Source organism: Chiroxiphia lanceolata, chromosome 5, assembly GCF_009829145.1.
Source record: "Chiroxiphia lanceolata isolate bChiLan1 chromosome 5, bChiLan1.pri, whole genome shotgun sequence".
NCBI classification, from domain to species: Eukaryota; Metazoa; Chordata; class Aves; order Passeriformes; family Pipridae; genus Chiroxiphia; species Chiroxiphia lanceolata.
In genome coordinates, this window is record NC_045641.1 from 43,951,232 (window position 1) to 44,095,410 (window position 144,179).

The 144,179-nt window shown below is 38.2% G+C and overlaps 1 protein-coding gene across 11 annotated transcripts; it reads right to left on the minus strand.

Annotated features, from left to right (window-relative positions):
• Positions 1–7,414: 7,414 nt before the first annotated feature.
• ATP2B1 (ATPase plasma membrane Ca2+ transporting 1) lies at positions 7,415–69,823 on the minus strand. Of its 11 annotated transcripts, none has more exons than XM_032687139.1 (22): positions 69,742–69,823; positions 42,925–43,334; positions 37,831–38,028; positions 36,726–36,980; positions 36,520–36,645; positions 36,008–36,151; positions 33,195–33,233; positions 32,710–32,871; positions 31,149–31,363; positions 29,732–29,974; positions 27,062–27,303; positions 23,268–23,505; positions 22,201–22,380; positions 22,030–22,117; positions 21,624–21,730; positions 19,561–19,752; positions 19,149–19,362; positions 18,807–19,018; positions 16,856–16,963; positions 14,870–15,052; positions 14,469–14,627; positions 7,415–10,320 (listed from the first exon to the last, which is right to left on the minus strand). In XM_032687139.1, exons 2-22 carry the CDS (start codon positions 43,127–43,129, stop codon positions 10,009–10,011), a joined length of 3,822 nt encoding a protein of 1,273 aa, XP_032543030.1. In that variant the 5' UTR covers positions 43,130–43,334; positions 69,742–69,823; the 3' UTR covers positions 7,415–10,008. The 11 variants fall into 11 exon arrangements, with proteins under 11 accessions (XP_032543030.1, XP_032543027.1, XP_032543031.1 ...); XM_032687136.1 differs by lacking the exon at positions 69,742–69,823 and adding an exon at positions 69,435–69,554; XM_032687140.1 differs by lacking the exon at positions 69,742–69,823 and adding an exon at positions 69,435–69,553 and having other exon boundaries at positions 14,469–14,555.
• Positions 69,824–144,179: the final 74,356 nt, after the last annotated feature.

Genomic DNA, 144,179 nt, shown 5'->3' on the forward strand with positions numbered 1-144,179 from the left:
AGTACATGTCCAGACAGAAATTATGTCTACAGAAGAACACTTTAAGGGCACCAGGAGTCACAGGGGGAGCACCTTTCTGGTAGAGTTTTGCTATGGAGAGAACAGCTAATGTAGCCATAGCATTCCATAAGCATCAGCTTGCAGCAGCAGTTTACCCAGAAGCAGTTCCGGTGTGGTTGACAAGGCTGTCACAGAAGCTGTTGAAATGGCATAACAGAGGGGACTGTGCAAGAAGAGAGGAGCAGAGCAGAGGAGGTAACCTGAGCCAGCATCAGGCACTACAATCCCACTGTGTGAAAGGCTCAGTTGCAAACTGATCACATCCCCCTGCAACTAGACCGAGCAGCTTGCTCAGAACAGGAACAGTTTTGCTGGAAAGCTAAGGCTGACTGTATAGATATTTAACAAGTTGCAACTTGTCCATGCTTTCCACTGGGATAGCAAAAGAGATCCCCAACACCAGCTGATCCTCCTTGGCAGGTGTCAAAGCTTGTTCAAAAGCTTGGAGATGGTAGAGTATCAGCAACAACAAGCATGAACAGAAAAATAACAAATCATTCTTCATAACACAAAAGCAAACCTCTTGAGCTGTATAATTTTATTAAGGTGGTTAGTACTTAAATATATTTTTCCATGAAGTTTCCTCAAAGGCCTGATTTCTGAGCTACACTACAACCATCAAACCTTACAAGATTGAAGTAATGCAAGGAAGCCACAAGAGCACTTCTGTTGTATTTGGCAATATCCCAAACATAGTCAGTTTGGAAACAGCTATCTATAGCTTAACTGTTGGACTTGGATCAATTCCAAGTGCAATGTTTCACATTGGTTTTATGATACTATGCATGAGTATGTTCCAGCATTCCAATCTTTTTGACAATGATTGTCAGAGATGAAGCATGAGTTTGGAAAACAAACATGAGGGGTCTACCGATTATGCTGACTGTCTTCAGGGACAGTAATGAGGAAAGCAATGTAAAGTAGTGTTCTGAAGTAGCATTTTATCAGCTCAACTCCTCATCCAGTGATCAAAAAGCCTGTAGCACTTCTTCATTGGTATCAAAATGACACTTGATCATTTAGTTGATATTCAGACTTGGACTGTTTGTGGCCCTTTTGAAAAAGACTGAAGTCAGTAAGATTTAAAGCTATAACAACTATATTGAAGTACTGACATGCCTGCAGAATTGCTTAGGCACCCCTGCTATCCCAAGCTCTTCAAAAATGGCAGCTCCAAGTACTTTTAACCTCCTGCTGTTGAGTTTTGTTTATTTTTTATTGAAACGTTAATGCACTTGAAATTAAACATGCTGCAATATACTGGTTCTACAGAAGAAAATTAAAAAAATTTCTGCACCTTTATGGTAGGGAGCTAAAACACAGCATATTGAAACTTAGTGTTGTAGGCACTCCCTCACATCCTCTAAATATCATTATTTTAAATCTGTTTTAGTTTCAAAAGCAATGTGCTTTATCTAACAAAAAAAGGCCGTGACAACTGTTTTGCATAAATCGAGCTGTTTTTTCAATAGTTAGAATATTGAATTTCTGTTTGAATCATCTCACATTAACATTTGGTCAGTGAGCCAGCTAGTTTTACTACACAGCTTATATGTGGACTCTTTGACAGAAGCTTTTTCCTGTTACACAGTTTTTAAGATCAGAATGACAGTTTCATAATGTTAGGCTTCCTACATTAGCATTAAAAGTTTCATAGGCAATTATGAGAGAACCATTAAAAAGAGAATCCAAACCTGATATAACACTGAGTTCTCTAAGTATAGCAAAGTATTTCTGGAACTCAAGGCAAAAGAGGGAGCATTTGTACGTAACAGCAGAACTGGCACTGCATTTCATTTAATTTCACTGATACTTTACGCAATTCTAAAACTTAGGTAGAAGCCTGTAACAGCATCATTCCATGAACTCAGGTAAGAAGAAAAGTCAGTTTCTCAATTCCATATAAATTATAGTCTTCTATGACTGAAAAGTATGTTTTCAGTGCTCTTTGTTCTTGATCCACTAGAACAATAATGTAGATTTCATTAACTTCATACAGCTGCAAGAGAATCTTTTTTTAGTAACTGACCTTAAATTCATAAAACCAGAAAAAAACCCACAGTAACTTTGAGAAGAAGGAGCAGATTCCTAAATAGAGAGCAGGGCAGTGAAACCACACAAATCTCCAAATAAGCTAGTTTTAAATTTTCCTTAGGAATAGCTACAACTTTTATTCTTTACAGACCTGAAAGAGACAAATAACAGAATTATGAGAAACCCTCTTCTTCCTTAAGGAGCAGCTGCTTTCCACACATCTGCAGCATAGCTTTCTGGAGATCATGTTAAAATCTCCAGGCTTCCCTATGAATTACAGACTATTACTTGGCAGTGGCTAAGCATGCCTGGCTTGTAGTATAAAACACAAATTTACAAGGCATAAGCAAAATTTAGCTACCCATTGAAGGCAGTTTAAAAATAATTCAGGTTGGAAAGGGGCTCAGGAAGTCACCTAACACAAACTCCTGCTCAAAGCAGTAGAACTTCATGGAGTTTCATATTATTTCATGAAGTATCATTCCTTTAATGCCTGCAAAGACAAAAAGGTTGTGAATTTTCCTCACTAAAGAGTTAATTTCTGCTGAATAGTCTCCCATCTGCACAAAAGAATAACTGAATAAGCTGTTACACGAAACATTTGAATAATGATTTTACCCAGTATTCCTCTTCACAGCTCAGAAATCTCCTCAGACAGCAGCCTGCAGAACTGCATTGCACTGTGATGGGATAAACTCAGGAAGGAGGGGAATGGCAGGGATTAGAAGCCTCACAAAATCTATGCAGTTCAGCACTGAACAGTAAAACCTAAGCTCTGTGTTATTTCTCCTGCAGGTTTCTCATGTAACAGGAGATGAGAAAAGCTCAAGTACAGTTTAAGCTTCACTGATCTTTACTAAGATTCACTGGAAGTAAGAAACCAAAATGCCAAGGCATCTGAAGCTTCCTACAATGAGTTTTTTATTCATGACCAGTAACTTAATCCTGACCATCTCTGAAATTTAAAAACATCACCACTGAAGGCTTCAAGATTAGATGTTAGCTTAAGTTCAACTCACTAGAGAACAACTGTAAAGAGCACTATTTGCACCAAGCTTTGTGTTACTTACATTAATCATAGGGCAAAATTTTAATTATTTTTAGTTTCTTTTCAACTTGTAAGAAGATGATATGAAAAAGAGCAGCTAGAATAAACAAAAATGCACGCTTCTGTTTAATAAAAGATGCTTCTACAGAGGAATGGGCACAGCAAGTTTTCTTCCATGCACTTATGCTATCCCATTTCTTTTGCCCTTAATGGCCCCATCTTTCAAAAAAAGATCAAAGGCACTAGTGACATTTGAGATAACAAGTCCTTGTCTTGTAACCCTATGGGCCAGGGACATCATCTTGCATGCAGTAACTTAAAGCCTGAGAGTTGTAGCATTTTAGATAAAAAACAAGACAGGTAAGCTTGCTTATACTTAATCATATAATTTTGGGAGTACTTTTTAAATGGTAGCATCTTTCAGTGCTGTAGATCAGAGCAACTCATAGAAGAGCTCTTTTGACAAGATGTATGTGAAGAACTAGCTGTCACATTAAGCATTACAGCAGGCAGGTATCAACAAGCCCATTGGTAAGGTCAGTTTAAGGTAAGAGAAAGGAAACTGTCAGTTTGTTTCTTACTTTGGCTCAGGTTTGATCATTCCAGTGACTGATTTCTTTGTTGAATTCCATTTAAGTATACAAATAATATCCATGAAGCTAATGAAAAAACCCTATAGAATTACATCTCCTCCTCAAGAATTTCAGGATTACAGAATGGCCAAGGCTGGCAGGGGCCTCTGCAGACCATCTACTGCAAGCCCTGCTAAAAGCAGCATCAGCTACTGCAGGTTGCTCAGAGCTGTGTCTAGTTGGGTTCTGAGCATCTCCAAGGATGGAGACTCCATAATCTCTCTGTGTATTTTCTTGTGTTCAGGCAGTTTCATATGCTGTCACTTGTGCCTGTTGCCTCTTCTCCTGTCAGTGGGCACCACTGAGAAGAGCTTTGCTCCCTCCTGTGATTCCACCCATCACACATGCACAATTGTGGCCAAGTAGAGCCCTATACCACTGAAGAGCTTAAGGCTTGTTTTTGGGGTAGGGTGGTGGAGAGCAAGAGGGGCTGTTGAGCAGGGGATCTGTGCAATACAGCACAGCCTGTGCCTGCTTATGTTAATTCAGTTGTGGATTTATCACTCCTCTGTGTACAGGGGCTGCAGGTCAGGATCACTATGCTTGTTCAAACAGAAATTATATTAGCTGGCTACCATACAAGGCCTTCACATGTATTTTGCCTATTAAGTCCTCATAGGCCTTTTATGCATATTTTCAAAAGCCCTGCCCTTAGGTCTTTAGAAGTGGATCTTCGAGATATACCTGGCAAGACAAAATGATTTCCTGCCCAAGGCTTAAAACTGAAAGTGTTACCCCAATTCTCAGCATTCTGTACATCTTGAAACGTGACAAAAGTACCACAATGTAGAGCAGAACCATGTCTATATACCAAAGTGCTTTCATATAAGCAGGCTCAGAGTTATGAACGAACATCAAGGTCCCAGTTAGGTAAAGGGTTTTTTACAAACTATCTGGGGGAATCATTCGGTCTTAAATGTGCATTCTCTACTGCTCCTTCTATGTTCATTCTTAGTCTAAAACCTAATCCTTCAAGCCTTCACACCAACTAAAGAGTGGAAGAAGCAGATTAAGGACCCTTCACTAAAAACAGCAAAGGCCACATTGCACAGCAATTTTCCGATGTGTTTACTGACAGTGGGTGAGATCTTGAAGTAGAAAGTAGAAGAGAAGATCAAAAGTCAGGACTGAAAGATGAAAAAGGAGACAAATCCACAATTGCACCTTCACTGATTCCCTATAATCGTCCCTGTCAGAATGGAAGGGAGAAGAAAGGAAGGAGATATTTTAGGTCATGTCTATATGTCTAATTGATTTGGCAAAAGGAAAAAAAGCTAGTAATAACCCATTTTTTTTAAATTTGACAGAAACTACCTTTTCCACAGTATTTTTTTTATTTAAAAACATTAATTTGAGCGCTTTTTGGATGATGGTTCTCAATTAATTAAATTGTTGCCCTGATCAGAATATTAATGAGAAACACATGGCAAGTGAGTAAAGATATACCTTCCATCTTTAAAGCAGTGTTGTCCAAAAGCAAATCGTATTGTTTCCTACCAAAATATCAGTTCAGAGAATTCCCTATTTCATGTAAGCTGTGCCTGACTCATGTATCCTTCAACAGGTCCTATGACAAGGATAGAATGTTGTAAAGTTCATTTTGCAGACTCTCTCCTGAAGTACATAGCACAAAACACTATGCAGTAGCTGCCAGCACAGTATACAAAATAAGCTATGGATTTCCCCACAAACATCAGCCAAATAGAGGCTTACCTTCCTGAGATCTTGAGACTACCGTAGGTCATAACTGAAGAGGCTTCATACCTTCAGCTATCAGAGCAAACAACTTGTGGTAGACTGAGAACATCAAGTTAAATCCTGTATTTGTACAACCGAAATTGTCAAAGATAACAAACAAGTCTTCTAGGGTTTACTTGTAGGGTGGCTTCGGATTTTTGTTGTACTCTAAATCAGAAGTTTTGGGAGGCTTTTCACACAAAGCATTTGAACTGTACGCTCTGATTCTCTGCAAGAGACCGAAAACTTTAAAACTTGAAAAGCCATATTCACTCTGTGCCTTAGCAGTTGTCATAGGGCAATGCCAAGATTGTGCCTTTGCCAAGGAGGAAGACATAGTAAGTTTTCTGTATGATCATAGTCTTCCAGCTTACTTCAGCTTCATGCTCTGCAAGAGAGGCAGCCTAGGAAAGCCAATGAAGATATTCCAAATAGTTAGATGCTACTACTAGCTTTGCAGTGACTCAGAGGGATACAGGATGCATACTTCCATTTCAATGAGCAACTACTGCTTCACATATGGATTGACATTTGTCACTACACCAGAATATGAGATGTCAGGTGATTTTTCACCTTCCACCAAAAGCTGTTAATTCCCAGAAATACTCCCGCTAGTTATTTTTCCAAGGCTTAATTTCCACTGTCTTCTAGTAGGGGCAAGCCAAGGAACCCTTTTCAGCCTAATAATTGTACAGATTTTGTAGCAAACTAAATGTTAGGTGCACATTAACAGTAGTAAAGACTCACTTTCTAGTGAGCTACCTTTTACATGCTGTCCTCTTTCACATGTCTAAGCCCATCTCATAATTTTCTAAGCATACCCTCTTCTTTGAGCATAAAGGACAAGTAGTACCTGTAGGAGGCTTCTGGTTTAGACACTGTGTAAGTCATATCTCCTTGATGGATGCTGCAGTCTCCTGAGGAGGGTGGTTAGGTAGTTCTGTATACAGTTCAGGGGAGAAGGGAAGTAGGAACAGCTCTAAGGCTCTTTATTCTGGCCCAGAATTTCTCATTACATGGCCCTGAATAAGCAGGCCAATGGAGATAAATTGGAGCTGGACCCTCCATGTTGGCCAGGCTCACTTCAGTGAGGGCTTGAAATCTGTTAGAGTAGAAGATATCCACTACTGGGGGAGAGGGTGGAGGTGGAAAAAAAGCAGAAGCTCTTCAGAACAAAGTATTTGCACCAGAAAAGCAGTACGAACATAAAAGACGTTCTACTTTAATTCTTGTAATTCTTAATATGATCTGGATTATTCTAGAGCTCTGCAGAGGCTGAAACTACTAGCAGTAGCAAGTGAACTTATCAGGCCTTTGGAATAACTTCCCAATACAGTCAGCCATACACAAATTATCCTTCCATGAATATTACACTTGCTTCCTTACTTCAAAACACATTGGAAAACTTCCTGTTATTCTTAGAAAGTCACTGAGTATGTTAGTTTATATTTTTTGTCTGCTTATACTTGCTGCAAACTCTGCATTTACCCATTGGTTTGGCATTAAGGCATTTGTTTGCATTATTCTCTCCAGATTACTCTATGATGCAGCATTTTCCTCTTTCTGTTAAGACCAATATGGAAAAAATGAGTGCTCTTATATGACAAGTTTCATCCCTCCTTCAAAGCCAAGATGAGGTGTCCTACCATTTGCCTTATACACAACTATAATAGACATCCTACCCAGGAAACAGCATTTTCAGCCACTTAAAACAGCAGTCAGTCTAGAACTGAGCTTATGTTCAAAGTTGCTATTACTTGATCATGTATACCATATATACCATGACCTCTTGAAAGCGAATGAGCTTAAAGTTGTAGCAAGAGCTATTTTATAGAATTGGCATGCATTTCAGGTTTAAATCAGTACTATACTGACATTCAAGAATTTCAGTCCCCATACAGACTGAGATGAACAGCACTTTTATTTATTTCAATTACAAGAAGAAAGACAAGTAAACCTTACAACCAGAAAGGCAATGAAGGCCTTATGACCTCAGTGAAAACCACTTAATAATCTAGGCAACGTTATGATTTCTTGAGATGACGAAGAAAACATACCCCCTCTTAAAACAACTTTTCCTCATTTCTATAAGGAAATTTTCCTGTAGGAACAGCACACTGATGTTACCAGAATCAAGAGGGACTACTGATGTACAAAGCCTACATTCACCCTCCCACCCCCCAGCAAAAGGCTTAAGTGTAAGTTTTATTCCAAAAAAATAACATGCAGTCATGACCACATCTAGAGGAGAGGGAAAAATTTAAATCTGTTTTTCAAATGAAGTCAAATTATTACTCATTAACGAAGTTAAATGAAGATACTTTTTCACATGGCAGTGTACTTCGTGGCTAAAGAAAATTCTCATTTTAAGCCAGTGCTTATCCAACTTTTGTAGTAGAGTGAACAGCTTATATAAAAACTGATCCCCCTACCAAGCACTCTAGATAAGAACTATGATGTAAGAAAAGTGCTAGAAACACGTGGGAAAAATTACTATACAAAGTGTCAAGTGCAAACCCCCCCACCCATTGCCTAAAATTCAGTGTATTTACTGAAGTACAATAGAAAAGACTGAATTCAGGAGCGGTTGACAGTTGGATACAGTGCTACAGGTTGAACATTAGCCTCTAAAGGACAAACTCAAGCACGCATGTATCCTACCACAAGGGAAAGATTTGCTTGAGCTTCCCAATCTGCTCATTTCTGCAGATTGCTCTGGTATTATTGCCTTCATTACCAACTTAATTCCTGCACTCCTTTGAAGGGACTCCTTTAAAAATTCTGGATTATTTGACAAAAATAATTCACTCACTATTTCAAAGAATACAGAACAAGGAAAAAAAAAGTTTACAACTCCTCCCTTCTGTTGCTCTTCTAAGCAGCATTAGAACTAGAAAGCATGAGAAAGTGCCAGATCAAGTACTGTTGGATCATCTTTTGGTCTTTGAACAACACAGGTGAGGCAGACCGTAACTTCTTCAGTCAATCTCTAGTCTGTCAGTTCTGGTGCATTTCACCCATGCTATATGTCAGTTCTCAGTTTCCCCTCACTTAAATTGTCAGGGATACATTTATTACACAGTACTCACAGGAAGTCTCGGAATTTCAGGCAGAGCTATTCATTCTCAAGGAGTATCCTTTTGGTTCAGTGAAGACTTTTGAGTATCTTAGCTTACACATTCATTCTGGAGGCAGCCATCATGATTCCATTTACCCAAAGTACTATCTGGAGTGGGGCTGTTACTATCTTGAAATTACAGTTTAAAGTTAACCAGTAATACAGAAGAGTACTTTTCCATATTTCCAGTGAAGGAGCTGAGAAAAAAAGATCTGTAAGAAACCATTGCTGCAATTTTATTTTAACAAAAGGGCAGATTTATTCATGTTTACAAACAAGTTTCAAAAACAAAAAGGAGAACATGTATGCTACCCACTAACAACCTTTCAAAATGCCAACAGCCCTCATGCTGCATGAAGGATTCTATAGATTAGAAAAAAATCACAGTTCCACTCACAGTTCACCAAGACAGCACTAAACTAACATGATTAGACAAAAACAAAGGACTAAGATTCTGATGTATTTTGATTTAATCCATTTTGCCCGAGATAACAGAAATATTTCAAGCAAGTTCCATCACATATTGATGTCCTGCATTAAACAATCCTAAGTTCTGAACAAAAGTTATTCATTAAGTTTCTCAAAATTTTTAAAAATTAAACAGTTGTTTCAAAACCATTAAGTAGTAAATGTATTTAAGAAACTAATTAGGACAGAGGCCATAACTTCATTAGAACACCACTGCTCATGTTTTTACAAAGCATTAGTGTTATCTATTTGGCTATTAGTAGTAGCAATTTATCTACAATATTTAACAAGGTAAATTGCAGGCAAAATTTAGTACAGTTTCAATAGAAACACCCTTTTCCTGAAAATACAGCAGTATTTGAAGGACTAGTTTTTTTTGTTGTTTTTTATTTTTTTGTTTTCTTTTGTTTTCTTCTCTGCATCATTTATAAGGAAGCTTCCCATCTATGAACAGGAACAAAAAAGTATCTACAAACCTTGTAAACAGATCTGTATCATTTATAAACATAAATAATCCAAATTATTAACAGCCAACAGCAGAAATTAAAGTATCAATTCAATGATCCAGGGCCTCCTTGCCCTTCCCAGCCTTCCCTTCACAAAAGGATCATGATAAACTAAAGCTCTGCTAACACACTCTTCAGGATCATTCTTAAGTACAACAGATGATCCACAGGTCACTTATGCCGAGTTACTGTTTATCTGTCAGAGTTCATTATTACTCCCACCCCCAGAAAAGCACCCTCCAGTCTGGCAGAAAGCTTTTTTTAAAAAAATAAATCTACATTCGTACAAGTGTGTCTTCTGTTGAAGTCCAAGACAAGAATATCATCTTGTCCATCATAATGTGTGAAGAGACCCAGTTTCAATTTCTTTACAAAGCAGCTAGTGTGTTAACATTCAGCTTACAATCAGAGTGATGTTTCCAAACTATGTAGTGGGCTCCCTGGGGATGAAGAGGTAGCAGACTTGTTCATGTCTGTTGTAAGGTGAATTCCACTGTCAACCGCATTGTTATTTTTATTGGGAGAGGGTGGGGGAGTAGAGTTGCGTTTTGTTGGCGCATCATCTTCAGCATCAGTATCATCAATAAGGGGAATATGAGGCTCGGAGTCTTCTATTCTAAACTCAGGATGCGTCATAAAATTGTGAATTGAACTTCGTGTCTCAGGTTTCTCTAGCCCCTCGTACAAGGAGCTACGAAATGCATTCACCACTCGGATCTGTAAACAAAGAAAAAAAGGTTGTTTAAATGCTGCAGATTTACTGGTAATGGCATGGTTCTTATGAGTTTGAATCCACAAACAGCTAGACATGAGTGAATCGAATTTGTATGATGCAGTGGAACTTGCAATAAACTGTAAAAAATGAAGAGCATTTCAGTAGAGCACTGCCAGTCTACACAGTAGGAATAAAAACTGTGAAAGTACTGCAAAAAGCTGAAGGGCCCTAAAAATTCAGACATGGCACTAGAATTGTTCAATTATTTAACATGGGCTAAGCATTTTTCAGAAGTGAGGCCAACAATTGTTTACTTCTTTACAAATTACATAAATCTTAATGAGTGTTTTATTGAATACTTGGGGGAGATTGAAGGGAGGGAAGGAGGGATATGCTGAAAATAAGTTAGGGGATAAAAAGGGTTACTAATTCTCATGCTAGGAAGTAGGATGTCAACTGACTATGAAAAAGCCAAGCAAGTGTAAGCCAATGTCACAATGACTGAACATTAACGAAGTCATGCAAAAAGGATACCACTATAACAGCTGTAAAAATTCGAGTATATACCCATTTACCACACTATAGAAGGTTCCTTAGGGAACAGTGCTTTGGAAACTTGAACAGTGTATTGTATCGTTTAGTAGCCAGGACAGGTTGTAACTTTGAAGAGACTACTTAAGTGCCAACAAGTATGAGAAAAGCAGGGTGATCAGCCTTTGCTCGAGTCTTCAATCTACCTTGAATTCATGGATGAAATTCCCAGGCTGAGTATTGTTTTGTATCTTTATATTGTTTAATATTTTTCAAATCCAAAAGCTTACAGATTCATAGCTAAACCTTTCATAGTTAAAAGTACAGCTTCATTTTACTAATTGTGCATGTCTAGGTTGACTTGAATTCCAAATTGTAATTTGAATGATCAAACCAGCTGCCCACACCCCCCTTCTCTAAAGTCCCACATCTCCCTGACCAACTACAGGAATTCAGGATTCATTCTTAAACTGATAAAACAAGTCTGTGACCCCTTTGTCCAACACTTCTGCCAATATACAGTTTCCCCCTTCTGTTAACTCCCCATTCAATCTCAACATCCTTAAGTCTCCAGCAAAGCAGTGTCAAATAGTGTTAAACTATTTGTAAGCAGCAGAGCAACTCCGTAGTAAATAAGAACTTACTGTTACAAACAGCAAGTCAAATTTAATTTTTTTAGCACATCCAAGATGACCTGTTTCAAGCTGAGAAATACGTCATGACTAGTGCTTCCATACTGTTCCTTGATAGTAAAAATAAAGTGACTTCCAGGTGAAGGAATGAGGCTGGAAGGTCAAGCAGATCAAGAGCACAGACAAAGCAGCTAAGATACAACAAGGAAGTTCACTGTAAACAGAGAAGGGCTCCCCAAAAGCAATGCATTAAATCAAATTTGTTAAACAGAATCACTGCACATGATAAAGTCTTATGTCCTGACTATGCTCTTTGACCTCTAGAAACAGCGTTGTTTCCCCACGGCTCCTCCCTCAGACCACTTGCACAAAGAATTTTACTCAAAAGCTATCGTGTCCCCATTTTTACACTACAGGTACATGCTGAGCCCAATTCACCATGGAGACGGGGAAGAGGGCACAGGGGGTGCAGGGACAATACAGGGATGGGGCACGCACGCAAGGGGGAGGACATAACTATCAATAAAGGGATGACAGGCAATAGGCTGAATGTGCTAGAGAAAAGATTACAAGAGCAGCTAGTACTTTACTGTTCATCCCATGAAAAAATTGAGCACACTGTCAAGGAGTTGGTGCGTTATATGAGGTTTAAACAAGTCCAGCCAGCTGCATAAACTGTCTTGGCACTTACCAAGAAAATTAGCAGTGACAGTGTCAGACTGAAAGTTTGCAATGCCTTTATTTGGCATGTTGCATCCCACTGTGCCATTTATGTGGCAACATGAAATATGAATGTCTCCTGGGACGGTTTTTCATTGCTAACAGATGAGAAGTTAGAACATCAGCAGTAATGGAAAACAATTTCTGGCTTAACAGGACAGCTGTAATTATCATAGAATATAAACACACCCACAATAAAGGTTCAGTTTCCATGCAAAATGCATACTACCTAAGTGGACTAGACACTCCAGCAAACCTAGGATCATCAAAGAGTCCAGCCGTAAAGGCAGAAATCAAACCATCAGCATTTTAAGCTATATTTTAAAAGGGTAAATCTAGCATTTTTAAGGCTTTCTTTTCAACTACTCACAATAATTAGACTAGAGGGATAACTATAAATAAATTGCATAAGTGAGGAGCAAACAAGACAATTTGTTAAGTGTAATTTATACTGTCATCAGGCCTTGCTCATATAAGTACCAGAATAGCATGGAATGCAGTAAGCACTCCAAGTCGTCCTAGCCAGACAGCTGCTTAAGAGTTGCAACCTTCATAGGAAAAGCTGAACTTTCTTCCAACAAACAGTTCCAAAAGAGAGACAGTAACACATCTGCTTCCCATTAATACATATATTAGCTATCAAAAGTTGTCCTTCTAGAGAGTGCAGCAGAAGGCTGTACTACTTCGTGAGCATAAAAAACTAGTTCTCTCCTATGGTAGCTCTGTATCTGCATTGGTCATTTGATGCAATGAGATGCTGCAGTGCCCAGTAGATTCTGCTCAAATAGCAGCATGGAATGACATTGCTCTCTAGAGAATTCTGAATGTCTAATTAATGTTCTGGAGTGTAGTTAGGGATACAGGTTACTAATTAGCATTTTAACTAGGAGATGCAATCCTGTGCTTCATTTTGTGTTCTTGAGGCATGCAAATTTGTGAGCAGAGCTTCTCAATAATACTGCAAGGTAGGGAAATAGCTGTCTCACCAATGGAGAACAAATACAGTGTTAAACACTTGTGCAAGCTCACACGCAAATTCTGGCCAAGCCCAAACATAAAAAACAACAAATTAAAAAAAATCTGAAGAGACTATTTCATTTAAGACAGCTCCTGAAATTAAGGGTCTTCATCCACCTGGTAATCTGAAAGATTAAGTGGGTAGGGGAAGAGGGAGAAGAAGCCCTCTCAGAGCTATTTTTAAAAAACAATTATTTACCAGATCTCTAGGAAGTTAGAGAAGGAAGTTAAAAGAAGGAAGTTAAACGTGATATATAATTAAGATGGAAAATTCTTTTAGCAAAGATATTGGCTATCAGTATTTAACTACAACTGCTATGCATCTTCAGGCTCCAGAGTTTAGGCCTACATCCAAGAGTAATTAAATCTCTAGCCTCTACAGAGAGGAAGGCTGAAACTGAAACTCCACTTAATAGCACAATATAGAAAGGGCAGAATTAAGGTGACACAAACTTCTCTTTCACTGATGGCTTATGAACTGCTCCCCGAAGAACCTAGAGAGGAAAAAAAAACCCTTCAGATTTGAATGGAAGTTTCCCCATTTAATGCTTAAACATTTTTTTTCTTTTTATATTAGCTAATTACATATTTCTTCTGACTTGTATGCATTTTAGAAGCCTTGTTTTGCCACCTGAATCCTGATGTTGAGAAAGCTGTTATTCAGTAAATAAGGTCCAACGAAAGCAGAGATTCATAAAGTTCCTCACACGCTACAAAGAAAATGCATTTAGTGCTCCATGCTCTAACTACATTCATATTTTCAACATTTGCTTCCAAATCAGCTTGCTTATTTAAGTATTGTACTGCAGTGCAAGAGATCTATTTTTGTTGGCCTGGGTCCACGATTATACAGTTAATTCACTTATACAATGTAAGTCACCCTATGAGGCATATACTCGAAAATTTACAACAGTTTTCCCTGTTTATCTTAAAAATCCCTCTGTACACGAATGGATGAAGGCACAGGATGTGCAGGCTCACAGCTTTCGCATTAAAGTCTTGTTGAAATTGTTCCACCTGTTCTCAGCCCTCTAAGAAAAAAAAAAGTCTCGAGGACTCCACTTTGTGGAAGAGCTCTATAAAAGCCTGAACGATGATTTTAAGTACTAAGGAGAAAATGAGAAACGTTAGGTACGTGAATTAGGAAATGTTAATTTCATGCACTTTAGGAACACACACTCACACCCCACAGTAGTAGAAGCAGTAGTAGAGGAAAACACTACATGTGTAGGGGTAGAAATATTTGTTACATCATGGTGCTGGCTGGCGATGGAGGGTTGCCGCCTTAGAGCCCCCTGAATGGTACTTCCACTCTGGAAAGCATTCACTACATCCATCTGCAAGGAATCAGAGATTGTGACAGCTTGCTCAGCAAGAGAGAGAGAGAACAAGAGAAAGGACCATCCCATCTATAACACACAAAAAAGTAAAGAAAAAAAGGCACTTTTTAAAAAATAGAGCAGATACATAGGCAAGAGTTGCATTTAAAGCTGAAGAAAACAGAGGACCCTGAGGGATTACGCATCCACCCATACCCCCTTTTGACAGTCTCAGTGACACCACTTAGAACTGCCACCTTAGTCAAAAGGGCTGGAGATGGAGAGATTTCCCTCATAAAACCCACTGTGTCCTACCTTTTTCAAGACCATACCTGAGTTTGTATTCTGTTTAGGCCTCTAAACCACAAGATCTGACCACGACGCAATTCTCTCTCAGCATGATCAATCTCCTCTACATCTTCTGCTAGTTCTTCTTCAGGAATCTCTTCCTTTTGTGTTCCATGACCAGCTTCTTTGAGGAATTTCAGACGGCTGGTTGGAATTGTTGAAATCAACTAACAGTGAATGAAATATATAAATCAGGATTATTCTTTTTTTTTCAACAACAACAACAACAACAAAGGCTTAGCATGATATCCTGCATACAATTAGCAAAGTTGAAAACAGCAATTACATAAATGCATACACGTAGAGCGATCACTCCAGCTGAATAGCTGCAAAGCTGTGAATATCCTTACCACCTCAAATGAGGTGTGAAATTAAACTTGGGACTACAAAAAAACCTTGCCAGGGACAAAGAATTCCATGTTAACGTTACCTGACAATGCCAGGAAGGAGCAGTACTGAAGCTAAAAAGTCATTAATTCTGTAGCTTATACTTGTATCTAGAGCTTTCAGAGCTCCACCAGTTTAACGAGCGTGATGTGTTACCTCAAGTGAGACCTACATCACCTAAAGTAGCCACAATTAATTCAGAAATACAGAACAGACATTCATTCATTTGTGACCTGGAAGTTATGAATCCATTTCCAAGGAGAGTGATGTTTTTAAAATTGTATGTATCCCAAACTGTTACTTTGCTACTTGGGGTATAGCAGTTTATTTATCTTAAGCTAACCAAAAGCTGCATCTGGCTGTTCCAGCTTTCCTTTTCATCCCCACTTTCAGGGCTATTCTGGTGAACTATGTAGTTAGGGGTAGTCATCTTTTCATACATCCCATCTAGCAGCTCCACATCAATTCCAAGTCTGCTTTCCTTGATCGTCACAAACTTAGGGGACCATTTCCACAGCTGCAGAGGAAAAAAGACTGCTCCAAAAGCAAGATAAACAGCTCTTCATGCTGAAACTGCTACTATGAATGCTCCCAGCTCTTTGACTTTAATGAGATGCTAGAGCAGCATGAACTGCAGTAGGGAAGCTCTGCCCTCGCAAGACATTTTGGGTCAAAGGTATTTCAAGCCGTCTCAATTCTCTTCCAGGCTACTTCTAAACCTCAGAGTGACTCTATTTGATTTTTTAAATAATTAATTTTCCAGAGAACCTTATTAAAAAGCATACCCACTTTTAGAATATGCATCTATGTATGTATTTACAACTAAAACACACCCTACCAATATTATGCTGAAACATGGAGTCTCTTTTACATAACAGAAGGAAATAAACTGTAATGAAAAACTCTTCATGTGGTATGAAAAGTTTAAACAATCGTCATTAAATAACAGAAAACTCCACAGCTCTAAAGTTTCATGTAAATAAGCTTGCTGCTTACAAGCACTGTCATACATGCAATAGTAATGAAACCCTGGGGAAGAGGGGGTAAGTCAAAATGTAATAGCTTAATAGACAGAAAGACTTTCCAATTATTTCACAATTATGCAAATTAAGATTAAAGAGAAAGTTGGTTTGAGTTTTGCTGCCTTTCTTGCTACTCCAGGACATTTTGAAATCAAGAAAATATTAGCAAGTTTAACAACTCTGATTTTTCAAAAAAAGAAAAAAAAGATTAACACCAAGTTAAACGTATTTCAACATTCACATGTTCATTCCATCTTGTATTCTTACAAAACTTTCTGGTACTCATCTGGCTGAAGATATAATTTCGTATCTAAAAGGTAACTACAGCTGATTCTAGTTTAAAAATACTCAACAAATCAGCCACAGAACCTAGTTATGAAATGTATTCAACTAAGGACTTTCTAGCTATTGAACTAGTCAATTTTCATCAGCATTTACCATTAATCCCATATACCCATATACAGTAGACTTGAAAGATCTGAATGCTAGTGTATTTGTATTTTCTATGTAAAGTATACTAATACAAGTAGATATTTGGCATTTTGAAAAATGCTAATTTACCTGGCCCCAGAGTAGTGTGCCCATGCCCAGGAAAATGGACCACAGCCACTGTTCAATCGAGAGTTCTGAGCAACTGAAAGGCTTCCCACCAAACTGCACAATAACTATCTGTGAAGAGCAACATCATTAAACATGTATCAGTGACCTGTTACTAAAAAATTCCCTAATGTGTCAAGATCACTACAGGCAACTCTGCATTAGAACATAAGATTTCTCATCTTATTAAGCATACTCTTCCACTATACTCAGCAGTTTGAGCAGGTCTCCAAACCTAAGCTATCTTCTTATGCTTTTCAGTCTTTCAAGAACTACTCATTCATTCTTCAAATGTCACACTCACAAAAACCTGTTGAGTCCTTCATATTGTGTGCAGTTTTTTCATTTCACAATTACAGCATGTATTTGATGCTACAAATTTACAGTGATTATTTCTCCTATAAACACCCATCTCAGAACTAATTCGATTAATAAACTTGTATTAATAGAAATCATAGAAGTGTAAGACATGAAATATTTCAGAAGTAAATCTACAGGATATTACTATGTATCCCATCAGTGTTAAATGTCAGATTTAAATCACCACAGTGTGACAACTACATAGGAATTGTGGGGGAAGGGGGCAGAGATTTCAAAAGTTTGAGTTCCTACTGACTTACCTATTACAACAAGCTGTATGAACTCTAATAAGCAAGGTATCCCTCTGTATAGGAACTATATGCATGAAAGTCCGCCCTGGAGAATCAACAATTTAAAGTAACAGGGCAGGCATGAAAAGCAGTATTGACCATTAAGTAGGACACATGACAGCTGAAAAGCCAAAGAGTATCTTCTTTTATTAACACAGAATAAAACACAGACAAAAACTCAGGACTTGGGAAGGCCACCAAGTTTATAAAGGGAACACAGTTGTATGAGTAATTTCTAAATGTTTGGCTTTGTTGCACAACAACAGTCAATCTGCTGCATATGCAACCCTAAAAATAAGAGTAGATTCTGTAGAAGTGTCATCTAAAAAAACCTAAACCTGGGAGAGTAAATACCCTAACTTTACATGAAGCAACAGTGCATACATTTGCAATGCTCAGACTGCAATGAATTCCATCAACTTCATGGAATCCCACATCTAAGGAGAAGCGTAATGGGTAGGTTAAATCTTACATCTGCAATAAGTTGATTTAAAATGAAAGTGTTCTGAAATAAAGTAGTATACTGATTTGTTATTTCTTCTGATTAATTAAAGTTAAGGCCCTTTAGAAGGTGAAACTTTCTTGTAAACTATTTTTTTTAGATTGAATTTTAACTTGGTGTTTCTCAACACCAGCTTGTTAACCCAATCAATTTAAGATAATTTCATTTCATTTGTTAGCATATACTGAGTTAACTTAGCTTTTACAAATCCCCCTACATGCACCTGGACATCAGTTTTCTTCACCTAAAACAGCACCTCTACAGATAACTCTAAAATATATACCAATACATATAACTGATTTCTGCACCAGTAACATAAAGACTGATATTTAAGTTTCTAAAGCTTATTCATGTCCTAATCTCATTAAGAAAATATAAGTTGTAGCTTTTCTATGCTTGTTTAAATGGACTCTCATTCAGATGCACAGGCAGATACTACAAGGAAGATTTGGGGGCAGGGGATGAACAGACAGATGACACACACAACTTCATATTTTGCCAAGAGACTAGAACACTAAAATCAAATTGAAGGACTAGAAAATTCAAAAGGTACAAGTACTTCTACATTCTGGTTTTCCCAATTTCAAAGAGGTCTTACCTGCAAACACCATGAAGCTGCAAGTGACTTACAGCAAGTCTAACACCAAAGTTTTTTCACATTGCAGAAATTAAATCCCTGGTACTAGCTGATTGGCATTTCAAGGTAAGCAAGCACATCAGTGTACTAGATGCATTTTCCCTGACCCTCCAAGAATTTACTTACCTGCACAACAAATGTCCCCAGAACAATAGAACAGAAGATAGCGTTGTTAAAGATTCCTTCAAAAACGTTTCTTTCACCGTGAATTTTTCGGGCATTAATTTCATTGAAAAGCTGCATCATCACAAATGTATTAAATACTATAGTATAATGCTCTGAAGGAGGAGCATGCAGAGGTGCATTTCTTCCACTATCGATATCAAAAATTTTCTCACCTGTGTATAAAAGGCATTTATCAACAGCTTAATTAGTGTCTTTACACACACTACAACAAAAAATAGTTTTAAAAAAATCACATCTCTCTACAACATCGAGAATAACTTCATAAAGCCTCAGTATTCTTACCAGCAAACAGGAGTGTGAATACCACAACAAGTTGGTAGAATGCATGACCCAAAATGTTCTTCATCATTGTACGAGAAATCAAAGGTTTGTTTCTACCATAAGGCTTTCGCAACAGAAGAGCTTCAGTGGGTGGTTCTGTTGCCAGGGCAAGCGAAGCTAATGTGTCCATTATGAGATTTACCCACAGCATCTGCACAGCTTTGAGCGGAGAATCCTATAAAGATAGATACATAAACCCTCCAGTAGAAGTGCACAAGTTTCAACTATTAAAGGCATTTATTATACAACATTGGCATGATCTGGAAAGCATTATGTTCTTTGGACTACAGTTTAACTGAAAGTTTGACAAGAGTTCATCAGTCATGACATTTTCAACATTTATTAGCTGAAACAATCCACTACTGGTACGTACTTGTGTTATGCATGCTCCTGTAAAAGCAACAATTACTGCTACTACATTGACAGTAAGCTGGAACTGAAGAAATTTGGAGATGCTGTCATAGACATTTCGTCCCCACATAACTGCTTTAACAATACTTGTGAAGTTGTCGTCTGTAAGGATAATATCAGAAGCTTCTTTAGCTACGTCTGTTCCAGCAATACCCTGGTAGAAAAAGAAAAACACCATGAAATATAATGAGATGCACTGACCTATGTGATAAAAGCTATTACTACATCCTTGGTCAGCATTCACTTTGATGCACCATGTTAGAAGGATCCCTTTAATGTAAGTATCTAAAGGCCTACTGAATTAAGTTCTACTCAAGCATGGGAAAATCTGAACAAACAAACAAAAGAAGTCATGTCTTTAAAATAAAGACCTTAACAGAAATCCCCAAGTTGATGATAAAGACACACCCAGTTCCCCAAAGAAATGTTACTGAACCCTGTTCAAGCTGAACGCCACCAGATGGTGCAGTGCTACACAGTTCAGGCTCTGACCTAAACCGTTTCCTGTATGGATTCCAGCAGCAGGCAACACATGTGCTCGGAACACAGTAGAATGATAAACATTACAAAAAACCTTTTGCAGAAGAACATCAGCATTAAACAGTGGAATATGCAATGTTACTGCATGTGCATTGCAATGCAATATGACATTCTTAAATTTTAAGCACCTGTAGTCTCATACAGTATCCAAACAATTAAGATGACTTCTGTGTAACACCTACTTCAAAGATCTTTATGTTGCTTTTGGCATTCCAAAACCTCTAACTTGATAGCAAATTTAATGATCCTTATTCTTGCTGTATTACTTTGTCAATGATATGAGTGACCTGCACAGCTATGTGTACACCTTAAAAGGTACCTTTAGATATCATACAATGGATGGTATACTTTAAGTGCTATTTAGATAATCAGTTATGGAAAATAGTTTCTTACACAGGTGAACACAGACAGCAACTGCAGGAACATTTAAGTTCTAGAAGAGGAAAACAAATTGGCCCCTGACAGTGGCAAATACAACAGCTATACAGTTGCAGAACACTTGTTAAGACAAGACTATTACAGTTTAGAGAAAATTTCACATGTAGCTGTCAAATTTTTAAGTCGTGCTTTTGAAAAATGCCTTGAGAATGATGTGAAGCTCTTCCTCTTCCCATTTTTTCTCTCAAGATTAGAATCTGTGTCAGTGCATCTGCATGTGGTGTAGGAGGAGTGTGGTCTTCATTTTGTTTCCCTTCAAACACTTAATAGTGACTTTTTAAAGACTACAGTAACCTGCTAGCACCAAACTGCACGTCTTCAGCTTAAGATTGAGACAGAATCTTGGGGCAAAGGGAAGGTTGAGGAATCTATCTTACTATGTCTTGAAAGAAGCATAAGAAAGATGAAACCTACATACTTAAGGCATGAGTCTATCTAGTATTAGCACTTAAAAGCCAAGACATGGTTCAGCAACCATGTAAAAGGGTAGTTGAGAATTTAAACTGAGAAAGCCACATAATCTAAGGAATCATCCAGACAAATGCAGATCCTAAATTGTCATAAAATGCTGCGGCTTCAGATGTACTCAATATGGCCTCCAAAGCCAGTTTAAACATCAACTGGCAGTCTCCCTCTTCCTACGTATCATTTCATGGGAAAGATGATTAAGCTCATTCCATATTGCATATAAGCTTTACTTAAAGTCAACACAGTATGCTATTTACTGCTGGAAGTCCCTTTATGTTGAACAAATCTCATTTCAGATATCTTCAATATCTGTAATTCTGTTCCGACACTTTGTAACAAGCTTTGGTGTAAAAGGTTTTTGATTTGCAAGTAACTGCAAATCTGCATTTTTAAAATTTTATTCAATGGTAAATGCCACAAGGACATTTTCCATCAACTCAAAACATGTTAAAGTTGGAAGAAAAACTAATTAATATTAGATGAGAGAGAAGTTGACTGCATTAACTTTGTTGTATGTTAGGCTCTTAAGTGATTTGGTAAGTTATTGATAAAATATTGAAGATTTTTAAAAAATCATACCATAGCAAATCCAACATCTGCCTTCTTCAGAGCTGGACCGTCATTGGTACCATCACCAGTTACTGCTACAACTTGCCTCTGGTCAAAGACAGTGCTGTCAATTATACCTGAAATAAAATGACATAGCAGTGTTACAGCTCTAAATTGACAACACAGCAAAGATTAAACCTGAAAGAGAAAGCCAGTTTTTGTCTTCCTCAGTCTCAAAAAAAACAAACACACCAAAACCCCTAACAAAAAAACAATCACAAAAGATAGTTCTATACTTGGCTCTATTTCTCAAGCAGAAAAAAAATCAGTTGGCAACACCTTAAACAGGTGTTTCCCACCACTTAGTCCTATCTTTTTCCCCTAGAAGCAGGAAAAAAAAAATCTAGCTTTACTTAGAAGCTCAGTTTTTACTTACCTTTTACTAGAGTGTGTTTGTCAGTGGGAGAAGATCTTGCAAGAACGCGAAGCTTTGGCCAAATTTTATCTATTCGCTCTTGCTCTATCTGCAAAAAAAGCATTGGTTATATTTTACAGTTAGGACACTTAAGATATCTGTTGATGCACTTGACATAGTCAGTATGCTTACCTCTCCTTTTTCATTGCGTATTCTCCTGTTAAAGTCCTTGCCCTCTAAACACAGGAAGTCTTCACCAGGATTCAGAATACCACATTTTAATGCAATAGCACGAGCAGTGTTAATGTTATCACCTGTGACCATACGTACAGTTATGCCTGCACGTTGACACTTCTTTATTGCATCAGGTACCTGTAAAAAAGAAAAAAACCCATAGGCTCAGAGATCGTACATTAGCTGAATAAATCTAGACATGTGAGTGAAAAGAATGTTTATGGCTCAGGCCAGGATAACTCTTATTTTAAAATGAAGACTGTAGTTATGGAAATATTTTAAAAAATTAAGTAGCATATCACAATTCTTTTCCTGAAAACACACGAATGGCAATTCTGGCTAAGAGGCTTTGTGTTTCTACCATGTCAGTTCCCCTTCCCCCTGCAATTTTTCAAATACTGCAGTATTCAGAAATACTACAAAAATCTTCACAATATGCGAAGCTGTACTGAGTACTGGCATTTCATTTACGATTCTGTGAAATAAACTACAGCTCATACTCCACTACTTCACCCACGACTTGTACTGTAAAGTGACAACAGTGCAGATCAGCCTGGAGTTCCACTTATATGTGGCATAAAAGCTTTCACTATTGAAAAACCTCCTTAGACCTCAACCACAAGCCAAACTCCTTACCCACAGTTCTCAGGCGACAAACTCACCTCTCTCCATCATCTCCCATGAGAAGCTGGCAACCAGCACAAAGACTAATATTATCCTAACCAAATAGTCCTAATATTCCAAGAGGTAAAAAAAATGTCAAGTTGTTCCATTTACTGAGACCCTGCATAGTAAGCACCTTAAGTTATTAGTTTCTACAGAGCTTCAGTAACACAGCATAAGTGACATTAAGTAGTTTTAATCTGCTTTTATAGCTCCATTAACTTTCCCCTCAAGAAATTAGATTTTCATTTATTAACTATGCTTAAGGCATACAATAGCAGTTCATTTTCTTGTACTCTCCGCATGATGAAAAACATGAATCTCTTGTAACAGAACCACTCCAGCTTAGTTAGTGACCCTACCTCAGGTCTCACAGGATCTTCAATCCCAACAACAGCAATGCATGTCAGACCAGTAACAATATCATTTTCGTTGTCCCACTCTGGCTCAGGTTCTCCTGCTGGGAAGTCTCTGAATGCCAGGCAGATGGTTCTGAGACCTTCGGAAGCCATTGGCTCAATTACAGTTTTCACAATATCATCGCGGTCCCTAGGTCTAAATACCTTTGGTTCTCCATTAGCACTCAGTATTTTGAAGCACCTGGAAAGAAACATTTAAAGAGCTATCAAATTTTAACCAAAAGTTCAGCCTATTCAATGGCTTATTACTGAAGTCCAGTAAGTCTCCATAAGCTTTGTTTTCATTAGACTCACACACACACACACATGCACACAAAAAGCCAGTAGTGGCATCTGTAAGGTAATCTTCTTCATACGCACGTAATTTCTTCCCAAATGCAAAACGTACTTTCTGTAGAAAGTGAACTGAGCCAGTCATTCTAGGATGAAAGCAAAGCTAATGACTTTAGGATACAAACATCAGTTACCTCCCAGAAGTATCCACTTCTGTATTGCATATAAATAGACCGGTGTTTGCGCTGGTTGAGTCAGGCAATCCAGTTCAACAAAATAATCTCACCTTGTTAACAGCTATGCAAGTCTCAGAAGTACAGCACGATTCTAGAACATGCACGTGCTCCTTAACAGCTGTAAGCACTAAACTTACAGCACTAAAAGCAAACTCTGGTACTGCTAACCTTTAAGAGTAGAAAGGTTTGCACCCCTCCTCCCCCCTGTTTAAGTGCAGAGAATTCAGAAAGCATCTGGCATATGTGGTAATGTGAAGTATTAAATTAAAAACAAAAACTGATTTAAATGTTTGTATAGAGACTAGAGTTAACACTATGGACTCTAGCATTTCAGCACATGTTCTTTAAGTTACTCTTCTTCATGCCAAAGATGCCACTGCTTTCATAGACAGCATATATACTTTATCTATACTGGTGCCATGAATATAACACTATCAAATATTTTGAACAAGAAAATTAGTCTTGTTCATGTGTCCTTTGCAAAGTTTTGCCATAAAGCAACACCATACACATTTGTTTTACAAATTAGTACAAATGCAGCACTGAACAAAAAAAAGTTCAGACCTGGCAGATCCGCAAAGATGACTACAATTACATTTAGGTGTTTAGTCCAAGGAGTTAGGGAATTCCCAAGAATGTTTCCACCTCATACAGGAAATTAAAATGAAGCAGTCCCTTAGAGTTTTAAAATATCCATCATAACTGAAATTTGAAGTCCATCTGAATTTCCTGATTTTGGTTATCTGTTCAAATGTAGTGGTCCTGAAACCTTACATCAGGCGTAATTATGAGACAAAGCCCCCAAAACTCAGGCTGCTGGAAGAAACATGGGCATATTCAACACAGGAATGATTTTAAGTGGAAGGCTGAGCCAGAAGCATCCACTGATTACTGCTATGTTCACCTGAATCACATCCTCACTGTAAACTCCGTGTGCCACATTCTTCTGGCCTGGTAAGATGCCTTCAGTTCTTGGCTTTCTAAGAAGGAAGTGGTTTTGTTCAGGAAAAAACTTTCTTGGGCCAAATTTTTCTTCAGCAGGTGTCTGGCTCAGTTTTTAGAAAACTATTATCTGATGTTACAGGAATGCAGTTGAGATGGAGACAGGGGTGTCTTTGCATCTTCAGATCATGTAGAAATGAGCAATTAGGCCCTAATTAGCACAGCACTTACAGAAACAGGTACCAATGGGAGTAGTCTAGTAGTTCAGTAGTTAACTAAACTTAAGCATCTAGTGAAACCTTTTGCAGAATCAGAGGCTTAAGTAAACAGTTTTATATCAGAGAATTACTGTTCATTAGCTATGTGAAAAAGCAGCCATAAACTGGATATGCTGGAGTGAAAGTTTGGAAGCCGTACAAGGAGTGGCTGAGGACATTGCTTTTGTTCAGTCTGGGGAAGAGAGGAGAGCCTTCATCATGGTCTACAGCTTCCCCCTGATGGGAAGCCAGAAGGGCAGGCACTAATCTCTTCTCTGTGGTGACTAGTGACAGGACCCGAGAAAATGGCCTGAAGCTGAGTCAGGGGAGGTCTAGGTTGGATATCAGAAAAAGGTTTTTCACTTAGAGAGTGGTTAGGCACTGGAACAGGCTGCCCAAGGAAGTGGTCACAGCACCAAACCTGTCCAATAAGCTTTTGGACAACATTCTTAGGCACATAGTGTAATTCTTAGGGTTGTCCTGTGAGGGGACAGGAACTGGACTTGATGATCCTTGTGGGTCTCTTCCAACTCAGGATATTCTATGAAATATTTGACTTCATGTTAAGGAAAGAAAAAAGAAAAGTGCTCTACTTGAAAAAATTTCTGCATTTCTTCTACTCTTATTAGTAACTCATTTGCATCTTATAAATGCTCATGTTTAAGTTTCAGTGTTCAAGAATAGTCATACTTGTTATAATAAAGATAGAGCAGCGCAATTGACTAACCAGGCTACAAGCACCGCATAACAAGTGGCTTATGATGACAAGACTTTTTCTTATTTTATACAAACTCGGAAGTAGTTTGGATACTATTTCAATAGTACTCAAATCACTCTAGGTTTTCTTGTTCTTTGACAAATGCCCTTATTATTTATTTTTTTAACTCAGTTATGAAGTTAAGTGGGCCACTTGAGTCTGGGATGAATGACGTCTAGCAACTTCTACAGTTCAACTGCTCAATATAATAACTTACAAAATAGTTCTGAAGGTAGAAGTAATGCAAATATAGGCATGCTTATTCACCAATGAGATCTAGCTTAAAATCTAGCTATGCAAAAAAATGCATGGACTTTAAGTTCCACATCAAAAGGAACAAGAGTCCTTTCCAGATTGACATTTTGTTCTGAGCACTAATTTGAGAAGAAGGAAAAATTAATCTTTTCTCTTAAGTGAATTACAACTTTCCTGGATAAAGATTTGGAAAGTTACTAGCAAGCAAAAAGGTACATTGAACTGATTAACATAATCAATGTGCTACTCAGACTAGAAATAGTTCGACCTTAGAACCAAAACCAGCCTCGTTACAAACTGCTGTTCCTAGAGAACAAGAGGCATACATGTTTGATGTCTCTCTTCACCTAGTTAGGAGTTACCACAGCTGCCTTCACATCTATACAGGTTTGTCTCAGTGCTGTCTAATCACTCACTAAGTCTAATCTCATTCTAATAAATCCTCCATAGATGGGCAGATGGATAAGGAAGCAATTTGCTTTGTTACATTAAACCCCCTCAAGTTTCTTCATTCATGTTCAACCTCCCATTAAAATTATCAACTTGGACATCAACTTGCACAGTCTAACTAATAGTATGCTAAAAGTAATCACTGTTCAAAGGTACAAGTCCTTCCTGGAATTTAGGAAGTATCAGCTGTTGGGACTTTACTGGAAGACAGGTGAGCATTTTGACCAACCACACCTAAAAGTAAAATAGGTTAACAAAAGAATGATCAATTCATAGATGCTATCAGAGAAGAGTTTACAAGTTCAAATTAATCACCACCAGGGTTTTTTTGGGTTTTGAAGTGCTAATTGCCCACCTTACTGTAGCAAGTCAAACAATCGAAGTTGACAAGCTTTGATGCTGGCTGCAACCCTCAGGGTATAGGACTGCTGCACTTGTTTGTGATTAGGGAGATAAATATTTCACAGACTATGGCACAATGTTGTTTAGCATGTCAGGTCAGTCTCCTCACCTATCACAACATTTAGCCAAATTTAAGTGCTGAATCACAGTAGTAGTTGTTCTTACTTTTTAAGAACTATCTCAGAGGCACCTTTACTGAATATCCGGAAACTGCCATCAGAATTTTTTAACACAGTACTCATAGATTTTCTAACAGAGTTGAAGGTGTACACTTTGTACAAATCCTCTTCTGGTATCTCATTTCTTACGTCCTGATAATCACGTTTTAAATCCAAGAGCAATCCCAGCAAGGCACATTCAGTTTTATTTCCAACATGACGTGGTAGGCCACCTTCTTTTTCAGGAGGCTGCGAGAAGAACAAGAGCCATCATTGAATAGGAGGTTAACTTATAAACCACTGAAGCACAGGATTTAGAAAACAAGGAAGGCCAAGCTTAGCTCTGGGATGGAGAAGTTTTACTTTTTCAATGATTACTTTATAAATTTCTATGAGTCATGATCCAAAGTCATACTGTTGCTTTTTTTAAAAGTAACTTTAAAAGTAACTTAAAAGTAACTTTTTAAAAGTAACTTCCATACCTGTTTAGGATCCTTCAGTCTGTTTCTCAGACTCAAAAATCACCCATTAAATTTGTATCAATCAACACGATCTTTCTAAAAGGCATTTTCTATTACTTGAAATACTTATCTGATCAACTGTAGGCCCTGAACAATTATTTTCGATTCTAAAAATACAGGTAAGTTCACATGAACTGACTTAATGCAATTTAGCTTGCTTATTTCTGCTAAATTAAAGTATCCTCTCCTGTAATAATTCTTCCTCAATGACTTAGACTACGATCACATCACCGGTTAGCCTTCTTCTGAACAAACTAAGTCTTTAAGCTTCTTAAGTCTCACTGCAAGTTCTGTTTTCCAGGCCATGGCCTACTTAACTGGAAAGAGTTCAGAATCAAGTTTCCAACCCTTTAATACCAGAACAAGTTTCTTATCTCAACAATGTGGAATATGCACATACTAGTCCTATAAGTAAAGGAGTATTTCTTCTGAGATATTTGAGCTTATGTAGCTATAACACTGCAGTGTAGTTTGCAGCAAAAAAGGGAGAAGCACTTAGTTTGACATGCCTCAGGTAGCTAGAACTGAACTATATTAATCGTAAGCCAGTGATCCATTTGCATTGTTCAGAGCTGCAAGATTTTGAATTTGGCAATACTGAATACTTGTACTTTCAAAATGTTCACTTTAACATGCAGTTTAAAGTGTCCAGTTCTGGGCTCCCCAGTATGAGAGGTATCAACATCCAGGCACAAGTACACCCATGGCACACAAAGATAATACAGGGAGGGACTAGAGCACCTGGCATATGAGGAGAACCTGAAAGGGCCAAGACTGTTCAGTCTGAAGAAGACTCTGGGGAAGAAACGTATGAGAATGTATTAAATGCCTGAATAAGGCAGGTGGGTGGAACAATGTAAAGACAGCCAAGCTAAACTTCCTAGTAGTGCCCAGTGAGAGGACAACAGGCAATGGGTACAAACCAAAACTCTTGAAATTCCATTTTAACATAAGGAAATACTTTTTTACTCTAAGGGTAGTCAAATACTTGACCAGGCTGCCCAAAGATTGCAGAGTCTCCATCCTTTGAGATTCTTAGAGCCTGACTAGGCATAGCCCTGAGCAACATGCCCTGGCTGATCCTGCTTTGATCAGGGGGACTGGAACAGAGGATCTCAAGCAGTCTCTTTTAGCCCTCTCTGATTTTGTAAAGCAGACTAACTCTGACCGCATTGGACATAATTTGGTTAAAATGGTAGCAGTAAGGGACTCGGTCAGTTTACATGCAGCTACCTTTTTTTTTCCCCTGGCTTTAGAAAACAGATTGTGAAACTCTTCACATGCTATAACTCATCAGTAGTATTTCCATCTTGTTTCAGAAAAATCAGTGCTGTTAAACTTGACTTGCTATCTCAAGTACAGCTATTGAGGAAATTCTTACAGAAGTATCATTTGTATTGGCTGAAAAGCAGTTTTTGGACAGTTTTTGCTGCAGTTTGTATACAAAGCATTCATATTGGAGGCTTCTACTAAATCTTGAAGTGCTAATTTATTTACTAAATCCTAATTACTACTTTTACTTTTTACTGCCTTAAAAAATGTTAGGTAACGTATTGGAATATTTACAGCAATGAAGCTATGTTCAGAGTTTCAGAAAATAATGCACACAAAAATGCTAAATAGTCCAATATATAAATTTCAAAAATTTTCAAAAATTTTTTTAAATTTCAAAATATTTTGCAAGTCTCAAGATTTGAGCAAATACAGTACAATTCTAAAGCCTACAAACTTATACAATGGTATCTGGAAAAAAAAAAAATCCATGCAGATCCTCAACTATACTTACTTTTTTTTCATTACAGTCTGCTTAATGTTGTACTACTCTTATATATTTATTTTGAAGTAGCACTCAAATCCAGACAAGACGCTCTTCAGGTAAGGTAAAGAGTCTCATTTATAAAAACAAACTTAGACACAACTGTGAACTTAGAGGAAGTTATCTTCCTGAGATTGTATCTTTGAATTACCAATTCTAACTGAAATAAGCTATTTTTTTCCATTTAGTCTCAAATGAAGAGTTCAGAAATTTACAGCAGGTACAAAACACCTTATTCTGCATTGTGCCACAACTTAACTGCCTACCATGTGGCCCCCAGACAATTTGCATCTTTTGAGGAAGTTTAGTTATCTTGACTGGAATGAAGAAATTCACTTACCAGTATTTTGGAAGTATAAGCACAATTAACAGAAATTCCTGTCACAAGGTAAGCCATGGTTTTCTCTGGAATAGCTTCTGGTTCTGGAATTTTTTTATAATGTTTTTCATTGATGTAGGCTTGGACCACTGTCATTCTGTTCATGGTCAATGTTCCTGTTTTATCTGAGCAAATCGCTGTTGCATTGCCCATTGTTTCACATGCATCCAGATGTCTCACCAAGTTATTATCTTTCATCATTTTCTAAGGAAATAAAAGCACTTAACAGCAATTCATAACCACTACTTCACACTTCAGAAATTCTCATTTAAGAAGTCCAGTCTTACACAGCAGTTTCAGAAAACACTCAGTCTTTAAGTTATCTGGCATCTTTCAGAGGAAGAATTTGCAGCTGCCACATTCAGTACAGATTCCTTAAAGTCTATTATGTCGCAATAAACTTCATTTTGAACAAAGTACATAAAGACAGTCTTAATCTCACGTATCTGCATGTCACACGGACTACTGATACTATTCCAACTGTTACGAGCAAATAGTTTATGATGATATTTAGAAAGAGAGGTAAAGTTTGAGCTTTACCAGATACAATGTTTAAAAAGTCTTTCTGATTACAAGAAAGATCAAATAAACTGTGTTAGACTTATGTGAACCACAGATAATACAGACTACCGAGATACTAGGTTCAGCCTTAAACCAAAATACAAACTGGGAGCCTAATGTTTCAACTAAAACAGTGAGGACTACACAAGTTTCATAGGTTAAATATTGCTTTAAATTCTTTACTTAACAGGCTTGTATAGTATTTTCAGTTCCAAGAGGCAGATTAAGTTCAAGTGATACAACAAGACCACTACTAGTTAGTGATATAAGTTAAGTTTTAGAACATACCCTAAGCATTGATTGTCTTTATAATTAGATTTTCAAATAAATAGTCTCAGCATGCTGAAACAGTAAGAAAATTAAGAAAACAAAGAGCTTAAGTTAAAAAACATGCCGTATAATAAACAGAAAGCTAAGTGTTTTACAGTATTCCATCTTCACAGAGAATCAATCTGGAAGCTTTTGTAGCAGCTGCTTAACAGTTCAGCTAGGTAGAAGTTCAAGCTTACAGAATAATGTTATTTACAAACTCTTAAACATCTTAAACATTTATTGTAAATAAATGGTACAATGCTACGTACTGAACCCATTCATCTTTAGTTGGTGACAACAGGCTGGCAATCCTCACTGTTCAGGTTAGCCTGTATTCAGCGATGAGGAAAAGTACTGCAGTAGAATTCTTTGTAGTTTATGGCAAAAAGAAAAGCTTCTTCCCAGTTTATTATATCTATGTGATGCAGCATAAGTCAGTTTAGATTTAAGAGCTGATGAATACACCGATCTACCTTTAATATCTATTCCCCCTCTATCCACTTACCTTAACAGAGTAAGCCAGAGATATAGTGACTGCAAGTGGAAGACCTTCTGGTACTGCCACCACCAAGACTGTAACTCCAATAATGAAGAACTTCACGAAATACTGAATATAAATTGGTGTACATTCAGCAAGCCAAGGTCTCTTCTGAACCCAGAAGGTGTCAATTACAAAATATAACACAAGGATAATGACTGTGATTGCAGACATCAACAAACCTTGTTAAAAAGAGAATAAAAAGTTTTCAGAAATTATCTCAAATATTTGGCAAGACAGACTGGAGGTGAGTCAAGTACAAAATACTTCTACCTTTATAAAAGCTAGTTTATAACTAAGATTTTAAACAGCCAAGTCAAAACATTGAGGTAGTTCTCATGGGTGTTCCAACTCCCAAAGCATGTATTTCCTCATGAATTTCACCTAGCAATTTCTAAAATCTTTTTTTCTTCCATTTAATTGAAAAGCAAACAGCTAATTATGAGCAGGATGCATAAAGTCAATTGACTAAGCAGAAATAAGAAGTGAAAAAATTCAGCATGCCTTCAATGATTGTACTGCTAATTGATTCAGAAGAGTGTTTCAGTGCATGCCCTGTCTCAAAGCAGCAGGATAGAAAAATTCATGCATGAAGTATATGGGTATTAAGGGTACATGGGTAATTACAATGGGTCAAAAGGTACATAAAGGAAAACGAGCTTTTGAAATATATGAAAAAAACACATTTGACAAGAACAGTAGTTTACACTAAACATACCATGGAAGCTTTATTCACCATTTGTTAGTACAAGTTCCTCTGAAAAATTAACATTGCTATACATAACTATGGAGTGCTACAGCTGTAAGTTTAATTGCTTCGTCCACAGACTGTAGCAGTTTAATGACACAGATGGTGATGTCAGCCCTTGTTGAGGTTCTAGAAGTTGCTTCTGGCCTGAATCATTCAATAATTGTACTGAACAAAAATAAATCCTGAAATACTTGAATGAAACCACCACACACTAGATAATATAGCCTAAAATTTACGCTAAACTTCACTGTTCTTTTAGTCTACTTTCAAGCAGCAACAATCTACCAAATATTTTGACAAGACAGCTGAATATTATCTCATAGGAAAAAAAAGTTACATATCAGCAAGGTATATGTTAAGTGGAAATTCCTAAGCCTCTGAAAGTACCAGAGATAACCTAGTTGACCCTACCACATTTCCTAGATTTCACTCAACCTATAATTCTCTAGATACTTGCTAATTGCCATATCCTATCTAAAAAGATCACTCCTAACAGTTGTCTAATGTTATGAAGCTGGAATTTTCTCTCCTGGAAGCTGGCACTTGAAAGCCTGAATCTATTTAAATCAAGGAAAAATAAAAGCCATCACATGACACAGTTTGAGAGGTCATCAGCATACTCAGGCAGAACAGCATACTTCCATGCATTAAAACTTTGCACTTAACGTAAGTAGCTAGCCCTGAGTGCTTTGATTATTTTATCTCCTCACAAACTATGCATGTTCAAACTTAATTCCAACATAGCATCAGCATAAGTAGGGTACTGAGACATCATACCTGCTTTGCCAATCTGAACTGCAAGCTTTGTGAGTTTGCCTTGGAGAACTGACTTTTCTTTCTTTGGCAAGTTTGCTTTCTTCTTGTCTTTCTCATCTCCATCCCCACCATCCTCACTCTTCAGTGGTTGCATTTCCATGGCTGCACCATCTTGAGCTTTAGCTAGAAGGTAGGAAAAAAATTAGCCATTGGGGAGTCCCCTAAATCAGTGGTACTTAAAGAGCTTAACACCAGTACTGTGTATTCTTGTATCCAGACAGGCCATACTACATGTGAATGTTTAAATAAGTGTATTGGGTGTAGGTGCTGGAATCCAAAGTTCAGTTAAGCATTTGTTTTGGGCAATTTCACTTAACGCCATCCTTAGCATAAGCACTTTGGATCTAAGGATTCAATATGTATTTTTTATAGGAAAGTCTGTATTCATTACATACACACTCAGAAAATAGAGACTTGCAAGAAAGGATCAGAGAACTTGCATTTACCTTTGTTACGGTTTTCAACAGCTCCATCTTGCTTTTTACCTGTCAGAGAGAGGAACAAGTTGTGTTTTAAACTGGCTGTGCAGAATTCATTTTAACATTTATGTTTATATATAATGACTACATTAATCTGCTGAAACAAGCAACTGCATTTTAAAAAAAAGTAAAACGTGTAAGTCAGCTCAGAGAAACAGCTCACATCAGTTTTTTGGACTTTACTTTTCCCATACAAAACTGCTGCAATGTTAATCTACCATGGTTAAGTTTGCACGAATTACTGACACAGACACATTGCTTGTGAGGAAAGCTTTAAAAAGCTTGTTGACACATTTTTCTATGAAATATATTTGTTATATTAAAGTGATTCTGGTTGCCTCCATCTTGCTCTGCTCTTCTAACACTTGCCACCAGTATCTGATTACTACTGCAAATGAACTGCAGGATCTCACTTCCAGAATCAGTGCTTTTTTGTACAACATTGCAGAAGCTACCGTAGTATAAAATATTTATAAATCTACAGCCAAGTTTAACAGAGGCATACCACTGCATTACTGATCTATGCTAACCCTATTTACACAAACATGAACATAATCTGTAAGCAAATACATCTATAAGAACAGCTTGAGTTCATAATAAAATATCACTCCTACCTATGTTCAGAAACAGTTCAACAAGAGATCATAAAGAAGGACGGTAAAATAATGAAAGAATTAAACAAGTGAAACATTAAAGGTAACTGGAAGACCAACACATCTTATGTTATTTGGGGGGCTTGGCAAGTGACAAACTTTACTTTTAAGTCAAGAAAGCAAGGCTAATTGCGGAACTTAGAACGAAACCCAGAAATTTTCAGTAGCTTTGATAACTCACCAAGTTTTGGCCCTAGGTTATGTAGACTGAAATTTACAAGAGTACTCAGGTAGAAGAAAATCAAGTTATCAAGTGTGTGTGGCATGACATTTAACACCTCCATTACACTATTACTGTAGACACATAGTCTGATTTCTATAACTAAGATTTCCCCCCCAAGCATTCTCTCAACAGCCGAGGAAAAAAAAAATAGCATGTTCATTTTCTCTGGAAGATGCCACTTCAGACTTCTAAAGAACTTGTCATTGTTTCCTAATTTAGTACTTTTTCCTTCCTGGGTACCCTCTCTCTCTTACAAGAGCAAAGTTCTACACTTGAGTTACTTGTAGCTCCTTGTTCATACTTTATCTCCTTGTACATACATTTGCTTTCGCTCTGCACCAAGCCATACACAGCCAACTAAATATAGTCCCTTTAATCTCCTTAACATTCACAGAGAGGCTAATTTAGTTTAACCTGAATTTTACCAAGGAGAATCTTATTATGCACCTAACTTAAGGGAAAGAGGAAGCTATCTGTCTTGGGAGACAAAAAAAACCCCCTGCAAGCATTGAGGCCTTAGGATACACCAAAACACCACTCGTCAAAGAGAATTCTGCTTATAGAATAATAAACGGTGACAGAATATTAATAAAAACTATAATCCTCTCCATATCAGACGTAGCAGCCGGTACCATCATTTGCTTTGTCCCCTCTGTAAGGGGAAGAGCAAAGGATGGCAATTGTTTCACACTAATCCCTGGAAGTGTTGCAGGTCTTCACTATCATGCTTGAAACTCATTTAGAACTTTCAATTTTCTTGTAACCATTTTTCTACCTTCTGAAGAAATTTACTACTTTTTACAATTCTGATCCTTCTAGAAACTTGAAAAGTACTTGTGTGTTAGGTCAAGACAACAAGAGTTCAATCCCAATTCTTGCACAGAGCACACACTTCAACAATTGACTCTTTAGTTTGAAGACCCTTGAGATTCTTAATCACATTTCTGTATAATTTCCATTATTGTTTCATATTCCTTTGAAGAAAAAGTATATTTTGATTTATATTTATATTTTTTGGTTCTGCTGTCAAGAACCCTCAGACTCAGTCCCATCCAGTAGACTTCATAGCAGTTTCTTGAAAAATTTGTACCATGGTGAAACTCAGTCCTGAACATGCCTTGTAAGTGTTATTATCAAAACATTACTTAAAAGCTTAACATTTCTAAGCTTTGATTCTAAGGGTAAAGGCTACGGCTTAGATAAGTAACCTTATAATAAGGAAGACAGCCCACTCCACTCTTCACGGAAGGGCTCCAAAACACACTCAGTTACAAGCCCCTCATCCCTCCAAAAATAAGGATTAAAGAAAAGTGCCACCAGGGATTTGCCTCTGAGCATTCAAAATTTCACCTCTGGAAGAAAAGGAGCAGCAGGAGAAGCCATCTGCTCATCTTTTATTAAAATCAGTCTCATATACGCTTAAACTATCCACAGCAGTATAAAAGATACGTTTTTTCCTTCAAATGTCCCAGAGGAATGCCCTAAAAGGGGCATTTTCTATCTGTCAAATGCAGAACTAGATCCTTACTAGGTTGAATTATATAATAACCTGTTTGCCATAAACAAATATTTGCTATTAAACATGAATGTACTTTGAAGTTATAGAAGATGACAGTTTAACTATTTATAAATAGCATGGCTGGTTAGGTGTTGTAAACTTTCCAAACTCTATTTGATCAATGAGATTTGAAGTTTAATTAAAAATCCATGTGACAAGAGTTCGAAGCAGTGATGCACTCTTAGGTCACTGGACTCGAGTTGGTCTTTTTTCCTGTGAAACCTACAGAAAGTATGAATTTTAAAAAATGATTTCTGGCTCCAGATAACTAAAAAAAAAGTTTTTATCTAGTAGCATTCAAGAGTTCACCCCTCCTTCCCTAGGAATTTGAGATTATTATGCCTACTTTTCTTGTCCTTCTTCTCTTTTTCCTTCTCCTTCTCCTCTTCATCTCCTCCAGCCCCAAGTAAGGTGAAGATGATTCCAGTCTGAGAGTTAACACCTACAGCAGTAACCACCATTCTTCCAGAGCCTTCCATCACATGTGTACCTGAAAGATTAAATCAGGTTTTCCACCATGACTTCAGCAGTTATATGGCAGACCATATAAGTACTTTAAGGAAATAAGTATTCAAACTTCACGTTAACAAAATGAAAATGTGTATATACACCACTGTGCTCCTCTAAAGCTTTAATCACCAAAGCTATCTGAAAAGGAAAATCATTAGCAGCTACACAAAATGTTTGTCAGTTTTAAGGGTCTGTTCCCTCTGACAGTTTTGTAGCAGTAACACTGGGTTGAGATACTTTCAGGAGTCAACAAGGTACAGTTTGCTAGATTTTAACCTCAACATTTTAAAAAACCAGTTTACCCTAGAAAAAAGTCACTTTCTTCAAGCATTGTCATATGCTACACACCTGATAGCAGCATAGGATCTCTGTCCAGAGATTTCTTAACATGATCAGATTCTCCAGTCAGTGAGCTTTCATCAATTTTGAGGTCATTTCCTTGAATGAGTACACCATCAGCTGGCAAAAGGTCACCTACAAGAGATCACTGGGTATGTTGACTGCTGTTCCTTTTTTAAAACTAAAAGAAAGTTCAACTTTAAAAATATGTTTACCATATTTCACTTGTGCAATATCTCCAACAATTATGTCAGCTACTGGTATTTGGATGACTTGACCACCTCTGATGACTGTGAATTTCTGTTCTTGTTCAATACGGCTCTGCAATCCCCGAAATTGTTTCTCTTTGCTCCAGTCATTGAAAGCTGTCACTAATACCACACAAACTACAGATAGGAGGATTGCTGCTCCTTCAATCCAACCTGCTTCAGATTCCTCCTCCTCTTCACCAACATTTACTGATCCACATACTGCAAAAAAGAGGTTTTAGATTTAACAAAGTCCAAATAGATAGTTATTTCAGTAATAAAAAGAATTGCTAAAACAAAGAAACTACTAATAGTTGCTAAACATTTTCTGTGCTAGCCTTCTTCACGATTTTACCTTTATTTTCCATAAGGGTAACACATAAAGAAGCTAAAGAACCTGAAAGCTAGAGCAACTTGAGGAATTTAAACCACCCTACTTATCTGAACACAAGAGAAGTCAATATAGAAAGTTACCTGTCCTTATTATCTTGTTAAGTGATGGCATAAGAATGCCAGACTAGTTAATCACCTTCTGCTTTCTTAACATATCCCACTTTGTCTTAACAAGTCAGATATCATTGCAAAAATTCAGTTCAATGAAGGCCTGATCCCTTTATTTTCTGTTTAGAAGCATAAATATATCTTCATTTCTTAAATTAGAAAGTTACCAGTGTCATGTTGCAAATCAAGGAAAATTTAAGACTTGCTGACTCCTCAGAGAAAGCCCATGACTGCAAATTATAAATTCCTTAAATATTTGAGGCAAAGCTAAAAAAAAACCCACTTGCACAGAAACATTGCTGGATTTAAGAAAAGTCCTTGCTCCTGCTGCTTGCAATTTACCTCTGGCATTATTCTGGTCAGAATGATACCAGATCATGACCAGGGAAATCTCATGTAGCCCTTTTAAGGCAAGCTAGAGTTTTAGTAGTATGCTCTCAAATAAGGAACAGTAAGCTGCTTTTCCACTGACCTACTGTCTCCCATCAGATTTACAGCACAGGCACACTAGACCAGGAAAGTCAGTAGTATAATAAAGTAGATACCTACTTTTTAAAAAAAGTTTACTTACATGATTCATTTCCTCCTGGAGGCTGGTAAAAAGAAAGGCCCAAGGATACTACGGCTGCAATTTCTAATATAATTAATGTAACATCCTGTAGTGCTTCCCATACTAACTGAAGAAATGTTTTTGGCTTTTTAGGAGGTATAAAGTTCTTCCCAAAAACTGCTTCTCTCCTTTCTATATCTGCCGGATTTCCACTTAAACCTATTTAACAATAAGACAAAGTTAGTTGACACTTGTATGCATTTCTCCCTCCCACTAGAAGTGACTGATGTTTCCCATTCATGGAATCAAGTCCCACTCCATATTTCAGTAACAATACCAAAAAGCCATATCTCAAATACAATTATGTACGTATTATCTTTAAGTCAGTCACTTTAGAAAACCAGCTATATTTTATAATTCTCACCTTGCCAAAACAAAGTTGATGGTGTACCTGCTTAGTATGTCACTTAATATGACATAGTAACAGAGTAATAGTAACACTCATACCTTTGTTCAAAGTAACAAAGTTTGCAAGACAAGATCATTAGTAGTTACAACTATTGAGACTGAGTAGCACCATAAAGCTTTAGCAAGACCACAGCCTGTGAAGGTCGTACTGCTTCCCACTACAGGGATTCTGTATTAAGAGACAGCATCCTAGGATCCTAAAATTAATGTAACATTTATAATCACATATTATAATAATATACTATTATATTAATAGTATTTTATATAATAAATAATACACTAACAGTTTTTGAAGCTCTCCAGGCATCATGTGGAAAGAGGCAACCACTTTATGATGCTACTTCCACCTGGACAGTAGTTTTTTGCTCTTCTGAAGCTTCACTTTCTATCTTCTCTCACACAGAGCCTATACTTAGCACTGTGCAGGGTCTGTCACCTTAGTTCTGTACCTATTCTCTTTCTTATATAGCATACTTCTTTGAGTTCTCTTCTATCCCAATTCTTGTACCAACCTTAAGAGACACTAGCTAGCAAGAGTAAGGGTCTTTCACTAAAGGGTACTGCATGCCAAGACCTTAAAGATAAAGGAATACCAAGAATATTCAGTGCAAGGTCATGCACTCAAGGTCTTCTGTAAGTACCTCTCCTGTTTACTCCTGTAACAGTTGTCTCGCCCATCATTCAGAATGAAGCCACTGGCATATTTTTCAAAGCAAAATGGTCAAACATCCAGCCATGCTTTTCAGACCAAAGATCTCAATACTTCAACCATATTGCCCCCAAGATTATCAGTACCTGCTTAAAGACAACTATTCTCTTAGAAACATTTTTTTTAATAGTTAATCCAACTGCTTATTGATAAAGGCATTGCAAATGTGCTAGATAATCAATAAGAACAGTAGCCACTGCAACTTGCTCTCACAATAAGTGGCGTACTTAACACCTGTAATGGACATTTACTAGAATCATCACATGACATTTCAAGATGTCACAAGATATTTCAAGGAGTGGGATTCAAAGATCCTTGTGGGTCCCTTCTAACTTGGTATATTCTGTGATTCTGTGAAGACACCTTGATAAGACTACTGAATTGCAAAACTCACTTTTAAAAGGTAACAACTGCTATGTAATCACTTAACTGAAAAGCAAAATATTATGGGCAGATCTTTTCAACGTGAAATGAATTAATCATACTCTTTGTGTGTATAATAGATTTATTCTAACACTCTTCGATTCACCTTGCATTCATGCCTTTGAAGGTTTAATACAAAGGAGCAATTGTCCTCATCAGCCATAACACTACACTTCTTGCAATTCAAGCTTTAAGGTGCATACTTTCAGCTCAAAGAGCACCACAAGATTATTTTTAAAATCAAGCTATATGTTACAGAAACTCAGGACAGCTTGGCCATTCCAAAAGGCTGGGCCATATTGTGATTTTGCAAAAGATATCACTTGTCTATTCCTTTTAACATGGCAAAGTTTGGAAGATTATTTACAGTATCAGCAGCATCACTTTCCTCCTCTCTTTGCAGGGTGCCACGGTGTAGAACATTGGAAATACAGCACTGGTCTATGAAGAATGAAAAGCATTTCTCAACAAGGCCATATAACGTCTAGGCTACTATCAGAACCACTTAGCAAATATTAGTAAGTAAGTCTAGCAAAGACAAAAAACATTTGTAATTTTAGTATACACCATAGTACACCATGCACCATTAATGAACTTGCTGCATTTAACACACAGCTGGCAATTTCACAATTAACACTCTATAGTCCTGAGGTCAAAACTACTGCCATTATATTGTTCATTATGTGTCTTAACTACGGTAATTTATGCTATTTGGGGTCAAGTGTGAAAAATATTAGGCAAGGGACTAGTTAATATACAATATTCATATGCAGTTTTTATTAGAAATCTAGAAGTTACTAGACAATCAAAACTATGTAGACCTGTGGAAATACTGATGGTGGTTTATCTGTCCAGAATATAAGACGGACTTTTGCCATTAAAGGTATGTCAAACGTTCATTTTGCACATTAGTATACATGTAAGCAGTAACGTCTGCTCAGTGTCCTTTTTTTAAGCAATACTGGTAAAGGACTGTTCCCATTTCTCATTTCAAATCAGACTGGTCTGACCCAAATTTTGTCTGAAAACAGATATTGCCTTACATTGTCAACAACTTCACAGCAAGAAATAAAACAAGATGAACTCATCCACTATGTAGCATGTCAGAACTACCTGTATTTTTCCTATGAAGCCACTAGTAATTGTGTAGTGGTCAGTGTTTCATATCATAAGGAAAGCATCTAATTAGGAAGAAGTGTCACAGGGCCTTGAAGATTACAAAGAGTTAGAACTAGTGTAACACAGTTCTAGTGTAACACTAATATAACACGTAGCAGTTTTCTGCACAGATCTTGCCTAGATTTTTTTCCATTAGAAATGTCTCCCTTTCCATACTTACAACTTGAATTTGACAAAGTGGAGACCTAGTTCTACCTTTACAAGATCTCTCCCTGAGAAATTTATAGCAGCTTACCTGACAGAGAGGCTGGTTCTCTAAAGATTCATGCAGTGATTCAGAGTCAAAATGACACCTCTGTAGAGGACACTGCTCTAACTCATCTCACTTAACCTTTTCGGAGCTAATTAACATATTCAACTGCTGAGGCCTCGGTGTGTTTATGAACTTCTCTCACACTTAAAAAGATGGTGCCCTTTTATCAAGTCAGTTGTTGTATTTAACTGATTGCAGCGTACATCTAAATGTCAAATCCTTTTGAAAGGGAAAGGCCTTGATCACGCAGTCCTTGGTACTGCCCAATCAATCTGCCGGAAAGGTCATCTAACCCTTTCTAGTTTTAGTACACTGACACTCATCATTCCCATGTGTCAACTTGTTTGTTACATTAAGAGACAAAGTGAAACCTGCAGTTTACAAGGTATTTGGTGCTTAGTGCATCATGACTACCTAAAATTGTATGCCCGCCTAGTAATAATGAGCCTTAAACGTTGCAGATCACTGTAAAACAGGATTCAACTCTCAGTTAAACTCCTGGTTATAGAAAACTATATCCCCTTCCACTGAGAAAAGAAACTGCCTTTCAGTATTATGCAGCAGGTCGACAGGGTAACAGGAGACTACTGGTCCTATCTAACGTGTTACACTGCTTGTACACTGCAGTGCCTCACACACATACTTCACAACTCCATTGATGCCAAGGAACAGAATTTTGCACTCCTTATATTTTACAAACTTCCTCATCCTGAAATTGGTCTACTCCCATTCACTGGTAGGTCAGCCATGTCAGCTGGCTACTTTCAGTTCGGTAAGAGAAACCCAGTTCATGTACTGATATAATTTCAGGAGTCTGGAAATCTGGTTTCAGAAGCAGATCAAGACAAAACATGCTAAATGCAAATGTACCCAGAGGTACCTTACGGCATTAGTAGGCTGTTCTTGGTCCAAGGAGACAAATCTTTCCATAGCATTTGTGAAGAACAGAAAGCAATGGCTCTCCAGGATTAAGACAGCAGGTATTTACTGCCACCAACATGACAACACATTGGTTAAAAGCTGTGTGAGTGCTTAAATGCAGAGACACCACAATCTGCTGACATCGTGATTTTGGTAATTCTCAATCACTCCCAACAGCAGGACTTCACAATAAGTTTCAGTTACTTTTAAGTACTTTTATCTATCTACAGTTTACTGCAGATATTATAGTTTAAATATTTTATGAAGTGTGACTTGCATTTTTCACAAGTTGACACTTAGAGCTTGGAAGAAAGTAGTAAGAGATGGTCAGGTCCTTAAGGAAAACTTCTGGAAGGTTCTCAGGAAGGAGACTTGATAAATTTATTTATTTATTCACATTTGTACAGTCTGTCTTGGAGTAGTAACTCTAGAGAGCAAAAGCATCAGGTAGCCACACAACAGAAGGCTACTTCAGTCAAACATGGCAAAGACTTTAAAGATGCTTATTTCTAGAGAATAAGATTGTGTAATCACTTTGCAAACCTTCAACTAAGAGTGATAGTACATGTTAATGCTTAAAGCTGTATTGATAGTTATTTCGGACAGCTCAAATGAAATTTACAGAAATACTATAGATTTAAAAACTAGATCCTGCTATTAAGAACTCAGTGTAGCACAAATAGAAAACAGATGCCACCAGTTTTAAAAATTGTTGCAATAGGGAATGCAAGAACTAGGTGGCAACACCAAAGCATTAATAAGTCCTGCATTAGACTATTAAAACCTTGGCCTCTACAACAGCATGATCTGAATTGTGAACTATAGGTCATATGAGCTATTCACAAAATTTATGCTTTCACAGTAAGTTGAACATTGCTATGTTGCATTGCTACTTCATATGTGGATGCCTACACCAACGAACTTTGTTCCAAAGTGCAACTTCACCACTAATACAGCATCTCACATGCATTTAGACCAATCGAAAAAAACTCTCACTTACTTATTACTGTGGAATACCTCTGCCTTAGAGGAATAAGAAGCAACATTTTCTTATGGTAACTAAAATACTTCTATAAACTTGGTTATATTAAAACAAGTAGTTTGCTGACTAAGGTTTTTCCTAAATGGAGTTTCCTCAATAATAGTGTTAAAATTGGCTTACCTTCATTTGGTGAAGTTTTCAACTTTGTGCAGATGCCATGTACATCTCCATAGCATTCCTGTATTTTATGCAGTGCATCTGCAGCTCGAAGTTCCATAAGAGAACGGAGCTCTGTAAGAGTAACTCCAAAATCTCCATGATTAGCTTCTTTTACAGCATTTTTTACACCACTATATGCAACCGAGTTGTTTGCCATGTCACCCATGATGCATGCAGTCTTTAGTGCAGACGATTTCCAGTAAGGAACAAGATTTCAACTTAAAATATTTCCAAAAGGAAAATAAATCCTTTGGGTATTAAGACAGTCAGGAGAGCAGACACATCACCCAAGTAAGAGACCCCGTCTGGAGAGATCTTTGAGGTTGTCCCATGGTGCGTTCTGTTCCCCAAAACCAAAAGGCATGTACAATCTAGGGAAAGAATAAACACATATTCAGTTACTAACAGCTATACTGAAATACCTAAGACAACCCTACTCATTGTACTGAAGATACAGAACAAATTTCTTTATTTCCTATAATATTTTTAGTTTGCATTCAGCTGACAAGAGTGACAAGGTATAAAATGGACATTTCCCATACCAAAACAACTTTGCATTATTTTATTTCCTTAAACCATTAACTTAGAACAACTGTTGTCTTTAAGACTTGTATTTTCCTTGGTATGTCCATACAGTCCATCATCAAGAGGAAGCCTTTAAAATCACCTAAAATTAAATCTGTTTTCAGGGAAATAGAGTTTGTAGCATCCACAACTGATATCACAGAGGGTAAGAACATACTCAAGTTAAAAATCCCCAGTTTTCAATGAGGCTTTCACCCCATAGTTTGGGAAGAGCAAGCTTTTGTGTGTTCCCATTAATTCATTCGTGCAAACCTCAAGAAAACCATTTCAACACTAAGCTAGCCCATGCAGTACTCTTGTATTATAAGTAGGATTATATCTTCAGGCAGATCTAAGTCTTAATACATTTTCACATCCAGACAGTTTTAGCCTTGCTCCAGCCCATTTCATCCCAACTCAAGCCTCCCATAGTTCTTTGAACAGAGCGAGAAATTGCATAATACCTGCCACCTTCCTAAAGAAGGGATAAGGAGACTGAGAGCAGCTCTTCTGTCTGATTATCAATGCACTGTAGCTGAGAAATTAACATCTACCCACAGGACTCTAAACTTGCACAGGCATTCTATATATAATTCCTGCTCGGCTGACGCACGTTGCACGCGTACACATGTATCTACACAATAGTACAGTGGTACAGTGCACACACAAACCCTTCATGCCTATATAAAGATCTGCTGTGTGCCAAAGACAGACATCTGATTGTGTAAGTCAGCTTTATCGACATAATGGTGCATGATGAGCACATGTAACAATATATTGCCCTGCAAAACATTATGAGGGAACAGGCTCAGATGAACAATAACTCAGACACTTCCAGGTCAACAAGACCCTCAGGTGTCATATACCTAGCAAAGGGAAATAGTTACCACTGACTGCATTGCTTTATAAAAGCAAAGAGTCAAACAAAAAATTCCTAGCTATTGCCCTGCTGAGTTAGGGGACTGTTCAGCTGAACCACTGTGTCTATGTTAAGTCCAGGTATAAGCACCTAATTACCTGAAATTTAAGGCCTTGGTTCCAGGAACAACTCAGATCTCTACTCTGGAAACAATCAGTTTCAGCTACAGTAAATCCACCATTTAAAGCACCATATCACAGTATTTCATTTTCACTGAGGACAACCACCGATGCTGGAAGACCCTGAACTGATGTCCTCTGACCACAAGTGACAGTCTCGTCTCCAGCAGAACTAAAACTGCTCTTCTCTTCCCATCACAGGAGACTCTGAGAAAAGCACTGTCTATGGCTATTTTCTGAAGAGCGACAAAAGGGATAAAGCAACCCATATCAATATGCAAAAAACTTCAACATCCTATAACAAAGTAACTAATTTAAAAATTAATTTTAAATCTTAATTGTTTTCTCTGTAAATTGCAAAAAAATATTACAACAGCTGAAGAGTCCATGATGATGGTGTTAACCTGCATGCTAGGATGTAGTTTTGATTAATACGTAGCTGCCTCTAATGTGTCCTGTTAGAGTATCCTGCAAGTGAAGAAATTCATGCAAATCATGTATGAAAGATTTTTCTTTAAAGACGTACCACATTGTTATCTAATGCCCAAAAGCTGGATGCTGTTGGCCAGCTGGTAGCCTAGGAGGATTTATCAGCTGGCATCTGATCACAAGCTATGACAGTACAACAAGAAGCAGATCAGGCAAATGAGTTTGTATAGCTATGGAGAAGATGCTGCAGCTGCTAATTAGGCAAAAATAGACCAAGCAGAATGCCCCACAACCAATTACATCACATTTGATTCAACTTTAATTAAGAAAAGCTCTGTTCAAGCCTCTAGCAGGAGCCCTGCACTGGATGCCCAAATACACCCAAATCCAAGAGATGAGGATAGGAAAAGCTACAGCTCTTGTCACTGCTCACATGTCATCAAAAAGTTCTGAGACATTCTCTCACTCTCTTCTCTGTATGTATATCGAGTGGACAAGACTTGCTTTCATATGCAAGTAAACTTGAGAGCAGTAACACTGCCTAATCATAACTCAGTTTGCTTTGCACTCCAATTTCTAGCCTCTCTATGCATCCAAATCCATTTTTACTAGTAACAGTACAGTGATTAGCTATTACTAAGTTTATACTGAAAGGGCTTCTCAGATGTTCCAAAGCACCTCAATAGCACCCTAACATACCAATGAACCCTTCAGGTTCACAAACAAATTCAGTAAGCTTACATCAACACCACAAAAAAGTGCAGTTCTGCAGATCAGTGCTAGCAGTGTTACAGATGTTTGGCAAATCCATGTTAGGAAAGAGTTGTGGAAAATTGAAAAGAACAGCATGAATACTCTTCAAATTCTTAATACTGAGTAAGAGCAGTTTTGCTCCAAATCATAAAAGTTGTTTAAACATTATCAATTGTTACATGAAATAATTCCAGAAGAAATCTGCTTTGGTAGCCCGTTTTCACCAAGCATTTCAACAGACAGCACAATAGCTTCTTGTCACACAGGTACAGAATGGACTTAGTTTAACATGCATTTTTCTGTAGGAAACAGCAAAGAAACTTTATTTAAGAAATATTCTTAATGCAGTTTGATGTAAAATCTTGCAACATCCAATCACTTCTTGTGAAGCAACTTTCAACAGTCCACTTTTGTAACATTAGTGGCGATGCATAATGAAACCATCACAGTGAAATTCAAGCATAATAAAAGAAAGTGGTTTTTAAGCTACACAGATCATCTAATAGCATTTACTTTATCAACTAATGAAATACTTTGTTTTGACCACTGTTCCAGTTCTCAATTCTTGCATCAGGCATTTGAAATACATTATTTGAGTAGCATGAGCTCTGGAGCACTATAGTTCAAAGCAATTCACCTCTTAAATTCCAATCTGCTAATATCTCAAATTTTAAATTCAAAGAACAATTATCAAGCTAAAAGTCATTTAGCTGAAGTTCCAGTCTATTTAAAGTTTAATTCAGTTGAAATTATGTGTTAGTGTCCAGCTTTAACAAGCTGCACACAGGATGATTTAGAGGAGTCTTTCATTGGAAACACCAACTTTTGGATAATCCTTTGTCTATATATCACTGAGACAAGGAACAACTTTAAAGCTATTGTCTCTCGCACTCAAGTGACTAAAAAACTTAAGCTGCAGAGGCACCTTTGAGTAGCAGCACCTACTCCCATAGGCAGGATTCGGCTACTTATGCAAATCTCTCCGAAAAGACCCTGCTGCTCTATGGCTGTAATAACTTCACGACATATCATGTCATTGCAATTGCTCATGAGGAATACTGCAGCTTAACTTTCTTATCCAAATGAAATTAACATTTATTGCTAAGGGAGCGTGCTTTGTTACTAGACAAAGATGATAATTCAAAACCATAACCCATGAAACAAAGGTTAGATAATTTTGTCAATATTAGAAGTTTGACTACCTTATAGTTGGACTGGAGAAAGGACAAGCTCTAAACAGAAGTCTACATGTAGAGATGCTTACCAAAGCATGAAGAGACTATAGATTACAAGCCTATTTAGTTCCACTACGTTGATCAAGCTAGAAGCTGCAACATGTTTCTTAAAGCATTCCTGTAATGACACTTTAAACATAGACTCACATTAACCTCCTGCCCCAAAAAACAGCTACCATCAAGACAGTCTTGAACATTAATTAGGCTTCCAAAAGGAGTCCAGAAATAGTCCTTCACAGGTAAAAGTATTTAATAATTAGTGATTTAGTATTTAGTCATTCCGTCTATTTGAAAGAAAGCTATAATATGTGTTTTACAGTCATTAAAATTAAGGCTGCCTTGAAGAGATAGTTTGCAGAGGCCATGCACTGACAAGTGTAAACAGTAGAGTTAAAGAGTGGCACAATTACTATTACCCAGATGCACAGGACCTAGCATACCTTGGACCCCTACCTAAGCCTTTCCTATAGTTAAATTTACATGTAATACTTCCTCAACCTACAGGAAATGCAATTTTCTTAATCAATATTAAAACAAGGCAAACTCATACCTCAAAAGTCAAAGCTTGGGCAACTATAGATCTTGTGCAATTCAATTTAATTTATACATCTGCTCAAACACTATGCATTCAGATATTAAGCATTAGCTGGTACTAGCATTTGACACTCAACAACACACTAAAAAAGCTGGGCACTGTAATATAGGAAAGGGCTTGCAAAGTGATTATCTCAGGAAAGCCTTTGTTTAATCTAATTAGTTCAATGAGTACCAGACAGATCTGCATACCAAAAGGTTGCTGTGATAAAAACTGTCCCATATGTTTCAGTTGTCATGCCTTTTAACCTGTTTCAAAATACAGCTTTTAAGATACCAAAAATATATACTATGCCTTGGCAGACTTTAGTGTAGGTATGCTCCACAGCTTCAAGCCATCACATAACATTGTGGGTGAGGGAGGAAAGACAAGGGGAAGAAGTTGTCCGGAATACTATTAAAATAGAATATTATTATAATGGAAAGTAATTGTAACATAGAAAGTAACCTGGGAATCACACTGAAAATGACTGATGACTTCTGCTCTAGAGGGTCTTAGTGTAAAAGACACACCCTCACACTGACTTGACAGGCTACAGAAACTCACCGCCTGTTTCACAAGAAATATGAATGAATGCTAACGAAACAAAATGTTAATACAAAACAGTATGCATTTACAGGTCACTATCCCATAAGTTAAAATGTGCCTAACTGAACAACTAGGAGTTAAATCATTTCAGTGGCAGGCTGTTGTTTTAGTGCAAGCATCTCAGACAGCTCAGCTTATGAAGAGACGAGTAAAAGTAGATTGAAGAGCTAAGAGGGGAGAGGGCACAAACAAAGTTTAACATATCATCTTCAGCCTCAAATGTGTCCAGTGTGTTGTAATGACAAGTTTCCCTTATTACAGCTTATGTGTTATAAACGGGAAATTCACCAAAGGTCATTTCTTTAGTTTTCAAAGAGAAATCTGACTTCATTCTGAAGCTTAATCTCTTGGGAAGCAGATGCACTTATCTATCTGAAATAAAAACTGGCTTAGATTCTCCAGTGGATTTAAACACTGGTATTGTTCCTGCTCATTGTAGGGAGGTTGGACCAGATGACCCTCAAAGGTCCCCTGCAACTGAAAATACTCTGTGATTTATGGCACTTATGGATTGCTGCTGCCTACTGTGATTGAGACTTGTAGTAGCAGTTTCATCCAGCAGTGGTTTCCTGGCTTTAAGACCCCAAATTTTTTTCTTATTGAAATGATGGCTAACAAATTAGGACTTCAGTAGTCTGAAGTCAGTTTGGTAGTAATACAAATTAGTAGTGTTCCCACACAGGTTTCTGCATAATTTCCCTCCTACTTTGGTACCAGTAAGAAAAAAAAAAAAATCATTTAAGTATTGAAGGTGAGTTATTATGGCATGAAGAAAATGACCTCCTCTTATGCAGCAGCTTGCTCCACAGCCTCTGCAAGGAGCCCAGCAAGCAAGCAGACATTGTGTTATGCTGTCAACCAGCTGCACAGGTCCGTACTACCCTGTCTTGTCCAAGCCATGGCCTTTCCACACTCACAACACAACTCAACTTCAGCTGAATGGCAGCTGGATTAAGAAACAAGATCAGAATGTGCTGTATAGAATACTCTGAGTAGGAAAACTATTTTATCAAAAGTTTAAACTAATAATTAGCTTTCTGAGATAACTAAACAGATATTACTGATCCAACAACAGACAAACTGATCCAACAAGAAGGGCTTCAGAAAAACCTATGAACGCTTTCAAGGAACATCAGACTTTGAGAGATACTGGAAAACCCAAGAGCATAAAACCAATGTGATCATTAGAGAAAGCATCGAGTCTCCCATGTATTTGAAATACTAGGCTTTCATCATCTCCTATTTTATATTACAATGTTGAGTTGTCCATAGGAAGCTAAACATTTCAAGACACAAAACCATGCAAAAGAGCTAAGTTTTTAACTACTTAAAACACTTTTCTGGAAACTGGAATTACTTATTCCAGACATCCATTAACAGAGCCATGTCTCAAAGGGTCTCCGCAGTCCACAGCTCTCATCAACACTCAGGCAGCTTCTTCTTTCTCCACCCATAGGCCCTGGAACTTCCTTCTACTAGGCTCATCTATTTTTTGCTCTGTGATGACATCAAACTAAACTAAGGTTAAATTTGACAGGACTGCTTGCAATAACAGGTTATTCCAAGTTAAGACTATAATCCCAGGAGAAAAAAAGTTTTAACCTCTAGATAGGACCCTGTCCCATCCAGCATAATTTTAAACGTGTTCAAGTACCTAAAATGCATTTACTATGTGTGTCAGCTACTTCAGCTAACTTGACGTGAGTAGACTTGCCAAAATTCAGACTAAAGTAGCTGATGGTTGAAGACAAACCTGCTGGTGTTTAAAGTGAAAGAAAAAAAAAGTGTTTTCCCAATGCCCATCGATATTTTCCTTTACTTCAGATCCACTGAGTCCTAAATAAGATGACTGAGTATTTAAAGTCACTTAATCCTGCACAGTTTGGGACAAAAATGTTTCTTTAGGATAATTATGCTGTTTAATATATAAGCCTAAAAGTGGATTTTTTTTTTAAAGTGTGCAGTAAATTATCTATTGACAAATATTCACATTAATAAATTCGGGAACAACTTACCACACTTTTCTCATCAATATTTATCAAAACCATTTTGGCAAAAATGACAAGACAAAAAGCTGAACTTTTTCAAAAAAAAAAAAAAAAAAGGATGGTAGGATGCTAGCATAGCAAACTACTTACTAAAATTATGCATCATGAGATTATAGCAGAGTTTACTGGCATTCCCAAAACTGCAAGATGTGTTCTGGTCACAAAATCTGACAGGTGCATGTTAAATGAGGCATACGACATCACTATACACAACTAAGTTTCAAGATAAGGTAAAGTGAGATGGTACCAAATTTCATCCAACAGAGATGGAATTGTATTCCTGGATTTCAGTTACTTGTCGCATTTAAAGCTTAGTACATGCCTGTAAGCAATGCATCCAGCTGGTCAGGTCTGACAATAATTATGACTCAGAGCAGAACAGCAGCTGACTTCATCAGTTATTCCTACAGGTCATGAGAAATCTTACTTTCTCTTACTTGAGAAACCTTACTAGTCTTCAGAAATTTTTTCACATTTTTTCACAAAGCCTCTAATTTTTGCTACTTCTTCTTAAGCTTGCTTCCAATACCTTTAGAGCTAAATTGCATATGGCACTTCATCCAGAACTAGACATTTACCATTTCCTCCTGCTTTGAACACTCCCTCTTTCTTTCTTCCAGAAACTATTCTTTCATGCTAATATCCATATAAGCAGAGCAGTATGCTTTTGACTGTGACCATGTCTCCTGATACCAAAGAAGTGCCAAAAGCTCCCCAGAGCTATGAGAGCCTTCAAGCAAAGGGCAAAAGTCCATCCCTACCTGATTCTTCTTGTATTGAAAAAACTGCAAGAGAACTTTAAAAGTAGTTTTAAAACTACTAGGAAATATTTATACTTATGAGATTAAGCCTAATTACTTCCATAAAGTCACTCTGAACATGACCAATTCCTTTCTATTAGGTCAGTGAAATTAACTTAGGTAAATGTTAAGGCTTTTCTTGCTACTTGGCACTAATTTACTGCTATATATAAACAGTACCATAAAATATCCTATATGCTCATTGAACTGTAAACCGATGATATACAAATAGTGATACTGTGGTAAAGGTTCCCCTTATGATCCTCAAAATCACCATCCCCACCAAGCAATGGTTTGGAATGTAAAAAAGAAATAAAACAAACATCAGCTGTGGTCACCCATCTCAATGAGCACACACTATGATGCTAAGCTGGATGTCTGTTTTGTCTTCTTGTGACCAAAGTTTAAGAAGCTTCTCTCATGGCATGTAACAAGCCAGTTTAAGAACCTTCATATTCATATTTTTCACAAGCCTTCTAGAAATAAAAGAACACAATTTATCCTTATCCTCAAACCCTTAAAAACCCTTACTTCTTGAAAAATCTGTATTTTGAAAACTATCTTAGCTTTCCCTGTATGTTATTAATCCCTGCCTGCCAGAAATACACTAAGTAAACTGGCTAAAGAGCCATTCTGAAAAAACTCCTTTCAAAAACAGTAGTTATTTTTGCTATCTTCTATTCATAAGAAACCAGAGGGATTTCAATTCAAATATCATAACGACTCTACACTTGAGTAGCACTTTCAGAACTACTGCACAAGTTTACCGCTTCTGCTGGTGGTGGCAAGAGATTCAGGGGTTCTTTTTTGTTTGTGGGGTTTTTGGTTGGTTGGGTTTTTTACCTCAATATTTGAATTTGACAACCACTGCACAGATTTGCAGAAACACAAGCGTGGAATTTCTTGCAAAATTTTCATTATGATTATACTGGTCCTCCCTTTAGCTCTTTTTGGTAAATTTTGAGACATTAGTGCACTAATCCATTCTACTGGGCCTTCTCTCTTACACAGTATAAGAAGCATCTTCAGTAGGTCGTGCCTCATGGTATTATCTGATGTCTTTTGCCATTTAGTGAGGCTACATATGACTTCATCCCTCAGGTACATCTCCAGTTTCAAAACTGGTCCTTCCGAACGATTATACTTTTCGATCTTTCTGAAGTCTGACATCCCCTTAAAAACTAAGTTGTCATGTTCCCTGTACAGTCACACAGTTTTAGCTACTCCAGACTTTCTCATTTATGCAGGGTTGGTTTTTTGCACACATTTTACCACTACTGCAATATAGCTACTGGTATCTGCCTGTAGAATGATGTTAAATTAAATGCTCTGTGATCAGTATACATCCACCACTCAATATAAGGTAATAAATACTTCTCTGGGCAGTTTGTTTCTTTAACATAGACAGGGAATGTTAAAGCAGTGTCAGCAGACAGGATGCACAAAGCTGAGATTCTCATCATAGCGCTTTGTAAGTCTAACAATGAAAGCAGCAAGTCTGTCACATCCTCAGGTGACCAAAGGTATGGCTGTACTACATTTAAAGGCATAACATTTCCACCCACAGAGGTCCTGAAGCAGCTCTCATTATTTGACACTACAACTTACACCTGCCACCCTTATCCTTTTGCACTGGGAAAAGCCACCTACATTAATTGGCAACTGCGTTAATGAAGTAATAGACTATGGAAAGTCTGTCGTCACAACAGTCACACAGGCAACCCGAGGCTCAGAACCGTAACTCCTTGTGTGCTTTTCTACTTTTCTTTACAGCACCTCAGCCACTGAGAGATGGCTTTTCATTTTTGGTCCTGTTCTAAATCCATCTCTCATGGGACACGCAACACTCTAAACAGTTTTAGCACTTCTTCCTTTACTAATACTTTTTTTTCCACTGCTCTTGCCTTCTCCCTGCACTTCCATGATCTTTAAAAACAATTTTTGTTCTCAGCCCTGAAACCTGCCCCTCCAGATCCAAGAAGCAAATATGTACCATGCATGTTCCCAAGTCTCCACCCTTCTGCTAGCTGTGATGGTAGCTATGCATTTCACATCTCATCTGTGAGCAGGCTACTCACAGCAGCTTGGTGCAGAAAGCAGTTGTCCAAAAAGGATCTCTTTCCCTCAGCCAAAAAAACTTAAATATCAGCATTTCTACTGTCTAAAGAAGTTTTTTCACAAGATGCCAGAATTGCTGATTTATTTGTAGAAGTTATACAAACAATTTGGATACGCCAACTTAAGCAACACACATTCAGCTAATGCTGGAAGCACCTTCACCATGGAACTATGTTGCTAGCTCCTTTAAGATAACATTAATCTCCATTCAAAGAAAGGTTCATCTTCCCTCTGTTATTTCACATAAAGGGACATGCCACTTAACAAGTAGCACGATACAACGCTTTTCGGTCAAGGGCGAACACCATTTGAACTGAACAGCAAGTTCACCTGACTGTCAAATAATGGCTCAAGCAGATTTAGTAAGTTTAATTCCTTCCTCAGTTTTGGTAGGCTATTTAAAATTGCTGTACAAACTGGCTATGTGCAATTAACAATTTCGGCTTCATTTCTGAAGTCTTCAGGTGTGAAGAACTGTATTGTGCATAACTCTTTAGGTTTTTGAGATTACAAAGACATCAGCTGCATGATTAGTTAATTTGAAAAAAGCGACTGGGGAAAAATTCCAGTGAAACAATGCTCCATGATAACATTTAAAACTGCTATTCCACCCAGTAAAGGAAATCCTTTCTCCAGTTTCCCATAAACCAAAGGTCTTAAGTCTTCACTAGCCTCAGTGGATCCTAATGCAATTTGCAGACAGCTCTGCTTCCAGTTTAATCAGCAGCATTAAAATTATGAGGTGAACTAGGTGTCTAATTTAGCTCTGGCACAATGTTACCCTAGGAAGGGAAAGGCCATGCCTTGAAAAATCTTCATACCAACCAGCTGGACTTCTCCAGTGCTGATGACTGGATATTTGTTTCCCCTAACTCCCCTGGCCTATCAAAGCACAAGGCTATCAGAACTAACATGGGAAACCAGCAGGCGCCTGAAGCATAACTACCATTGACATACATAGCAAGCTGTCAGTCTTCTGCTAAGGCAGCTCTGAATTCTCAGCAGTAATTGCTAGCGGCTAGTTCGATAACCTTAATACTCCTCCTTCCAAAAATGGCCTCTGAATGGGGAGCCTAATGCAATTAAGTTCAGCTGCAGCTGAACTAATTGCCTCAGGGCCAAGTCTACCTAACCATGAAGACTACAGATCATCATTCTGACTCAGCAAATTCAGCTCTATTTTGTTTCTTGTACATAAAGCTTTTTCCCACAAATGTTTGTTTTACAGTGGCACATAGTAACATTGTGCACCATTTGCAATCACATTGTTTCTAGCAATACCAATAGCATACAGTATCTCTGAAGACAGGGAATTGGGAAGGGCAATATCAGCATCTCCACTCAAGTGACAAACTTCAAGCATCCTGCTGCATTTACGCATGTTTTACTAATTCCAACTGGTCTCCGCTGAAGAAACAAACTCTTTAAATAACCAAGATTTGTACGTCCAACTCATGGCTACCAATGAACTTCTTTAAAGGATCAATGCCATTGCATATCTCACTGTAGCACACCTCAGCTCAGTAGGACTTTCTTTCCCCCTAGAACCAAGTAGGGGCTCACAGACCACGCCTTGTTAAGGCAGAAGCCAATTACATTTTTAATCAAAACCTTGCAACTCACAAGTTTCTCTTATTGTAGAATGCAGGTTTAAGCAGAGTCCGGAAGACAAGAGCTTCAGCTAGCCTGAGATTACCAAGACTCGGGGAAATGCCTGTTTCCCCATTGGAGGGAAGTGACTGAGAAGAACATCACAAAAACGAAAGTGAACACAGCACCGTGAAAGAAAAGACAGCATGAATTACCAAAACTCCCACAGACAGGGATTTAGTCTTTCTACAGGAAATTTTGAAAGATGCACAGAAGTTTTTCTGTTCCCAGTGCTCCACTTTCCTAAGCAAATTCTGTATTTGTTTTTCTCACAGTATACCATCACCTGGTTTCTCAGCACTTTCAATACACTCTGTAGCTTAAAGGAGCATTCTATCTCCAATTCTGATGGAGAAGAGAAAGTAGACTACTAGGAAGCAGCTGTGCTAGGACTGTTCTCCAAAAACCTCCTTGTCAGTCCCACTAAGGAAGATTTACTTAAATTAGTTTGTCACAGGAAATACAGGAAGAAGTATCTGAAAACCTTTATAATTGAGGATAACTTTAGCAGCATTTCCAAAAAAAAAAAAACCTACCTGAGAGAGACAAGATTTAGAAACTGGTGCAAAAATGAAGTCTGCTAGTAACAAGTAACAGACTTGTTTTCCACACTTTCAGACCTGATGGTACCAAACACTGGTTAGGAAGATGAAATGAAACCTCTTACTGAGGAGTCCTACACATTAAAAACCAACCATACACCTCATTTCAAAGTTATGTTATGAATGTGGCTCCCTTAAGTTACACACGTATTCAAGTGTGTACACCATGACAAGCAGGTTGACAGCCAAATTCTGCCGTGCTCTCTAACCTATTAACTTCTTAGTTTTATTTTATTTCAATTATTTTACGTTTCTTCCTTTTCTAAAGAAAACGGATGATTCAAAATAGACAAAAAAATTTATACCAGCAGAATCCTAATTATCCTTCATGTTTATTCACAGATATAACAGCACAGCTTATAAACAATGCTCCCAGATCCCTTTCAGAACAAACATGCATTACACTTAATATTTATATGCACTTTCGTATGTTGTACTCATAGACTTGATAACAGCAGTAGCTTTCTCTAGATTATTAACAGCAAGTTGTTCTAGCCCTGCTACTGGGATGAGATTTTTCAATATGTATCCATTCCCTTTGAAATCTTTCACTCTAACCAATACAGCATGAAATTGGAGTGGAGGTTGGTTTTGTTTGGGTTTTCTTCTTGTTTTTTGGGGGGTTGGCATTTTTTTGGGGGGGGCAGAGGGTGGGAAATAACTCATTTGATCGGTATTTGAACAGTTTAGAGCAGTTATCTAATTAGAGGAGCTCAGCAAAGTGATCAAGCAATATATAGTCAGAATCCAGAATCAAAGTGTAAAAGAACAAACAATTTTAGGCAGTTAAACAGCTGTCTGTCAAAATCACAATCAAGTTTGATGTGCAATGCTTTATGCACATAATTAAGCTAAACAGCTTTCAAACAGCTTTCTTCCTTAAAACTGAAGTAGTGTGTAGTTACCAAAACACCACCTTGTTGTTGAGCAACTATTATTTAAATAAGCTATTAGCTGTCACAAAGTATTTTTCACAGAGCAAATATTTTCAAGTATTTAAACAATTGCATCATGGCAAAATTGTCCAATTGAAGCCTAAACCAAGCTATTTTAAGCTATTTTAAGATACATTAAGATCAGGAATCTCCGACTCCTTCATTTGGAGGTTTCTGAAATACACTACTGGGTTTTCCTAGAAAATGGAAGCATCTCCCTGTGCACTGAGAATCATCAGTTGTTCTTGCTTGACAAGACTAGGGTCGAAGGCAGACATTGTTAAGCTATATTTTCTGGCCTACATTACAGAGGTCCACAATTTTTTATTTATTTGTCAACTGAAATGAACATTTATAAAATACAGTTTTGGAAATTAAAAAAAAAAAACACTCTGAATACTAAGTGGAGGATAAACAAGTCATAGGGATAAACTTCAAGACCTTAATCCACAATAGCATGTGGAAGAGGAGGATATTCAGTAGGGGGAACACGCTTGCTGTGAGAGGAAGACTTGTTCTAACCTCTGGCCTATTTTTATACAGCTAAAAAGTCCCTTCTGAGTACAGCAGTGCCTGAAGACATCTGCAGACAGCCACAAGTATACCCAAAGAGAAATTCAACAGGAGGAACCGCAGTGTTTGGCTGCACTGAATTCTTAAATTGTGTTTACTGAATTCTTAAATTGGGTTTGCACAGTAGTCTTACTGTTCTGGAACATTTGATAGTCATGAATTATACAAGTAAAACGTCTGGACAAAAGGCTGTGCTTTCCAGGAAATGTACCTTGAAGGGACAAAAATCCAGAAAACATCATCAGACTTTGCAACCAGGAAGGAGCCAGACTCTCCACAAGGCTCAGGGGTGGCAAAAAGGTAGTTTGGCTTGTTATTCCCCTTATCTAGTTACTAACCAGTATATCAGGGTAGGTTATCCTTTCAGTCCTCTGAAGCTGTTAAACATCACTGAATTCCACAAACCAAAATTAACTAGAATAGTAGTATAATAGAGTAATCACATCAGAAAGCAAGAAAACAGAATTAACTACATTGGCACGTAAAGATGTCTACTGACTTCCAAGAGCAATTGTTTTGACTACGTACATAACATCTATCTATACCAAGACTTTGTTCAAGCCCCGAACTTCTTCCATTCTGGCTGAGAATTTTTATCTCTTCACATAGAAAAAAACAAGTAGTCTCAGAATAAGCAAATAAACATATGGAGCACTGTAATTTATGGAAGTATATAAGTTTTCTTCCCCCATGGGAGGCTTCCAGGTATCATACCTCTACATACATATAGCACACAATGCCTACAAAAACAGGGCTCAGACGTATGACCAGATATACAAATTTTTGGTATCTTAATTTGGATAGCCACATCCAATTGTTGTTACACAAAAACAGACCAGACTACAATTACAAAGGTATATACAACACCAGTGTTTACCATTATAGCAGGAGATAGCATCTGAGACACCTGATTAGCTTTCAGTAACTATTTGTTGACCCATTTTTCAGGAAAATCCCTCCTCCATTCATTTAACTGTTCTTAATTCAGAATTTCACATAGGCCTATTTGTAAGACGAGATACTTGATGATTTAGGCTCATGAAAGCTACTTTTGCAGAGCCAGCAGAGGGAGTACAGACATCATTTTACTTATCAGCTGTGAAAGAGATACCTTGTAAGAAAGCACTAAAAGAACTGTGCCTGCAAACCTAATGCGCTTAATTTAAGGCATGCCAAGAACTTCCTCAGGCTTTCACAGACATGTATGTCAATGGGCAGTAGACTTGGTGTTTTGTTTCTGATCCTCAGCCAGCTGCCACATCTCAAAATCTCATACCTGAGGCAGAAGCAATTCTAACAGTACTAAACAGTACCGTAAACTTGATGCCTTATATGTAAAAAAAAAAACAAAAAAGAAAAACAAACAAACAAAAACACATTGAAAAACCCCAACAACCAAAACTGTTATTTAGTTACAATTTAAGACAATCAAGTTTTTATTTCCATGGATTCTGCTCTCAGTTTCAGAAAAGCTAAACCCTTTCGGTTATTCATTTCTTAAAAAGCAGTTTCATCTAGAAGACAAGCTGAGAAACTCAGAGTTTAAGATGATCCACAAGCAAAGGAGCCAGGAAGGCACAGAGCGGTGTTGGACTAGAAGGTAACAAACAGCAAACCTTTCTGCTGGCATTAACAGAGGCACACATCTACTGGCAAAGCTGGTTTTACACATCCTCTGAGGCAAGAGCTCTGCTGCTTTATTTAGCATTTCCATTGATCAGCCTGCTTTGGAGTTGGCACTTATGACTGAATGGTGTTGACACAGTGGCGGCTGTGGAAACGGTTTTTGCAAGAGGAACAGGCTTTAAGCAGAGAGATTGATAGCTTTTTGCCATCTCGTGGAGGTAAGTGCAAAGCTCTAGGCCAACATGAGACAACATACCTTCCTGGCAAAAGCTCCACAAACAGACACTCCCTTCTTTTTTAGACTGCAAAATTACAGGGATTTTTTTTTAAATAAAATCAGCATATCCCAACCTTTTGGTAAGAAGCTAGGTTAATACAAAATTCTTGCAAATCTTCAGCTTTTTTGAAATCATTTTATTGGGTGGCTATTTTTAAGTTTCACTATTTAAAAGTCTGCATATGAAAAACTCACAAGTGAACTAAATGCCTTTGTCTCAAAGTTTCCTCTTGAAGAGCAGCAAAACACTCCTCTTCCTAAAGAAAAGATAAATTTCCATCATCTTAAACTTCATATGAACTTTAAAAAGCTTTCACAGCTTGAATCATTAGATTTTGATTACTACTTACCAGAAAAAAAAATGTGCCTGGAGCTACGTAATTTAGCCTTCACTTGTTTTAAGTTTTAAAAATAGAAGAACCACCCTTCAGCAAATTAGATGGTTGTTTCTAATCCCCATCTCAGGAAAGTGGTGTTCACTTCTCAGCTTTTCAAACAGTAGATTCACAAAATTAGTAAGTCAGTCCACTCTGAACTGGTTCCCATCTTACAGAGCTTACATGATATTTTATAGTTGTTTTATCCCTAGCATGCAATGAGACCACCTCACAGTTTTGCTGTTGAATATCAGGGTTCCTTCCAGCAGTGTTCTCTATCTGTGTGCTGTGCTTGATTGGTTCCCAGGACTCTGGCCCAGCTGCTCAGTACATTTTATGTAGAGCAACCACAGCAAGAAAAGCCATGCTTTTTTCGTCACAAACATGGTGATGATCAAGTATCCAGATGCATCCGAACCACTCTGATCATCCATCCCTTCTCCAAGTTATTGCAGTCTCTTGTGACTGTTTCTGCAGGTATATGAGAAGCTTATCCAGATAGGAAAAAAGATGCTTTTTGAGCAGACTGGTTATCTAACCAGACTCACCATACAGATAATCCAAAACAAGTGCCAACTCAAAACATGGCACAGAACTGCACTGAACCTACTTGAGTCAAAGAAATATGAAACCATACTTACAGGAAACATACCACAATTTAATTCATCCTGCAACTGGAGCCTTTTTAATCTCCCAAATAATTATGTTTTTAACACCCTTTACATTTGAGAGGCTGACATTAGGCTTCTAATCAGCAAGTTAAAACATATGATCCATTTATATAGACTAAGCAGGGTGGAGGGGAAAAGGGCCGAAAAGCCCCTTCAAATCTGAGTATATTTGAAGAATCCTTCTTCTCAGTTAAGTGCCTACTGCAAATTCCACAGAACTTTACACTTTAAAATTACTAGAGCTGCCTTTATGGATCTACAGAAGCTTGTTGTTATCTCCATTTTTAACCTGAAAAGCTAAATACCTTTCATTTAGTACACAGCTGAACAATTACTGATTCCAGTATTAATCACTCCCCAAGATTTAGTACTTCAATAGTTAGTAACAGACAGCATGCAGCAGATGCAAGAGATTTTTAGAAGTCAATATTGAAATTGTGCCCTTCTCCATGCCCTGCTTTCACCACCTGGAGGGCCTATCTGAAGTTCTGACGACTGTGTGCATTCCATGGTTCAAGTTTACATTCCTCCCATCATATGCAAGATTCACCTGACCAAATGGAAACACCTACATCTAAGACAGGCACTTCAGGCCTTTTTTTTTTTTTAAATAGGCAATGGATACATTATAACTTCTATACCAAAATATTAAATTTAGCCACTTAGGATAAGATCTAAAATAGTTACATGAATTTCATCTTAGATGTGCTTGCGTCACTTCAGCAACAGAAGAGGCCCAGAGTGACCAGTTTCAGTTTTTAAGATGCTTATGTAAGCGGCCAGGATTGCTCTGCCAGTCGGCTGGGCTGAACTCGCATATCAAGCAGCTGCACTACCATGTCAGAGGAGGCACATGCAAGAGGAAGGATGTGGCTTTACAGTTAGTTTAGGAATATCCAAGCCTGTGCTACAGCCAGAAAGTACAGCCCTACGCCAGCACTGCCGCTCACCTGACCTCAAGGTCAGGGGACAGCCCTAGATGAGAACCAGTGACAAGGAAGACGACAGCAGCAACACCTGCAGTTCCTCCTGAAGGTCACACGGTGATGAAGACTGTCCCCTTCCAGCCAGCACAGGCCTCACCAGCTCAAGTCAATCACCGAAGCTCTTCTCCACACCCCCACACTCATCCTGGGAAACAGAAGTGCCTAACTGTACCTTCTCTGCAAGGCCCCACTGCAGAGCCGTCACCAGGGTCCCACTTTAGCCTTCCCCCTTCCAGGTCAAGCAAAGCCATCTCTCTTCACCTCTCCCCACACACCATAGGACAGTCCCTTATCAACTTAGTGATGTCTCTGCCAGCCTCTCTCTGTCAGGAGAGCTGCAAAATGGGACACCATTTTGGATGTGGCCTCAAGAGCATGACTGAAGGCAATAACCCACTGGTCACGCTCTTGCTCAAGCAGTCCAGTATGGGCCAGTCCTTGCCAGCACAGGAGAGCCCTTCAGCTGGCTCAAGCTCCCTGTCCCACAGGGTGACCAATGAGTTTCTACAGAACTCCTCCGCTCCACTACACAGTAGATGTGCCAGGCGGCAGAGGCAGCCCCAGCTCTCCTTTTCACCCTCAACCCAGGAATTTAGACCACACAGCAGTCCTACCCCCATGTCACCATTTTCAGCTATTCTCACTGTGGCAGCAAAGACGAAAGTCCATCAGAAGGATTTTTACTTTGCCAGCTCAGTGGTGCTCAGAGGGGCCTTTGGCAACTCCTCATAGAAGCATGTAACTGGCCTGTTTTATGATCACTGCCTCAAAGTAACATTTACTTCATGCAGTTCAAAGCATTTTGCCCATGGTTATTTACATAGCTTTATTCTCCATATTAATTTCTGTAGCTTTAGATTTGACAATAGAAGAAGCCTATGAAAATTCACCGTTGCAGTTCTGGAGATATCCACTTTACCAAAGATGTTACTACTGTATCTTCCCAGAAAACAAAGTACTCCCCTCAAGCATCCACTCCTTGTATTTTTCCATCTGGTAAACCAATTTCCTGTGCTAGGAGGTTGCTTAAGTTTACAACACAGCTTTAGGGTGTCAAGACTTCATACAACCAAGACAACCTTTTCTAAACAATTCTGCTAATACAGTTTGAGAAGTTGCTGTCCAGTGCCCAGCAACATCAGGATCAACACAAGAAAAAGAATGCCATATGTGAATTGCTCGCCCACAAGCAGACTTAGGATGTACCACGGCTTTATATGCCAGTATTTCATTTTGGATGTGTATGCGTACTAAAGCACTTTCAAAAGTTTCCCATAACCTGGTATGCAACGTGAGTGGCTGCCTATCTGAAGGATAACTCCACTAATAGTAACCAACACACATAAATCCAGAAAGCAAGAGATCATGCTTTCCTCAAATCCTAGAGAATTTAACCCTTTACTACAAAATCTTAACTCGCTTTAGAAATACAGCTCTAATTTAGGAACAATTCCTTAGATCTGCAGTCACCACAGTCAGATCTACCTATTACCAAAACACATTTGAAATCAGACTCTGTGAAGATGTTAAGATGTTTCACTATGCAAAGCAAGCTCATTTTAGAATGTGAAAAATCACTGTCACTGTTAACTATGTGGATTTCAGAGCAGAAGTAGGTGAACACAAGCTGAAACTATTTGCGTTATTAATAAAGCAGAAGTAAAGTAGTTGTATAAGCAATGGTAAAGCACCTTTCCTACCCTCCCCAGCTGTCACTCTCAACTATGTATATTTGAAAGCCATCTGGCACAGATCCAGTTTAAATCATTTCATGTTTCACACAACCTCACCAGAATGAGGCTGCTAGACACTGCTCTAATTTAAGTATTGATTTGCACCGTATTCAATAGGCTCCATGAAATTTTGCACCAGCTTCATTTTCAAGTGAAGAAAAACTGGCAAGCAACATAAAGCAATCTGAAGTGCCATATCAACGCTAACTGCAGCAGCACCTGGATGGAAGTGAAAAACTCCTGCTCAGTATGCATATTAAGATCCTGATTTAGTCTCTACTGTATCTAAATAACCAGAAGAGATTAAAAAATACCACCCTTTCTCAGACGGTTTAAGGACTAACCATACCTGTAATCTTTTCCACCCATTTCTTGTTACTATCTACTCAGTCTTATCTATGTAAAACCATCAGGAAGCAAATCTAGACACACAATACAAGCACATTTTATTTTCCTCCACTGTAGTATCAGAAACCACCTAGGAATATAGCTCGTGTTCTAACATTTTTAATATTTTACTTAGTGCAGAGATCCATATACATAGACACTAACTCTTCTTGGAACATCATTAGTTGAAGGCTGGCACTCAAACCACTCTCCCGTGTACAGTCAGAACAATAGCTTCAAGTTCTCCTATGTCAAAAGGTTAATACTCTCTAGGGAATGGTTTCACATGACAACTGCACAAGGAGGACCATTTCCACACCACCAATCCAAAGACTTGTGCTGCTTCCCTCATGCAAGCCTTGCTTCTCACCTTGGAGAGCCAAGTTTGCACCCAAGGATTTCGTAACAAAGCACCTACTGGTGCAATGAGTAGATGCAAAGGGGCAGAGATGGCACAAAGGAGGGGGGAGTTACTGAGTAGTCAAATACAGGGTGGAAATACAAGTAGCCATGAGGCCACCTCAACCAACCCATGAAACTTCACACTCACAGTGACAAGCCAAATAGGAAATTACAAATGAAGCTGATTCTGTCCTCACAGTCTCTTGAATTATGCTGATAAACCCAGTATTTCCAGAAGGTCATCATAAAAGTCTGACATAACTTTGGATATTAAAAAAGCATCAAACATATTAACAGAAAAAAATCTTTTGATGAAGATTTAAAAGACTCTCATCTCTGAAAACACCTACCATACAAACCCAAATGTTTTCCAAGCTTTTGGAGAGTGACATCCTTATATTTGCAGACACAGAGGAAATCCTGAAAGAACCACATGGACAAACCACTAGTCACTGTTGAAATAACAAGTGCAAAAAAAAAAGTTGTGTGATCTCTATGTAAGGGCACTTCTGTAACTCTCCAGCAAAAAGAGCACTTGATTTTTCTTTCACTGATGTATGTAATGTAAAGGTGATTAAGATCATCTTTGATTCAAAATCTTAAAATTAATACTAAAGTTTGAGTTTCAATGAAGACATCAGCAGAAAAAGAGCACACCACTGTGAACCTTAGGTTGAGTCCTAAGAAGTTAGTTGCTTAAAGCAGAGCGGCTGAATCATCTTTTCTGCCTCCAGATGGGGTTTGTTGCTATCAACTATGCAGAGTACGGTACATCCCAGGCCTCCTCTGACCAGACACTGTACACCAAGTGGTGAGAACCCAATAGTGTTGTTTTCCCTGCTGCCACCTTATCTTTCTGTGAATATAAGGGCACAAGTAAGGGTAGCAGATTACAAGCGATAGTCTCCCAGAAGTGTGTTTTAAGAACATGGTGTTTCCTGTGCTCACTGGGAATTAAGGCAATATCCAGCTCATCTGCAGTATGAAGAAAAACAGGAGACATGTGAACCACTGAAGTCCATCACAAGTAGGAGGCCATGCAGGTACTTACCTAATTCTCTCCTCCAAAGCAGCATCAGAAAATTGCCAGCAATAAGCCAGCACTATCTCTAGTGCTGAAACTGGTCATGTTTTATGTGGCAAAACCAGCCAGACTGAGTGGCCAGCACCAAAGTTTATCAACTGTCATCCTCAAAATGCATTCATGCACTCTAACTGCACAGTACAGTTGCAAACAGCAGCCAAGGTAGACATACTCTCTTCCTCAGTCCATTCCCCTTCAAAGGTAAAGCTTTGTTATTTGTCTGTCTTGTAATAGCATATTACATTTTATGTCTTAGGGGACAAAAAGAATTTGTATTTATTTTCTGAGCTATTTCTGGACTTTTCAAACCGACTCCTACATTTTCCTTACATTTCTTCTCCCACCAGACCTTTGAAATACCAATGGAGAAAGCCTTATGCCTATTTTGCAATTCACCAAAATTAAACTAATAACACCCCCATAACACCATCTGTCATTTAGAGTAAGATTTTTAAATGGCAGCAGAAATAATCTTCATAATGTTTATTGGAATATGAATAGCTTGAACAGACAGATCCTTCAAAGTTACTGCTCACATAAAGAGAAATTTGTCATGAAAACTAGAAAGCAATTTTTATGAACTCTATTTGAAAGGCTGATAATTTAGAAATAAAAGGCAAATTGGACAATATCACGTATTGTGCTGAAATCACATTCAGTGTTAATAGGCATAACTGTTCCAAGATGGGTTAGTCTAGTATTTTGCCTGTTGATTTCATGATGCATGTTACCTCCAGGAAATCATCCTTCTATAATGTGTATTAGCATTGTTTACATCTTCTCTATGAAACTGCCCTGTTTTATGAACAAAAATCCTTTCTTCCTTATTTTTTTATCACTCTGCTTTTCAACTAGTGAACACAGTCTTTTCAGCTAATTGAAGCTTAAGCTAGGGGAACACTAACATTAGTTACTGAAAAGTGAAGAAATCTAATCTTTATAAAGACAATCTATTTTGAATTTGATTAGTAATTCTTAATGCTTGTGAGAAATACCCACTCTCTACATAAATCATCACAGGTTCACTTTTCCAAATCAGCAACATCACTTCGTGTCTGCTGCCTTCCTTGTTCTTCAATATGTTAATTTTGTAAGGAGGAATAAAAATTATGCCTTCAAAGAAAATTTAACAGGTTTGAATTAAAAAAACAGATAAACCTACTCGAGACTGTGGCACACACTATAGCAAGCCAGTAGACAGAGCTAATTTTAGCTTTTTAAGCAAAATACTGCAATCCCTAGATTTTATCTAATATTTAATTAAAATGCTCTACAGAGAAAGATCCTTATCTCCCAAACTGCAACTTTTAACAAGTTTTATTATTATTATTATTAATTTTAAGTCAAGTTGCAAATACTAGATGATACAATTTTAAGACTATTATTGCAGTTTTATTGATCCTTTTGGAAGAAAGTAAGCCTGCATTTCTATAACAAAAATCTTACAGACTCAAGCAGTCTTCCTTGTTTCTCAAAAGATATTCAGTTTTAAATGCCCTGGACTAATAATGGCTGTTTGTTATTCTGCATTAGATTAAATTTTGCTAACTGAAACGCGACTTCAACTCTGACTAAAATGCAAATCCCTTCCCTTGCTCCACTAGTATTATTTTCTCTTTAAAAACAGAAGAGAACATATACTGAAATAAACAGTCCAAACACCGAAAGACATTTCTGAGGTCACATTTCAGCGGTAAAGAATGCTCAGTGCCATTAATATTTAGTCTACCTTAATGGAAGAAATTTGAGTTAGAAGATACTTTAGGTTATCTTGTCCACCCTTATGTCAAGGGAGACTTGTTTTGCCAGGTCCATTTTGAACTTGTCAGTTAATATTAAGTTCCCAGCTCTAAAATCTTAAATATTGGCAAAGTCAATTCTTCCAAACCATCTGTTTTTGAGGTGGCTTCAGCAGATTCAGTCTATGTTCCTCCCTTCTTAGTATCTTCATCTTATGACTGTCTCCAGCTTACCATATTCTTCTTTTCTGAATAAATTCAAACAGTAAAAAAAACAAAACAAACAGAAGTTCTTTATATTGAGGTCCACAAGAGTGACTTTCTAAATGAGACTAACTTCTTTAAACTATAGTGCATTTTAATTGGCAGGATCACTCCCAGATTATTAGCTGAATGTATACTTCACAAATCCTTTCCTTATACCATTATCTGTATGTAATGCAACTTTGTGTAAGAAACCAATACACAGTTTAGTCAATGCTATTGTGACACAAGTCTTGTTTTCTGCTTTAAGTTCCCAAAGACAACTGTTTAATATGCAATAGTAAGTCACCGTATGTGTGCATAAAAAGACCACAGCCACAATTCCCTTTAAAATTAGTTTTGACAGGCATCATTTTAGTAACCTACACGGAAAGCAGCATTTTTCTTTGAACGAACTGAAGTAATAATGTTGCAATTAAGCACTGAGCAGCATTGATTGGGAAGACCTGCAAGTGGCTGTATACAACGCAGGATCCACATTTCCGTCAAATAATCCAGCCATGGTGGGTTACCATAATCAACAGTAGGAACACCGATCAACCAAACCACAAAACAATGCTATTCCAGACCAAAAATTTCACATTCAAATGTACAAGTTTTCTTTCCTCACTGAATTCAGTGACCACTTTTTCCACTGACACCAAAAGTTTCCATTCATTATGTCATAAGTATTAAAGTCCTAGTACACTGGAAGCTATTCCTGCCAAAACAGCCAACAGTTTAAAGATACACGAGTTTACTTCTATTGGAATTCATTATTTGTGGTGTTTGAAACAAATCCTTGAAATGCTCCAACAAACAGGAAAAAAAAATGGCCCTGGCTGTAGCTACAGCTACTACCTTCTGAATATTGTATCATGAACCAAGGAGTTGCCAAGTTATCTAACAAACACCTTTTCAACCACCTGAAAAAACACTATTTCAACTCAAATTCATTAGGATCCATGAATGTTTTGAAGATGCAGAAGCTTTTCCACAGACAGTGGTTTTCCAGAGGCACACTCATTTAATTCCCCAGCAAATCAAGATTGCCAACCACTAATGATGGAGGATATTTCACAAGTACAGTGGACTTGAAACTTGATTTCTAAGAAAGGACATGAGTTGAATATTCACCTAGCTCATCACCCCTCAAGCACTCTAAGGGCAGCTACCAGCTACCACATTCTCAGAATGAGGGTTTCGGACACAGCATAAGGTACTACTGCCAGTTCCTTCTGAACATATCTTGAGAGGAAAGCCTCAGCGCCTGAATTTACAAATTCAAGAATGCCGTATATACAGATAGTTAAAGATTTCTCTAATGTGGATCTTAAAATGACAAGAAAAAAGCCACCGAAATTTTGCTACTGTGCATTTTTCTCTTCACCCGCCCGCTACAGTTTAAAAAGTCAAACGTAAAAAAGATTTATGTGGAGAATGGAACACTCATAGCACGGCACAGACTCCTGTTACAGCTGTGCTAATACGCTGCCCCTCAGGCTGCGAACCCTGGGACAGACTCACCCACAGCTCTCGGTTTCCAAACGCGCCTCCGAGCTCAGGCCGAGCCCCCTCCTGCCCCCTGTAAACACCGCTCGCACCGCCACACTAAAGGAAACGCTCCCCAGGACCACAGACCACCTCTGCCCGTCAGCTTTCCATGAGACCTTCCTCCCCAAATCCTAAATCCTTCCGACCTCAGCCTTTACCGACAGACCGAGGGGCTCGGAGGGAAGCTCGGGCGGGCAGCGGCGCGGACACTCGCCCCACTCCGCTCCCCCTCGAGAGGCGAGCACCGACCGCGCTCGGCAGCGGCCAGCCATCCCCCGGCGGAGGCTCCAGCCAGCTCCCAAACTCACGTGGTGCTACATCAAAGGTTACACGCACCGCCAGGACGAGGATGACACCGCCGTGAGTGGCGCTTCCCATTGCGAAGCGGCCCCGCGCGGGGTCAGGCTCACCCGCGGAGCAACGCCCGCGAGGGCTTCTCTTTCCCAGCACCCGAAGCGATGCCGCATCCCTTCCCCGTCCGCGCACACCGGTCGATGAGCAGTCCGGCCAGGCATCGATAAATCAAATCTGCCCGCCTGCTCCGACGGAGAGCGGCGTACGACTCAGCCACGGCCAAAAACACCGCCCTGGGGGCGCGGCGGGCGGGCGGGCGAGGGACGTAGAGAGGCGGCGGGGGAGGCTGCGCGGGGGCGGGTGCCGGGCTCCCAGCCCCCGCGGGGCGGCGAAGAAGCGCCAGGGATGTCGGTGTCGTGCTGCCGCAGCGGGCTAATCCCGGCTACTTAACCCGGCGGGCGGCGGGGGCTGAGCACCACCTTAATCCGCGGCGTGAGCGCGCCCGCCCGCCGGGGGCTGCGGGGCCGTGCCGTGCCGGCCGTGTCCGGCCGCGGGGTCCCCGACGGCGCGGCGCTGCGCTCCCGTGGAGGCTCAGCTCCGCATCTGCTGCCCTCAAGGTCACGCCGTGCCCCGGCTGCACGGCAGCGTCCAGGTGCACGCTCCGGTTACCTGCGCGGAGAAGCGGCGAAAGCCTGGGAGCGCGGCACCCAGCCCCTCCGGCCGCGCCGTCCCCCCAGCGAGCGCGGCCCGCAGCCCCGCGGGGGAAGCGGAGCAGTGCTGCACCTGCCGCCACGCTGCCGTCCGCCCCGGCCGGCCAGCCGGGAGCTTAGCCGCCCCGAGCCGCCGCCGCGCTTACCTCGGCGCCGTGGGGCCGACCAGCAGCCAGCCAGGGGCCGGGACGAGGCGCCCGTGAACCTGCCGCCGGTCGCTCGCTCGCTCGCCGAGCGCACAAGGTCCCCGCGCTCCCCGCCCTGGCCGGCCCCGCCGCGCCGCCCCCGCCCTGCGACCGCGGGAGGAGGGCGGGAGAGGGGGCGGGGGGGGAAGCGGCGACCGAATTGGGGAGGGAAGGAGGGAGGGAGGGGGCACCGGCGCGGGGAGAGCCGGGGGAGGAGGAGGAGGAGGAGGAAGGAGGGGGGGCGCGGACCGCCCGCCCCGCCCCCGTCGCCTCACCGGCAGGAATCGGCGATTTGCCCTCCTCGCGGGCGCTCCCGCCGCCGCGGCCGCTCCCCGGCGACCGCCCGCCTGCTTTCCCCCGCACGCACCGGGCAGTGCCGAGCGCGCCGCCGAGCCCCTGCGCCGCAGAGCACCCGCTACAGGAGCCGGGCGCCACCGGGCAGGGCAGGGCGGGGCGGGGCGGGGCGGAGCGCGGCGATCCGCCCGCCTCCCGCCTCCGCCCGCGGCGGTCACTCACTTGCCCGCGCCCACCGCCCCCTCCCCTCCCGGCGCCGCGCCCGTCGGTTCGCGGCGTCCCCCTCACCGCCCGCGGAGCGCCGGCCACGTGACCGGGGCCCCTCGCCCGGCCGAGGAAGGGGGGTCCCGGCGTGCAGCGTCTTCAATGGGGGAGGCGGAGGCGGGGCCCCGGTAGGCACGGCGCCCACGGGGGCGGGGCCCCGCGGCGTTGCCCGCCCGCCGCCGCCGCCACTGGCGGGCGGGAGGCTGACGCGGTTGTTTCCATGACGTCGGCGGGCGGGGCCGCGTCGTTTGATGGAGCCCGGCGGGCTTCGGGGGTCGGTGACTTTGCCACGAGCGGCTCCTGCGGGGCGGGGCGGGGGCGGGGCCACACGGGGCGTCGCGTCCCTCCGCCCGTGGGCCGCGGGCCGCCGCCAGCGGGGACGGGGCTGCCTCGCGGGGGCGGGGATCCCCCGGCGGCGGGAGAGGTCGCGGGTTTCTGATGGAGGGGCGGTCGCCGGGCCCGACCGAGGCGCGCCAGTTGCCCCGGTGGGCGGGGGCCGTGTGCGGGGCCGGGCCCGTCCCGGGGGCGGGGGCGGGGCCGGGGGGGTGGAGCCGCCCGAAGGGACCGCCGGGCTCCCGGGGCGTGGTCCTCCCCTGCCCCAGGGGGCGCGGGGGCGCTGTGCCCGCAATGCTGTTTTGTGCCCGCCGTGCCGTGCCCGGGCCGTAGGGGTTTGGGATGGTGTCGCCCCACGGCCTCATCCTCCTGAGAACCGCCGGGCGGTGCCGGTGGGACCCGCGCTGGCGGCAGCTGAGCAGCGGGCGCGGGGGGCACAGCGGAGCCTGGGCGAGACTCTCCTGGAGCTGCCGGGGTGTGCTGCGGCGGGAGGTTCCTGTGCGTGGGGCCGCCGGGCGGGTCCGGAGCGGCAGGAGCGAGCATGTCGCTCGCTGCCCGTGGTGGGGACTGGGGAGCTCCGGGTCCATCCTCCCGTCAGGCGTGCCCGCCTCTGGGGGAACCCTGGCAGCTCCCTTGGGAGAACGGGGAAGTTGTGGAGGCCGCAGGTGTTCAACGCCTCCCAGTCTCCAGACGAAGGCTCTTCGACTGGGGAGAGAAAAACAAATGGGGTTATCAACGTTTGAGCCCAAGTGAGTTCTCTGGGGAGATGCTGGAAGTGAATAACAGGGCTGGGAATTAAACTGGAAATGAAAACCCTGATTTAAGTTTTCCACTTCCAGTGCACTAGATCTTCCTCCGCCCCTGCGAAGAAAAATAGCCGTGCATAAGCTGTATGTCATTCCATAACCCCTTTGTGTGTTTTTTTTTGAGCTGTATTTTGACACATTCCCCACCTCTCTGTTGGGCATCTCGGTGGAGTGACTGGCCAGCTGTGTCCCAGGCTGTCAGGTTCTTTGAGCCTGCATAAGTAATACCCTTCTTCGCTTTTGTTACCGTTCAAATCCCACCTCTGTCAGAAACAGTACTGCAAAGGAAACGGAGAAGCTTATGTATCACTACAGTGGCAAACCCGAGATGGTGCAGAGCCTAGAGGGTTAAAGCAACAGGATGAAGTCAGCACAAAGCAGCCCACAAAGACTGGCAAATAAATAAATCATCCTAATTACGTTATTATTATGGCTTGCCTGAGGTTCATTGTCTCTTTCTTTCTTACCTGAATCTCTGTTACATTTTTCTCCTTGTTCAAGAAAGGTAATCAAAGGAGACTGTGAGCACTAAATGGCTCCTGCCCATTTTGGATGTTGCTAAAAATACTACCTTACCTCTCCATATCCAGAGGTCAATTGAAAAATCAAAATAATGAGGTAAGCAATCCTGTGACTGTTCTGTTGAGATTTCTTGCATTTCTTCCCAAAAGGAGAATATAAAAGTGTCTGAACATATATAAAAGAAATTTTCTTTCCTTCTGTCTGCAGTTCAGCACCCTCCTCTGCACTGATGGCTGTAGCTCAGGGAGGCTTCCCCAGGCACTTGGAAATTGCATTTCTCGATACAGCTTTGTAAGACTGGCAGATGTGTTCTGCACAGTTCCGTCCTCTCCTAGCTCTAAGGCAGATAAAACTAGCTGTGGTACAGCTAAAGGAGATGATGTGTTTAACACATTGCAGTTTGGGTACGTGTCTGTACCTGCTTCTGCTTGTCTCGAGAAAAGGTAGGTATACTGTGCTTAAGTTCTTTGTCTATGAAATAGGAATACTGTCCTATTTTTTTCACAGGAAGGAAGAAAGGTGGGAAGGGTACATATCAACATCAACTTTTTGAGATACTGTTATACTAGCATTCTCCAACTGGATACATTTTTCAAGGCATAATAGTTACTTAGTGTTCCTCTTTCACTGTTATGCAGGATTAGCATAAAAACATGCAGCACCTTGACTGAAAATAAGAAATTTCTTCTATCTCCACAGAATCTTCCTCCTGAGGATTTAAAATTGTTTTCCAAATTAATACTCCATCTGCCATACTCTTAATGTTGGGGGGTTTTTTGTGAGAAAATAGGTGCTCCTACTATTTCTAAAGGTTAATACGTGTAATTGACTAACAGAAAATATTCCATGTAATGTAGGTCACCAATGGTATAAAGCAAGCAAAACCAAGATGCGCAAAAGAATATTTCTGGAGATCTTTCATTTAACTTTTGAGGAAACATTACCGTTTCAGGAAGATTCAGGGTGGTTTTGCAGACATTTTGAAAAGGTCAGGCTTGACAAATCAGTGCCAACACCTCACCTTATTCCACGACCACCGCTCTACAAACACAATCATCATACATTTTAACAGATGAAGAAAATGTGTGGCAGAGAATTTAAGTGGGTTGCCTGTAGCTGATCTACTTACTATGAGACTTTTAACGTAAAGAGTATGAATTTGGAGAATTTGGACTGTTACAGTATTTGGTGAAAAATTAATAAGGTGATGAAAGGTCTGAGGGACCACCTCACCATTCCATATCAACTAGGGGCCTTTTGGCCAAATCTCATGATGGGTGTGATCTGAGAAGAGAAAGTAGAAAACAGACTTTTCATACTTTGTGTATAGATCCTAACTTTTTGGAAACTGTTTTCTCGGCTATTCTGCTAGTCCTGATCCTGTTCAAACTCAGTCAATTTATTAAATTGGATGAAAGTGGAGAGCACAGAGAAAGTGTGAGAAGTCAGGAAAATATTTGCGTTTGAGCAGGGAGAGATGAGTGTCTAAAGTTTCCACGGGTTTTACAGAACCAAATGTTTTCCATACGAGCTACACTTTTCCCAGTCGGCTTTCTCGGCTGTGACCACTGTTTAACCACGTTCTGCAGTCCGCCCTAGAGAAGATTCCTGTTCTCCACGCTCCTGTCTGAGGTCCTGCCCTGATTCCCGACAGGCCCTGAAGGCTGCGTCTTGTGATGTTTCCACTATCCTACATCCTAAAAGATCAATCTGTTGCCTAAAAGACTAAACGGCCATCTAGATAAGCAAACAATAGACCACTCACTGTCTTGTAGGTGCCACAATGACCAAGTTGCTCGATTGTTCACCCCTGCAACCTAGCAATGACCTGGTGAAACAAAACAATATCACGATTTCATCCTGAAATCGTTCACCCCACCCTTAGGAAAGAGGCCTATCTGTAAACATTTGCACTTTTATCAGCTCAAAATTCTTTTTCTCGATTGTTCAGGAGCTCAGGATTTGTGCATGATATGTTTCCTCTTGTGAATGCATATGATAACTTAAAATAGCTAATTTTATTTTCTCTATTCAGTTTCCCTCCCAACATTTTTTAATTATTAATTTTTTTTGCTTCTACTTTTATGTTCTTCTGCTGTGATAGTCTTGTGATACTGCAGGATCAGAAGGGTGAAAGGTTAAAAGAATAAGCAAAGAAATGTGAGAAGTAATAGTTATTGCGCTGAATTTAATATGTTAACTGTTTTTTCTTTACATGTTCTTTTCAGGTACCACTGCAGCCCAGCACCATTACAGTCCTAGACAAGATGAAAGCGGAAAAGTGTTTCATGAACAAGGACACAATGTCTACATGCAAAGAAAAAACAAACCAAAACATAAATCCTGGAATTGATGGAGAATCTGACCAATTAAAAGAGTTTGATCAGACATGAGAGAGTAGAAGGGAAAAAACAGAGCAGAGTAGGATAGCAATAATTTACATTACTGTTAAGAGCAGGGGGAAAAAACATGTTTGGGAAGCTTTTCATGATAAAACAAAAAAAAAAATAATAAAACCAAGTATGGATGGTGATGAGACAGTATGACCATAGCTGCCTCTTAGAAAGTGAGAAATGACTGGTGAATGCATGTATGCTATCACTCTGTAAATAACTACTGAAAAATGCATAAAGTGAACACCCAGCGACCTGCATGGAAGTGACTTTTCCTACATAACACTTCCCCAGTTTAGAGCTGATACTTCCCCCCCCCCCTCCCCCCGTGGCCAGACACGTGCCAATTAATTCTTGAATTCCTAAAGGGTGACCAAGGTTTTAAGCAAGGCTGTCCTGGAAGCAATTTGGTCCAGTTCACTAGGAGTGTTTGTTAAAAATACACTGCTGTTGCTGTCTCCCTGGACCTGCTGTTAGCCATCATCTCTTGGTGTCTGTCCTCAGTATGGATATGTATTGCTCATGCACTCACCTATCATCCCAGGACTCAAAATGTGACAGTGTCCATTATACTTACTAAAGTGCAAAAGTGCTTTTGGGGGTTCATGGTATGTACAATTCTGGACTAAAATAAAAGTGTTAGTTCTTGGTTTGTGATACTGTGGGTACTTTTAGATGTGTTGCTTTTTAAGGCTTCTCTGCTGAACTTGTGTGCTGAACTTGTGGCCTTATCTTTGAGAGCCTCTTCTCAGCTGATGTTTGTGGGGCTTCAACGATTTCACTCCTTTTGTGAACCTATTCCCATTAATGCTGACTGAATAGCTGGTTTGTAAATTGTAATGTTGTGATCCTCTCCTCTGTGATCGAGTGCCAAGGGCCTTGTTTATTTTTCCTCTTCTCCCCAAGATAAGAAACAACGGGTAACCGTGCTATCTCTCTCTGAGGCTACTATCAACATCACTGACCAGTCAGACTCATGCTCCTGACTCAAAAAAAATTGGTTTTAGGAAGAGTGAATGTAACCCCTCCCTCTCTCATCAGTGCTGAGTAATTGTCTTCAGGAGAACAATAAATCTCTTAGCAATGCTACTTCAAAGTCCTTTGGATAAGAAAATAGATAATTCAGTTAAACCTTAGTTCCTTCAGCAAACGTTAGCATTTCTGCCCCTTGGCGATTGTTCAAGATGGTTTTGAAACATTTAAGAGTCATCAGAGCTAATAGTTCCCATTTTACATTTCCTTCAAGTAGGGCGAACAGAAAAAATGCACTACCTTATCCCTACTACCTCAGTCGAGAATTAATCATTAAAATGATAAACGATGACCAGAAATAAATTATTTCTTCTTGTTGATCAGCTACTGCTCTAATTCGTCTTGACTGTTTGTAAGATACCAAGAAAAATATCCCACCTATATAAATTTGCATTTAAAGAATATTACTAATGTCCTATTTCACATGCATGATTTAAAACTCTGAGCTCAGACTTGCAAACCTTATTCAGGAATAATCTTTTCAAATTACAAATAATGGATCTGAAAATTATCAAGATCAAAATTTGGATATCTATGAAAAAGTGTGGAAATAATATCTAGCATCAAAGCTTCAAAACAAACACCTCTCCATAGTAATATAAATTATAGCAAAAGTATTACATAAAATGTTGATATTTGTGTATATATAAAATCAAGTATGCTTATAATGTTTAAGCATAGACTATGAGGAGCCGAAAGAAGAAAGTCTTGAATAAGGTACTGTCTGTATTATGAAATAATAGCACAGTCATTAAGGTGACTAGAAACAAACTTTTAAAAATAATTCAGAATGTTGCTTGTTAGCTCATAAAACCGAGGAAAATTAACTAAGTCCTTGTAACATCAACTGTATTTTTATTATGTACTAGTAGAAAAGATAAACAGGATTTTCCTCTGCCTAAGTTCCCTTTTGCCAATCTCATACCGTGGCACCTTTGTATTGACCCACCAGAGCTTGAATATATGATGTTATGGGCACATCTAGTGATAGTACTGCTGCAGGTTTTCTTCAGGCTATGACTTGTTATGCAGCAGTAAAGGCAGTTTGTTTTAGGACAGAAGTGGATTAAAAGATAGAAGAATATTTTGTAAGTGACAGCAGTCCAAACATTAGCAGTTCTGTTCTCTTCAGTTCTGATTGGATTCAGTGAGAGCTGCGCATGCCTAATAATTACTAAATCTGACACCTATGTTACTAAAAATGTACTGGATTACTAAAAGGGGTTTTAAAATAAATACACATAAAAGGCTTTTAGATCTATTCAATTTTAGATTTACAGTAAAACTTAGATTGTTTATCTTTTGTGTTTCACTCAGCTTGATGTTGAAAACAACCAGTTTGTTTCACTGTTCAACCGGTTCTCAGTGCCTTTCACATTCAAGCCTCCAAGTCCTGGCCACACTTTTAAACTGCAAGCCATGCACTGAGAATCGTTCACCAGGAGACCAGAAAAGGCCCACAGCTGGTCTGTGAGACTATAGTTAGGAATAATTGTATGAGATGTCCTTGACAGCATATGTAAGGTCTAGTGATAATCCACTGGTTGAAAGCATCTGAGAATCACTATCCTAGCATATTTGTGCAGTTTTTTGCTATCTACACTGAAAACACATATTTATCTAATGAATCACTCTCTACAGGAATACTTGCTCTACAGGTCATTGCAGAAGGACTTGTAATGGCACTGGAGGGTGGGAGGTTTAAATCAAGCTCAGCTAGAATCACCTCTCCCTGTCATCTGGTCCAGACTAAGGTAGTAGAGAGGAGACTTTTATTGTATAATGGGGATGACACAAGTGCTCATACTTCCCTGCTGTATGCAGGGAAAATGCAGAGGTGGACCAGTGAAGAATTCAATCACACCATAGTACATTTTCAGAAACAGCTGAGGTAGTCATTTGGAATCTTCTGGAGATCTTCCTTTAGGACTTGCCCAGCCCTGCACTAGGTTCATGAGCCACACTCTTCCACCCTATTTGTTTCTCTGCCCAACTCCCTTTGTCTCTTTTCGTTTTATGTACTCTTTCCTTCACTTTGCCTTCTGTTTAGCTTTGTTTCCCAAGTAGCACCTCTTCCATGCTTCCTGCCAAACAAACCAAACCAAACTGAACTCCAAGAACATCCTGTGGAATTAATGAATCAGATGATGAATTTGCAGTTTGTACTGTTCATGTGTGTTATTCCTTCCCTTGCCAGTGCGATGGGATTTGTTTGCTTTCACATGGGCATCTAAAAGGAACAAATCTAGACCTGTACTGATAAACTTTTATAGACAGTGCTGAGAAGCTACAGGCTCTAGAAGACAATGTATGTATTCTAAGTTAAATGTTTAAGATAAGTCTGTAGTTCTTCCTATTTCTTCTTTAATTCTGGAGGTAAACAAGGGTATACAGTTTAAATTTAAATGTCTGTCTCTTAAAAGGATAACAGTGGGTACATGAGATGAACTTCTCTTTCAGTCTGCCTGATTTTTTGGATTCTCTTCATCTACCAGCCATTACTTTTAAGTGGCCCTTGATCTGGAGAATGTGTGCCAAGATGTTAAAAGGAGGAAAATACACCAGGATAACTAGGTTTTAAAACAATCCATTGCTAGTGATTTTTAATGAATGAAACATTTTTAACTAGTGCAATTTTTGTTAGTAACTTTTAGTAATTAACTCGAATTAAGATGAATAATCTTGATCAAATAAATGACATGATCTTAAGTAATGGCATGAATGAAATAAGTTGGAGTCCAGTAGAACTATCTGTGAGGAAAGGGATACTGGTGTACAGAACGCCTGCAGGACATTCCTGGCTTGAATTCCACTGAACTGGTCAATCATAGTCCTGATAGAAGACTCAGTTTAGACTAAACTCCTCTGAGATGGCATACTTTGTTGCTAGACCAGCCAGCTGTAGGAAGAAAATGACTGCAGGTCCCATAATGGATGTAGTACATGGAGTTTCTTAGGAATAACATTTGAGTTGCAGAGGTGAAGTGCCAGCACTATCACAACCTGTTTTGAAAATGACATTGAGACTTAAGCTTAGATCTTTGTAATCACTATATGTTTATTTGCCTCCCACCTTTTTGTGGTTCTGTAGACATTTGTGATGCTCTGTCAAACTACAGGGAAATGTAAGCACTCAGAAAAGGGTCAAAAATACCCCTCTAAAATTTTGTTGTGTGTATAAATAAATATAAAAATATGCATATTCATAAGGAGAACTTGCTTTAAAAGGAAACTAATCTAAAAATATGTCCAGCCAAAACTCTAAACCAGTACTATAATTAGCAAAACTAATAAAAATTTAAAAATTATAAGCTAATAGTAAAATAACCATAAATTCTGTTGGTATTAGAAAGTCCACCTTGTTGCCTAAAAAAATGTTTCCTTTCCTTATTGTTGGTCATTTTCTCATGCATATCGCTATCCATTTTAACTTTGCTGCAAAGACAAGCGAAAATATCCATTTTAGAAAATAAGTTAAGAGATCTGATGGTTTTATATGGGAACCATACAAAAGTTCATTTTTTTTTTAAGAAAAAGAACCAGAACTTTTATGATGAGCAATGGATGTTAACAATAAGAAATGAAACCAACAAAAGGAAGACCTTTATATCCAGAAAACAGATAGTGTGTACAGGTAAGGTCTGTTTGTTTGTTTTGGGTTTTTCCCCCCTATAGTCTATTCCTCTTTCCTAAATTAAATAAAAAACTATCAAACATTAAATTGGCAGGCAAGTAAAGCTAAGATAAAGCACCTCTCTTAAATCCATAATGCTAGGAAATTCAGAGATGAAGTTACAACATTACTCTTACTCTGTACTGCAGTACTTTTGCTGCATGGCGTTTCTCATTGTTGACTGAGATAGATAGGAACACAGATAATTTTTTTGCCTTTCCTCAAAAATTTTTTTTTTCAGGTTGGTTGAGGGGTGGAGTTTTCAAATAGCGTACTTCAACATTTTTATTTTCTCTTTCAATGTGTTTTGCTCATTAGAATGTATTCTTATTATATTTTTGGTTTTACAGTAAAGTAAATACAATGATGTGAGAAAAAACAAGGAATATAATATATATCTCATACCTGTGTTACATGGGGGTTTTTTTTAATCATTCTGTCACAAACTCCAAATAGAATACGTATGTATATTAAGTTGAACTTGTGCATGCCTTTGTAGGTTTAGCACATAAACTATCTAAAGGAACTCATGAAAATATGTTACTTGCATTGTGTCAGGGAGTTTCTGTATCCCTCTCAGTATAGTCATTATTTTCCATGTGCAATATTAAAAAGTATTTACCAGATCTCCAGTCTGTCCTTTGAAAATTTTAACAAGTGCACTTATTTTCCATTATTGTGAGAAAGAGAATTTTTTTCCTTAGTATATTTCAGCTTTATTTCACTCCTGAAATACATCAAAGAAGTATCTGATCTGAAGCCTTAAAATTTGTGTCATTTTCAGCAGAGTTACAAGGATCGCCAAGTAGTTTTTAAATAGAAATCACCAGGCAGGTCCAATTTATTTTGTTATTCAACTTTCCCCAGCTTTTTTTATGGCCCACTGGGTGAAAAGGAGGAGTGACATTGCTGAGCGTTCACCTCTTTCCTGAAGTGGTAGGAGGGAGGGAGGAAGGAAGAAAATTAAACAACGAAGTCCTGGTTCCACTTTGTATATGTTGACCTATTAGAATATAGAGATCGAGAAAGACATTTATTAATTGTTCAGAATAAAGAGAAATTAAAGGGGTAATAGATCTCAAGCATAAGCCTCTGAGTCATTGTATATTAGATATTCATTAGTGGACTGGTGCAATCCATTCATATCCTATTTTTCAGGGCTGTCTTTAGAGGAATTCTGTCAGTCAACAGGAATTAAAAACTAACTGCGCACAAAAGTACAAATAATTAATCATATAAAATTCATTCACCTGTGTTCCAATTCCTTCAACCTCTGTTTTGAACCACGAATGAAATGAGGTGTAATAAATGCAAATATATCTAAATAATATTTCAAAGATATTTTATTAGTGGTCAAGACAAATATTGCATTTGTATACCATAATCTATATGAACGTCAATGGTATGGTCTGTTTCCACTTGGCTTTAGTCACACCAATTTTGGGGAATTGTTGTTTTGTTGTTGTTATTTGTTTTTTATTTTGTCTTGCTTTCAAACATGACTTATGAGGTTTCTCTATGCAGCTTACACAATACTTCTTCCTTCCTGACAGTGGCTATCTGTTCTCTACTTTTGGCTTGCTTTTCCATTGTTATTTCTAGATTATGTACATTTAGTTGATGACTAGAGGATATGTTTAATTAATACAATGATTACAGAATAGTTGCCATATTTTGCTGTATATTAAATGTCTTGGGAGAAATAATTTTTAGTATTTGTTGCTTTCATTTTATTCTTCCACAGTGTTCTTATACTATGATACATGTTATGCATAAATCTGATTAAAAAGCAAAAATATTCAAACCATAATCAGATTTCCCTGAAGAAGGAGGAGTTTCATGTTAAAGATGGTATTTGTGAAAATTGTGGAAGGCATATCAAAGTTTAATGAGAATTCAAATGAACTAAAATAATGTTTGTGTACATTGATAAGAAAATATGCTTACTTTTTATTGTGGTTAAAATGGGAACAGCCTTCTGATGGACTATCAATGCAAGAGCTTGTTAAAAAACTAATTCACTAATTGCTGGACAGTACCAGTTTAGTTAGTAAATAGAGAAAGCAATTATCACCCAAAATGAGCGTGTCAAAGTCAAGCTTCTAATCATCTAAAGAACTGCTGAGGGAAAAATATCCACATTTTATTCTTGTCTCCTCTGATATTTACTGTCCTCCATAGTTAATATTTATTCTAACGATGGGTTTAATATTGCATTGAGAAAAAGATGATATAGTGAAAGAAAATATGTATCCATATATGCTATCAGATTGTTCTCTAAATTATAAAATTCTAATGTCCTTAATAAAGTTTACAATCCTTATTTTTAAAGATAAAATCTAATCTACAAAGTGAAATTTGTTATCCTTTGTCAGACTTTAAATTTCATATATTGTTCACTCATTAAATTTAATTTTACAAGTTAATAACTATATTTTTATGAATATAGTTTGATATAATTGCTACTCCTTATTTAATGATAGTATAACCTTGCAATTAAACAATTTGCTTTACCCTTACAAAAGGTTTCCATGATATATCTTTTTTTTTTCAGTCCACTGAATTGCTGTCAGTTCTTAGGTGAAACTATCTGCCTTTTCATCACATTCTCTTACACCTTTATTTATTGCACTTAAGTGTTCTCATGAACTTTGAATGTTTGATGGCAGGTTTGCAAGATTCAAAACATTTGATTTGTTAGGGTTTGGAAATGGAAAACACAGAAGAAAACACATAAGTAAAAGTAGTGTTGCCTCTGAAGACTTTAACGGAATATAAATTGTCTTTCATGGCCAATATAAACCCATGAGGGCTATGCCTCTGCAAGATAATGATGGAGATGCTTACAAGGACAATAATTCGAGTTTCTATTTTCGCTCGATGGTTGTCTTCCTTTAATTGTACCTGACATAAAATAAGTTATGTGATCTTTTGCTATTGAGTTTTGTAGCCTCTCACTAACTTATGTAGTCTTTCCAGAGTCCTGTCTGTAGTGTGATGTCTACTCATCAAACCTGCAATCAGGCACAACTTGTATAATGGTCTGAAGCACTGTGGCACAACTGAGTTTTTACATCAGCATTACAGCCTATATGACAGAGACCACTGCATATTTCTGATGTATTTTCGGGGACACTCTCTCCTTGTCTGTTGTCAGAGCTGCTTTATCCTTGAAACACCTTTCTCTCCCCTAGCAGCTTGAAAATCCTTAAAGCGTACTCCCATTAGAAGAGGGGACTTGCACACAATCTGATGACAGCATCCATCAGCTCTTCTTCAGAAAAAAAAAAAAAAACAACTAAACACCCCCCCCCCCCATACTGTAAGTAATATGGCACTGAAGAGCTTTCAGGAAATTCTTTACTAAAAATTATCTGCCAGATGGTTTATGCTGTGGGGAAACAAATGGTAGGGAAAGAATAAGGCAAGAATTAACAAAGCATAAATCTCCAAATCCTGAAAATGTAAATCCAGTCTCTACTTGAGCTATGTGAGGGAAGAAAACCACATTCTGTTTCACCCATATCTCTTCTGAAAACATTCTCTGCTAGAGGTGAGAAGAAAAACTTGCCTATATGTCTATTTGACCATACCATTTGTTTATTTATAAATTCATCACTCTTTTACTTGTACCCACTCATATTTGTAGTTCCTTGGTGGCTGACGAGCAATAACCAGAACACATACATGTCAGCACAGCTTACCTACTCCAACTTGAAATCTTGGCTAATGGCTAAGATGGGTTCTTGACTAAGTTTTCCTGCCTTCTGTTCAGTTTTTACATCAAATATTGCATATTACATCCAGATTTTGATAATGTAAGACACTGCTTCAGCCAAATGGCCTCTATGGTAAGGCAGAAACATTTTTTATTTTCTAGGGCAATTAATTAGACATCTGCACTGTCACTCCCACACTTAAATTAATCTCCATATGTTCAGTTATCACACAGTGGAAAAAAAAAAAAAAGAAAAAGAAGAAGAAACTGAAATGAAAACTCATAGCCACAGATCTGCAATGTATTTTTCAGACACCTAAATTTCTGTCAGCCTGTTGGGAATTCATAAGCTCTTTATTACATGCTTAACTAACCATCACACCTCAAAATTTCCATACAAACAATGGCCCTGTCACTTTTCGTCATATATTTAAAATAGTCAGTGAAAAAACCAGAAGTCTCACTCATGAGATTTTCATAATTTTGTTACGTGCAGCTTAGGATAGTTACTATTTACCCATGAAATACTACTTCTAATTTAAACACTTCTCAAATTACTTGTTTTGTGATATATCGTCTTCGGTTCATTTAATTCTCATTTCATTTCCTTGTTAATTTGGAAAGCAAAATCCAGATGTTCTTGCTAATTTTTCTGAATTGCCAACGTTCTAATAGGTCTTGTTGGAAACCCTTTTAGATCACTTTTAAATTAAGTGTCTTGTGTGATGGGTGGCTGCAGGTAAAAAAAAAAGAAATATGAAAAGCATGTCTGAACTACTGAAACGCTTTAACACACAGGAAATGTTAAGAACTTGAAGCTAGTGAAATGTAGAAATATAACCTGTGCTTATGTATCCTTGACCTGATACAATTGTTCTTTATGTGACATTCCTGTGTTTTAAGGCATTAAATATGTTCCCAACCAAAAGTTCCCACTCTTGCCTACAGTGTTTCAGTTGCACAAGATGCAGTCTGACCTACCAGTACATTTGAGGGAACAGACTCTACTGCTGTATGGGGTCAGGCTGATATGGAGTTACTTTTTCCCATGGCAGCCCTCATGGTGCCGTGCTGCGTGTTGGTGACAGAAAGATGTTGATAACACACCAGTGTTTGGCTACTACTAAGCAGTGCTGGCACAGTAGCAAGGCCATCTTTCCAACACTTTGCCCTCACCAGTAGACTGAGGGTGGGCAAGTTCTTGTGAGGGGACCCAGCCAGGACAGCTGACCCAAGCTGATCTAAGGGACATTCCATAACATATGGCATCTGCTCAGCACTGAAAGCTAAGAGAAAGGGGGGTGGGTGGCATTCGCTAGTATGATGTTTGTCTTTTGGAGCAAAACTACACATATAGAAGCCCTACTTCCCAGGAAGTGACTGGACATCTCCTGCTAATGGTAAGTAGACAAGAAATATTTTGTTTTCCCTTGCCTCTGAGCATGGCCTTTGCTTTTGCATTATTAACCTTGAGGTTAGCTCAGTTGGTTAGAGCATGGTGCTAATAATGGCCAGGTTGTGGCTTTGACCCCTGTATGGGCCATTCACTTGGGAGCTGGACTCAATGATCCTTGTGGGTCCCTTCCCACTCAGAATATTCTGTGATAAACTGCCTTTATCTGACCTGTGAGGTTTTTTTCTGCTTTCTTTTTTTTTTTCCACCTCACTCTGCCCAGATGATAGAGCAGCTTGGTGAGCACCTGACATACAGGTGGGGTCAACCCACCACAACCATACAGGCACAAATCTTTCATGCAGGGCTGCCCACCTAGCAAGTCACAGACTCAGCCCTTCTTCTAGGCTGGTGCACACCTGTGTTAAGAATGCTTGCCACTGAGGTCTGGCTGTGATAATGAGTTTTATTCCTTTTGGAAAGGAGTATGACAAAAAAATCCTGAACTTGTACAGAGGCCGTTGAACCATGCTGGTACTATCATTCTTTTCCCTACAGTACTTCAGTGCATAGCGGGTACTTGAAACTATAGTTCTCTGAACCTGTTGACCTGCAAGTTTTTATAGTTTCAGTAAACAAAACAACATTAGGGAGGAAAGACTTCAAGTCTTTATGTAATGATCTTCTTGATAAGCCTTATGTTAGTTCTGTGACATTCCTGTCTTTAAGGTTTCATTTTCAACTTCTTCATTTTTTGAGTCTCAGGATCTTATTTCTTATTTGGTTTAACATTGTCTTCCAGCCACTACCTACCTGCTTCCTGCTTGTGTTTTTTTTCCAGTGGGGTTATTCTCCAGTGTAGCATTGGGACTATTAGGACAGAGAAGACTGTTTATTTGTAGACACAACTAAAGCCACAAGTTGTAGCCTTTTTTTTTTTTTCATTTGTAGATATTGAAGAAAGGTGTTGGAACTTAATCAATTGTGTCTAAAAGTAGAAGGCCTCTCTCCTTTCCTTTCTTGTTCTTGTTCTTGTTCTTCTTCTTCTAACTTTTTCTTCTTCTTTCTCCTTCTTCTTTCTCCCTTTCCTCCCATCCTTCCTCTCTTCTTTTTTTTTCTTTCTCTCCTTCCCTGTCTGCAGAACCACTAAAGAATTCAGTGAGATTTCTTAATTGATTTTAACTATATAACTAAACATTAAAAGAATTGTTCTTCTGTGTAAAGGCAAATAAAACATGTTTAGTGAGAAAATTGCCATGGAAACAATACTTCTGTGGCAATGAAAAATACTTCTCACTACAATGTGCTAAAAATAACTTCACAAAAAACTTCATAAAATTGGACAATTTTTTATTGATAGCATGGCAGGCAAAACCATTGTATTTTTCATCTGGAGGGTAGTATGCCTCATTCTGAGTTCTGCATCACTAATTCTTTAATAGGATAACTTTGCATTTGCCAACCTGCTTTTTTAAGCCTATTCTGATGTTAGTTATTCTTAATCATCTAGATACTGTGATTACAAAGCAAAGTAGGCTACATTGTGTGCTTGGTTGCTTGCCACTTCCCAAATTCTTCTTCATCGTTGCTATTTCACAGCAATACTAAGATCAATTTTCCTGGAAAAGAGCAAGCAGCTTGGATCTGCACAATCTTTTTTATCACAAGAAAGCTATGTCTTCTTTTACCTTTCTTACAATTTTTACAGAAAGAAAGGTTGATTGACAGTTCCTCTGCAAGGTACAATAAAGCATTTAAATTGGATAAGCAGTCCTTTGTGAGAACTCTCATTGTACCGTATATTCTACTTCTTCTATCATTGGGCTTATGAAATTCCCTTTGGGATCTCAGTTTTATGTTACTACCTCCAATAGTCATATATGTCCTTGTTTTTTTTGGTTCCTTTTTTTCTGCATTTAATTTTCAAGTACAAATATATAAGCATATATCTGTGATGATTTGTGTCTGTATGTAGCTGATTGATACTGTTTGATCTTGTAAGGTATACACAACTGGGTTGCAAACTGCAACTCTGTTTTACCTGTAAGGATTGTATGGTCATACTTTGTTTTTCCACAGCGCTTCATCTTTTTAATGAAGATAAATTTCAGTGGAATTATCTGTATAGTTAGTCTGTGTAGCTAATTGAAACGTCATAGTCATAGAGGAAGGAGTTGATTTTTATGAAATGAAGTAGAACTGTACAGATCACTTGGTCAACAGATTTGTCCAGCAGAGTTTTATGGTCATCTGATGGGTCTTGTCCAACAGACAGACTGGAAGTCTTAGAACAGAAGGAACTAAAGTAAATATATACACCTTTTTTTGTCATCATACTTAAGGAGAAATTGTCTACAAGATCAGTTTGAAGGAAGAGGAAATATTCCTGTCTTTTTGCTGACATCTTGTCCCCCAAGATGAATGGGCTTGGAAGTCCTGTATTTAGACCTGCTGCTAATACAGAATCTCCGACTATCTTTATTTTCTCCTTTGGGTAAGTGAAACTATACTCTTGAAAGTTCATGCAGAAGGACAGTTGATCATAGTTATTGTGCATATTTTTTTTCTGAGAAAAGGTATGTTTAAGCTTATGGTGGTAGTGGGAACTGGATCTTATATAGACATAGCTGAATCATGGGTTTGGCTCTTAGGGGAAATGTTAGATGTTGATCTGTGTTCTTTCATTAGGAAAGTAGCACTTGGATTCCAAACAGATGGTGGAGGTCTCAAAATGGGAGTCACTAAGTGAATCTCCTCAGTAACATGAGAGTGTCCATAACTGAGTGCTTTATCAGGTGCTATACTGGAGAACAATACAGGTTATGCTCCTGTAGTATCTTCTTTACCAAGGACCTGCTCCTCAATGTCTGTGAACCACTCCCAAGAAGAAGCATGTCACCAGCTTAAGTGCCTTAAAAAATAACTTGCAGAAAATTAGGCAAACGATCACAACTCAGTTGTGTAAATACTTAAAGATGAGCAAAGCCTTTAGGAAGTTTGGGTTCATAGACTAAGACTTCATAGCCTCCTCCAGTCATATCATAGTAAAGGAAATCTAATGTTCTTTTGAACATGAAATTATGGAAAAAAGTTTGAGATGTAAGATGGGACATGCAATTATAAAATAATGATAACTTTGTGGTATTGATAAAAAAATAATTGTAAAGATCTATGTATTTTTCTTCAATGTTTTGTCCATCTATCTAGTAACACTTATTTTAGATCAGTGCAATTGAAAGTGCAATTGAATATCTGTGACATATTTATGTACTGATGGGAAAGAAAAAGCCTAAAATTTGTATCCCGAAGAAGAAATTGAGACAGAACTCTGAAATACAGGTTTGACTGAAACAACAGATTGGAGGGAGAGGACATATTCTTATTTACAACTTCGATACAAAATGAAATGAACACAATAGCTGAGATCATTGAGAAGAGCCAATAGAGAAGTGAAAAGATAATGAAATCTGTTTTAAATGCAATTTTTAGGGTAGGTAAGGACAGCATTGAGCTCTGTTGACCATACTGTTTTGCTCCTCAGGTGCTGGCAGCATTTAGAGCATTGGGGTAAACAAAACTGCCAGCATTTTCAACATTGTTATCTATTTAGAGCAGACCTAATCAATACTGCTTCAAATATTAGTGGCTGTCTGTGCTCTGTTTGTGCTACAGCTTCCAGCTTTACTGAGTAGTTGCATCAGTCAAGATTAGGTTTTGACATGGTTTAGAACTTTTGTAGGTTGCAGAGTGTAGTAACTACTCCTTAAGAACTGGAATGATGGTGCAAAGCATCGGAAATTTGGAAGGAATGCAGGGGGTGTCGTGTGGTGGGTCCTGAAGAAAACCTACTCATAATCTTAGTCCACGCAGAAGGCTGCTATTTGAGAATTGTCATCAATTGTTATCAATGATGTAACACAAATCTTCTGTTATAGGAGAATAAAAATGATTGCATTTTTATTCCAGTTAAAGTTAGTAAATGAACTGTGCTTGTTAACCTTAAGCTAGATAATGAACCAGACTGCACAAATATAGTCTTGTGGCTTTCAGTTGGATCAGAACACACTTTCACAGTTTTAAACAATACATGGCTCTATTAAAACTCTTTATTTCTGTTCAATGGGTCAAATTCTTAGCTTCTGAGACATAAATCATATTATGATCTTGTAAATCCTCACATATGATGCTTTGCATTGTAAATCACATATGTTTTTCAATATGCATTGTACTGCAAAGCAGGAAATATCTTTTTAAGAGTCAGAGATAAGGAAAAATTACTGTTATAAAGTACAACTGGAAAACTGTACCATACCTTTTATTGTGCCTTACGTAACATAAAAATATATCTGATCATAGGGTAATAAGGACAGAAAGATTGGTAAAGGCCCTTGACTATTTTGGTGACACCTTGACTATCTGCTTTGTTCTGCTTGCTTTGGTTTTGTTTCACTTTTACTGAATATTTCATACTTTTTTTAAACATTCATGAATGTCCCAATTTTATTTTAAGCTTTAGTTTCCTTTATGTTAATTTTATATTTTTATAAAATTTATATTTCAAACCATATTTTGTCATAGACTTATCAGACTGTAAGCTTTAAAGGCTCGATTGGACTTCATTCTTGCTTGTTAAGTGAGATTCTTGGGGAGATTCTATGTTCATTTCAACTGGCATTTCTTTCAAGTTTAGGATAACATTCCTAAAAATGGTGATTTAGTCTACACAGAAATTATTTGTCACTGACCTTTTGTGTTGCTACTCTGCCAAATTCAAAGTATTGCAGAGTTGTCTTTTTTGTTATTTTATTTTTGTTTCTTTTCTTTTTTTTTTCTTTGAGTTTAATTTGTTGCTAAGTTCCCACCACCGTATATGGTATCATTGTTTCACTTATTCTATGTACTTTTGTATTCTGGCTAGATTTAGTGGAATGATTGAAAACAGAAAAGTTCTAAGCATACTCTGTGGGGTACTAAAGCAGTATTTAGTTTCTGGCAACATATTGTAAGTATTATCTCAACTGTGTTTCAAAACTACTTAATATGGGTAGGAGGAAGGAAGATGAGAAAGAGGCAAGTCTTGCTCTTCCTTACATGGTTGTAGAAGACAGACAAGGGTGTGGAAGGAGCAAATAACATCTCTTTTATAGCCTGTGTAAAGGTTTTGGTAAGACCACAGGGTAGCTGCTGTCAATTTGCTCATTATGAAAACAACAAAGAAATGGGAAACAAGGTCATTAGCTGGTCTGGATGAATGACTATTTTACCTGCCAAAAATGTGCACCAGTTGATTTCCCCTCCTTCTTTATTGACAGAGCAACTTCAGGAAGATGCTGTGAGTAGCAGAATGCTTCCACAAGAAACCCTAAAGCACCACAGAAGGTTGAATAACTGGTTTGTTCTTCCATGCTATGCAAAAAACCCCAAAAAACCCAAAAAAAACCCCAAACCAAAATATGGTTCCAAGCATGAAGATCTTCCAAAGGTAAGCTTTGGACAGCACAGAGCATGGAAAAAGTTCAAGGAGAGGAAAGCATGAACAAAAACTGGGTAGGGTAATAAAGGTGCAGTGAGGTATTGAGTTTTAAATAGGGCTTGAAAGCAAAGAAAGATGCTTGACTGACAATGAGTGGGTGGCTTCCAAACATAGGAAGCAACATTAAAGAATAGAAAAGCTGAAAGAGGCAGAAGGATAAAAGAAATGAAGAAAGAAGTCAAAGCTTAGCTTAGGGACAGAAAGGGTCACTTGAAGTTTTACAGTTGTGTTACACTTACTTTTTTTTATCCTATCAGAATCTCCATCTCTTCAGTCATCTAACTTTTCAGTGTTTTTCTCCACTTTTCTTTCCTTTCAGAATTATTTATGTACTAAACATTAATTTCAATATGTTTGTGTTTAACGCCACTGGGCAGTACCAATTCTACTCCCTCTTTCCCCTATTCTGATAGTGGAAGGAAACTTAAAGGCAATTTTAAATCTGTTTGTGAAGCCCAAATGAACAAGGTTGAGCGCTGAGACTTGTCACTGAGAACTGGAATAGCAACTCCTTTTTAGCTGGAAAAAAACCCCCCGCTGATCTGAGTCTTGGCTTGGCAGGTTTTACATTTTCATTAAATATTGATAGTCAAACATCATCTTTGTTCACACTGCATGCTGCTTCCTCTAGTTTTTAAACAAGGTGGATTTTTTGCAGATGGTGTTGAAGTTAGAAGTTCATAACAACTTTACTTATTTATGTGTGATAGGAGTTTGTCAGTGTATATTGAACAATATGGATATTTTCAGGTGTTGTGAATGATGCTTAAAAACTGTAGGTTTTATGATATCGGATTTCTGACTCCAGCAACTTTAGAGAATGCTTTTAATTAAAGCAGTCATAGTCTAATAAATAATCTGCGTAAATGTAATGCTAGGTTTGGTCTATGCACTAGGGTGAGATCTAGGACATCAACATTTGAAGTCAATTTAATCTGCAGTCTTGTTCCAGTTGTTTGCATTGTATTTGCTTTCTAGTGAAACATATTCTGATGATTTAAATAAGAAAAAAATGCCTGTGTGTACAGTTCTTAAGTTTGATTTTCCTGTTTTCAGTAAATTACTATATTTTCTTTTGTATTTCTATCAGGGTCTAGGGAAAGGCATAAAGGAGGCTGAGAAGAAACAATTTTAAGCTGTTTAGAAGTACCATTTTTAGCTACTGTGAAGATAAGCAAGGTCCTGCTTACATGTTAGATTCCCAAATCAGGGTCAGATCCTTCCTTGGGGTGGTTACAATAGGGTAAGTTGGCTGCTGTTGGCTATTGCTGCCCTGTGGATGGATGTGCAGGAACTACACAACCGCACAACCAAAATCACTCATAACGTGACTGAAAGCAGAATTTGCTTGGGGTACAGTGGAAAGGGGAAGGGCTGCCTCCACTTCCTCATGTTTCAGCACTTTTTAACTTCTCAGTGATATCAGTACCCTGTGAGTTCATGGGAATGGAAAGTTCAGGATACCCACACAGTCAGCGATTCAAGAGATGATGGATGTGTCATGGTGATAAAGTTTGTATATTGCTAAATCAGCCTAGATTTAAGTGGTCCTTACTGCCACACAGAGCAGATGAGAGCATGGAGCTCTATAATGAATACCTACTACAAGGGTAATATGACACCAAAAAGCATGTTAGAAGGTATAGGAATAGGGTAACTCCATTTTACATCTTCCCATAGTCACCTGCTCAGAGCTCTTCTTGCTTCCACTCTACGCACGCAGTGATTTTGGTTTACCAAATCTCGAATTGTAATCCGTAGCACTAGAGACACCTATGTCATATCACGTATAACCACCTCTTATATATAAAAGATCCTGGCAGATATCATCCACTTTCTAAAAGGAAGCTGGTTGAATCTTCTTGTCTCATGTTACGGAGAAACACCCAGATTATACAATCACAGCCTCCCTACCAACCCCCTTTCATAAGGTACTCAAATTGCTCCAGCCATTGTCCACTTTCTACACTCTGCTGGACGGGATCCACTAGTTTTCCCCTGTACACTGAGACTGATGACCCTCAAAACGAACATAAAGTAAACTAACTTAAGAGGGCAAAACTAAGTGTATGCAAGATACAGAGTTACATGTTAAGCAAGCTTGATGGACATTAGAATAATTTATCAAAGGAGATAGTGGATTCTCTGTTCAACTCTTACAGACTGTTTTTCTCTTTCATAGAGATACTGTAGTTCAGTCAGAAGTTATGGGTTCCATCCAGAAATTAGTTGGATTTAAGCTGATGACCTAGATTATCACTGTGAATATATTTGTTTTGTAAACAGAGTCCACGCAATAATCTGCTTATATCTAGCTGCAAAGAATAGGTAGGCATCAACATAAATGAAAGAAAGTAAATCTAAGCATAAATGCAGCCCTGAAGTCAGTAAACCTATTCTGATGTAAACTGCCACAGGTTTGCAGTGAATCACAAGCAATTAATAAATACTGTTTCAAGAAGAAAGAAGATATATGGAATATTAATATCTAAAGCAAGGAGTAAAGGTGAGTTACTATCACCAGCTCATTTTTTTTATCATAGCAATGACTGGCTAGGAAGGGAAAAAATTATTTAATAGTTTTTCATGAGTAAGATTTTCCATGGTATTTCCATTGTATTTCCATTGTATGCCCACACATAGCAATCAAAGATGCAATGAGTTGTAAAATGGCTTCTGAGATTGCATGCCACTGGTAGGCTCAGGGCAGAGGTAGATGTATGTACCTGCCACTGCATGGGACTGAGCTCTGCTGGGCCACCATGTGAGGAAACATGCCAGTAACCCCCGTCAGGGGGTTACTCCTGCCCAAGGCTCCAGATTTGGCCTTAATGTCCATCGCAGGCACCAAATCTTATCGCTGCTAACAGAAGCCCAACATTTGAATGCCAATTGTGTCAGTCAGCAGATTTGAGAAAAGCAAGAGAAAGAATGCTGAGTGAAGCCTGGATCTTCTGTACCAGGAAGACTGGGCAATAAATGAATTAAGCTTCATAGGAGTCACAGAAATCTGGGCATCCAAACAAAGAGGGAATTGGTTGTTGAGTGTCTTTCCACCGGACTAAATAACTGATACAGCTAATGCCCTGAAGAACACCACCATCCCTTCCACTTGTTGATATGTGTCTGACAGGGAGAATCAAAGGCAGGGTGAGAGCTGGAGTATCATGCATGGTGCAGACAAGTCTAGCTTGTGTGTCATACATTCTGTGTACTTGGTTTGTTTGCATGTTAGCCTGTGGCTCTAGGTTCATTAATTAGGTCATTTCCCCCCTGTACTCCACCCCCCTCCCCCCCCTTCTGTTTAGCACTTCTGGGAGATATCTTGCATCTGTTACTTAAGTTGAATGTTTTGTGCTGAGAGAATCCCCCCTGACTGCATGTAACCTGCAAACTCAGCAGCTCAGCTTCTCTTCTTCTCATGCTTTCCTGAAATGTCACACAGCATCATTCAGGTCTGTACAATGACAGGGTAGGAATTAGTCTGAAAAGAGAGTTTTGATATTGATGCGGTTCTAGTTTATTTTCAGCTGAATGGAAAAAACCTCGACTATGTTTTTGATGACCTTTAATAGTGAATTAGATAATTTTTCTGTATGTGCATGTGAATTGTGCCACCCTGATAGCAGCAAAGTATGGAAATTAATATACAAAGCCAACTTGACCGCTATTCCTCAATAATGCAAACCCAGTTGATTAATCTGGATTTACACTGCTTCATATGGCCAAATAAAATAAAGCTAGATTTGATAAAAACCAATATATCAGATAATCGTATAAAAGTTGTAACAGGACACATTTTCCTCTATTATCTTACTCTCTGTGTATTTCCCTGCTCTCAGAAATGCATCCTAAGCCATGTGATAGCAATGGGAATTTCAATTACTGTGTGCATTGCTGAAGAGATCACATAAATTTGTTTAGACTTGAGAGAAAAGAGTGGTGAGAAAGCAGCACTAGAGTCAAGAGATTATGAAAAAGATATTTATAGTCGTTATGTTTGACTGGCATAGACTGTCTAATTGATGGATGCTCAAGGGGAACACTCTCCTTTTCTGGCACAATTTACATGTCATAATAAAAGCTATGAAGAAAGAAGGGAGACTTGAGCTGACACAGAATTGTGAGTTTGAGTGACCTCTGAATGTTCAATAAGGCTTCGTCTACAACAGTGTACACTAAGTCATATATAAGTTGGTATAATTTCTTGATTGCAATAAGATCTGTGATCTCTACCATGAGACCTAAAGTCCATGGTTTATGGCCTCTCCAGGGCAGCATGGAGGAGGGGAGAGGGAGCTGGGTATAAAATAAGACCACACTGCATGATCATAAGCAAAAAAATTCCAAGTTACTAAGACTTCAAGAGCTCTAATGGTTTCTTTAGTCCTGAGCACTGGTGCTAGAAAGAATAGAGAAAACATGCATCAACTGAGAATTCATTTTACAGATGTGTGAACTCTTTTCTGCAAAATGCTGTTTGATCAGTGTTGACCACACCTTTCCTGTCTTCTAAAAAAACCTAAAAATATAAACAAGGACTTGTGGTTAGAAACTGACAGCACTTGTTTGGTTGCATGGTTACAGGCTGTAAGCATACAGTATCTGTTAGGGTAAATAGATTTACATTGTTATCAGCTCCCAGTGTTTTGTGAGGTTATTTCTAGGTATACTTTCCAGAAACGGTTGTGTAGGTCAACAGACTTAAACAACAGTTAGTGTTTTGACGAAAAACTGCTGAGTTTGGTCAAAAAGGAAAAAGAATGACTGAAATAGTAAGTAAAGTTCCATATGCTGAAAATAATATTTACATCTTACTGTAATTTCATTGGGGTATTGATGGGATTTGGCTCTGCATTTTTTAGGGGAAAAGAGAACAAAAGATGTCTTAAAGTAGCAATTGCAGAACATAAACTGTGCAGAACTGTCCTACAATATTCTAAGTATCTTGAGCTTTCTTTGCAGAGCAGAGTTACCATATCTTTAGAGCATACCTGCACTTAGGCTAACCTGGTTTGGATGTACTTAGCATTCAGTATACATGATACAGCTGCTTCCACTTACAATCGTTTCACAATCTGAAAATAGACTGAGCACCTTAAAAAAAAATAGGCACAAAAAGCAATATAAGAAGTAGAAGTATCCAGTCTTTAAAGCAGAATAAATTAAAATAACAAATATAGAAATAGACCTGAATGACCTGAACAGGGTCCTCCAATTATTTATGAACCTAAGTTTCTTGGAAAAAGTCCCATGCAGGCAGTTTGGTGATTAACACAATATCCTGTGAGGGGGAAGGGGCTACTCAGCTTCAGTTCCCTACTGGGTACATTGCAGGAATAAAAAGTAATGTAAAATTCAGAAAGTTTCCTGGAAACAGATGATATAGTAATCCTTCAAACAATGTGCTGTGGATTTAGAAACAAACAGAGCAGGAGCTGTTGTGTAAATCCTAATGGTATTCCCAGATTGTTTTTACCCTCATTGCAGTCACTGATAACTTTGTTGGTTGCTCTCAGGATGAATAGAAGCGATCTGAATGTGCAAGTACTGAGCCCGTCTAGCAGAACTTTACTTCGACTTTGGCTTTAATTTGTGAGGCTTTGAGCTGCACAAAGCCTTGCTAGATTCCTACAATTTGCTTCCTAGCAGGGAAAATGCTGACTTGTTATCCAGTTGTCATAATGTGTTGTTCAACCATACAGCTAGCGGACTTCGGATGAAGGCATCTATTTATTCAACTTGTCTGTAGAGAGACAGTAATAACATGGTACTCAGCTAGAACTGTCCTCTCATTCTTAGTAGGGACAAGCACAGTAAATGGAGGATACTACTTTTCTCAGACAATCCTAAAAGGTCATTTTTGCATCGTTTATGCAAACTGGCACAACATTCATTGACTGAAATGGAAATAGGCTCATTTATGCAGAAGATGTTATTTGAAAAAGAAAATATTCTTGCAGAAGTCAAATGTTAAAACTCTTGGGAAAAAATGCAAGCAGGCCAATAGAAAAAAAAGGCCCAAACATTTTAAGATTATTACATTAATTTTACAAAGCATAAATATACATACTGCTAAAATGAGTTGTGAAAGATAGGCTGATGGCAAAGTGATATATTAGATGATGGATTAAAACCAGGTGCTTGCTACATTAAGAACACTTGATATTTCATCATCATCATCCATATATTTATCAGCATAGTGACTGAGATGGCATGTAATTTGCTTCTGAAAGTATTCTCCTGCAGTCCTTGGGTCTTCAGAAGCCATTAAAGCAAATTAGCAACAAAAGTTTAGAGATCAAAGATAGGCTGCCAAATAGCTGGGCATAGATTTTCAAACTCATACGTATACTAAAAAGAGATAAAAATCTTAATGTGTCCCTGCAGCTGTAATCCATTTCAAACTACAGGTCTGGCAATGGTTATATGGTAATGGAAATATTTTTGGCCTGCAAAATTTACACCTTTAAGAGAGATTACACCTGAAGTTCAGTAAAAGTTAATGTTTTAGTTTTTTAAAATGTGGTAAAAGGGGTTTTTTTCCTTGGGATTTTTTGTTGAGTTAGGGTTTTTTAAGGCAATCCAGCTGTTACTGGTGCTCTTAGCAGAAAATGGAAGTAATTTAGGAAAAGCTTGTCTGCTGAATCTAGCTCTAGTATATATAAGCATGCATGTCTGTAGAATCTGCAGTATTAAAGACAAGAAAAACATTTGGTAGAGAGGAGTTATCTGAAAGGGAGGTTACAGACTGAATAATGTTGATAAAGTAAGCTCACATTGTTTATGTCCGCACCATATGGCCTATGTATAAACACAGTAGTTCAATACTTATCTCATTTTTACCCAACATTCTCTTCCTCTTATTTTCATCCTCACTTCCCTGTTTATTTTTTCTGCTAACATTAACAGCATTGTCTATGGACGAGACAGGCATGAACACTGGAGTTTCATACAAAGTTGTAATTCCCCTTACTGGCTTTTTTTATTATTATTTTTGCAATGGTCAGCAACTTGAACTATTCAGAAGTGTATACAATCCTTAAACACGTGAACATAAATTCCTCAAGCCCAATTAGTAGCTGGGTTCATTGAAACTATGCTAAGAGGGAATTGAACCACTCATGCCTAAAGAATAAATCTAGTGGAACAGAGAAATATTGTGATAGGTTATCACTGGACTGGGTTGACAGTGAGCAATTGGATGTTAAATGGTCAATAGTGAAGTTTAACAAAACCATCATCCAACTGAAGATGGACGCTGACTCGACCAAATCATGTTTATTTGCTTCTAGTTTGGCTGATGATACCTATAGCCAGCCAAAGGAATAATGAAATCCTGTTGCTGCTGCAGGATTTTCCTTTTCCATGCCTAAGAACAGTTGATCATATTTACTAGTTCTATCCTGTCTTAGGTATTTCAGATATGCAAACAGAAACTGTTTCATATTATCTTTGTGGAATCCCATGGGCCTCCACTGGCACTACTGATGCTGCTAAGAGAGTCAATACTGGAAGTACCAGAAAGATGGAAACCTATAGATGCATACTTGTTTTCATATTTGCATATACATTCTCACATATATGAGAAGATATATCAGGCTGACAGATAAAAACATATTTAGAAGCATCAAAACATTAAGGATTGAGCATAAGCCGGTAGAATGCCCTGCCTGCAAGGAAGGTCATCAGCACCCTGGGTTGTGCTAATAGAAGCACAAGCAGTAGATAGATGGAACTGATTTTTCCCCTTTACTCATGAGACCACATCTAGATATTTCACTCAGTTTTAGGCCTCTCAATTCAGGAAAGACATCAGTGAGTCAAGCAAGTTCAGCAGAGGACCATCAAGTTGTTTGGGGCTAGAGCACCTGGCCTGTGAGGAGAGACAAAAGAACCTAGTTCGGCTGGTTCAGCCAAATAGAAGGTTTCAGGGAGACGTAATAGCTACCCTTTACCCCCACAATGCCCAGTACCTACAAGGTATCAAGAAGACAGAGTCAAGTGATGTATGGTGAGTGGAAAAGAAACAGTGGAATTTATCAAGGGTTCCTACACGATAAATATTTTTTTTACCATGAGGACAGTCAAACAGTGGTTGCCTACAGAAGTTGTGCAGTCTCTATCCTTTGAGGGTGCCAAGAGCTGACTGGATATAGGGCTCTGAGTAATCTAGTCCGATTCAAAGATGAATCTGCTTTGAGTGAGAGTTTGAACTAGTAGACTTCCTGAGACCCCTTCCAACTGAAATTATTCTGTTATTTTATGGTTCTTTGATTCTACATGGATGAACACATTTACTATCCTGAACTCTAAATTAAGCCCTATTTAAACAAAGGAATAATGTGAGACTATTCTTGTCTGTAATTCCAGATGTTTCTCGGAGGAGATTTCTTTCTAAACAAACATCTATACTTGCATGCTACTTGCATCACTAAACAGGTCAGAGTGATGTTAAGTGCTCAAGGTTGCTCAATTTGTGGCATAGGGAGTTAGCTCAGATCTCTTGGACCCCACTGTATTTTGAATTTAGCTGTGAAGACATGGGCCTCACAGGTTTTGAATTCTCTCATTCTGTAATATACACACTTGTGCTTAAAATGCCACACTAAAAACAACCATCTTTAAATATTTTGTTTTAATTGAAAAGTCTTTCACTCCTTTTTAAAAAAAAGTACACAGACTAATTCAGCAATAGGATCAAACCATATTCTGTTTTAGAGAAGGGCTAACTTGCGCCAATCATTCATGCAATCTCATTTGTGATAGCCACATCATCAAAACATTGCTTGCAATTTATTCTCACTTAGGATGAGTATCATATTTATTCATGGTTAGTTATTACAATAATATGTGCACTTCAAATAAGATTGTTTCTATGTAGGTGCGAAAAAATAGAAAAGATCGTTCTGCCTGTGGAGAGTTTTTATGATTAGCTAGATGTCTGGTTATTAGAGACATATGATGTCTATACTTCAAGTCAAGCCTTTAAATTCACCAGCTGACACTCTTTAGAGGTAACTCTCCATAGAGGACTTTGGGTTCATATATGTTAACCTTTGTTTAGTTTCAAAATTCACTGAAAAAAACCTTTCTTCACCTCACATCATCTGAAAGCCATATGTAAAAGAATGCAGCAAAACAGAATTGTAATTGTTTCTTGTTTATTAACTGAGTTCTCTCCAATTATATGAGCTCTATTAGAGCTTCATTAGAGCTCCAATAATACTCAAGGTCTTGTCATTTACCCGTTGTAGTATGGAGTTAGTTTCCTCTTTCAGCTGTCCTCATGTCAGGGCCTGATTACTTGACAACTATTCCTGTCTATTTTATTTTCATCAGAGAAATAGCAGATAGCACAGATACCATGTTGACCATTTTTATTCTGCACAGAATCTGTAGAACCTCCTCCTCACAAATGCTGAGACTAGAAAACCCTAGTTTGTTGGTGTTTCTTCTTCTTATCATTATTATTACAACTGATCCACAACATTTTCTATTCTGTTGACCTATATATTGCAACAGAATGACTTTTCTTCTATTTGCCTCATCAGGTATTTGCTCCTATTTTTGTAAAACCTATCACAGAATAATCTAATTACCTTATCAAGAGTCCCATGTTGAGCCCCATGCTACTCTATTGAGGTGACTACTGTCAACTAAAATAGGTAGTAGGTTAATGCTGGCTTAAAGACAAGTTTTTACAGTGCAATGGAGGTGCTGTGCTAATATATGTTATGTCATTCAACTTCCAAAATACCCGATGTGATCTTTCTTTTCTTTTTCAATTTGAAGAATGACTCCTACCCAAACTGAAAAGAACTATGATAACAATTACCTTTGTTACAACACTTCTTGGCTTCTGTCTTAGAAATTAACAAAGTAATTATGGGGAGCTATGCAAAAGAATTTCTCCATATACTTTGCAAAATAAGTTCAAAGCTACAATTTCAGGTGCAAACCAGTTGATTACGTTAGCCACTCATGCAACAACTCTTTGGGCAAAATAAAACTTACAATTCAGAGGTTTTCTTTTTGTGCAAAGGCACTTTTTCATGACAGGAACAGTATTGTTGTCTTGATTTTGTTATTGAAAACCTACCCTTGAAATTCAAATTAAAGATAATGTGTAACAGAATCATATTGTGTTTGAAGACTAATGAATATAAGAAATTATTAGAATGGTCCTGGAGATTACTTTGATATCGTGGGTGGAGGCAGAGGTGGAGGGAGAGGAGGGACAGGGGGCTTTGTTTATGTGGAATTATAGGCATTGAAGATGAATCCCCAATATGACAGTGTAGCTAAAGGCTCTGGTGTAGCTTTTAACAGTAGAAACAAAACCCATAAACATGGAGGCTCTATCACCTCTCTGCTTGTGCAAGCAATGTCTACTGGAGTAATGTATCCATTTTGTGTGTCCAGAGGTTAAGAGAAGTATTGGAAAGCGAGAATGAATGAAAGGAAGAGTTATTGGGAGGATGTGTTAACAAAGCAGTTTTCAGCAGACACATTGTCTGCATTTGAAGTTCAGTCCTGAACTAAGGGATATATATGGTTTTTGTTCTTCTTTTTTTTTTTTTTTGTTGCATTTTGTGTTTGTGTTTTTATTTCCCAAAAGAAAATTAGATATCAGAATCATTTATCAAGGTGGATTCTTTGTCAGAAATACTTAAATATAAAATAGTTTTTGAGAGGGATTGTTCGGTTTTTTGTTTGTTCAGTTTTGTTCTTAAACATGCTGTAGCTCAAACAGGAGCAATTTGGGAAAAGTCCTGTTGCCCAGCAGAGATCAGAAATATCAGTCATCACACTTAGCTGACTGTTGTACAATTGCTAATCTGCATAATTTCTGATTACACTATGGGGAAATGTGGGGGTAAAGAGGGATCTTAATCCTGTCCTTGCTCAGCTCACAGAGGTGATTGGAACTAAAGAATAGGAAGGCACGTCAGCCACTAATTTCTATTACTACAAAAGCAATGGCAAGTATTAATATTTCATCATGGGTCTGAGTGACATTGGATGTATTTTTCTTAGAAGTATAATTCCTGAAAGCCAATGACTAATTTCAACTTTTCTTAAAACAGAAAAAACAGTATCTTCCTGACCTTCTCCTTTCAAAGAGACACTTGAAAACAAGGTTCAGAAAGTGATAGATAAAAGCATGCATATACATAATTAAAAAAAAATCTTTTTTTTTGAGATAAGTGATTCATAAATTTTATATATTTTAGGTTGGTAGTGCTATCACTCATACACTTGATTAATAGATTAATACACTGATCTGAGTACTCTAGACACTATGTCCTGTGCTTCATCTTTGGAGAACGTGGAAAATAGCAGATGCCATCCAGTTCAGATCACATAAACATGACATTACTGTGGCTCAACAAAGTAGCATTAAATCCTAAAATCACTTAAGATTCCTGGTGGGTTCTTTTTTTTTTTTTTTTAATGCCCGTGAGTGTCATTCAATTGCAAACTACAGAAAAAGGCTCTAGAAAAAGTTTCTAAATCATGTTGAGGCTGTGAGCAGCCAATGTAGCAGGAGACAAAGGGTGGATTCTAACAGAAGGGATAGGCTCCTTCAAATGCTGCCTGCTGCCTTCCACTGCCTTCTGTCCTTAACGATGTTTTCACCTAGGGCTTGCAAGAAGGCTTGCATACAGCACTCATTAAGTCTGAATAAGTCCAAAAATTTTCACTGCATGTTTGCTTCTTATGCTTCAACCTGGACTCATAAACTAAGGCAATGGCTTCCTAAGGCTGTTTAGTAATTTAACAAGAAGCCAGTTCTTAGGAATATGGGCTTCTCAGATGAGTTAGAGACCTATGGAGTTTATTAGCAACCAAGATGAACTAAGGATGAGACTTGAACCACAAGTACCTTACTTGATCCTTTGCTATTGTTCATGTAGAAAATATTCCTTATCTTAGTTCATTGAGGTGACAATACATTGAGTTTTAACTCTTAATTACAATTTTAAATAATGTTTCTTTTTTATTTCTCTTAATTATCTTTGGATATTAAATAAGACATTAAAAAATTTAAAGACATGTAAAATAATTTTTTTTGAATGAATAGTAATTTAATTAAATTTTAGTTTTCTGAGTTGTTAATTTCCGAATGTTTTTCTTAATGTTTTCAAGTTATTTGCATGCTTGTTTTTTTGAGTAGATTTTTTTAAATTCTTGTCTGTTGTGGGTAGGACCTATCTTGGTATACTCAGCTGCTCAGAGCCAGCAAAGTCCGAACAATTTATTTTGTACTATTACTTATATATATACAATCATTAGTCATTAATTACAAACTAGTTTGTACTCCAACTGGAAACACACGATCCCTAAAAAGAAGTCTGGCTAGCAGATAGATGATAGTTTGGGACCTACAAATTGACAATATGAACATAAGGTAGTCAAAGTGAGTTAATCAACTTCTGTGTAAGATACCGTACGGTATTTTTAAATTTGTTAAATCTCAAAGTAGATCCTTAGTCAGCCAAACTTGTGAAAAAGCTGGGAGGAGAGAAGCAGTGGACTTACACAGAGTAGTAATTATATGATATCCATCTTGCTCAAAGGTCAGGTCCCTGGCCTCATGTCCAGTTGCCCTAAGGTTTTTAAGCAGTGCAAGACAGCAAGGAATCTGCTCTTACTACGATCAAATCCCTGTTGTTAGAGACTTCTGGTCCCTTCTCCTTACAATCACAAGATGCTAAATCAGGAATAGATAGCTTTTACAGCACTCATCCCCATGGTTCTGCCTAAGTGAACTGTCTTAATTGGAGACTTGGATTATGAGGAAAGCCTTATGAATTCATCTTATTCTGGACAGGTGGAGTGGTCCTCATGAATCTGCTGTAGCCAAAAGCCTATGAAGCCTCGGGCAACCAGAGAAACATTATTCCTAAGGTGATCCCAGATTGAGGAAGCCCAAAAAGGAAATTTAGGAGTTTATTCTTGTGTAAACCACAGTCACAAGTAGCTCAAAATTCTTCAGCAATGTGGAAATATCAGAGTTGTATTCCCTGGGAGCATTTAAGCTTCGACAGTTCTTTCATATGAAGGCGAGATGCCAGAGAAGTGCTTTGAAGTCAGCACACTTTTTTTAATGCAAGGAGTATTATAAAATCTGAGTTCTGCCGGTGCCTGCTTCTGCCTGGAAAAGATGCTACTAACCCTTCTGTTCCCAGGTTCTCCCATCCTTCTCAGCAGCAGCTACAGACCTGGCTTTCTAGGACTCGAGCAGCCATTTGTCGTCCCTGGCTCTACTGCTGCAGACAACTTACTCCTTTACCTGTATGTAGAACTTGCCCCAACTGTAGTGCCACTGAAGATATTCTAATTCTTTAAGTAATTCTAGACCAGTTGAGAAACCAGTCAGCATCCCTCTAGTATGCTGTACTCCATTGTTGTTGCTTTTCCAGACTTTTCCTTGTGAGGTTCTTAATTTTACAGAAGCAGAAATTGAACGCTTTTGGTACCAACTGACCTTGACATCACCTAGACTAAGGTTGCTTTGTGCCTTCCGTTTCTGTGGTTTTCTCCACATAATTGAAATTAAAGGTCTGTGCTTATTATTGCTGTCAAACAAAGATCACTCCTTCCTCTATTCATGTTGTAAAGGTTACTCTAACGACTTCACAGGAGAGAGAGAGAATTAAAGTATCTGTGTGGAAAGGATTTGTTCAGAGTGAGAAGTCTCAGTATACAAAAAGGATTCTTCATATTCTATCCAGCATAGAATTCTTGTTTTAAGATTTCTTCCAAGGCAGGATGTCACTTCATCACACATAGTATTCCCAGTAATATACAATTGAATTGCCCATCTAATTATGCTTTGACCACAAGAAATGTGTTATAGGACTGTGAGAAGCCCTTGTTTAAATTTATATGTTAACATGGCATAAAGGCAGATTTTTAGGAGACAATTGTGCTTCTATCCAGAAATGCCATAGCTTGGTTTTAAAATATATATTTCTTTCCTATACTAGTGTCCTAAGTGCTGGATTTGGAATTCATACTAGCTGAATTGTTTGTAAATATATGTGTGTGCAAATTAAGATGCTCATATACTTTTGAGTAGTGGTGGAATTATAATCCTTGATACAAAGGAGACTAATGGATTTAAGTGTACCTAAGTAATTATTGAAATGTTTGATTCAAAATTTATATTTTCTGATACTAACATAATTTTTAAAATTAAGTCCTTTACGCCAGTATTGGTCAGTCAATTTTATGGAGCTAAGGTACTAAGGAAGAAACAAGACTTTAAAAAGGGAAGAATGATGCTGTTTGTAATTTCGAAGTGACTATTTTCAAATCCTTACATAGGCCTATTTTTTTGAGAGTAGATCATCATCATTTTGCAGAAAACTAACATCTATAAAACTTTTCAGTGTGGATATCAAAACACTGAGATGTCCCAAAGCATCAATTTCTGTTTGATTAGAATTAGTGCCCAGAAAACTATTACACGGAAGACTGTATACATCATTGTATTTTGTAGTAACAGCAAACATTTCTAAAGCATGTTATTTACATTCTGCTTTTGTACAGACTTTTTGGTAAAAATTTGTATTGTTTCTAATCTGTTAACTGGATTTACATCACTTTATTCTTATACTTTTTTTAGAAAGTGTATCTACATTCACAAAGAGGTAAAGCTATATATGGACTGAAATATTTGCAGAACACTTGAGGGGATTGATTATCACACCACATTGAACTCGGCTGGCTGAGGTGAAGTAAATGGAAAACTCTTACATCTGGAATGTTTAAAGAAGTAGAAATTTAAACTCTTAAGTTTATTTGCATTTGACCCATGCTTAGAATTTGCCACTGTAATTGAACATGTGATAGCCATGAAGTGTGCTAACTGACTTCTGTGCGTTGGTACTATAAAAAGCACTGTTCTGTTTCATGGCCAAATTCTCTTCATCAACAGAACATTTTAAAAATTTTGACTGCAAAATTGTACCAGCTTTCATGTTGGAAAAATTTTTGTAAGATACTGGTTTTAGACAACTTCGTATTTCCTGGCAAGCAAGTAAAGCAAGTTGAAAAATTTTCCTCTTGGAAAATGTAGCTTTGCTAAAATAAGAACTTTCTGTGGGAAAATGTCAGTTTCAATGTATATTTTTTTATTTTACAATTGGGGTAATCAAAACAAAGCCCTCTACATTTTCAAAGTGACAGTTTGAAACAAAGATACTTTACAGTTCCAAATAATTTTTTGAATGAAAAACAAACAAAAAAAACCCAGCTGAATTTACTCAGGAACTTTTATTGCAATCACAGGTGTGGTAATTTTTCACTTTGACATTTCCATTTTGAAACTTCTTATAGTTTTTTTGTCCTAATTTTTTTGATAGTCCAATTTTTCATTCTACTTTGAAGTAGAAACTAATTTCCCATGGAACAAAATTTTGTTTCCCAACCAGGTCTGCAAGAGACAAATCAGTGAAGATTTTCAAAAGGAATAAGGGAGAAATCCTTTATAAGCATATGTATATCAGTTGCAGTTACCTGACTATTCTCCCAAGCTGTTTGAAAACAGCTTGGGAGAAAACAATGTCATTTTCAGATGTGATGTAAATCAAAGTGTGTGTATCTCAGAATATCTTTATAAGCAACACTACACATGTGAAGATGTTTTAGATTTTCCTTTGTCTGGGTTACACAGAAAACATCTGGTTTTTACTCACTTCAGAAACCTTCCTTGGATCTGTCACTAAAGTCTGTGAGAACTGGGGACAATTTTTCTATGTGAGAAGTATGTAAAGACCTCATCAACACTTTTTGTCACCAAAGCAACCATCCTCCATGATCAGTGCCCTTAAGTCTAATTTTGTTTTCTCGTCTCATGAAGTTATGTTTGTCAGTATGTGTAGTTAAGGGCCTAATAATCTGAAAAATCATATCTGAGGAATCACCTCTCCATGATTTCCACTCTGCTCAGTAAATAGCTTTTGTTCACCACAAGCTTTCCAAAATCACGTCATATACTATGAGCAATGATCTATTCAACAAATACTTTGCAAACCATGACTGAAGACCATGGCAGATGACTGGTTAAATTACTATGATAACTAGAGATGACTGAGTGTTCTATAGAAAATAAAACATTCTCTAAACATAGCTTTTATTTGTCCTGATCACTCCTATCTAGACTTCATTATCTGTCTCCCAGAAATACGAGATTATTTTTTATTTGAGTTTCAGTCTCTGATATTTTGAGTATCTAGATATGCTGAAAAATGTTCCTCTAAAAATAATACATCCATCTCACGTATTTTGGGAAGATTAATCAGGAAAGTTGGGAATTCTAACTAATTATGTCAATGTTCATGATTTTGACTGATGGTAGCAGATCAGCACCATTTTGTCTAGGAAATAACATCTAACAAATATATTTTCCAGTAAGGAAGTGATGCTAGAAACAGTATCAATAAGCCTGGAATTTACCCAGTGAGGTGTAATGCTGGATGTTATGGAAGAAGAAAGTAAATCTATGTTTGTTTCTGAAGGCCATATAGTTAAAAAGATATATAATGCTAAAGATATCTTGTTTCAGAACAAGAATTTAATTGCAGAAGATTTCTCATTCTTTCCTGATTCATTCTAAGTATCATCTAAAAGAGTGCTATTAGGCATAAATAACAAGGAACTGCTTCATTAATCATATAATAAAAATCAACAGTTTGATTAGCCAATCTGTGTTTCACAGAATGAATCAGAAAGCAAGACCATTCCCTGTAGATAGAACATGGTCTTAAGAAAGGATTTTTGGAACAGCTTGTGGGATTAAGATTAAATGTCTTATACACACATACATGCTCATGCATCTTGGATGTATCCCAAGATTCAGGATGTAATCAGTGGAAAAGAGGCAGCTTTCCCAAAGTGTTATAAGACGGAAGTAGATAAATGCCCTGATGGGCAAGGGAAGGTAGCCTTGCATAAGCTCTGCAGTTTACAGCGGAGTGGCCATCAGTGCATGGCTGGACAATAATTAGGGTTTCAGGCTTTCAGGGATAACATTTATACCTAGACCCAACCCTCCACAGAGTTCTTGGCGATTTTGCTTCAGTTCAATACAGCTGATGACAGTCACATATTTCAAGTTGCTGTCTCAGACTGGCGTGGTCAAAAGACTGCTTGAACAGAGATGTTTTAGAAACATCAAATCTTCAGGAAGAAAGATGTACAGCACACTTCTTTCCAAGACCTTATTGCTAAACCATATATCTGCTATGATACTGTGAAGATTTTTATGTTACTGCGGGCCTAAAAAAAAGTTCTCAGCTTCTTATAACTTTGGAACTTTTGGATTTGCTCCAGTTCATTAGCAGGAGGAAGAGAAGAAGCTGAAACTCAGTTTTCACTCTGCTAAGGTGCTCTCTTCCATAGTTTCCAAGAGGTGCTAAAGTTCAAAGGGGAAAAGTTAACTAATTTTATTTTTTTGTAAATCTTAGAAAGAAACTGTCTGTATGAAGTAAACCTAATCTATCAATAGGAGCTCTAAAGACAGTACATGGCTGACATTTCTTTTTCTATCACAGGGGTGACATTATTCAGCAAGCAGTTAAACCCATTTGGGAAGAAAAAAACATAGTTCCCTGCCATAATGCAGTAGGCTATTAGTCAATTAAAAATGATCTGATAAAAACACTTTTTAACATTTGTTACATTTTTTTGCCTGTTTATGATCTAGCCAACGAATTTTTATCATTTTCTGAATGCAACCAAGATATAGCTAACTGTTGTCATACCAGTAAGTAGGAAGAAAAAGAACCTCCTCCACATGGACTACCTACACAGATCTGATGGGCACAGTTTGTGAAATGCCTTGGGACTAAAATGGTGTGGTGACTGATGGCATGCACACAGCTGCTGCAGTTGGATCTGGCCTGGGACTTACACACTCTGTGTGTGTGTGTGTGTGTGTGTGTGTGTGTGTGCGCGTACATGTGGTGTGTGTGTGAATCACTGAGGCATTGTATCTGCTCGTGCTCACAAACACATATCCCATTTAAGTCACTGGCTATTTTTTAACTCACTCTGTCAAGCTGTACTGTGTCAGAGGAGCTGTGTGCCTGAGTGTGGTTCTAGCTCTCTAACAGTATAACTTGCATAATCCTCACAGCAGAAGAATAAATGAGGTTATTCTCATTTTTCTTTTCTCCAACTTGAAGGCAGTTTTGTCTACATATCATCTTGAGTTCTTTGATACCTATGTGCTCAGTGATACCTGTTCACTGGCACTAGATGTTTGGCCATTCATATGTAAAGTGAGAAAGTATTTATATAATTCAACTTTCTCATATATTCACTTCTAATATGTCCACTAATTTTCCTTTTAAAGTAGCATTTCTTTTCCCCTCCCTCCTCTCTGTCTTCTTGGCCGTTTGATTGTGAGTATCTTGGAATAGCATTCAACTATTTCTGGATGATGGCAGTGAGCTTAGCACCTCATGAAAATTAATACATATATATTTTAAAAAGAATAAGGATCCAAAGAAGTGTCTGAGTTACTTATTTCTCACATTATAAAACAGCAAATAAAACAAAAAAAAATCTGTAGTCCATGGAAAACACTCAGTAGAAAAGAGAATTAAGAATATATAGTTCCTTAATCTTTGGACTCAAAGATATTGAATTTACTACTCAGTTACTGTTGTCTTGTGATGCTAATGCTGTGATATGTCTTACTGTTATGAATAAATATAGCCATTGAACCCTCAACACTGAAAAAATTAGACCAGTTCAAGTCAAAACAAATTTTGCATGATAAGAGAGGATTTCTGCAAAATGAAAAAGCAAATCCCATGGTGCTTCATTGTCACATAAGTGAAAAAAAAAGCGGAATATAAAATAAAATATTATTTGATTATGGGCTATTTAAGTTTTATAACACTTCCTTCCTAATTTTAATGTACTGTGAACAATTCTTCTGTCTTGAAAGCATAGAAAGAAAAGAAAGATTTTGGCCTTTCCAAAATGAAAATTGTAAAAGTATTTTGACTTTCAAAAAATTGTATAAATTTTTTTTCATTTAGCATTTTTCATTAGGTCCTACCTACACTTACATATAGCTTCTGCAATATGTGCCACTTCTCTTCATTGAAGATGACATTAAAAATAATACTATCTTCACTGGTCATCAAAAGCATGTACCCCCATTTTAACAATGGAATCATAATTTATATACACTTAAGTGTCTGCAATGTTTTATAAATCATGTTCCAATGCAATATATGCAGTCTTTTTAAATGTGTCTAATGCACTCTTTATTGAATTCAAGCTTTCATCACTCACCAATCTGCCTTCTCACTCGAGACTACAAGGATTTTTATGCAGTGCTTTGTTAATAACAGGACCATTTTCACATATATTTGTTATGAATATGTCTTCTGAGATATCTGATAGGAAAAAATTCAGAAGTTTAGGATGGATCTACCTCTCTGGGAAACCTGTTCCAGTGTTTCACCTCCCTCATTATATAAAATTTCTTCCTTATATCTAGTCTGAATTGACCCTCTTTTACTTTAAAACCATTAGCCCTTGTCCTACTGCTACAGACCCTGTTAAAATGTCTGCACCCGTCTTTCTTACGTGCTCCCTTCAAGTATTGACAGGCTGCAATGGGGTCTCCCTGGAACCTCCTCTTCTTCAGGCTGAACAACCCAAATTCTATCAGAGTTTCCTCGCAGAAGAAGTGCTCCATCCCTCTGATCATTTGTGCGCATCTAACAGGTCCGTGTTGTTCCTGTGCTTAGCACCCTGGATCTGGATGCAATACTTCAGGTGCGGCCTCAGAAGAGCAGAACAGAGGGGCAGAATCACCTTCTTCAACCTGCTGGCCACCCTTTATGCAGCCCAGGTTATGGAAGCAATCTTCTAGTATGACTACACATCATAGGATTCACCCACTTGAATCCACAGTGGCTCCAGCAACTCACGATGAAGAAAACTGCACAGGGCATTTATGTCAGATTTGATAAAATTTCTGCTATCTATTCAAATAAGTCACAAGTTTTAATGGTAAATTTATCATACATTTTTTCTGAGTCATGAACTGTGAAGAATTTGTTCCTTGTGCCTGTCAGTAGGTCTGCTCTTCTGGAAAATAAAAGCAGTATTTAGTTAAAGACACAGCTTTCCTCTGGGACACACACATACCACTTTTTCTGATTTCAGTGGAGCTTACGAAGTTGTACTTAAGGACTAAAAGAGTCCTCTAATAATTAATTGTAAGGATTTTTAGGTTAACTTTAAATTGTTCCAGTTAAAAGTTCAAAAGCAGAACGATTTATAGTAACAGACTGAGCAGCAGAAAGGCATCAGTCTCTTTTGTCACCTGCTGTAGTAGTCACAGGTACACGCATAGCAACTCTCTGCTCATGTTAAAGGGGAAAATACATTAAATATAATTTCTCTACCTCCTCACTGCTGTGCTTGTAGGAAGGTTGGCTTTGGTTTTCGATAGGAAATTTCAGCTCAAGTTAAGGCAGCATCTTCTTGTGTGTTTACAAGACCTTTTATGCTACAGAGGCATTGATAGCAGGGGTCAAGAGCTAAGGAAAAACCTGTTCCACATTGTAGTGGAGTGAGTTGGGATCACTGAATGCACAACCTCTTCTGCTATTTCCTGCATCACATCTGCAGATGTAACATCTGTGTGTCTGTTCTCCTAATGGTGCATACAATTGTATAGACCAGACTATAGTCTAATGTTAAACTGACTTTGTACTGTTAATTAAAAATTCATGTCTTTCCAAACATGATAACACAATTTTATTGCCACTGAAGAAGTATTTCACTTCAAGAAGTTAATTTCATAAGAGGTTTTGCAAATGATCCCTCAAGTTTCTGTCTAGTGTTATATATTTTTATACTTTCTGTACTTTTATACTCCTTCATACTGACTTTCTGTTTACCTAATAGAAAGGTATTTAGCTTTTGGAGCTTTATGGTTTTTGGCACACTAAAAGAATCCAACCTGCTTTATTAAATTAATGATTGAAGGAAATCACTATAAGCCTAATAAGATTTATGTGTTTCTATTCAATGTCAGCAGGGAGTCAGATTAAATCAAGGCTGAAAGTCTCAGCTGCATTCAAACCCTTGATCAAGCTACTAATGCTTCAGTTTGAAAAGTATGACAAGATGATTATATGATTTAAATAGTCCTACGTTTTTTGAGATGGCTGATATCATGAAATAAATTATTTTTGCAATAAAAGTATGTATTTCTTATAATCATAGCAATAAAATGTGATGTCATGGTTTAACTCCAGCTGGTAGCTAAGTACTATACAGCTGCTTGCTCACTTCCCCACCCCCACAGTAGGATGGGGAGGAAAATTGGAAAAAGGTAAAATCTGTGAGTTAAGAACAGTTTAATAATGTAAATAAAACAAAATATATATAAAAATAATAATAATACTGATATTAAACCCAAAAATAATAATAGTAAAACCAGTAATAACAGTAATGAAAATGGAGATAACAAAAAGAGAGGAATAAACCCCAAGAAAATCAAATGATGCACAGTAAAATTGCTCACTGCCTGCTGATTGATGCCCAGCCAGCCCCTGAGCAGTGTTCAGCGCCTCCTGCTAATTTCCTCCAGTTTATATACTGAGTATATGTTCTGTGGTATGGAATATCCCTCTGGCTAGTTCAGGCCAGCTGCCTTGGCTGAACTCTCTCCTTTTCATGCACTTGCTCCACAACAGAGCATGGGAAATTGAAAAGTCTTTGACTTAATGTGAGCACTACTGAGCAACAACTAGAACATCAGTGTGTCATCAACATATGATTTGTCAAACTTTTCAATAAGGTGGTTTAATGAAAAGAATAATTTATTTTGTTTTGTATGGTTACCTGTTATAGAGGTTGTCTATTACTAAAAACAGAATACCTGATACATAAACTTGTCTTCAAAGCATTTTACAAAAGAGATCTACCTGAATATCCTTTTCTATAGATATGGAATGCAGTATCTTTAATATTGCAGATATTTAATGACATCCCAGAGTTTCAACATCTGTGCTGATCCAGGGTGACTAGGGAACACCTTTTGTCTTATTCCACAAATAAAGTTAAAGTACATCTAAAGAGGAGGAGCCGTTTAACACACACTAAGTGTTTAGAAGAATTTTCTTGTACCATTTGAAGATTAAGTAGCATTAGTTGGTATGCTTTCATGAGGAATGGTCCAAAAGCTGCCTGTGAATGTTTACAAACTGACTTGTCCTTTTCATTTCTCCTTCCAAGGTGAGACTAATGCTGTACCAATGCTCTCAGTACCTGCTGCATACATGAAACTTGTAGTCAAGGATCAATGTTAGACCATTTGCTGGATTTAGAAGCATAACTTTTATAATTTTAACAGTATGGAAAGTATCTTCAGTTTACTCCAATTTATGCAAAATAGACTTGGATTTTGAGCCACTAACAGACTACTGAAGAAAAATAAGGACATGAAGTGAAATTTGAAACCTTATTTTCATGAGCTTCATGTGATGACAATACTGAAATCAGTTAATCAAACTATGTTTCTGATAAAGCAAGCACACGCTATGAAAGACAAAATTATTAACATACCTTTTGCCTCAATGCCTGCAAACCAGACAGTCAGTCTGGTAGCTAAAAACTGTTGAAAATGGATCCATGTGTAATCAAGTCAAAAGACAAGCCAAGCATTAAGGAAGATGGTGGATACAGAAGGTTAAAAACTTTCCTAGAATTTATGCAGAGTAAGTTCTTTTCTAAACCATGCTTTTCTTCCTGCATTAACTGAGAGATCATTGCTGGCTTTATAGGTTTACAATGCTGTGCATCTTCTTCCAAAAACTGATGGGCACTGCTATAAAATGAATGAACAAATCAAACTTGGCTTTGGCAACAAGGTGTTTCCTAGTCCTTACTAGGACTAAATGACAACCTATGACACTGAAAACTGGCAGGAAAGCAGTTTTCAGACATTTTACTCGAGTCATCTTTCTGAAATTTTAACCTATATCCTGTATTGCACTTCATGCACAGGCATCAAGCACTTGTAGTAGCAAATAGTAAAGATCTAATCATATGGAGTTAGAATTTTTCTATAGTGAAAGAGGTAAAGAGTAGAATAGAAAACTGCTTTCTGGGTTCTCACATAGAGTACAGATAACCCTAACAGTCTTCCAAGCAAGGTGGATGTGGAGTGTAGAGAAGATCACAGATCAACACTTCATTGGGGTAGATCACTCAACATGGGAAGACTGATGCCTACTAGGTTCAGAGACATCATTGTTGATAATGTCATGAAATTGCCTGAACTATAATCACACTGCACCTTGATGTCCTGGGAGATAAATATTTTCCATTTGCTCGTAGGAAAGTTATAGCTGAGACCTTGCCTTGTAATGCTTTGGGTCCCTGAAAGCTATTTTCCCCTGAATGAACGCCTGAAAAAAAAGGTGATGAGCAGATGGACAAAATAATTCTTCAAAATATAACACTCAGGACCGTGTAGTCAAAGATCTTCTAACGAAGCTAAATGCTGTGGGCTGATATAAACTGTCAGTCTTCTCCTCTACTGCTACTTGGCAGTTTGTTGTGACTGTATAATGCTATCAGTCTACTGTACTTGGAGAAGGTTGATATATAGAGATAAAAAGTTTCCGTTTTTTATCCAAATCAGATAAAAGTAATGACAGTCTTAAATACAGTCCCCTCTTTAATTTCAAACTCTATGGGTACACAGTTTTGTTTGACTAATGTGGGTTGTAAAAATTTTAAATAATGCAATGACTGAAGCAAGAAATCACTAACACTTTGCATTCTGGATGGATGAGTACTACCTGACCAATTGCAGCTCCCTGGCAATCAGTTCTATAATGACTCAGTTGCAGAAGTGTCCTAAATATGTTAAATTGTCCTCTAGGAAGTGCAAACATGCAAAAATGGTTTATTCTATATGCAGAAAGCAAGAAATTATGTATAATGTATAGAATAGCATTACAGGAAAAGTGCCAAGGGTAAAGGGACATAGACTGAAAACAATCTCCCTTTTTTTTTGTGAGTAAATCAGTAAGGGAGTATTTTGTAAATTCATCCAGTGAACTGACTGAGCTTTCCAACATTACTTTAGAATACTGAGCACAAAACAAAACTCTTACACATCTACTTTGTTACAGGCTATGAACTGTTGTGTTTGCATAGAACTCATTTAATGATGAAGGTCTGCTAGAGGAATTTCACTTCTTCCTGCAACAATATCCTATTAACACGAATGCCTTTTCTCGAGCGGCATTGTTGGCTAAGACTCTGCAGCAACTGGCCAAGCTCACACAAGTGAGATAAGACAACTTCTGAATGGCAGGTGTCAGCAGTGTAGGCAGCTGCGTGATGTGTGACTGCCGTGGAAGGAGCCGGCTGGCTGCCAAGACCTCCAAGCAGCGATGTGTTTGAGGTATGTGTGAAACACTGAATTTTGTGCTTCAGTTGCAGGGCTGCTCTGATCCATTTTGTGCTCACATATAAAATGTGTCTACAAGTACCAGAGTTAAAGCTAGAGCAATGTGAGACCAAGAAGCACATGTGCGTTCATAGCACTGAGCATCCTTAGATAACTTGAATGGACTCTAAAGTTAGAGCAACTCATGTCTGCTCTGATACAAGTGCCAAATTAAGGGCTAGACTGATAACTGGCAGTACAAAGGCATTACGTGGGCTCTGACATACTCAGTGGCTGCCATAAGATTAATGCTAACCTCTCCTATCCGATAAGCATGGGAACCCAGTGGCTCCCATGAATGGATAAAGAGGAATTGGAGTCTGTCAATCCTGTTCCTGTCTCTTCAGAATCATACAGGCATTCAGGCTGTGCTCAAGGGTTTTTCAGATGCTAACTGCTAATTTACAAAGAGATAGGAAACTGCTGTGACTGTCAAATAAATAGGAATGACACAATAATAGTAATAGGTCCTAACATGTCTTGGCCTTAGCTTATCTCTGGGACTCGCAAATTATTGAGTGGCGCACATGCCCACACAAACTACTGAGTAGCAAAAGACACGCTGCATGCTCCCCTAGCCTCTCTCTCTTCTCTGCTATCCACTCTCAGGAATCATTATTCTGCCTTCTAACTCCTTGAGTGTCTGATGTTTTAATCTTTAATGTGTCTACATGTTGCTTTTTCTTGTTTCATAATACCAACAGTAATGGATTAAGTGTCGTTTTTTAGTAAGTTACCATGTTTGTTTATGAAATATACTATCTGTATGGGACTGCTCTGAATATTTTTTCTTGCTGCTATGGAAGAACAAAGATCATTATTTACTGGCACATGTTGTCCACTAGTGTTAATGGAATCAATAAATTAATAGTCTTATCCCTAAATCCATAAATTCTTGTTCTTCCTTTGTTTTTATCCTAATGCAAAGTTAAGACACCTTCATACCTGTGCAAAATGCAAGAAGAGAATCTTTGCCCAGTAATGTTTGTCTCCTTCCAGAGACTTTACTACTTGGTCCACGTGGGGCAGTTATTGTAAGTTAGCATGGGGATGTTTATACAACTTCATTTGTGTTATACCAATAGATGGCTAGCTGGTCCTTGAGGCTCACCATGCAATGTTTCTTGAAGCATTGCACTTATCCTAGCAATTGTAAATTTGCTATGCAATTAGCCTATTATGACACTTCATCTGTTGGAATAAGCACACAGGCGGAGAGATGCTGAAGCTCTTCTCTGTGCTAAATGTAGGGTGAGAGGGTAAATGGAGGGAGAGAAATTGCTATTGTTTTTCGAGTGCTTGCAAAAACTATGAAAACATCCATATGTTAGGATGAAAGTTGAAATCTCATTAATTCAAACCCACATGACCATGGGGACATTGTAACCCCATCACCTACATCTTTCATACAAAATGATCTAACAGAACATTGAGGATAGAAAAAAATGCTGTACATCTATTTGCCTAATCACTCCTCCCTGCAGCTCTGAATGCAAACTAGACGTTTTAAGATTTGAAACAATTCTTTCCTGACAAATGCTATCTGAAGGAGCTCTTGCAGAGAAGTCTTCTTTTCCTATGGAAAGGTTCCAGATTGTTACTGGCTACTTCGATACAAGGCCAAGCCTCCTTAGTGGCTGTAAATCAGTCCCATCTTGTTAATGTCAGTAAAGCTATGCTAATTTATGCTAGCTAAAGTACTCAAACCTGCCAACAAGCACCTGGTTAAATAGGTATATTTAACCTGCTGGGGTTGGTCTGAAGCAATTAAAGCAATAACCACTCCATAAGATGTGGAAGAGTTAAAGTGTCACCCAGTTCAAGTCCATTTCTCCCTTCACTGTCAGGGGCATTAGGGTCCCAATGTTCCTTTCCCCTTCCAGTAAAGCCTCTGATGGAAATACGAAGGCAAAGTATTCTAGATAGCAGCGGCATGCTGTAGGAGCAACTGATGAAGAAAGCTGAGGGCTTGCTGAGACCTTGTCCTGCTGTGCCCCGTGCTGAATGATATTATGATCCAAACTTCCCCTGCTATTGCCTTCACAGTACTTATTTTTCCCTTCTTGACCTGCTATATTTTGTTGGTTTCTTTCCTTCAGTTCTTGAACATATTTTCGTTTTGTTTATCATTACCACAAAAAAAAAAAAGACAAAAAAAACCCCACCTGATTTTTGCTACTGCTGCTAACTCTGCTTACATACTGCATGCTTTTCCTCTTTGTATTGTCTACTTGGACTGTAAACTCTGAGCACTGTTTTCAGCTAAGTGCTGTACAAATAATAGAGATCCAAACTTGGTCTGTCCTCAGGCATTACCATAATAAGAAAGGCATTTCAATTAAGTGCGGTATTGTAAAAATGTGCCTGTTCTTAATGAGATTGTCTTTCCTAGCCCCTACCAATACAAACAAAGCAGCAAAAGACCAGAATACTCAGTGTGAATAATGCTTCAGCACAATCTTCCTATTTCATTGCCTTCTGCAGTCTACCACCCACTTATTTTCCTTACAAAATATATATTTTTTAACAACAGCTAAATATTATCAAGAAACTAAGCAAAGGGACTATTATAGTGTGGCAAGTTGTGCCCTTGCAGGACTGATGACAGAAATGATAAGAGAAACATGTCAAGAAATTAGTGTTTAAAATAACATATCACATGAAGGAATAGTTAAAAAACACATAATGCAAATTTACAATGTAACTTTTTGGAGACGACAGTTTATTTTTCTGGTGTTGGTTTGATTTTTTTTTCCTTGTCTTTCTTGTTAGCATCTATTTTTCTATCTTTACATGGGATACTACTTTAATAGACTAATACCAACTTTTTATCAGAATTTTATATGGGTGGTGAGATGTCACAGAAGATTTTAATTGCTTGATGTTCATGACAGTGGCTGCTACTGTTCTCCCAACTGCAAATTTTTTGTGAAAAGCTTTAGCCTGGGCAATATAATAAAAAATAGCCACATAAATGTGGCATGCTAGTGTACTTATTCACGTGGAAGGGGAATGTAAGTGTGGATGATTTTTGCAACTGAATTTGATGCAACTCTGCTATCTTCTTTATTTTATGGATATATGAGACATCTCACCTAACGGTAAATACCCACACTGTAGATATCTCCTTTGAGCAAGTTATGCTACTCCTTTTATAGTCAATGGAAAGAACTGCCTTTCCTTAGCCATTTCCTTTCAGATGAGATAGATTGCACTCTGTAAGTGCCTATTTCTCCCTCTTGACTATAAAGGCCACTTAGCCTACAAGCTCAAATGAGGATGTTTACATTATAGATATTTGCATTTTGTCAACCGAGTAATTTTTTTTAGTGTCAGGTCTGTAAGGAGTGAAGAAAATGCATCTTCTGAAAGGCCTCACTCGATATGCACACATTGCTCCTTTTGTGCATGCCAGGCTTGGACCAGAGTTGAGTCATGGCTTCTGAGTTTGAAGCAAAACTGAATTAATTTCTGGGAATGGGAAGGATAGTCAGAGCACGGTGTGCAGTACAAGAAGGAACAGGGCAAGTATGGAAAATCTGGAGGACTTGGCTTAATGGTCCCACCATCTCACTCCTCTCATCTGTCCTTGCAGCACCATTTGCCCTGACGCTTCCCCTGTCTGCAGCAGGCAGTCTAATCTTCAGCCTTCTGGCACACAGAAGCGATGCTCTGAGCCCACAGCCTTTCTGACACCTCTGTTGGTTGCTGCTTCTGGTGTTTCTGACATGAGCTAGTTTTGACCTGAGAAGAAAAGAGGAAAACCTGCTTCGAGATCAGGTGTTCTCATGGATAAATCCTCTTTCCTTTGTCCTCTGTCCAGCTGCAGTTTTTATTTGCCATTTACTTGAAAGACTGTGATAAGTGGCTAATTGGTGGAAGATAGTACAGGCAGGCATCTGCCTCCCTTAGGAATGAAGGAAATGAAATATTGTGAAGGAATTTACTTCCCTTCAGAAACTTAGTTCTATTTAAAGACCTTCTTGTCATTTAAATAACTAATCTCAGAGGTGGGATGTGGCTTGAGGGATATGGGAACAGTTAATTCCTGACTGCCACTTGCTCCTTGTGAAAAGTAAACCCTTCATGGTTCTCTCTTTCTCAATGTCTCTCTCTCTCTCTCACTCAAAGATGCCTGAATCTAATATAATGATCAATATTAAGGGTTATATATTTTAAGGATTAATTAATTAATTATTACTATTTTGTGTTTCTGTGACACAAAAACCACTATGGAAATTTTGGTGGGAATTAAATTATGGGTCAAATTCACAGAATAGTCTCAGAGATGGCAGAAAAGCCTAAAATATTTGTGTCAATAGTTAAAGAATTATGTATACCACCTTTCCAGTCTGTAAAGATCTCTTATTTTGCAATTATTTTAAAGATATTTTTATTCAAATAAAAGAGATTCTACAAGCAAAACCATGAACAATATATTTGGCTTCTGAACCAGTCTGAACCAATCTTTTCCTCCAAACCTAAAAGACTATTATTCATAAAATTGTAATTAGAAAAACTGGAGGCAGATGAGAGAAACACTTTTTTCCAGGCTCCTTGGAGACCAGTGAAGCTGCTAGGAGCTTGCTTAAATGCAGAACTGGAAAAGGTCTCTGCCTACCCACACAGTATAGCTGTATTTATCTGAATGTATTCCTATTATTTGCCTTGGATACAATTAATTATTTTGCATCTATGGTGTTCTGTGGTGTACCATTGCATCACATTAGTCTTGTGTTTGACATCAGGCTGATGCAATGTGGTACATTAGGAGTTCTACCAGAGCTGTTTTAATTACTAAGGTATTTTATTAATTTAGTGAATATTTGCTTCAGTTGCCTGTACAAGGCCATAAAGTACAAGCTAAATGCTCCCAACTAAATGTCAGATGGGATATCCTGCACTCTGCTGATTAATTGTATAATATTTAGATAATTTAGCTAATCTGTTGAATGCATATTGCATAGTTAATGAAAGAATTCAAGGCTGCAAGCAGACTTAAGGAATGAATCACTGTGTACAGCACAGTCTTCATTACTCACTGCAGAAATGCAGCATCCATAATTACCGAGTTTGAACTGGGAGAGGTGCAAATGGCAAGGTTACTCTGTCAAACTCTACTTGCTCTCTATTTTTTGTCTGCTTAAGAAGTCACACGCAACAAGGTGAACAGATACTCTGGCTGCTTTTCAGTAGGGCAGAGACTGACCCCTGAGGTACTGAGAGGGAATGGAATTCATCAGTATTGTTCCCTTCTCTAGAGCGCTGCAGCCCCCATGATCCTGCCTGTCCACTTGCACTGCTGCCTTGGGTAAAATTTTTAGGCGGTAAAGGAAAATGGTAATGCTTGCTCAAGCACAGAAAGTTCTAGGAGGTTCTAGAGACTATGCACACCTGTGGAGTCTGTTTTTTTTTTCTTCCTGCATGCATGAACAATGATTAGCAAACAGAGGTTGAAAAGTCCAGACATTATCATCACCACCTATTGTCACAGCTTGAGTAGTTCAATCAATTTTCAGGGTGGGGTTTTTTTTCAACCTATTAGCAGCAATTAAAGGTATCAGTTTATCAGTTGACTTCTAAAATGACCATGAGTTTTTTTCCATAACTCTGAGGGCTGGAGGTTTATTGAGTATCTCTGGGATGGCGGAGAAAAGGTTGCTTGTGGGTTTTTTTTAAATTTTTTTTTTTTTTTTTTTAAGGAAAATATCTGGGAACATGAAATAGAATCTTCATTGAACTCTAGCTCATTGATGTGTTGTGATCCGGCTCATTTAGTCTGCTCTGGAAGCTTTAAGCTTGTAGCAAAACACTTTATGAGGGCTTAGGTGAAAAGCAAATTAGAAATGGTAAGGAAAAAAGATGGGTTGAGAAGGCAAAAATTAAATCTATTTAGTTATTACGATTTAGCTGGTCAGGCAACTCCTCACTCACAGATTGCCTGTGGAAAGAAATTATGTGAACAGTGTGATGCACTATCACAAACTAATTAAAAATAGTAGAAGCCCTCCTCTGAGATGCAGCCAGGAGACTGCAGAGCAACATCTCTCTCACAGCACTGTTCTGCACCATTATCAGTGCTCAGTAGCATTGGATGTCATCCTGCTCTCATCTTCCTTGGTGGGAGGAATTGAGTACTCTCCCTATCTGACTCACCCGAAGTCAGCTGGGATAGCTAATAACCATCTACTCTTGTTTTTTAAAGCTGCTTCTGGCTGAAGCAGATTAAGAAGCATGTGAGCTATCCCTCTGTCCGCTAACCCTGCAACAGGGGAGTGGGAACAAACTGAGGTGGGACTGATAGTGTCATATCCACTCCAGACACTTTCTGAGTTAATTTCCGTTGAGGTACGGGGGATATATAGCAAAAAGCAGCATACATATCCTCCCCTTCTTTAAAAAAAATCCTTTATGTGGTCAGGACCTGAGTTTTTTATCTCATCTGAAATATAACACCTCCAGGAGAGCATCTTAGGAGAGCAATTTAGTACTGAGTCAGAGGGAATAGAATGAGTCACTGCAGTTCTTACATTTTTCTTGGAAGTTTCTCACTAAAGCATTGCCCCAGTCTGACACTGTTTAGTAGATGACATCAGGGAAATTGGAGTTTATGCTAAATTCAAAGTGGGTAAAGGCTAGGATCCTAGGAAAATCTTTTTCAAAGAGTGGTCAATTTTTTTTTGTGGGGCATTTAAAAAGTGCTTAATTGGGATCTATTCATCATGCACTTACTGTAAAATCAGTAGACAACAGCAAAAAATCCAAAAGAGACGACTAACCAGAAATCTTAGGCTGCTAGAGTAGGATACAGCATGTGTCACATTGCCGACCGTTCCTTCCTTTAGCAGTGGCACACAAAGTGAACCCATTATAATTGAATAGTAATTGGCTAGAAAAAGTGCCAGTCTTTTTTTTTTTTTAATCTTACTATGCAGCTACCCAATTTTTGCAGTAAAGCTGCCTGCAATGCTGTGAAGGATCCCCTCCTCGACAGCAAGACATCAATGGCAGTGCCAGGTTGTCATTGTGGAGTGGTGCTCTGGTGATTATCAGTGAATTGACAATGATTAGTGACTCACTGTTGCTCATTCTTAATCCAGCCCACTCCACCACTGCTTGTACTGCCTTGTGGGAAGCAAAACTAAGCATATGCACAGGAAGAAGCCTCAGTGTTATTTTGTTGGCAGCCTTCCAGAAACCTCCTTTGCACTGTAACTGCCTGTCTGCTACTCACGGAGTTTACCATCCGGCTAAAGATTTTCTTCCAACCCTACAGGGACTTCAGAGGGCAGACATTGTACATTAATGATGAATGGTGAAAAAGATAGAAATTATTTAAGTCAGTGAAGCATGAGATGTACATGTATGTATCATGAATGAAAAATGAGCTGGCAAGAATCACTGCAGTAAGTTTCCTGAGGAATCTCCCTGTGCTGAAGAGATCACCTCCCATGGACCACAACGGTACCTACCTCAGCATCCTTAAGAAGGGCCACAAACCCAGAAAGGTTTATATAAGCTTCTTTTCTTCTGCTGCAGGCTTGAAGCCGCATGACATGCAGATGACTATAGATGAGCAAAAACTGTGTTTGCTGTGCCTTGCCCTCAGTATGCTACTCCAAGACTGTACGAAACTGAGACCAAGTTGAAGAGTGGCGTGGCTTCTACCTGGGCCATAGGCATTGGCTCACCACAGTTAGATACATCAGAACTTAAACACCTTGTTTAAGGCCAGAAGTCCCCTCAGCAGGAATCACAAGTGTATGAGATCAAGAAAGGAGAGTAGAAGGGCAGATCAGAACCCAAAAGTTCAGCTGCAGAAGGACTTTTAACAACCTGAGCTGGCAAAGCTGGAAATGAACCTGCCAGTGAAAGTATCTGATAGTCACTATGACTGTCTCAGTTCTCTTAAAATGCTATAAAATCTGTCCCTTTCCTACTATCCCCTTCTGCCTCTGTTGTGCCAACATATTTCCTCCAGGAAGCTGTCTAATAAAACCTGAGCCTCCTCTATGATTAAGCACTCAAGGTCCAAGCAAATAGAAGCCAAATGTGTTTTCCATAGGCTATTCTTTAAAAGAGGGAGGGAAACAATAGCTGCCTGTACAAATGTCTGCCTTTCTAGCCTAGCCCTCATATTTGAAGTATTATTTCTCAGAAACCAAACTGAAGGCAAAAACATGCCTGGTAACTATATGCTCAACAGTATTATTTCTGGAAAGGAAAAACATTTCTGATATTGAATAAATTTATAAAACAAGACAAAGTATTCTACAATCTCTTTGAGAAAAAGAGGTAGATCTGCTAGGGTCTCTAGTCTTTGACAAAATACATTTTGTCACTTTTACTCTTATTGCTTTGAGCTGTCTCCTGGCAAACCAAGCAAGTTTTGCTTACTGTAGCTATACGTCTCGAACAAACATAAAATTTTTTATAGGTACTGTTTTGATGAATGGAATGAAAGCTGACATTTCAAGACACATTTCAAGAGTTTGCGTCCAGGGTTCTAAGCACACTGGTGTATCCTAAAAAAAAAAAAAGATTCTGCCTTAATAGTATGGAAAATCTCAGCTCTATTTAATAGGTGGCCACAGGTAAGGTGGCATCCACATAGTTGCCTGCCAGGCACTCTGTGCAGGTGTCCAGGCACAGAATCATAGAATGGTTTAGGACCTTGGAAGCGACCTTGAAGATCACCTAGTTCCAACTTCCCTGCCATAGACAGGGATGCTGTCCATATGCCCATGTTGCTCAAAGCCCCATTCAACTTGGCCTTCAACATTTCCAGGGATGGGGGATCCACAATTTCTCTGGGAAACCTGTTCCTCATCACCCTCAGAATAGAGAAGTTTTTCCTAATATCTAATCTAAACCTGCCCTCTTTCAGTTTAAAGCCATTTCCCTTTGTCCTTCTCCAGCCTTCCCATAGGTCTCCAGATACTGGAAGGCTGCTATGAGGTCACCCTAAAGCCTTCTCTTCTCCAGACTGAACAACCCTAACTCTCAGACTATCTTCATAGGAAACGTGCTCCAGCCCTCTGATTATCCTCATGGCCCTTGCTCTAGCAGGTCCATGTCCTTCTTATGTTCTTATGTTGAAGACCTCAGAGCTGGATTCAGTACTTCAGATAGGAACTCGTGGGAGTAGAGTAGACGAGGAAAATCACCTCCCTCAGCCTGCTGGTCACACTTCTTTTGCTGCAGCCCAGGACATGGTTGGCTTTCTGAGCTGCACACGCACATTGACAGGTCATGACATTCTCAAGTCCTTCTCCTCAGGGTTGCTCTCAGTCTCTGTCCAGTCTGTATTTGTGCTTGGAATTGCCCCAAATCACATGCAGGACCTTGCACTTGACCTTGTTGAATTTCATAAACATGCATGTACTGATCAGGGCAGCATGTCTACTTCTGGTCAGTGATACCAGTGGCTGGTCAGTAAGCACAGAGTAGACTTACCAGCCGTGGCATAGAATGTTGGAATGGAATGGAGACCTTGGCTTTGTGCTGCATAAATGAGGCACAGCAGATCATGCTCACTGCTAGGCAGGAGTCAGTCACAAAACTTGTATGGTGTGTGAAGTGTGATGGGCCTGCTGAAGGCTACCATGGCTTACTGTGGCTGGCTTCTGTGTACTTCTTCATTAGCAGATGCCATGACTGAGAAACCTCAGGCTCCTGCTTTAGACATCACTTTCACATCACTGTTGCCTAACTCCAGGCAGCAACAACAACTGTCCCAAGGACGTGTGCTGTGTTTGTGCTTCTTGCTCTTATTCAAGCAGGCTCTCCTCCTGCTGAGTTGAAATCAAGGGACAAAACACCCATTGAAGCTAATGGGAACACGAGCAAGCCCACTTCCCATATGGTGCCTGTCAAACACGTGCTTGAGAAACATCTGATATATTTTTATTCTGATCATGTGTTTCATATAAAGATTGAGATTTGTAAGTCCTGAGACTGTAGACTTTAAGTAATTCCCAAGTTTTTTATAAATATCTAGCTTTGTTCTTTTGTGAGAGAATCACATGCCAGCGTGAGAACTCATATGATTTTGGGTGCAACTTAGAGAAGCCATCTGCTTTAAGATCCACTTATAGCACTCCATGGAGAACCCTGTGATTCCTCTCAGAGCAATATTTCTTTATACAAACCTGAAGTGGAGATAATTTTGATTTTCTGATGAATAATTTAGAAATATTAAGGCTGAATCTTATAATTTTTTTATATTTCTGTAGCTTTTATATGGCTTTAGAGTATTTGTGACCCTGGTAGCTTAGTAATTGTGAAGCTCTAATGCTATCAATCACCTTTGTTGTAAAATGTATTTATATTTGAAACATAAACAGAAAAACTTTTATACAAAATTTTAGCTGAGACCATCACCTTTACAATTAAAACACTTCCTGTAATAAAGTTGCTATAACATAAAATAATTGGAATTATATTAGATCCTGATATCTTTTCTCCAGTGATTAATATCTCGTTAGGTGGTTCATTTCAATTTAAATAGGTCCCTGAACTTCAGGTAGATAATGAAAATGCTAATATGACATTATAGTGGACAGGATTTATCTGTTATGAAACAAGCTTACTGTTTTATGTCACTTTGACTTTGAGAAAATGTATCACATTATAACTGAAATTGTTCAGAGTACAACGGAGCATAAAAGAAAAATGATTCTGAGGCACAGGCACAAGTCGACTTTCACGCTTCCTAAGGACAGAGGCTCAAGGAAAGTGTGGAACATCATCTTTGTTGGTTTGTGTTTGTTCTCTGGAAATGTCTGGAAGCCCTCCAAGGCCCATGGATTGCACTTCAGTGAACTAGATGTGGATAGCATACAGCTTAGGAAAGATGCAAAAAAAAAAGATATCTTTGCAAAACTTATTTATGATATAGTAAACTGCTGACAGTGTCACCAAAGCAGAGACTGTCTTATGTTTTCTTATGTTAACAGTAACATTCAGGAAAATTTTTCTTTTTTTACTGTTTCATAATTGCTAAACTTCATGTATCAATGCTATTTTGCACATAAGTTTGTGAGCAATGAAGGGCTGATAGAAGACAGGAACAGAACTGCACAGCAGCTATGTTATTTATAGGAAGCCAGTGTGAATTTCATATAATTTATTCTATTCAGGATAAAAATCGATATCTAACTCAAACAGCTAAGAACCTAACTTGAGTGGACAAAAATCTTCATTTACTTCCACTGCACCCACAGTGGTTTCCCACTCTGCTGCCTAAGGCTCATTCTTCACAGTTAATAATAAACATCATTGACTAAATGATGACTGCAGTTCCTCTGCTAGAATCACAAGTGATCACTTATGTTCCAGCCAGTGCAGTTCTTCATTCAGTGCCTTCATTCAGAGTGCACTCTGCATTACCAAACCCTCTGCTTGATCACTGCCTTCAGTCACCATCAAACCCATGTAAAGTAAAGCTGTAAACATTTTCCAAATAGTTGTGGAACATCTAATAAACCTGAGTGTTATCCTTGTGCTTCAGTTAGTCACTGCCTATTTACCATAAGGAGAAAACAGAAGGACTTTGACCTCTAGAATAGAATTTCAGGGACGATCTCATCCAGAACATCTGAAAAATGTGTCACCTCAAGCCACTAACCAATTTAACCTTTACTGTGTTTCATACTTAACAGGGAAAACAATTCCCTCTAACTGTATCCTAAGGGTATAGGAGAGATACTGATATCACTTACAGTGTATTTGGAGAGACAAGGTTTCATTTTAATCTTTGGTGTTTGAAGATACTAAGTCTAATGACATTGTATAAATATGGTGATCTCTTCTGTGTTAATTTCCAAAATGCTAATTTGGTAATGCAAAAAATGAACGGTGATGAACATATGAAAGTAGTTAATTCATCTACTGTTATTAGAAAGTGTTGACTAGATTTCTTGGTGAATAGGTGGCTGAGAAGTCCTGGACTGTTAACCAAAATAATTATGAGTAATCTGAGAAAATCTAAAGGTTGTTTGAAAGACTTGTGCGTTATTTTTTTTCCAAAATGGATTGGAGCAAACTCTTCATGTGATGATTGTTAGTCCTACAAATAGCATAAAATGCCTGTAAATCCTGAAATGCCACTCGAAGCATTTCTTGGGGTTATGGTTGCAAAGCATCTATTTTAAAAGTTAATGTTAATCAAGGCTTAGTTATGAGTGAGTGAAAAATGTGCCTGAATGACAACTCAGTATATCTCCTTAATTTAGACAACCTGTGTCCTGCTTCCATTCCACTGAATATATATCTCTCCTTGATTATTTTCTTCTTTCTTGTTATCTAAGAAATAGTTTACCATAGAAGCAATAAACTTTCCATGATAAATGCAATAAGAAAATGTTTCAGTTCAAAATTTATTTATCTTTCTGGCAATGCCAGGCACACACCAGCCACATAACATAATATAATGACATGCTGTGCAGCAGAATGGGAGTTGCCTGAAAAAGCCACGCGCTGGTTGTGTAACCTCTTGAGCACAGCCCCGTGAGGCTGTACCTACCTGCTTGTATTAAACCTATGCACCAGAAATACTGTACATTATGTTTCTGTCTCGAGTAACTTATTAATGAAGGCTGAAATAATTAATGATGAATGTAACAGAAGCACAGCATAGGTACCGAGGCTAACAAGTTTATTTTATTTCTCACCATCTGTACATCTGTGATATTAATTGGATAAACTGCCAAATCAAGATTTGGGTAAGTATCATCCAAAGCCTATGAGTTCTGCAATATTACAATTACATTTTTGTCAGTATGAAAGATGTGTGGTAAGTCATCAACATGATTACTGAAGCAACAGTGTTGCAGGTAGCACCAGAAGATCCATTCCCTGTGGATAATTGGATCTTTAGGACTCCCTATAATTAAGTAGGGACACTATCTAAAGAACAGCAAAATAATTATGTTGTTTTAGTTCAGACTGAGTGCTGATGTTATTCTTCTCAAAGTGAGTGTGAAAAAATCTGGTTGGTAGTAAGACTTCATCATGGCTTCAGTTCCTCCTCAAGTGTTGGTGGAAGGTGCTTAGGATATCTCAGGAAAAAATTAGCAACTCAGTGAACCAGGTTAAGAACCTGGAGGAAAGAGAATCATTCTTATATCCACTTCTAAAAAAAATAAAGAAAATAAAATCTTTCCTGTTATTAAAAATGAATTTCCCAAGAGCATCTGGGCTTTCTAAATGTTTAGCATGTGGATGACTCACACCAGCTCTATCCTAAGATATCATGCTGTTATTTCAAAACTGAAATACCAGCTTTGACATTTTTATATGTTGCACAGAGATTCATAGTCTTTCTCATTATTATATATTATTCCAGCTTTTAAAAATCTAGAAATCTTGGATTAAGCATGATGCTGATTTTCAATCTAGGAGTGTTTCTTATATAAAGATTTTTCTCTGACAAGGAATTCGGCAGAGGAATTGTATTTTTAAAACCTTTATTTATCTTCCTTGACAAGACTCTCATATTTGCTAAATTGTACTTGTTGCAGAAATTGAAATAGGAAGAGAAAAATTTTCCAGTTAGCTCAGGACTTAGAATGAACCAAAGGCTGTCCTGAGCTGGGCCAATTAATATGGTCTTTCCAGAACTTCTCTTCTCACTGGCTTCTTGCTAGAAGACAATTCAAAATTCAGCTCTTCCACAACTGACTAACAAGCCTTAACTGCTTAGAAACATAATTTTTAGAGAAGATGGGAGGGAAGCAAAAATTTTAGATACCTTATATATATATATATATGTACATTTCCTCATTTTTCAGAACTTTCACTAGTATGAGTGGTTTATAGAAGAGCTGGAGTTTTGTGTGCTTGGTCAAAAATGCCCTCCTTAAAGAGTTTACATCTGCAAGACTTCATTTTGGCTTCTGTGACTATGTGTAATTTTCATGCATAAGGAATTATATGTGCACAAGGAATATATACTAAAACTCTCAGTGATTTTAGTATATATTTAACTCCAAGTTATGACTTGGAACAAAATAAACTAGGAATCTTCCTGAATGTCTAATACTTGGAAGGAGAAAGTAATCTAAGCCAAGGAATGCTTGTGATAAGCACATAAAGAATGAACTTGTTATTTTTGTTACAGTGAAGGATGGAGTTTCACATAAAGAAAAATTAAAAACTTAGGCCCAGAGGTTTCCAGATCTTCAGCTAAGAGTGATTCTTTGTTTTTTGTAACAGAAAGACCAAGGCTGAAGTATCTTCTGCAACTGCATCTGGGAATCTTTAGGTTAACTCATCTTAGACTGACAACTAGATGATCTCAGGATGAAGAAGAAAATGGATATCTATCTCCATGATTTAGTGCTCAGGTTGTGCTATAAAATATGTACATATATACAAAATTCAGAGAGAATGATTTTCAATGTATAGACACCTACATCACAAATACAGGAATTCAGGTGTCTGTGTACATAGAATAAGAAGCTCTGGACTTGGTATACACTAGTTTTCGTGATAAATTCTAGTCTTTCTTTAAAACCACATAGGCTTGTTAATTTTATATTTCCCTGGGTTCTCTCCAGATAGAAGGAAGGCTACTTTTTACCGTAGCTGTATTTGTATCTAGTATAGATATCAAATGATTTGTATTTATTATATAAAGAGTCATGATTATAGCAGCAAGATCCAAGAGTACAGAGCCTTGTCAAAATATATTTTTTGTCCTGTTCCCAGAATACCTTGCTTTTATGCACCTGAATGCAGGTGTCTAAAAGAGGTATAGGTGGGAGAAGAGACCAAAATCCTCTCAAAAAGCTGCACCATTAATTGTCCTACCAAAGTAAAATAGAACTACTTAGCTACACTTTAACATGATGGATGGACTGGACATGCAGATATAATCATTTTAACTTCATAATCTCCCTGTATGTGGTCATTGTTATTTTTCTATAGCTCTGTAAAAGTTGTAGTTTAAGCCCAGCTGGCAACTAATACCCAAACAGCCACTCAATCAGTGCCCTCCCCAGTGGCATGGGGGAGAGAATTGGAACGATGAAAGTGAGAAAAATTGTGAGTTGAGATAAAGAGAGTTTAATGTGCAGAACAGGAAGAAAATAATAATATTGATAATAGTAATAATAATAATAATATACAAAATAAGTGATGCACAATGCAATTGTTCACCACCTCCTGACTGATTTCCAACCAGTTCCCAAGCAGCACTGACCCTCAGCCAGCTCTCCCCCCAGTTTATATGTTGAGCATGACACCATGTGGTATGGAATATCCCTTTGGCCATTTTGGTTCAGTTGTCCTGGCCGTATCCCCTCCCAGCTTCTTTTCCCCCTCCAGCCTTCTTGCTGGCAGGGCATGAGAAACTGAAAAGTCCTTGACTTAGTAGAAACACTACTTGGCAACAACTAAAAACATCAGTGTGTTATCAACATTATTTTCATACTAAATCCAAATGACCACATTATATAAGCCTTAACTATTCCAGGCCAAAGCAGAACAGTAAAGAAGGTGATTGAATAAGAGAGGGACAACAGTCCCTCTCCTGGGGAACAGGCTGCATTTCTTGAGACCTGAAAATCCCTTTGCCTTCTCTGCTTCCGTGCCTGCTATCCGTTGCAGGCCATTAGGTGTACGGTTCCCTCTCAGTAGCTAATGAGACTTAAATAAACATACTGAGAGACGAACATGGCCTCTACAGTTTAATAAATTATGCTGATTCTGGTTTCAATTACACTAGTGTAAATCTGGAACATCACCACTACTTACAGTTGAATTACTCTAGATTTATATCAGAACTGAATTTAGCCCATAGATTTCATTTTTTTAACCCATTTTAACCCACTGAAATTTTGTCGTTGTGATTTAAGCAATTTTTAAACCCCAAATAGAGAGATATTTTAATAGATCAGGTTGTGTATCTATTTTTTTCCCTATCTTTTTGCATACTGCAACTCTAGTTTTATTTTTATATGTTTTTAAACTTTAGTCTTCCAATAATCAGGGAACTGGTAATATTGTACTGATAACTGATAACATTACATATTATAATTAGAAGATCAGTGCTTCTTTTCTCAGAGAAAGCCCTTAAAATCTGCCCTTGAATTTTTGTACTTTTGACTGCAAGTAATGTGTAGCCTAGGTTTTTAAGCACAGTTTGACATCCAGTTCAGAAGTAAAATGCAGTGGTTTGATGGATGGAAGAAATACAGTACATCTTAAACTAGTCAGAGGAACAAATTACTGTTTTTTTCTGTAAAGTAAGTAGTGTCAGATATACAATGATATACGATGATCACATCACCAGTGTTATAATGAACGGTTTGTTCAGAATCTACCAAAAATCAAAGGTGAGTCAATGGAAAAAAACAATTAAGAGGACAACACAGACTTTTAAGTGCAGTAGCTTTCTAACACAGTCTTCCCTTTAGGTCAAAATACTAGTAAATGACAACACTATATAGAAATTGAGTAGCCTTCTTTTAGGTTGTTCTTAGCTCAGACAAAATGTGAGTACCAAAAATTATATAAAGAGGAAAATTTCTATGTATTTTAATTCTAAGATGGAGATGTCAAACATGCATGAAATGTCATGATTTTAATCTTGTTGAAACTGGTTGAGCTCAGTAATGTTTCTGGAATGTGTTAGAATTTGTTGAAAAAGGGGAATACGAATTGATGTAGTAAAGGTATGAGTGAGCAGGAATCTTGGATTGTAGGAGTCTTGAGAACATAATATATGAAGGTGATTTAAGTTGACTTTGGATTAAATGCAATTGCCAATCTTGATGAAGCCAAGCCACTGATCTTCAGTAGTGTTGAGAGTAGGAATCCAAACATCTCATAATAGTTACCCATATTTCTTGTTATAATAAGAAAATCTGTGTAGGAAGGGGGAGGGGGAAGAAAATATAAAAACCTGTTCAACAGAAGCCATTTAAAAGACAAGATTTGCCAACTATCGTTACCATAGTTACCTTGCATTATAATTATAGGATAAGAATCTGTGGTGGACTTATTTAACCATGTGTGGGATGTATCGGTGATTGGATGATGACCCCTCTTCTATGAAATAAAGACTAGACATAGCCTCTCCCAGCACATCAGGTTCATGAAAATGAATTATCAAGCTCATTAAAAATGTCAACCTGTCAGTGCAATAATGCTGAATTATATTTATTTCGAGATATCTGGTCACATTTCCTGGAGATGTGCAATTGAAAATTTCTTAAGAATAGGAAAAAAATTGGCTGTGTGCTTTAGCATTAATTTTCAAACCTAGTAACTCAGGACCCATGTTTCAAGAGAGCTGATACACATTTCTGTTGAAGAATTAAAGTACACTGACAAGTCTAGATTAACTATGAGAATTGGACTCTGTTTGTTAAAGTGATATATATAAGACTTCATGGTTCTTTGTTCTTTCTATTTGTAAACTAGTCATCCCTGGGACATGTATACTCTCTTCCTATATCTCATCATTTGCAAGTTATACTGGCGCAGACCTGGTGTGAGGCTTAGAAGATGCAGAAGTTCTGGCATTGCCATACCCTGTTGCATCTAAACTCTTTTGATTCTTGTGCCTGGTACAATCTATGGACTACTTGTAGGTCATTTGCCTTGCCATTGTTCTGACATTTATACTGGGGACACTGATATACAGGACCGCACAAGGCAAAGGTACACGCTAACTTGTGTGCCTAGGAACTGCTTACTCGTAGAAACTCAGAGATGTAAACAATTTGAACTTCCTGTATGCCCTGAAAAGAATTTACAGTATCAAGTCTTTAATCCTTCATAATCAGTTGGCTCCTGAAGTCGATATTTTTTTGTCTTTTTGAAAGTTTCCTCCTATATACCATCATGAAAACCCAACAATTTAGTAAAACTCATAACCTTACCTAGTTGAGAAGGAGATTGTTTTGTAGCCTGATGGATTTTGAGTCACAGATATGTAGGCCTTTTCAGATGCTTAGATATATTTACATTGTGGTCAAACCACTTATCTTGCTAATAGCTGACTAATTTGGACCTGTTAACATCACCATCATGGCAGCTCAAGCTAGTTGCCCCTGTATTTGTCTACTTCTGGGGCAGATTCTGCAACCTCCTTTGAGCTGGCAGCTGCCTCTTCTACCAGTGAGATCAGGACCTGAAATAAAATTTAAAATTACAGTAGGTATAATGGCAAAGGTTGGAATGCATCCCTTCAACTATAAGCATAGATAATTATTTTTGTTGTTCTCACATTGCCTTATTAGTCTTCACAACACGATTAAAACAATCCAGAGAAGCAATCCATGGCAACTTCACTATTCTTCTCAAATTCTGTCCTTTCTTTACAGAGTGACACTTATTACCCAGAGAGATTATCTACGGACTGGAAAGACCCAAATATTCCATACCTGCTTCAATATCATGGAGTCTACAAAATCTCTGAAGTCACCCGACACTATTTCTACAATCTTCTACAAAGCCTAACAGACTAAATATGTGCAAAATTTCTGTTAATTAATTTTCAGTGGGGGAAGCTGCAGCTTTTGACCGATGCTCCACATTAATGAATGACTAAATTTAAGTCTGATAAACCTTTTCTTCAGGTATCAGCCATGATAGAGCATGGGGGAGCATTTCTTTTCACATTTTGAGTAGCCTCCATTTTACTAAACTGAAGTGGTAAGTTTCACAGATTCTTCTGTGCTAAGTGTAAGGCTGTTAAGATGTAACTGCAGATTATCTTTATTTTGAAGTGAGTTTTTTTTATCCCAGTAATGAACATGAATAATTTATTATCGCTGTAAAGCCAGATGCTAAATTGTTTCACAAGCAAATACTTTGCTTATGTAAGTGAGATAATAGGCCCCTAAACTCATTTTGCACATGTTAGTATTGCCTAATATTAACATACTAACATGGAGTAAATGTGTTTATAGCCATATGAACGTGTGGAGGCAAATGCACAAAGTACCTTGCTGATACAGTTCTGGTCCAAAAACTCACACTGAAGAAATCAGCCTCACTGAGCTCTCTGATTTAAAGAATTAGAAAATTTATATATTTATTTATTTTTAATAAGAATATTTTAAAAATTCATGTTCAGCATTTAATTCAACAGTGCTGTAGTGGGTGAGAAATGCGTAGTAGTTCATTGGTCTACTCTGGGGGAATTATTAAAGAAGAATTTGCAAGACTAGAATCTTAAATTTGAAACTTTTTTATGGGGATGATATTGTCCAGTTGCAGTTATCTAAGGACAGAATATTCCTTGCGGTAAACCAATATCAAACATCCGACACCTGGAATCTCAGTAAGATTTGAATCTTTTTTACACTTCTCTGTCTTCTATTTTACTCCTACATCTGCAGTTTTGAATATTCAAGCACAAGTTGAGAGAGGGAGTACATTATTTTGGGCTACTGGTATTTAGTTTGAAATTGTCAATCAACTTACAGTCAGTTTACAGTGAAGAACAAATACTGCCACAATCTGAAAAAAAGCACTCATTACTGTTGATATAAAATTAATCTATACAGAATAATACTAAATTAAATGTTAATAGTTCCCAGATTTTGTATTAAGTTTTGGTTTGTGTTAAATTTCTCCTAGAGTTCTGCAGTAGTGTAAGCAGAAGTACACATGGTGCTTAAGTAAAATTGACTTCCCACAAAATAATTTTTCTTACAGTTTTCTCAAGGTCAGTAGCAATTTGCCTGCAGTGAATTAAAAAAGAATGCAGTTTTGTTTTGTCTTCTCTATATCCTTCACACAGCTGGATTTAGACTTAACACTCCAAAGCTGCTACTCACATAAAACAGGAACGTCTGCGCATGCTCAGTCTGTCAACTAAATAAACTCGACCTTCAGAAACTGTTCAAAGAAAACTGGAAAAATACACACACATCCAGTAGCTCTGTGTTAGCATCAGCTCTGAAGGAAATATACGTGCTATAAGAAAATGTATAGAATACCTCTAAATAAATTAAAATTTCCCAAAGCATTGGAGATATGGGGAAGCTTCTACATAAACTTGGGAATTAAAAACTGAAGAACAATGTCATTGCCAAGTTGTTGAGAAATGGGTAGATTATTACCTTCTCTATTTTAACAATAAAGGGGATTTTCAGAAGAAAGATTAGATGTCACAGTGACTTCAGCTAAGCTGATGGCTGAAACTTGGCTCGAGGAATGTCTGTCTGGTGCCACGTTGATGGGGTGGCCACCTGTTTTGTTAGTGGTGGAATGGCATATAAGAAACCTTGCTGAACCACTGATAGGCAAATGGAATGCTTTGAAACTGGAAAATGACAATTTACCAATATAGAAAAATTTCCATAAAATGCATTTATTTGGAGGAAAGGGTTTACTAAGAGAGTAACTCATATCCAGTGTGATATTTCTATTCAGAAAGAGAGAAAAGGTCAAAACAGAACTTCTTGGCATCTCAGGGCGCTGTAACATCTCCTTCTGCCTGGCCACTGTTCTCTTGAATCCTGGAAGAACACAGTACACTGCGTATTTCCTGGCTTGTTTTTTAAAACTGGATTATATTTTAATGCCAATTTAGGAGAAAACAATCCTGAAGACATCCTTTTTCTTTCAATTCTTGTTGGATTGTTGATGTTGCTGTTCTTTAATTTTCTGGTAAGTGCTTACTTAAAATCATAATTGAAGCATTTTTTTAAAAAATAATTAACATATATTAGTTTGATAAATTTGTTAGAGATATGGGAAGCAGAACATTCTCATGTATGTTTTTGAATACACAGTATTTCCTCTTTCAAAAATAAGCTTAATTTTTACTTCTATTCAGGATGATATACTTAACCAGTTTTATTTGCATATTAAAAGTAGTAAAATACTTTAATACCTGATGATGCCCAAACTACTTTGTTCAAAAAATACAATTTCCTAGAATTCACTGAATTACTTCTTCCTGTGTTAGTAAAGCAATTATTCCACTGTAACTAGTAGAAATCAGACAAGTAGTAACATCAACATGAAAAGACTGAGCAGGTCTTTTGAGGGCAATGAGTAGTTAGTAATGAACAGTCTGATATGCACCATCCTTGTTATGGAACAAAATACTGCTAGCTATGCAATGAACTCTGCCAGAAGCAACCTCACTGAAAACCTAAACAGAAGCCCTTTATGGAAGAGAAGTCATTGATAACAATAAAGGTGGAGCAGAACTATCATTACTGGTATGACTGAGAGGTGGTCTCTTGATTTATGTGCTGTAGTGAGAAACTGCGGAAGTTCTGCTTTCAGAGGTTGTTTCATGAAGGTTAATTTCCTGTGTGGATCTTTTTCTTGTTCAATTATTATTGGACATGTGCCCAAGTCAAGATTGCATTCGGGCAGGTTTAGTTCTTTGAAGAACATTCTGTGAATATATTTTAATAGGAAGAAATCCACTTGTTTCTTGCTACTCAGATTCATGTTCGTGTCCTAGCATCTGTAACCAAACCAGCTGAATAGTGAAATAGCTATACACTTAATGTCAAGGTTTTTTGGCTTGTTTGTAAGATTTTAATTTTTAAGCTTTTCAGTATAATTTTAAATGGTAATAGAGAACCTTTGCATGAGTTTAATATTAAGGTAGATACATGCTGTTTCTAGTCCTGTAACTACAACTTTGGAAAGTAATCATCATATTTTCACTGAAGGTCTATCTGGACTTCCAAAACGAACAAATACAACTTGATCTTGAAGAAGTGCTTGGTATGTGAATCTTCTGTTGGCCTTTCTTCAATACTTTGATATGCATTGAAGTCACAGGTCACTTTTGGCTCCAAGCTACCATCAATTAAATTACATATCAGTATAATCATGCTAGATCAACAGTACTCTGTTGATACAAATACAAGATCACCTTAAATACTGAATAAATCACTTCATTTGCACTTACAGTTCATCTCACATTTTTTTTTTTACTTTTGTCTTCTACAGGGTATGAAGACTCTAAGCTACTCTGCTGGTTGTGAAACCATTTTGAGTAGAACACTGCTTCTCAATGTTGAGTCATGTGAAAGAAATAAATTGATATAATCCTTTTCAGCCTTGCCTCTTGACAGGCATACACTTCAGGGGAAGGTGCACATTGTCCACATTTTTTGAAGTCAATAATTTTTATGTAGGTTTCTGCATTTTGAAGGAAGGGATCATTCCCATTTCCACTTGTATTTTAACATAATTTTCTCACTAAGATTATGGCACTTTACTGATAAGCTTTGTCCTGCTAAACAGCCATAAGACTTGGTACTATACAGTGCAGCTTCAACATCACTGATTCTAAGAGGAAAATACCCCCCTTCCACATTTGCAAATGCAATCTTTTATAAAGCTATGGGAACTGCCTATACATATCAGAAACAGAAATTTCTCCTGAATTAAAATGAATGTATAAAAAACTCTGAGAACACAGAACTTACAGAAAATGTTTATTTGCCTGTTGGATCCAATGCACCAGTTCAGACAAAGGCCAGGAAGGCAGTGACTATTTGCTGTCACCATTTGTTAGTCTGTGTGAAATGTGAGAGTAAGTGCCGCCAGTTACATTTTCTGACTAATCCCATGCCTGTTCGGCTACGGGAGTTGAGAATGTGCGTGAATAATGAAATATTTCCCAAGCTCAAAATCAAGCAGGTGGTTTAGTACCTTGATGAGTCAGGTGTCATAACAGAAAGTACTATAACTCTTAATGCTTGTTGGCATGTCTATAGGAAGGCTCAGCCAAGAGGACAAAAAAGGAATGGACTTCTCAGTCCAAGAAGCTTGTTGGCAGCATAACGTGGGAGCTTACCCTGTCACTGCCTATGCGGCACTGGAAGATTAATGGTTGTTTTATTCTGACTGCCTTCAAGTAGGAAACTGTACTACAGCTTCTTTAAGAATGGATAAAAGTTTGTGTGTGCATGTCTGTATAAATACACAATTACATATAAAAAATGCATACACATGCACAGCACATACATACACACTCTCTTAAGTGGTTCTGCTCCTATAGGGATTCTGAAGAAAATAAAAAAAAAGAGTTTCACCAGCATTTCTTTGCACCTTACAGCTATCATTCTCTCAATCAACCTTTTCACTTTTTTTGGGGGGGATGAAATTTTTTCATTGCAAAATGAATCTAAAACAAAGCAGAAACGTTATGAATTTTAAAACTTGTGTCTAATCAGATGTTTTTCAAGGGATTTATAATTACAAATTTTTTTCACAAGAGGGTTGTGCGCAAAGAACCTCTGATAAATTCCTGTAGCTAAAAGGAAGTGGAAAATATTTATTTTATGATTTCCAAAGACTCGGTTTTCAATGACTTTTTTGTTTTGTTCATATGTCTCAAAGCACACATAGACAGACAAGAGTTTAAAGTTCTTTCCCAAGGTCTCCAAACCCAACAGTTTATCCCTTGTTTTGAAAGCAGAGGCCTAACTCACAGCTCAGAGGAAGGCTAAACCTGAGTACTCTCTGGGAGAAGTTAGTTATTGTGATTTTGTAACTGAGCTGGCCAATCACCCACATGAGCAAAGAGAGAGGCTCATCAGGTCGTCTGGAAGCTGTGCCCTAGCTAATGCTTCGGGGTCATTGGCAGGCACTGGACCAGCTGTGGTGTATATCCAAGTGCCTGTAGCCAAAGTAGGGGACTGGAATGCAATTTTCTTTGCTCTCAAAACATTTGAGGACTCCTGTGCTAGATTTTCATTGAAAGCTTAGCGCTCACTTGTTTTGCAGCATGATTTTCTTCTGGTGCCCCAGCACCTGTCACTGCCTGGTTGGTCAGCAGCCAAAGACCACTTATCACAACCTAAAAAGGTGTATTAAAAATCTAGAGCTTCACATTTATAAGTGTGACTTGGTGGTAAGTATTGCCTCAAAAAAATTCAGTTTCTTAGGGAAGGACAACCACAGGGTTGTGCTGGGAATATCCTTAGCTGTTGTCTAATGGCAAGTTCACAAGGGTAGTGAACTGATTTAATGTAATTAATATATACCTAAGCCATACATAGCAAGTCAAATGTCATACATTTCATGTGTTTTATATTTAAAAAAAAAGAAAGAAAGAAAGAAAGGAAGAAAAAAAGAAAGAAAGAAAGAAAGAAAGAAAGAAAAAGAAAGAAAGAAAGAAAGAAAGAAAAAGAAACAACTTGGTCACTATACCCCCTGTGATTGGTGGGTTATGTATTATTATTATGCCAATAAATAATTGGAATAAAAAGTGATGTAGTTTGATGTTTGGACTCAATAGTCTTAGAGGTCTTTTCCAACCTTAATGATTCCATGATTCTATTCTGAATGAGCTGAAAAATATGTTCCTTATGTAATAAGCTAATGTTGACAACCATGGATAGCATGTTGGGTGTGCAGCTAAGATACTCAGAAAAAGACTAGTTGACTGAAAACATGAACAGGAAGACCATCCTCTCTGAAAATGGGTCAACTCAGCTCTGAGATACTCTATATTAGGCTGCAGAAATCTAGACGTCCCAAAAAATTAGATATTTTGCAGTTCTGGTTTTTTGGTGTGGATTTTTTTACCTCCCTTTTTTTTTTCTTCTAATGAGGCAAAGGGAGAAACTAATTTGCAAAACAGACCATTGTTCTTTCAATGGTTCATGAAATAACCTCAGATCTCCCTCTTGTATCTGCAGTACCTGGGACCACCATATAGAACCACTAAGTGCATGCCCAAAGTGTAATAGTGAAAGGCAATAAGTTCATTGCAAATTCTCAAGAATTTGAAACTGTCAAACTACTGTACATTTTTCTCTGTGCTTTTGTCTCCTCAATTGACCTCTTATGCCATCTTAAAATATTTAATATCTATCTAAATTTAATTTAACCTACAACAAATAAGACTGTAAAAAAAGAGGAACTCATATTTGTACTATTACACTAATAGGCTTAATAACAATAATCCACTAACATCTGCAATCATAAATAAAAACTTCATTACCATTTCAATACAGTTAATACAAAACCTCAGGTTTGCCAGTACACCAGCTGTGTCCTGGTGCTCAACAACAGAAAACAGCAATTCATGCAAAATTACCAGTCTTTGTTGCTGACTCTTTTTTCTGGCTCTAGTCCCAAAATACTCCTGCTGTTCAGGTCTTTTGTTTCCTCTCACTGTAAGTCTTTTATTTTGTAGGAGAATACAAAAAATCATCCCCAAGGATGCCTTCAGTAGCCTTCTCACCTCCAGTATCATACCTCCAGCTCTTTATTCCTCTCAGTTAAGGGACTCAAGTGTTTGGTCAATGTGCTTCTTTTTCCAGCACTGCTGGCATTGCTCTAGACGTGTCCATAATGTTCTCTAGAACCTCTAATCACCTTGGAAGACAAGAGCATTAGGAAAAAAATACTCATTTAACAATAATATTTCCTGACAGTTTTCCTAAAGGCTGGTAAAATGCTCAGAAAAGCAAATCAACCAATATCTAATGCTTCTCTTTGACTTAGTGTTGAGCTCTGTTGAGCTAGAAACTTAAGGCCTTAACCAGGAGCAAAACCTGAATGTGTTGGGCAGTGTGCACACTTTTCTAGGAAAAGTTCCTCAGAAAGAGTTTGCCACTTAAAGACATTACAGAAGCAAGAGATTAAGAAGAGCAGATAGGTTCAGGATTAAATACTTTTCTCCTGGATTTGAGTCAGTAAGTCAGAACTAGTTGCATTGCACTGGGCCTACTGGTTCAATCACTGGAAGAAATTTTCCAGAATGCATTGTAAACCTGTCTTAAAGAGGTGACAATGGTTGGTGAGTTAATGATGCTGAAATATCACTCAGGTCCCTCCCAGGTAGATTCTCATCTCTGCCAAGTAGCCAGTCAGAGAAAAGGTAGTTAATGTTTCAGACTCCTTGCATTTCCTCTTCATCTTACTCAGTTGACCAAAACATTTGCATGTTTGCTAACTGAGATAATGGGTGTCTTCCCAGCAGTTCTGTTGGGAGGAGAGGGAGGGAAAAGGAAGTAAAAATATTTGTCTCAGTTGGCTGCATCTGTTATTCCCCAAAGCCTACTGAGAATACCAAAAGAGGAATGAACATCTCAGATAATGCCCTATTATATAGCAGACCACAGATCTCTCAAGCTGCCTTTAAGAAGAGATTCAGCCCTGGTAGACAACAGAATAGTCTAAAATAATTATCCATTACAATAGGATTGGCATCTTTCCTAAAAGCATCCTGCTCTGTACCTTGGTAGAAAGAGCACATAAACTGCCTTAGATCAATGTGCTGGCTACACACTCTCTGTTTTTACATTGAGAAGCTCCAGTGTCTCGATGCCCGCTGGTACTCTGACTAATAGTGTCCAAATGAACAATCACTTAAGAACACAGGTTTTCCAGGTGACATGATACATGTCTCTTTACACTGATCATTTAATCACTCATTACTATAGGGAATAAAAAGAGCCCACTGGTGTGTGGAGCACAAGTCTGTAAACAGAGTAGTTTTCTCACTGGCCAGGTGAAAAGATTTGAGATGTAAACCATTTAAAGGTGTTTTAACCTCACTGGGAAGCTAATAATATCATGTTTTGATATTACTTTTGAAATAAGTATCAGAATTGTGTTTGGGAAAACAACTTGCCTGTAAAATGGGCAAAACACTTGTGATTTGAACTTATGAAGAGAGGGGAGCCAGATACTATACTGCAGTCAGCCATTGTTCTATTAGACAAATCACTTCCTCAATGCTATCTCCTCCTATCATTCCGTATCTTGTTTATTTGCTTAGTAGACTCCTTACAACAAGACAAATTTCCTAGTAAGTGTCCCTACGATGCCTAATATTTTCAGACCTTACTCCTTGTTCATTGTCATGATGTTTTCAGATCTAAAGTGACTTGTATGGATCAGGTTCAAGGGTAGACTTGCACAATGTTTTTAGTGCTGGTGTGTCCGCACTGAAAATGTAGTCCAGTCCATACAACTGGTACTCAGTAAAAACCTGAAGTTATAAATTTGGCTTTTAAGGTTCAGCTTTGCAGCCCCTGAAGCTTTTATTTTGTTGCTGTGTATAGAGATATTTTCATTTTAGCTTCAAGTTCACATTTTCAAGCCTGTAATAATTTATCACAATGCCCAGGATTATACACCTTTAATTCTGGGAACTTCTGTCAATTTTTATATTCAAGAAATAAAATCCAGAAGATGTCTAACTCTAAACCAGTTCTGGACTTGTTATGTGACAAAAGTGGGATTTTTCATTTTGGTAACCCCCTAACTAAAACTGGTCCACAAAAATCAACTTTATTTCTTCAACAGTGACTTTCAGGAACGAAAGATAAAAAAAGTTTTTTTCTATGTAATTCAAGCTTGTCAGACCAAATCATTTGGTTAACGGCTTTATGACTGTTCCATTCTGCTATCGTTGCTATGTCTAAAGGTCATCTCTTTACCCCATAATACAGATTTATTTTGTTTGCATAGGTGATTCAGTCTTTCCTTCCTGAGTCAGGTGTAACGATCTCCCTTTGACCTTCTCTGTAGGTGTTGTAGACAAAATCTTGCACAAGTTGTTAAGCGGTAATACACACACACTTTCAGCTTTGACTATGGATTCAATAGAAGTAAGAGAAAAAGCAGCCAGCGGCAGCATAGGGATATGGAATCATCCCACGTGAGTGGGATGCTTTCCTGACCTCTTTGGGAATAAGGACTCCTCTCCTGAGAATACAGTGCAGCTACTAACATTACTTAGGCAGAGATTAACACTTTGAAATACCATGTAGTTGGTAATCTTTATATAGACCAAAGAGACAGCTTGAAGGATGACTATTCTGATGTTAGCCTGTCATAATGACACCCAACAAACTTGATATTTATCCCCCTTTTTCATGATTTCTATTATATAATAGTAACAAAACAGTAAGCAGAGTGTTTCCAACCAGTGGAAACTGTGGAAATCACTTAGTCTTCACTTGTGTTTCCAGATGGAGGATCAAGAAGATTGCTTTGATATACCATGGGCACTCAGTGTCCTGTCTCTGCAGCAAATCACAGGCAGTCTCCAGTTTTTGACTGAATGAAGTAATTTTCAGACAGATGGTACCCATAATACAAATGATGCCCTCAAAATATGAACCTAAACCTACTGTTCAAGAAGAGTGATAACCCTACAAAACTCAGTCTATTCCTTTTCTGTGTGATTGCTGCTAAAGTTCTGTTATGAGAAACATAAATTTAAGGTATTATTTTCTTAGGACTCAGGACATTTGAATTTAATTCCCTGTGATACCTCTCATGTCCACTGGGATACTGGGTAAGTGTAGATCCAGCAAGGGACTTCAGTGCCCTGCAAGGCAACACCCAGGCATACAGAGTGCAGAGCTTTGTGTCTGGTACTCAGGCTTCCTATGTAGTGACTTATTATAAATGAGATATTTTTAGTTTTCCTATTAATCACAAAGACTTAGATGCCTGACTGCACTTTAGATATTTGATGCCTAAGTTAGGGTGGCAGTTAAAACCCTCCATCCATTCAAGTACTGCAAGAGTCTACCTCAGACACAGGTGTCAACATTTCTTTAAAAGAAGGTGATGGAGGTTTTTTTGTGTGTGTTTTTTTGTTTGTTTTGTTGTTTTTTTTTTTTTTTTTCTGTATCTCCTACACAACAAAATGATAAATAAAACCACAATTTTCTCAGTGGCCATCATTCTCTCCAAGTTCAGATTTTAAGACAGTATGACTGCAGTTATTTGACTCCTTGAGGAAGTCTACCTTTTAAATGTGAAAACCTAGCACCAAGTTTCTAGAAGACACTTTTATGCGTGTCTTAAATTTTCCTCAGCTCTTTAGGTGAAATATCTGGGTGAATGGTGTCAGGTATTGTATATTACTGTGATTCCACCATGTTTTTACACTCACTGATGCACATTAAGGATCTGGATAAGTGTGTCTGTCAAGCAAGGCAAGCATTTTCTTTGAGGTCATGAGTCCTGCAAAATGAAGAATTAAAAGCTTGAACTATCTCTCTCATAGCTCACTGTGTGTTTGCTAAAGCCTCCTACTTGGTATGAGACCATCCTAGTATGATTCCAGCAGAAAATCAGTGGCTATTTCCAACTTGCTATGTTTTAACTGCTTCATAGGACTGTTGCAGGCTGTTCAGTTTGCAAGAGCATTTCAAAGTAGACTCTCAACTCAGACTGTTTTTGCAGCAGAGCAGCCCAAAATGTTTTCCAAAGAATTTTTCTGGTGCAGCAACCCTCCCTCTTCTGAACATTGTTGGAGCTTCCTGTCTTCCATTCTGCCACCTCTCACCATCCTTTCCATTCTTCTACCTGAGGGCAAAAGGCATGGGGAGGGTGAAGAAAGAAGGTTTATCCTATGCTTGGCTTGAACAATGTATGCATTGTTTACTTCTCACAGATGTCAACACATACTTTTTTTATCACTACACCTTAACAAGGCAGTTTCAGCATTTAGGGGCAAGGGTAAATCACAGTTCCACAGTGCATATAAACCCTAACACAGCTGGACATACAATCTTCAACTTTCACATTTTTGTAAGTGACCAGTTCCTGGAACCACCTAGCAGAAAGGACATCTTCTTCCCAAGGGCGTTCTAGCAAGTAAAACCTGGTTATAGTGGGTTCCTGTTCCTGAGCTAAATAAATGCAAAAGCAGTGGATATTGGGTAGAAAAGCTGTCCAGGGATTTGATCCAATAGAACCACTGGATATGGGGGTCAATCACTTCTGACCAGTAATCCTACACTCTGTTGTCGTGCACGTCAGTCATAAGGATCAATATAATTTTTTAAGCAATGTGATATGTTGAAAGAAAGCTTTCTAATGTCCGTATGTGAAGAACCTGGCTTATACTTCCAGTCCATTCAACATTCCTTATTTTGAAATTGTGCTACACAAATGAACTACTGGATTTTTATGCACATTTACACACAATTGTCTGGACTTTAAAAGGTGCATATAGTACATTATTATTTTATGTCACTAGCTATGACCGAGCTTTGATCTTACCATTGGTCTGCACATTTTATTCAAGTTTTGCTTGCTTAGAGATGGACCTTGATTTTTAATGGGCTTATCTATTCTATTTACAGTTCCAACAAACATACGTGAATATATATGAAGTGAAAAAAGGGTTTTTTCTGTGGCTGAATAAAGAACCTGCAAACTATGGAAACTGATAAAACACGGAAAGGAAGGCCTATTTTAAAGGAAGCTTGTAAGAATTTGCATACCCAACACTTACAAAAGTATGCTTTTGCATAGTGCATGTTCTACAAGCATTAGCTCCTGTCTCAGTTCTAGGTGGGCTACAACATTTTCAGAATAATGACAGTCTGTAAAAATAAGTTACCTTTTTTTCTAAAATCTTTCATGGATATCAGAATTTTCCACAGCATTTCTGTGACTGAGCTGTACATGAATGGTACTGACAAAAAGCAACTCTTAAGCAGACAGTCCATTGATATTTATGTTAGAACTCGTTTGTGTGACATTGAAGAAGGCATTGGTAGTCAGGAAAGAAAGATAGAAACTCCTTTGAAAAGAGCTCTGTCACAGAGCATGCCTATTAGCCT

Excerpts from the sequence above, each read along its gene's own strand:
- ATP2B1 (XM_032687139.1), bottom strand. The coding sequence starts at position 43,129 with ATGGGTGACATGGCAAACAACTCGGTTGCATATAGTGGTGTAAAAAAT. Across the intron at positions 27,304-29,731 it reads CTTATACTTCCAAAATACTG|CCTCCTGAAAAAGAAGGTGG; the intron begins GTAAGTGAATTT and ends TTCTTCTCGCAG. Across the intron at positions 14,628-14,869 it reads TAAACAGAATACAAACTCAG|ATGGGATGGTCCTTTCTCTT; the intron begins GTATGGTCTTGA and ends TGTGTGTTATAG.